Consider the following 144,179-nt stretch of genomic DNA (forward strand, 5'->3'; position numbering starts at 1 on the left):
GCCAAAAATGCCTAAGCCTGCAATAAAAGGGGCATAGCAAGTAGTATGGAACGGCCTGGTAAGCACAGGACCCATGGGGTTGCAAAGAGACTAAAGGGGACCCAAAACGTGGGGATGCGCCACTCGTGCTATATTTACGCATGCAGGCGCAGCCCTTTTCTCCTACGCTGCCTATGATGGCCTTAACGCGTCGGTGATACCACGCCGCGCATCGCGCAAATCAATTAAGCGGAAACTTCCTGAACGGGAACTGCAGAAGATGGGCACAGCATTACATGGCGCTCGACTTGGTGCGAAATGTACATGCTCGGCAATGTAAATATTTGCACCTGTCTGCTCGCACTCCTCACGCATATATAAATAAAGAACGCCTGCTACGCCAGCGTAATCCCCCCCCCCCCCCCCCCCCCAAACACACATCACCACGCATTACACATTCCGCACCACCCAGAGCGCTATATAATGCTACGCATGTATTGGACAGTTCTCGTTCCGCCTAATTTTGATAATAAAACGTCACGCGGCCCATGGAGAGAAAAAGCAGGCCTCTGTTGTCTGCAGTAGCGTAACCGCCGTTAAGTTTCTTTTGGCTGCGGCGCCACATCATGAGCGCGCCTCGACGGACCCGAACGGGCGAAATGGTATGGCTGCTGCTGCAGTGGCGCGCCAGGCGTTGCGTGAGGGGAGAGGGCATCGCCGCGACGCCACGTCACATTCACCCTCCCTCTCGGAAGGCTGTGTCATCCGCGCGTTCCTTGTCCGCGCAAGCTCTTCGCCTGCCTAGGTAAGGCCAAATCAAAACGCGGCAAGCGGGTCAAGGCGCTCGCTTGACCGCGAGGAGTTCATAACTCGATGTACCGCTCAGTGGCGTTCAAGTGGACATTATGGCTTTCGCATTCACAACTCGTAAGAAGTGCTTAGGCATCCTCGGATTTTCTGTTCCTGGCTTGCTAACGCTCGTAGTCAATAGATGATTTGTGCTTGTGCTTTGAGCCGGTGTTTCAATTTGTGTTACGAAATAGTCAAGTTGGCTGAACGTGCAATATATCAGTATTTATTCACTCAAAATTACGAGTTCTCTCTAGAACATGCACAAGATATCATGCTAACAATGCGGTATTTCATTTAGAATGAGCCTGCACAGCGCCTTGTAACGAATATTACTTAGGTTTTACGAGCTTTACATGACACTTAGATACAATCTTAATTCGACATTTATGGCTATAGTTAGAATCGAACGAGAAAGAAAACGCCCAACTGAATGTAAGAACAAGATAACACCGTCAGCCTTCAATTTGTATCGGATTACTCGTGATAATATGCGCACACATCCGTGCGTGAATTTATGTTTCCGCTGAGCAGTAGGAAAACATCAAAACGAATAACGGCTTCCAGAATGTACGACAGCCTACTTGATAATAAAAGATTAAAATTTGCATAAGTTCAACATGTGCAAAATAAATTTATAACTGAGGGATAAAAAGATATGAAAAGCGTAAACTATTTCATAGAGCTGTATCTTACATGAATTCTATGAAAGAAAAGAAGGAGCAGTGGTTAAAACATTCATTAAGGAAAAAAAAATGCGTCGTATGAGCGCGCCAACTAGCGGGCGGCCCCACAGCGGTTATATACAATAAATATACGGGCATCCATGACACGCCTGAGATGTAGTTAATGGTCGATCACTTACGGATAAAAATAATAAAGTGCTCATATTATCAATACGCGTCAACAAATATAAAATCTCAAAGAAAAAGGCGGAAAACATTATCACACAAGTGAACGGCCAGGACATCTCTACTATAATAATAATAAAAGAAAATTTATTTCCTTAATTTGCAATATTGATGGGCCTGTTTCTGGAAGAAACCTGCCACATGATCTTGTTCGCTAACCTACTGCCCACGATGTTTGGCTAAAACTTCGGTGCTTTTAGCAGAAACATACGTGAAACATTTTCATGCCCCTTAGTGACCCAAAATGGGCCATTAAAAGCTCTCAAGAAATATGTTTTATTTGTTTTTTTATAGACAGCCAAATTTCACTTCAAAGCCGGCCTCTTTAGCGCACCCTTATAAGGAACAACACTCCCCTTCGGAAGGGCCGAAAAATTTATAGTGTGGCTCAGAAAGAGCAGCTTGACAGGCACTTCTTGAGATAAAAGCTTGCATTTGAGGGGAAAGCTATAGACGTACCAGACAATATCGCTAGGAGTGACAGCTGTGTCAGAACACGGGTGTCAAAAGCATGAACACATCCTGAGCGATTCATCGAGACGTGGTTTTAACGCTGCTTCGCTATGAGGATGTGCCATTAACACATAAACATTCAGACGCCTCGACGCCTCGAAATTATTCGATGGCTAGTTGCGCCGTTCATCACTGAACCGCTTCTTAGTGTGTGTACGTTTTGTTGTAATGTGATTTGCATGGATAACATACTTCACGCACGTTTCGGTATGTTTCTTTGTTTCTATCTGTGTAGCCGTTTTCCCTCCAACATGGGCCACTGCGTAGTCCGTAATGGCTAGAGCACCGGTCAAAGATCGATCTACGCACCTCGTGCAAAGATGTGATAAAGGTAATTGCTTTATCGCAACTACGGGCATATCACATTTGCGACCTGCTCCAGGAATTGAAGTGGGTATTTCTGGAATTGCTAGTCGCCACGGGGGATGAGTTGCACAAATAGGCCAGTGTTCATAAGCAGGCAGTAAGTTTTTGCACCGCCCTATTTCTTCATGTATGCGTACAGCGGTTCTATCCTGAAGGTCTTCGCATAATGGATGATTAGCGTGTTGTGTAGCCAAACGAAAAGAAAGACAAGTTTTGATAAATCTTAGCCAATGAAATGTTGCTTGGCGGGACTCGGCAATTACGAAAACACACAGGAGCAGAGTATGCTATTGTGTGTCTAATGATTGCCGAGTGAATGCGTAATTAGGAAGAGGTTGAACTACCCCCTATTCTGCTTGGGTACAGGGTACGCAGAGCTGATGGGGCCATTTCTTGAGGCAGTGGTACGTATTTTCTACCTTGAAGGTCCTCTTTAGTCTGCCCAGTAATTGTTAAGAAGTTTTGTCAATATTTTTCAGCATATCGGGACATTTTAAGTCGCTCAAAAACCAGTGGAAGGGACTTTGGTGGAAGTGGATGCCTTTTATTTAACTGCTTTAGCAAAAGCAATAAAAAGGCGCAGTTTTACCCGAATGGCGAAGCATTGATGGCGCCATTAAAGTGCTAGACAACTACACGAAGTAAGTTTTATTGACCGTATAAGTTGCAGTAAACTTTCGCTTACTAATTAAGTTAGTGAGCACGCTGTCACGGGCGCACAGGAAAATTTGATCACATCTTACTAGATGGCAATGGAACCTCGCTGCCACAACACTGACGAGACGAAGAGCGGCAGTAGCTGCGGCGAGCGAACGCCTCAATGCATCTCCACATTTTGATTACGTAATCGCTTACATAAGGCGCGCGAGAACACAGCGGACAACAATCCACCAGCCACATCGGCTCGCCCAGCTTTTGCACCCGCCGCAGATTATGCACAACATCTTTAAAGTACATGAGATGTGAATGAACAGGCCTCAAAACGAGAGAGGACTCGCCAAAGTTGCGCGCTTTCAGCGACAGGTGGCGCGGGAGAGCGGCCTCCATAATATATGTGTCAAGTATTTACATTTTGCAGGGTGTCCCAGCTGTCATGCACCAAGATTTAAAGACAAGCGAACGCCACGTAGCTGGACAGAACCAAAGTGGTATTGCTTCCCGTCGCTTGGAGATACTCAGAGTATTATTTGGATTGCATTTGGAAATATTATAGTTAGACGAAAAGTGTCAGTGAGAACATTGTAGAGCAAAATAAAAAACTCCCGATACAGGTTTCCGTCGCTCAGTACGTGCTACATAAGAGCGTTTCTTTTTCCAAGCGTGAAAGAAGCCCCCGCGAATACACGCAAAATCGTCGCGCGACTGACGGCTCGAGGAAGTCGCGCCTAGAGCGACTTTAACCAGAGGCACAGCGTCTGGAACGGCAGCGGCTTTGACTGAAGTGGAGCGTCTAAACGACAGCGTTACGAAACACTTGCTGCCAGAAATAAAAGCGAAGAATGGGCGGACATCCCTTCTACCACCGGTACCACCTCGTGGTGTCTTATCGCTGCGTTAGGCTGCGCCACCTACGCGATCGGCGAACGAAAACGGCTAGACACGAAGAATCGCGGTTGCATCTGAAGGAAAGCTAAGCGCTATGAAAAAGGAGAAGTTCCTTGGGAGGAGGCACCGTGAAAGGCAATGTCAGCAGACGTTGTTCTTCGAGATAGTCTGTAAATAAGTCTAATTCATGTTTCCTGGACCGGGACACCCTGCTAGGGTCTTTTACATTGCCAAATATTAGCCGGCATTAGAGACGAATGCACGTACTTTCGCCCCGCTTATGCTTTCGCACTGTGGCGCAAGAGATACGTCAAAGCACGGTACATAACAGTAGAAATGGCTCGCAAGTTGCGTTGTTTGGTCGCAATGACGAAAAGGCGCATTCCTTCCGTTTCACCGGGTGAATTCCATTACGTTCATGTCACTTTTCACAATACACTCTTATTCTCCATCCAAATAAGTTCCTGTGAGTAACTGGACCGGATTCGAAAAAGAAAGAAAAAAAAAGAAGAAGGAGAAAAGAAAGGAGAAGAGGTGTTGCACCTATTATAAAATATAAACTATGTGAAACAAATGTCCTTAAGGGTCAACTTTTCCTTCCATGTAGCTCCTTAGCGCAGATACTTTGTATCGCTGGTAATATGGTTCCACATAAATTTAATTCCACATAATTCCACATAAATAAGTAAGTGGAACACCTTCATTGCGTACCACGCAGGCTTTTGCAAGTAGCGTAACATGTTTGCAAAGCGTGCCACTTAACCTATGCGGAACGTCAATAATAGTATAGATGATTTGCATCATCCGTAAATCAGCTGAAGGATTAAAACAAAATAGAGACGTCGCTATGTGCTATGTTTTGGAACTTGCTTCGTAGAGAAGACTCGCCATCCACGCCATATGTCCTAAAGAAAGAGAAGTCTGTTAGAAGTCTATTGGGCCGAGCCACTTACAAGTTAGCAAGAAGTAAGCGCTTCCCTAGATGTTGGCTGGCTTACAACGGATACTCCAACAGTCTTATTGGCATATGAACCAGGCGTATGATACATTACCGTGGTGGGCACGCTGCAACAATAGTAGTAGCCCTGTATCTATGGCTGTAATCGAATCTTCGAAGAAATTGAACATCACACTCTAGTGTCCTGTACTTCACCCTGAAACAGCGATATTGTATTCCGTTCATAATACAGTTCAAATATCCACGTAATTCTATAGATGAAAGATTATGACCGTAAGAAGGTATGAGTGCAACGCAAAAATAGAGGAAATATCAGTAAGGGTCGATATTGGTTTCAAGCTTTAAAAAAAAAACGCAAAATATGCGCAACCACCATTCGCAACCATAGTTTCAGTCCGAAAGAGTTAGCGAGCTTGGCAGTCCTGGCCCTCGAAGCCGCTTTTGCAACGAACAGGTTCATACTGCAAAGAATTTGTGCTACAATAATTATGGTCTTGAAGTCACCGACACGGTTAAACACGACGAAGGACAGAAAGTATGGCGTTGCTTTCGCGACCCCTGCTCTATATAGGGTTTACATAAGAGCTATGTTGCAAGCCTCCAACATTGCTAACTTGCGCGTTGAAGTTTAATAACAATTATGTATGCATTGAACCTAATTTTTTAAGGCATATTAATCTTCGAACCTACCCGTCGATTTTCTTCGTCAGGTTCCTACTCATAATAGCTTTTCCGGCATCGTTGGACAGGACAACGTCTTAAGCAAGCACAATACCGCGTTCTCTCGTCCAAGGCCTGCCCTCGTGTAAAACCCACACACCTACTTCAGAGTGCGAAAATCTAAAAAAAAAGTTCGCTAACCGTCACGCGTATACTCGCGTGCTGAATAATTCCCTCAAGCCACTACGAGGTGGCACACGTCCATGTCCGAAAAACTGATCTGGGCCCTAAACGGGTTCATAGTCGGTCGGCAGTGGTTGCATTAATTTGCATAGCGTTCTGAAGGCAGCTAGAGGCTTCAGTGAGTAGCCATAAGCTTGTCTCGTGCAAGGCGCACATCCCGTGGAAATTCAAAAAAAGAAAAAAAAAGAAGTGCGAGTATTATACTAGTAAATGCGGTAGGTTGAACACAGTTTGCGCCCCTGCACGATTGGTAGCAACTTTACGAAGTTCTAAAGCAGGGCTTTCGTGCTTGTGTACAGCTAAACATTTCTGCTTGTATACCTTGTTCCGATTTCTCTTGTTTCCTGCTAATGCAGGCCGTTTTAATTTCGAACAAGCTGTGTACTTTCTGAAGTCGCTCAATATAATTACGTTATTCAAATGGGGCCTTTGATGCTACCTTAAATTAAAGGAAATAAGGAAATATGAATAACCTCGCAAAAATGGCTTTCACCGTGGCCTAATTATTCCTTAGCGCGACCAGCGTGTACGAAACTGGGGAAGTAAAGTCATCAACACTTCTGAACAGCTTAAACGTAGAAAAGATATCCCTCCATATGTAGAACTTTCCATTACTTTCCTGCTGACCCAAATGCTCAAAGCAAAATCTTGTTAATGCTGCAAATGGCATAAAAAATCTGAGGCGGAATGCAGGACGTTTTTTTTTCCGCGAAAATAAATGAATTACGCTTCATTGAACCTTCCTTTCTTTTCACGCTCGCAATAAAGGAGAGCAAGTCGGGTGGAATATTTTAAACCCAACTTTCGAATCAGTCATCTTTAGCACGCACTAGACGCGCTAATGCACTACAATTCCACATCCTTCATAACGGTTTGTTCATTCATCTACTTCAGAATTAGCTCGCTTCACGGTCTTGCCAAAGCGCAAGGATAATTGGCTCGAAGCTGGATTTTTCTTAACTCGCAACACAATGTGCTTCAGTTATGCGTCAAATCAGCTGAGCTCGGCGGTGCGGCGGTCGACTCGGAATATCTTTCCTTTGATGCAAGTTCCGGGAGATTTCACGGTCTGTTATCTTTGAACGAGGTTACGCTTTCTGCAAGGTTAATCAAAGCAAGTTAAGCTGAAGCCGGAGGGGTGGGCAGGTGAAGCTTGCCGGCTGAAAAATCACGACGAGTTTGCCTGCTTTATATGAGCAGATGGCGTAATCTCGTTCGTGGAAGTTAGTCTAACGTGCGAGTACATTTACACATTTTTCGCGACACATTTTTATTTGGCACGACACTGCGTAGAACAATTACGCAGTAGCAATCCACAGTCGAAACCTCAGCAGTCATGGAGGCATTGCGTAATCAGCGTGTAGACGAGCTGTATGTAAAAATACTGAAACATATTTATAGCGGCTCCACAGCCACCGTAGTCCTCCATAAAGAAAGCAACAAAATCCCAATAAAGAAAGGCGTCAGGCAGGGAGATACGATCTCTCCGATGCTATTCACAGCGTGTTTACAGGAGGTATTCAGAGACCTGGATTGGGAAGAATTGGGGATAAGATTTAATGGAGAATACCTTAGTAACTTGCGATTCGCTGATGATATTGCCTTGCTTAGTAACTCAGGGGACCAACTGCAATGCATGCTCACTGACCTGGAGAGGCAAAGCCGAAGGGTGGGTATAAAAATTAATCTGCAGAAAACTAAAGTAATGTTTAACAGTCTCGGAAGGGAACAGCAATTTACAATAGGTAGTGAGGCACTGGAAGTGGTAAGGGAATACATCTACTTAGGACAGGTAGTGACCGCGGATCCGGATCATGAGACTGAAATAATCAGAAGAATAAGAATGGGCTGGGGTGCGTTTGGCAGGCATTCTCAGATCATGAACAGCAGGTTGCCATTATCCCTCAAGAGAAAAGTTTATAACAGCTGTGTCTTACCAGTACTCACGTACGGGGCAGAAACCTGGAGGCTTACGAAAAGGGTTCTACTTAAATTGAGGATGACGCAACGAGCTATGGAAAGAAGAATGATTGGTATAACGTTAAGGGACAAGAAAAGAGCAGATTGGGTGAGGGAACAAACGCGAGTTAATGATATTTTAGCTGAAATCAAGAAAAAGAAATGGGCATGGGCAGTACACGTAATGAGGAGGGAAGATAACCGATGGTCATTAAGAGTTACGGAATGGATTCCAAGGGAAGGAAAACGTAGGAGAGGGCGGCAGAAAGTTAGGTGGGCGGATGAGATTAAGAAGTTTGCAGGGACAACATGGCCACAATTAGTACATGATCGGGGTAGTTGGAGAAGTATGGGAGAGGCCTTTGCCCTGCAGTGGGCATAACCAGGCTGATGATGATGATGATGATGAATCCACATCAAAGCCAGCTAACAGTCTCATCTACGTTTTTGGTATTCATTGAATTGGGCGCTCAGTTCAAAGAACAAGAGGAACAGAAAAAGAACCTCATCAGAGCGTTGCATTTCGCTAATCCTGCTTTAGGAATCCTTACGCAATTTAAGAGGTGAATTCCAAGAAAATAAAAACGAAGTTACTTGTTTGCACTAGCATCGACAGGTGCTGCGTTATAAGAGAGCTTGCACCTTTGTCCTCGACTTCGGTGCCACCGTGTGGCGGATAGGATTAGCGACAAGTACGCCATGTGTGCGCAATTAAGGCCGCTCATTTGAGTGGAAAGGCTCGTTTCTTTCACTTCGTGGGATGATTAATGAAATAAGAGGAGAAAATGAAACTTAGATACTTGCGGTGACTGTAAGCTTCAATATAGTATGGTTTCCATGCTTTTCTAAGTTGCACACTGTCAATGTACTGTGCATATAGAGGTAGCAAAATTGAGTGCCGGAGTAGATAACTTACACATTATTAAGGAATTACCCGCTGCGTGTTGCATGAAGTTAAAAAATGAAAAAAGAAATAAATTATGGGGTTTTACGAGCCGGAACCCCGATCTTATTATGAGGCACGCCGGAGTGGGGTACTCCGGAGATTTGTACCAGCTAGGGTTCTCTAACATGCGCCTAAATCTAAATGCATGGGTGTTTTCGCATTTAGCCTTCATCGAAATGCGGCCACCGTGGCCGTGATTCGATCCCGCGACCGTGTGCTTAGCAGCCCAACATCACTATAGGGGCCACTAACAAACATGAGGTCGTCTGCGAAATGTAGATAATATTCGAAAATATTTATAAATATTGAAGTATACGAGGAATATGCACTTGAATTCAGGCGACTCAAAGCGTGAAATTTATGAATCCAGTTTAAAGTAAGTAGCTGTGCGCGTCAACACCTCACGATACTCTTGAGTATCTTCCCTCGAAACTCAGGGGTAAACGCTGCAAAAAAAATAAAAATAAAGACAACAAAGAAAAAAAACAAGTCATGTAAGGTAGGGGCATGACACTTTCTTAATTTATTTCCGTCTTTTTTATGTGAGGCAATTATTGATACACAATCATCGCTTTTCGGCGCGGTGGTACCCTACACATTCCCTTTAATAACCGTAATTTTCCCTTGGTCAACATCTGCGTTTTCATGACAGGAAGTTTACTGATAAAAAAATTACGGATGCGGTACGGGATAAGATAAGAAATAAGTGAAATGGGTTGTCGAGAAGCGCAAGCGAAACGAACAGAGCGAGGCAACCAGGAAACTCGCAAGCCTATATAACCGTTTAAAGAGCATCTAATTGGAAATTTACGCGTAGTTTTCTGACGGATGACTTCGATTACGCATCTGGTGTGCATGTTGGGTTATGCACTTTCAAATACGTGTAAAACGCGGTCACGTTTTCATCATGCCGTCTTATTTAATCATTAAGAAGTTAAGAAAAGTAAGAACGTAGGATAACACGTTTTCGAAACTTTGCTCACGAAAGCCTTATTAAAGCGAAAGTATTTACTCACCTTCCTTCCCTTTAAGATCAGCGCAAATTCTTGCAGCAATTGCGATCAGCTATGATACTTATGTAAAAGCATATGCGCCCAATTAATATGCATTGGCAAGACATTAAATGTCATGATTGGTTGCTACTTTTCCAGCGAAGATCACGGATTTCTCGGCCATGCCTAAACGGGAACAGGCCATGTGGTGTAGGAGATTTTCATGCCGTTTACGTATAGGCCAACTACAGTGTTTTGCAGGACGTATGAGCATTCATGATTGAAAGGAGGGGAGGAGGAGGAAAGACAAAAGTAGAAGATAGGGAGGTTAACCAGAAAAAAATGGTCAGGCTTAGCTTGGTTAAGCCAAGAATGCGTTGCATATTGCGCGGTCTTTTTTTTTTTTTGAGGGCGAGGTATTGCTTTTCGGCGCTCAATTTTCTCGGCAATACTTGGTTATACTTGGATTTACTCGGTAATACTGCCGAGTAAATCCAAGTAAATCGGGCATAGCGGGAGGAGCGGGAGTCAGGTGGTGGCTGCGGCCGCGCGCGACCGCGCGAGTTGGGGCCCAGCTTTTCCTCCGTGACGTCACGCGCCGGCGCAGCGCCCCTAGCGGGAGTAGCGGGAGTCAGGTGGTGGCTGCGGCCGCGCGCGACCGCGCGAGTTGGTGCCCAGGGGGCCCAGCTTTTCCTCCGGCTGTCGTGACGTCACGTCACGTGGTTGCGCTAAAGGTCAATGGTGGCTGCCCGGCCGCGCCCAAGGACTGAACTGAGTGATTGCAATATGCAACGCATAAAACGTCCGGTTGGCTATTCTACACCAGGGGAATGGGAAAGGTGCTCTTTGATATCATTGACGTTCCGTAATGAACAACAATTGTCGAAAAACAGATGTCGCTGGAGCCACATTTTCACAAGTGGACTTGCCTACGCCCTAGCAAACGCAGGTCCCCAAGTTAAAATGTTGGCTTCAGTATAGTCCTTGTTGACCAATCGTGTTTATGACTGTTGCTGAACTTCTGTTCCCTTTGGTTGAACCCCTGTTGATCCCATCCAATGCTCAATCTTCCTGTCAACTTCTGTCTTGTTTCGATTGATATCCAGACCCATCACGTCGAGCATTATTAAACCATCTATGACAACTTGATGTTCCAGAACGTTTTACATACTATCAACTGGTCGCACCTTTGGCAAACTACGGGCTCAACTTGCCTGCTTCAAGGTGTCTTTCCGTGCACTGGTGCTCACGTTCGTAGACGCGATATAGCCTCATCAAGCACGACTGATTGCACAGACGTTTCAAAAGACGAATTTTGGAACGAGTGTCGAGTTTACGGCTCAAAGCAAGCGTCCTCGGCACTAAGTCGTCCGCTGCAAATTTAAGTCTGCTTGCTTTCTTACTTAGCCTCTTGCGATGTTCTACAGTTGCATTAAAGCACCCGCGCCAGATCGCCCAGCTATCAACCTTATAGTAAGTTCTGTACCCCTTCCTGATCTTGCCTTTCTTCTGCTTCCCCGCTTTAGTGTTGTCGTTCAATACCGCTCCATCGTCAGTCTCGTCGCCAGGATACGATATATTTATACCTTTGATTTCTCTTGCCTTTGTACACCGCTTGCACCTGAATCCTCATCGGCGTTGCGCAGTAGAACTCACTTGTCGGGTAGGATATGTCTGGGCGTATTTCACGCATGCCGAAAGAGGCTAAAGATAGCGCAACTAGTGAAGCAGCGGAATGCAATAGTCACGGCGTCCAACGGTAAGCGCTATAATGCGTTCCAACAGTCGATGCTTCTGAAAAAAAAATGAACAGTTACTTTAACATGCGCCATATAGGGTGATGGCGAAAGGCCGCGCGCTCAAGCGACATTCACTCAATTACTTGACATTCTAACTCTAATGCGTTGTTATTTCTTTTTGTATTCTCCCGTCAAAGGTCGTGGGTTCGACTCTAACCAAAGGTCGAGGGTATGACTCCCACCAAACGTCGTGGGTTCGAGTGCCCTAAATAACTCTCTGTTAACTAACTGTGCCCTAATTAACTTCGCCTTAACACCAAAGGACCAAGAGCGAGAGGCCAGATAGCTTAGACGCATCGCGCCTCGATGGTGTACAAGGTGAGACCGACGGAAAAGCATCGGCCTTACTGAGCGCCCGCTGCATTATTAGACAATTTAGAGCTTCATGTTCACTGCCTATTACGCTCGCACCAGAGCGTACACATAGCAGCTCAACATTAACGCTAGCGTGCGTAAACAACACTCGTTCCAGCAGCAAAAGGTAGAACGCTTCCCTGGCTCCGGTACCTAGGACGTTGAGCGTCGGGTTGATTGTGAATCATCTTCACTTCGTCGGTCTTTTTGTTTTGTTTTCTTTATCAGCCAAACGCGCTCGGCGCCTCTGGAGACACTCTAGCAGACCGCGCGTTAGCCGCGCATCGATAACGGAACGTCACGGTGACGGCGACGGCCTGAACAGCGCAAATGGCTTCGAGCGTCCGTATAATTGCTATGAAATGATACGGAAACCTCTCGCGCTCCGTCACGGAGCGTGCGCTTTAAAGCAGCGGAGGACGAGCGCATGTGGTCAGGGAGCGAATTTTTTACCACGAGGCAAGACAGTGTGGTTCCTGACGGCGCATTTGAGACGTGACTAACAGTCATGCGAGTGTGTGCCACTTGCTTAAAGGCATGAAATGAATTAGCCAACGGATAACAGGAAACCATGAAAGCGCGAACGAATCCGCGGAGTGGCCTTTTAGTGTTTTTCGATCATTATCAATTTGGTTGCTGATGTTGCTATAGTTGGTTGTGTATGCCACGTCCCCATTGGACTTGAAAAAGCGTGATGCGTGGGATAAGGCTTACAGGGATGGCTTTTGGGACATATTTATTTATTTATTTATTTATTCATTTATTTATTTCTGAGCCTTACTATCCTAAAGCAACACTTTGGTCAAGGGATGCCAAAGCAGAATGCCCCGAATTACTCCTGCACCTCTCGGGTTTTTTAACATGGACTTAAATTTGGGTACAAGAGGGTTTTCTTTATTATTATTTCAGTCTTGTAGAAATGCGCCGGTAATTGCACCTGTAACCTCGTGTTCAGGAGCAGAACGGGACAGCTTATATCGTAGTTCTTGAAATTTTTAAGCTTCTTTGGTGTTCGGTATCATCGTAATGTCCAATTGCAATGCATGCTCACTGACCTGGAGAGGCAAAGCAGAAGGGTAGGTCTAAAAATTAATCTGCAGAAAACTAAAGTGATGTTTAACAGTCTCGGAAGAGAACAGCAGTTTACAATAGGTAGTGAGGCACTGGAAGTGGTAAGGGAATACATCTACTCAGGACAGACAGTGACCGCGGATACGGATCATGAGACTGAAATAATCAGAAGAATTAGAATGGGCTGGGGTGCGTTTGGCAGGCATTTTCATATCATGAACAGCAGGTTGCCAATATCCCTCAAGAGGAAAGTGTATAACAGCTGTGTCTTACCAGTACTCACGTACGGGGCAGAAACCTGGAGGCTTACGAAAAGGGTTCTACTTAAATTGAGGACGACGCAACGAGCTGTGAAAAGAAGAATCATGGGTGTAACGTTAAGGGATAAGAAAAGAGCAGATTGGGTGAGGGAACAAACGCGAGGTAATGACATCTTAGTTGAAATCAAGAAAATGAAATGGGCATGGGCAGGACCTCTAAACAGGAGGGAAGACAACCGATGGTCATTAAGGGTTACGGACTGGATTCCAAGGGAAGGGAAGCGTAGCAGGGGGCGGCAGAAAGTTTGGTGGGTGGAGGAGATTAACAAGTTTGCGGGGACAACATGGCCACAATCAGTACACGACCGGGGTAGTGGGAAAAGTATGTGAGAGGCCACCAGACTGATGATGACCATCATCATCATCATCATCATCGTAATCCACAAGGCCGTAAGACGTCGCCTCAACATAAAGCTTTACTGGCGCACATGGCGTGGTTCAAACCCGAGTCCAGTATGTCTGAGCCGTCCCTGACGTTCTCGTCGCGAGGCTTCCCCTTCTTTTGTCGAGTCCCTGTCGTCGTGGAGAACCATGGCTGCTCTGAGTTGCAGTCAAAGGCTTTCCCTTCAATGAACCAGTGCGCTTTTAATGGTTGACTGACTTAAAAGACCAACAATTGGCTACAGCCGAGCTCATATGTGGATTTCTAGCCTAAACAAATTGCTTACAGAAACATGCAAAATTCGTGTTTCCGGGCGTGGTTAACACTCATAACCTTGTTTCGAAGTCGGATGCTGTAATTTATCTCTCTTCGTTGTCTAGTGTCCCCTTACACGGGGAAAAGTGTAAGTACACCCTACGTGCAAACCAGGCTGAGCCAAACGGGGCACAGGTTCGTTGCCCTCTCCGCCTTTCTCTAATAGCTTTCCCTTTTGCTGCAGTCATCAAAACGGGCGAGTTCACCGAACAAGACAAATAATGAAATGAGACAGCTAACACGGACCAACAAAACGCAGTAACCACGGCATTACGGCAGTCCTTCTATAGTCGGGAAATACGTCTAGAGTCACGTAACTATGCTAATGTGACATATTCCTAGCAGGCCGCTTAGAAGCTCGAGCTTGTGCGTCATTCCCGGAGGTTTGTAGAGTCCGTCGTGCCTAACACTGCAACACTATAGAGAAGACTAAAAGGGAAAAACAGATTTTCCAGTGTGTGTAACCAAATTCATCGTGTAACGAATAGTAAACGTGGAACAAACGTAAGATGGAACGTCATTGAATGAACAGTCTCTACAGAGTGTACTAACGAGTCCACAATACATTGTAAGTGACGTTTGTGTGTCGGAAAAAGCGCCTGCGTAAACGAATTAATGAACGAAAATCTTGGTTCTCCTCGGCTACCACAGTGGTATCTGGTCTACCAGCCAAATTGAGGAGTCTCCTAGTTTTACTGACCTAAAAATTATAGGTTCATTGACGTGCGGATGAAGTGCATTTTAAAGAAAATAAAAATTGCGGCTGCACATTTCCTACTAAGCGCATTGCGCGAATGCGTGCGCTGGCAGCCCGCGAACCCCTGGCGTGCTTCGAAATGCGAGAGGAACATCTCGCAGGCAAAGCAAATCCTGTTGCTGTATGAAGAAAAAAAAAACGTTTCTAGATCTCGCGTAAAGGCACCAGAACATCTGCAACCGCGACTAAGTGCCTCCCGATCGCATCACCCAATGACGCACTCAGAAGAAAAGCGTCTATAGTTCATGTCGATAACGCTGCCTCCCATATATGGAATTGCTTCACACTTCAATTCAGTTGCTTCAGTGCGGAATCATGTATAACAGGAAACGAAAACAATTACATCGCATGCCGCACTCTGCTAAATAACTTCCGTTCTGGCTTCGCATACCTTGTTTGATGGTAAACTTTTTCTACATCGGCTTCAGACAACACCTTAGCACGCGGGACGCGATGCTGCAGCTAAAATACTAAACCACCGACGATGGCGGCAGCGCCCGCGACAACAAGGCAATACTGGGGCTCGACCTGCAGAGCACCTTCGATAAGGTGAAACACTCGGCGATTTTGTTCCAAGTCTCCAAGCTCAACAAGAGCGAAAGATCCTACAACTACATCAAGGGCTTCCTCACGGACAGGAACGCCGAGCCACGAGCAAGCGACCTACAGACGCAAGAGAAGAAGCTCGGGAGCACCGGCACACCGCAGGGATCGGTCATTTCGCCGATGCTGTTCAACCTGGTTATGATCGGAGTGGCTGAGAAGCTCGCAGACATCGAAGACGTCAGGCACACCGTCTACGCGGACGATATCACGCTGTGGGTGACCGGCGGCAGCCACGCCCACATCGAGGGCGCGCTGCAAGCCGCCATCGACGCGATAGAAGACCAGCTGGAAGGCACCGGACTGAGATGTTCGCCGAGCTAATCGGAGCTTCTCATACTCCCACCTACCAACAACGACAGAGGCAAGACCAGACAACGTGAATACGAAAAAATCAGACTCGTAGCCAAATCCGGCAACGTGATCCCCGTGGTTGGTAAAATCAGGATCCTAGGCATGGTCATCGAAAAGCACGGAAGAAACGGCGAAACCATCGCCCGCGTCACGGCAAAAGCGGCAAACGCGATTCGACTCCTTAAACGAGTGACTTCTCAGAAGGCTGGCATGAAACAGGAGAGCCTAATTAGGCTTGTAGAATCCGTCATCATCAGCCACGTCGCGTATGTTACAGCCTACCACAGATGGCCGCAACACGAGGATAACAACTTCTGACAACTCGGAATACACAACACGCTCGAAGAGAGAGAGAGAGAGAGAGAGAGAGAGAGAGGAAAGGGGAAAGGCAGGGAGGTTAACCAGAGAAAAAGATCCGGTTGGCTACTCTAGGCTGGGGAGAGAGGGGAGGGGGAGGTAAAGTGGTAACAGAGTAGAGATAAGGAAAGGAAGGAGCATAGACACACAATCACAATCGGTCCCTGTCACCGAATACTGTCATCGCACACCACAGTGTCACTTGCAGCACTATCAACATCTGTTTAGGCTACAGCCGCCTGTGCAATTCTGTCGCCCTCAAAAACCGCAACAGCGCCCTCGTCACCCTCTGCTACGATGGCTTATGATGGCGGTATATTAAAATAAGTTCCTCTGTGAGAGGTCTTTGGTCAAAGCGCACTATCGCGGTTGCGAGTGATTGTCTCGGTAAATTATATCGAGGACAGTCACAAAGAAGGTGTCGAAAAGTCTCCTCGTTACCACAGTCCTCACACGAGGCGTCGTCGGCCCATCCAATTCGGTAAGCGAAAGACTTGGTGAAAGCCACCCCTAGCCATAGTCGACAAAGCAGGGTAGCTTCGCGACGGCAGGGTCCAGCTGGAATACAAAGGCGTATAGAGGAGTCAAGATTGTGGAATCGGTAGTCGTGAAAACTTCCAGCGTTCCACAAGGAGAACGTGATGTCACGGCTGATCATTCGAAGTTTTCGAGCGGCATCTGTCCTTGATAATGGTATCGGCTCCTCTTCGTCCCCTTGAAGAGCCGACCGAGCAGCATTATCAGCGTGTTCGTTCCCTATGACTCCGCAGTGACTTGGAAGCCACTGAAATGTCACGTGGTGTCCTTTCTCAGTTAAGGTATGAATTAGTTCTCTAATGCCAATTACCAGTTGTTCGTGTGGTCCGCGCCGCAAGGCCGACAGCAAAGATTGCAGTGCAGCCTTCGAGTCACTGAATATTGACCATCTTCGAGGTGGTTCTTGGCTGACGAGACGAAGTGCAGCGCTAAGGGCTGCAAGTTCAGCGGCTATCGGTGTCGTTGGGTGACATGTCTTGAAACTGATGGTGGTGGCTTTCGCTGGGAAGACCACGGCTCCAGAGGAACACTGGAGAGTTGCCGATCCATCCGTATAAATATGTACGTGGTCGGCGTACCTCTCGTGCAAAAGGAGCAGAGTTAGTTGTTTAAGAGCAGGTGATGACAGCTCAGATTTTTTCTTGATTCATGGTACGGTGAGGTGCACTGCGGGTCGAGCCAAACACCATGGAGGAGAGAGAGAGAGAGAGAGAGAAAGCAAGGACAGGAAAGGCAGGGAGGTCAACCAGAAGAGTATCCGGTTTGCTACCCTACACTGGGGGTGGGGGAAAGGGGAATAGAAAAAGGAGAAAGGGAGAGAGTGAGCACTGAGTACGTGTGGGCGGGACACTATGCACAGGGACACTATAAACGGTCTCTTAAACCGGTGTACCTCAAGTATTGCAGTAATGCACGATTCGCTTTTCGTGCCAGTGACGGGTGGGGCCACGGTCCGAGTATCTTTGACTCGGTGAAAGGTCGTAAGTCGAGTTGGTGCAAAGTTTCCCGCAGAGGGAGGCGTTGTTCATCGTAGCGGGGGTAGGTACACCATAGGTGCTCGATGGTCTCCTTGCACCCACAGGAATCGCACATCGGGCTCTCGGCCATTCCCAAACGAAAGGAATATGAGTTTGTGAACGCTACTCCCAGCCACAAGCGGTACAGCAAGGTTGCTTCACCGCGGGAAAGGCTAGATGGCACTTGTAGCCGTAGCGTGGGGTCCAGTTTATATAATCGGCAGTTGAAGGCACCTGAACTCCATAGATCTTGCGACTTTTTGCGTGCATGTAGGCGAAGTTCCCTGGCGGCGTCCGACCTCGCCAAAGGTATTGAACGCGTCTGGGTATCTTCGTGGGCAGACCGGGCAGCCTTGTCTGCTAGGTTGTTGCCGACAATGCCACAGTGAGCAGGAATCCATTGAAATGTAATGGTGTGCCCTCTTTCCAGAGCATGGTGGTGCACTTCCCTGATGTCAGATATCATCTGCTCGTATATTCTGTGACGCAATGCAGACTTGATGCTGTGAAGGGCTGCCTTAGAGTCACAAAATACGACCCATTTCTCTGTTGGCTCTTCGGTGACGTACATCATAGCGACATGGAGAGCTGCAAGTTCTGCCGATGTCGATGTAGTCGTGTGCGACAATTTGAATTTAACTGTAACCTTCTTGGCTGGAACGACGAATGCGGCAGTTGAGCTGGCACGTGAGGTCGAATCATCGGTATATATATGTATGCGGTCATGATACGTCTGGTGTAGTAATAGGAGCGTAAGTTGCTTCAGAGCCGGCGATGGATGATTGGACTTTTTTGTAATTCCAGGAATATCAAAATTCACTTGAGGCTGTCGTAGGCACCACAGGGGAGATGAAGGCTTTGTCGCCGGTGTAAAATATGACGGTATGCACTCTTGATGAGTGCTAATCACTCGTGAAAAGGTCGCTTGACGTCTTTCGGCTGGTAGGGAGGTCAAATGATGGTCGGGGATCCTTGACAGATGGCAAATGTGCGCCCTGAGAGAGTCGAACACTACGTGTGTCTGGATCATATGGTCCCCAGCGATGGCAATTGTTGCTGCTGTTGACTTGCACCGAGGCCGCCCTAAACACGTGCGTAGGGCTTGACCTTGTATGCTCTCCAAGGCTCGAAAGTTCGTCTTGCATGCATTTGACAACACTGGTAGACTGTAACGTAGGAGTCCGAGAAACAGTACCCTGTAGAGCTGCATCGTAGAACGGACTGGTGTACCCCAGTTTTTGCCGCAGAGAAATTTAAAGACCTGAGCAATGGCAACCAATTTCTTCTTTAGATAGACGCAGTGAGGGCTCCACGAGAGGTTGCGGTCAATGATTACACCCAGAAAGCGATGTGTCTTAGCATAGGATACCGCTTGACCATTGATTGAAACAGGATACGATGACATTTGCTTGCGCGTAAAGCCAACCAATGCGCACTTTTCAGTAGACACGCTGAGGCCTTGTTCTCGTAGATAAGACGCCGTCATGGTTGCCGCCCGCTGAAGCCTGGCTCGTACCTGAGGTCGAGTCACCGCAGAAGCCCAGATGCAAATGTCGTCGGCGTATATTGAGACGTGAACTGACCGCGACAGGTACTCCGCTTGTCCTACCAAGACGAGGTTGAACAGAATGGGGCTCAACACTCCACCTTACGGCACTCCACGCCTGATGTAATGTTCCGAAGTTAGGCCGTCTTCAGTCTGTAAGAAAAAGCACCTCTCAGTTAAATAGTCCCGAATCCATTGATGCATCCGGCCACCAACTCCAACGGCCTCAAGCGAGTTCAGTATGGCCTCATGGGCGACGTTGTCGTATGCTCCTTTAATGACACTCGCTCGTGCCGAGGGCACCGACCAACTTCTTCGTCGTTCTCGCGGCGGCTCGTCTCTCGCGGAATCATATCGTAATATTACCCCCCGGCGGCAAAAGCACCGTCACGGTGCTGTTAGATATCCAAGGGGCATGGAGAGTTGTAGGGCTTGAGTCGGGCAACGTGGACAATGTCACTGGTGGTCACAGCGGAGGACGTCGTGGGCGTGGCTAGCACGATTTCATAGGTGACATCGGTCACTTTGCGTATCACGCGATATGGGCCTGTGTAACAGAAAAGCAGTTTTTCACAAAGGCCGACTTTACGCGATGGTGACCAAAGCAACACGAGGGCTCCGGGCACAAAATGGACATCACGGTGACGGAGGTCGTAGCGTTGTTTCTGCTTGTCTTGAGACACTTGTAGACGAGCGCGTGCAAGTTGGCGAGCATGGTCAGCATGGGCGATTGCATCACGGGCATAATCGCTAGTTGAAGCTGTGGCGGACGGAAGCACAGTGTCCAGTGGTAGCGTCGGTTCGCGGCCATACAAGAGGTAAACGGGGAAAAGCCAGCAGTTTCGAGACGGGAAGAGTTATATGCAAAGGTAATGTAAGGTAGAGCCAGGTCCCAGTCACGGTGGTCGTCGGAAACGTGTTTGGATAGCATGTCTGTAAGGGTGCGGTTCAAACGCTCAGTGAGGCCGTTCGTTTGGGGGTGGTAGGAGGTGGTAAATTTATGCTGTATTGAGCAGGCACGCATGATGTCGTCAATGACTTTGGCCAAAAAGGTGCGGCCGCGGTCTGTAAGCAATTGACGCGGAGCACCATGCATCAATATGATATCATGTAGCAGGAAGTCCGCAACATCAGTTGCACAACTGGTCGGAAGAGCACGGGTTACGGCGTAGCGGGTCGCGTAGTCCACCGCGACTGCAACGCACTTGTTTCCTGATGTAGATTCCGGAAATGGGCCTAGAAGGTCCAAGCCGACACGATGGAAGGGCTCGGCAGGGATGTCGAGCGGCTGCAGGTAACCAGCGGGGAGCTGGGAAGGCTTCTTGCGTCGTTGGCAAAGTTCACAAGCGGCGACGTAACGTCGTACGGAACGGGCAAGGCCCGGCCAGAAAAAACGGCGACGTACACGGTCATAGGTTCGAGATACGCCGAGGTGTCCTGCCGTTGGTGCGTCGTGAAGCTCTTCTAGAACGGTGGAGCGGAGGTGTTTAGGTACTACAAGCAGGAACTCAGAGCCGTCCGGATGAAGGTTGCGACAGTACAGAGTACCGTCGTGGAGGACGAAGAGGCGTAGAGTAGCATCGGCCGGAGAGTGTTCAGAACGATCGATGAGTGCTCTGATGTAGGCGTCACGGCGTTGCTCGTCGGCGAAATGAAGCAGCTGGGATACCGAGAATACGCAAGAAGCGCTGGCAATATTGGAGGAGTCAGAGTCGTCAACAGGGTAACGCGACAAACTGTCAGCGTCTTGGTGCAAGCGGCCAGACTTGTACACCACGGAATATGAAAATTCCTGTAGCCTCAAAGCCCATCGACCAAGCCGGCCTGTAGGATCTTTTAGCGATGAGAGCCAGCAAAGAGCATGATGGTCAGTGACTACGGAAAAAGGGCGACCGTAAAGGTAAGGACGGAACTTTGCAACCGCCCAGACAACAGCAAGGCATTCGCGTTCCGTAATGGAATAGTTGCGCTCCGATGGTGCTAGCAGGCGGCTCGCATAAGCAATAACACGATCCTTGCCACGCTGACGCTGGGCTAAGACGGCACCTACGCCATGACCGCTGGCATCTGTACGTAATTCTGCAGGGGCATCAGGGTCGAAGTGGGCGAGAATGGGTGGTGAGGTTAGAAGAGTGACGAGACGAGAGAAGGCGGCGGCTTCTGCAGTACCCCACGAGAATTGTACGCCTTTCTTCAAAAGATTAGTTAGGGGCCTAGCAATTGTCGCAAAATCTTGAACAAAACGACGAAAGTATGAGCACAGCCCTACAAAACTTCGAACATCTGCGGCTGTCTTCGGAACCGGAAACTCTCGGACAGCGCGAGTTTTGTCGGGGTCAGGCTGTACTCCAGAAGCGTCAACTAGATGGCCCAGAAGAGTAATTTGTCTGTGGCCAAAACGACATTGGGATGAGTTAAGTTGCAGCTTCGCCTTTCGAAATACATCAAGTATAGTTGTGAGACGCTCAAGGTGAGTGTCGAACGTTGGCGAGAAGACGATGACGTCGTCGAGGTAGCAGAGGCATGTGGACCATTTGAAACCTTGGAGCAAGGAGTCCATCATACGCTCAAAGGTGGCAGGGGCGTTGCATAATCCAAACGGCATTACTTTAAATTGGTATAGGCCATCAGGTGTGATGAACGCGGTTTTTTCTTTGTCCATATCGTCAACAGCAATCTGCCAATATCCCGAACGAAGATCAATAGACGAGAAATATCTGGAACCGTGCAGGCAATCAAGGGCGTCGTCTATGCGTGGGAGCGGGTAGACGTCCTTTTTTGTAATTCTGTTCAGGTGACGGTAATCAACACAGAAGCGCCACGTGCCGTCCTTCTTCTTAACCAACACCACAGGTGACGCCCAGGGACTCGATGAAGGCTCAATGATGTTTTTATCGAGCATTTTGTTCACTTCATCTTGAATTACTCGGCGTTCCGACACAGAAACTCGATACGGTCGTCGGTGAATAGGCACAGCATCGCCAGTAAGAATGCGATGCTTGACCGCGAGCGTCTGGCCTAAAGGACGATCGTCAAAGTCGAAAATATCGCGGTAGGACGATAATACTTCGCAAAGGTCTTCAGCCTGCGTAGAGGACAGGTCCGTCGCAACCATTTTCTTTATGTTGGGATCGACGCCCGAAGCTGGCGCGATGGGCATGCTAAGGTCGCGAGAACCATCGGTCGATAACGCTGCCACGTATTGGTCGCCGAGACAATCAATGGTGGCAAGGCAAATACCTTGCGGTAGAATTTGCTTTGCCAATCCAAAGTTACTGACAGGCATGCGAGTGTGGTTCGCAGTAATAGTAACTATACTGTGAGGCACGGTGACGTCATACTGGATTGGGATGTCGGGCAGAGGAGTGACGAGGTACTCGCCATCAGAAACTGGTGGGAAAGACAACAGTTCAATGTAGGCTATGGACTTTGGCGGCAGGCGAAGAAAGCCGGTGGAGCGTAAGCGGCAAGGGGGTGAGTCAGAAGGTTCTGCGAGCATCGGCAAATCGAGGCGAAGGGTACTGGAAGAGCAGTCAATTAGGGCAGAATGGGCGGAGAGAAAATCGAGGCCGAGAATAAGGTCGTGGGGGCAATGAGCAATTACGGTGAAGAGTACAGGAATGTGGCGGCCGGCGATGCTGACACGTGCCGTACACATGCCGATGATAGGCACAGTACCGCCATCCGCAACGCGGACGACGCGTGCCGACGCTGGGGTGAGGAGCTTGTTCAGTCGTCGTCGGAAGGCAGCACTCATAATAGAAAGATGCGCTCCTGTATCGATGAGTGCCGTGACAGGATAGCCGTCAACGTCAACGTCAAGAAGGTTTCGGTTAGTAGGTAACGTGAGCAGAGGATTTGAGGGCAGGGTCGACCCGCACCTCCACCAGAAATGTTACGTGTGGAAAGACACAGACGAGAGATGCTATTTACAGGCTATTTACACTGGAGCCAGGCAGCCAGGCTGACACTCGCTCGTGCCGAGGGCACCGACCAACTTCTTCGTCGTTCTCGCGGCGGCTCGTCTCTCGCGGAATCATATCGTAATAATATCTAGAAAAAGTGCCACTGATAGGCGCTTGAGGCTTTTTTGATTTTGGACCCAGGTAACGACGTCAATGACGTTGTCGATGGACGAGCGACCTCGACGAAAGCCCGCCATGGCGTCCGGATAGATGTTGAATCGCTCTAGGTACCATTCCAAGGGAGCAAAAATCAATCTTTCCATCACTTTACCGACGCAGCTCGAAAGCGCAATCGGACGGTATGATGAGAGCTCAAGCGGAGACTTTCCAGGTTTCAGAATGGGGATCAAGCGGCTTGATTTCCATTGTCTAGGAACGGCGCCGTTCTGCCAAGACTCATTGTAGTAGCTTAGCAGCTCATCACGTGCGTCATGTCCAAGGTGGCACAGGGCAGCATACGTGATGCCATCAGGTCCTGGTGACGACGAACGCTTGCAGGTCGCCAACGCAGCATTGAGCTCTTCGAGTGAAAATAGCACGTTCATTTCTGGTACACGTGCCTCAGGGATGTCATTCAATGCTGCGTCAGTAATGATGGCCACGGACCCAGCAACCCGTGCACAGAACTCTTCAGCCACTTGAAGTTCCGAGCGGAGTTGGTAGAGGGCCAGAGCAGCGAAGGGCTTCCTTTGATGCGGAGATGAGCGAAGTCCCCTAACAGTTCTCCGTATGTGCGAGAGCGATTTTCGGGGATCAAGCGACTGAGAGAAAGTTTTCCATCGCTTGTCATCCAGTCTATCTATACGACGCTGTACTTTCTTCTGTATGCGTCGTGAAGCCCTCAGATCCAAGACGGACTTCGTGCGCCGATACCTCCTCTCCACCCGTCGGCGTTCCGCACGAAGCCTCTCCAGTTCCATATCCAAGTCTGTTCGCCTTGCTGACCTTGTGAGCGAGCCGATGGATGTTTTCAATGTCTCTGCGACTGTATCTTCGATAGTGTGTGAAAGGCCTTCTCGACATGCGTCATCCATATCCTTCTTAAACTTTGTCCAATCAATCGTACGCAAGACAGTAAGGAGCGTTGCTCAACTCCTCTGATCTTTATGTATGTTGGAATATGGTCACTTCCATGTGTTTCAATGTCCGTAAACCAGTGGACGCTCAAGGCAAAGCGCCGTGACACCAAAGTTAAGTCCAAGCAGCTACTATAGGTGGTGCCTCGCAAAAACGTAGGGCTGCCGTCATTCACACAGCACAAATCATGGTCGGCAGCAAAGGAGGCAAGACTCCTGCCTTTGGAATCAATTTTCGTGCTTCCCCATAGCTGGTGATGCGCGTTGAAGTCACCTGTGATAACCCAGGGGCCATTGTTGATCAGTATTATTTTCTTCAGTCGTTCGCCGTCAAAGTGGCCCGCTGGGGATATTTAGGCTCCAATTAGTGTGAATGACACATCTTTCTTTTGGATATTTAGGCAGACATATTGGTTGTCGTCGTGAGGCTCTACCGCGTTAGCGACATATGTAAAGTCCGTGCGGATGTAGATGATTACTTTCGTGCTCGCTCCGCATGTGGGCGAGACGAAAGATTCGTAACCGGACAGTCTGAGTGGAGTTGATGTATTTGGTTCGCAAATGACCAGTATGGGAAAGCGATTTGTTAAAATGAATTGGCGAAAGTCTGCCATGCGGGTCCTTAGACCCCTAGCATTCCACTGAAAGATCGACGCACTTTTAACTTCAGTGCGGAAGGGGACTATTGGTCGAGCCATGATGCTTAAACGATGCTAGCAAGCACTGGATTTAGTGCATCCAGTATTTGCAGAGCACTTCGAGCTGCTGGGGTTTGCAGCTTGTTCAGTATGATGCGCATTGTATTAATTAGCGATTGCAGCATACCAGCCACCTGCTTGTATTGGTCGCACAAATCACTGACAGTAGACTTCGGGGGTAGTCCAGCAAAATTTTGCTGTGATTCTGTCGGTGGGTGCTGTCATTTCGGTAGAGCCGGCCAAGATTCTGCAGGTGTGGTCTTCTCAGTTGCCTTGTTCTTCCCGGTCCTTTCGACAGTGCCTGGCCCGGGCGGCAGAGGAGGAGGAGGTGTAGGAAGTGGCATGTGCGTCGCAGAGACAACAGCCTTCCTTGAGGGGCGCCGGCGACGGGAACGTCGCTTCCCGACTTTTTCGGCGGCTTCGCGATGAGATGAATGATCTCTCGCCATCTCTTTCAAGATAGCCATTTCCTTCTTAATATGCGGGCATTTCCTCGAGGAAGCTTCGTGTGACCCTCCGCAGTTTGAACATTTCATTACAGTCGCGCCACATTTATCTGCAGCGGGGGGCTCGGCGTAACGGGGGCATGCTGCCTGATTTTCGCAGACGCTGCTCCCGTGTCCCAGTCTCATGCATTTGCGGCACTGAAGAGGTTTCGCAATGAAAGGCCGCACTGCATGTCTGAAGTGTCCCACCTTAACATGCGAGGGTATATATTTACCCTTGAATGCAAACCTCACGCATCATGAACTGCCTAGCCGCTTAACATCAACAATGACCTCATCATTGGCTGGCTTGATAAGAATCGGCAAGTCGTTATTAAGGATGGCGACGTCTACGCCGTAGATAACACCACTGACAACATCAGATCCCAGAGGGATGTAAGAGCGCACCTGCATGCCATCGATGTCCGTTACGCTGCGTAGAGTGTTCAGAGCAGCCGCATGTTGGACATCAACCGCCAGTAGATTTTTCCGACTGTTGACTCGAATGTCCGATATTTCGTTTGCCACCAGGGCTTCCAGTGACATCGACACAGATTGCCTGTTGAGTAGCTTCATGTTGACAGTGGGAAGCAAGGGCACAAATATGATGGCATTGGAGTACGGCCTCTGCGTGTGTCTCACTGTTTGCGTGCTTGACGATGAGGACGTCCTGGTGTTTCTTCTCTTCGCTCTGCGGCTCTGCACCAGCTGGAAGCCGTCATCGGAAGTGTCCTCACTGCTGAGAGAGTAGACATGGGTGTCCTCGCTGTCGCTGTCGCTCTGCTGACCGTTCCGCTTCCTGGAGGCGGCCGCCGCTGACGCCGCCGTCGCCGGCAGACGTGCGGCGTCGTCCACTTCCATCACGACCGAGCAGGGAGCGACGACCAGCGGATGAACTTAGATTTTCACAGAAATAAACTGGAGCAAGGAAGAACAGCTCTGTGTCCAAAACACTTCGTCGTTGGCTTAGTTGCGGGGGTGAAGCCTGATAGGAGGCAGGTGTAATACTCCGAAATCGTAGTACAAAATGCTGCCTGTGGCCTTTCTGACAGTAGTGTTGCCAGATGGTGGGAATAGGCACGGGCAACGTGCCTAATGTGCACTCTCAACACATCTACCGCAATGTGTGTTTGTATAGGTTGGTCCCGAGCAATCGCAATAGTCGCTGCTGTTGATGTGCATTTTGGCAAACCAAGACAAACCCTGAGAGCCCGAGCTTAAATAGCCTGTAGAGCACGAAGATTGGTCTGGCAGGTGCTGGCCAGTACGGGCAAACTGTATCTAAAGAAGCCCAGAAAAAGAGCCCTGTACAATTCTAACATCGCATGCACTGACATTCCCCAAGTCTTTCCTCCCAGAAACTTGAAAAGATGGGAGATTGCTGTCAGACGCTCTTTCAAGTAGGTCGCGTGCGGGCTCCATGAGAGATCTCTATTAATGATTATGCCAAGAAATTTGTGAGTCTTCTCATAAGAAATTATCTGGCCATTTATTGATATGGCGTAGGGTGTCATTGGTTTGCGAGTGAACGCCATCAGTGCACATTTGGCTGACGAGATTTCAAGACCTTGGTTGCGGAGGTATATAGCTGTTAGAGTAGCAGATTTTTGAAGTCTTGCACGTATCTGAGGACGTGTCACACGTGAGGTCCATATACATATGTCGTCGGCGTACATTGGTATCTTGATCGCTGCTGGCAGATGATCAACGAGACCAATGAGTGTGAGGTTGAATAGGGTAGGGCTTAGTACACCGCCTTGAGGAACACCTCGGTACGTGTAGTGTAGTGCGGTTTTACCATCACCGGTACAGAGAAAGAACGATCTCATAAAAAGATAATGAGAGATCCATTGGAAAACTCGACCACCTAGGCCAACCATCTAAAGAGCATCGAGGATAGCCTCGTGAGATACGATATCGTATACCCCCTTGACATCCAAGAACACGCTCGAAGAAATAGCCGAAGCGCTACGGACCTCTCAACTGGAGCGGCTGTCCACGACCAAAGCCGGGAGGAAGATACTGGACGACCTAGGAATAGGGCGCTTAGACGAGATGGAAATAGGACTCCCCGTCCCCGAAGAGGTCCAACGCCAGACCAGAATCGACCCCACACCCAAGAACATGAATCCTGAGTACAACAATGGAAGAAAAGCGGAGAGGGCCAAGGCTCTCATCGACCTACACCCCAATCACGAGCACGCGCGGCCGAATACCATTGGAACACCTTCGCAGCGGTCGTCATAGAGGCGTCAACCGGCGCCACGATGACGGCAGTGAGCGTGAGAAGCGCCGGAGCGGAACAAGCGGAGCAGGTAGCAATCACCCTGGCCATCGCCGACGCAGACTGCCACATGGTGCTGAGTGACTCGAGACAGGCGGTGCAAAACTTCGCCAAAAGCCAAATCTGCCGGGAGGCCGTGCGCGTACTGCGAGCGGCCAAACTGCAAGACAGAAAAGTAAGAATCAAGTGGTTCCCTGTGCACGCGGGCGACGCGTCGGAACGCAATCAGAACCACAATGAGAATGCAGATGTAGCGGCGTGAGCGCCAACTAACCGCGCCCCGGCGACAGACCGTCCGACGGGGTTCGGAACCAAGGACCGCATGACGGACTACAACGACATCGCGAACGCCTACCGTCTGGCTCGCAGGACTCTCCCACCCCAGCACCCGAGGCTGAGCGGACCAGTGGCCGTACCACTGAGACAGCTCCAGACCGGATCGCTACCGAGCCCGGGACTGGTGCATCGCATGTACCCCAAGACATACCCGACCGATAAGTGCAGAGTCTGCTGGAGAGAGACGGCAGATTACACGCGCGTCTTGTGGAACTGCATCAAAAATCCAGAAGAAACTAGATCGAGACCGATTCTGCCGCGGCCCGAGGCAGCTGCGAAGAGCAATGACCAAGACCAACAGCTCTGGGCCGTCCAGCAGGTCCTCGGGGCGCTCGAAAGGCAGGGACCCAGCGAGCCGGCAACGGCGAGCGGAGACTCGCGCCGAGTAACGGCAAACTTGTAGACGACGTGGGCCCTCGACGGGGCGCGCGAGCTCCCAACTGCAGGCGCTAATAAAGTTTGCTCCAATCCAATCCAATCTACATTTCTTAAGCCTCGGCTTAACAATTAAAGATAGCAGTGACAAAACGTAAACGAAAAACACCAATGCTTTGGTTTTAGATCTGTTAACTTATCCTCTTGTCGTTGCTCATAGTTTGATCGTTTCTTGTATCGTTCTACTATGAATGCTCGATGGTTTTACGTTCATCAACGTAGAACCAGCTCTCGCTGCTTCATGGCGCGCTAAAAATTTTCGTGTCAGGGACTGTGTAAATTTTGTTAAAAAAACAGTTGCACAGACATTACTGCCAAGAGATCAATATACCGGGGCCCTGCCAAGCTTACGGGCGTGCCGTGCAGGCTGGTCGAAAAGGGTCCTTCGCGGAACAGCATTAATGACAGCCCCCCTCCCTCCCCCCTCCTTGTTTATCGGGAGACATTGCGAGCTTGCGTGACAGTTGTGCATGCCCTTTCGGCAGAGCACGTGCACTCGTTATGACTCCCAAAAATAGGCTATTGTAATCTCTCCTACCTCAGGGCGGAAACATATCGAAGCTCATTTGTCGGTCGTAGGTACGTGCGTCTTTTTGCTACGTCCAAAGTGGGAAAACGACGTCAGGACCTCCCTCATCATTGCGTGACAAAAACCCACGGAACTTGCAGGAGAAATGTCTGATATACTGGCATCGGGGGAAACTGAAGGAAAAGAAAGTAAACTGCGGACGTCCAAGCGAACTTCAGCTGCACTAATTGGAGCGCGGAGATGAAGTACCGTGCCGCACTGCTTTACCAGACATCTTTATTGGAACATATTTCCGTTTCTTCGTCGTAAGCTGAGTATTATTGTTGTTCTTTTTGTTAGTGCTACTGTCGTTGTCGTCGTTTTTGTTGACATTGTACTTAGATTCGTACGCCTGATCTGAAGAAGCGCACACTGCACATAGCAGGGCTGACACCTTCAACTACCAGCGAGCATGATCTTTGGTGTCTGAATAGTCAGCGTCACTCGTTTTCAGATTTTTAGATCTTTATTTTTATTTTCGGAAGGCCAAAATATGGTTTTGCTTTTAAGGACGAAAAGCGCTGAGAAATCGGGGTGCTTTTTTATTGTCTGGCAGTCGAAAGTTTTCGACTTTGCTGGTAACGTTCACGAACGAGTAACACATGCAATGGTCTCTTTATTGCCGCAGTGGTATTTAAACGAGCGATATTACTTGCGCGGGCGTGGCACTTTTTAGAAGAGACCATGTAAACAAAGACAGCAAATGGAGACGCGCATGCCAATCAATCGCTTTGTTACTTTGTGCTCTGTAATCTATTTAGCGAAAAAAAATTAAGTAGTGCATACAAACTGGTTTCGAAAGAGCTGAAATCTCTTGCTTGTCTTACGAGCCCTTGTTGACGTAATTCATTGCATGAATTTAAGCATTTCTGTGTCCAACCTAGACTGGCCCGGCCTTTCATCGTCCTCTATTCACCTCCTATTTTATTACTGCTTCCCTTCACACGCTCTCACAGGAAAGTTATCGAACCAGCTGAATCAGCAATCTTTTCTTTGAACGAAACACAGCTGAGTGTAGTCCTCTCTGCGTCACAACTACTGCTGGCAGTACAGAGCAGTGACAACACTGCGATCACTTCCTTGCGAACGAAGCGTACGAGATGTGCGGGAATTGCGATGTCATGTGTCATTGCCGTATTCATCTAAACGCAGCACGAAAAAGCAAAGGAGATTTCCTTTCCTTAAGACTCGTAGGCGCTGAATATATTATATGTGTTAGTTTCCGCTTCAGGGTTTAGTGAAGAGGTAGCATATATCATATGCATTTATCAATAATACTACCAATATGACATGTCTTGACCGCTTGCTAGGACAATGTGTGCAGCGTTCATTGGTTTTGTAACACCTCCATTTATTGTTTGTTTCTATGACAGGGGAGGGCAGACGGCGTGGAAGAAATCGCGTTTAAGCCAATTTTGATAAAGCTTATGCAGGGTGGAGAAAATCACGGATCGGCTGGTTTTACCAGAAAACGAAAACCACTATGGATAGAGTACCTATGTTCAAGAATATTGACTGTGTTTATGGTTGCGGTTTGCAGCTGTAGAAGACGCCGCCTACTGCATTTCCTTTTTTTCTGACAGTGTGCATGAAGCGATGCAAACGTTTCAAGCGAGGACAACGACAACTCCGAAGAGGTACCATGACAACACTTTTTACGTTTAAATACGCATATGCAACAGAAATACGTAAAAGCTAATGTTCCTGAACAGAAATTAAATACAATTGTTCTTGTCGAAATGCAAATGATATCTCTCGTTCATGAATTATTATTATTATTATTATTATTATTATTATTATTATTGTTATTCGCATAATCATTACAATTATTATTGTCCGAGCTATGCGTTGTTTTCAGCTATTGTTCAACTGTCTTTCTCCTCCTTTTTCTTTTATACTTAGCTAGACCCCCTTTGTTGTAGGTACACTCTTCACAATTGTTCTTTTTATTTATTCTGTGTGTTTTCTTTCTTCAAACTATAGTCCCCTACATACCTTAGTGTTGTTCCTGGGCACGTTAAATAAAAATGGTTGATTGATAAATTATGCTGTTATAACAACTATTGCTTTCTATGTACTATTATATTTTGTGAGGTAATAGATGTATACTTCCTGGACTAAAACAGTCTTTTTTTTTTTGCAGAGAGTTCGTAATAAATATTATACTACATGGCTGTATGAATGTTGCCGCACAAGAGAAATTTAGAATAATATATATGCTCAGAAGGCAATTTAATATAAAAGTAGCACAACAGAAGGAAGAAATACTTTAAAATATATACATAATGAAATTGAATGTACTGAGCTATTTCTTGTTGTTCACATCACAAAGTTCACAATAACTACAGACACAGGCACATAAATCTGCGCTTATACGAAACCCGTGAATAAAACACAGCATCACCTTAAAAGAGGCATCACTTTCAAATGCGACGAAAAAAGCGCTTGGAACAAGAGAGCTTTGTGTATTCAAGCTTGGAAAATTCTGTAGCAGTTCGATCATGAATTCTAAGGGGTCGTGGTATTCATGCAATGCAATGAAATTGTGCTGCGTCATCCATTTCATGCAGTTTCCCAACATTTCGCTAAGCATTCTAACAATCATGTATGTTTTCCATACATTTTTTAAACAAAGCTGATATTTCTTCTCCGTGAATTTTGTATCGCTGGCGCAAACGTAATATGCAAAAATAATCCTGCACGGTATAGATCGTCCTTGTACTTCTGACGCACACCTGACACTTTTCGCAGCATGTCTATCCCTACCAAATGAGCTGCACAATGAGCGAATCCTCTGCATAATTGAGCATGACGCCAATGCAAGCAAACAATGTCGTTGTCACCTCACGGAAGCAACCATTACCAGACTGCGCGAACAAACTATTATCAGACTGCGCGGACAAGATTACAGAGAATATTGGCGGGTGACTCAACGAAGAAATGGTAGCCTTCTCCCAAATCCGCATTCACAGCAACACAAGCGCAACTATCTTCTACGAGGCTCGATTGGGGTCAGAGTACCAACAATGTGCGATTTTCTTGTCTAGAGTCTGTCTCAGTGGTAACAACGGTGAGACGGGTGTCACTACGAATTTCGTGAGATTGCGAGACTGGAACACATGGTCCCAGTGCCACTGCGCCACGGCTATCGCTCTTAATTTTAGCCTGTAGGCGTGGTTGTTCACGCATTTATGCTCCCGTTTGTTTGCGGCGCACGACTCCAAAGGCCCTGCGTCGCCGGACCACAAGAACTCCTCTTTGCTCGGATGCCTTCGGCCGTTTGTGTTTCTCAACGCCTTATTTTCGAAGAATCGTCGTGTGGGATCGGCAAGTTTCTTTTGGACAGTTATTTGCTGCTGAAAATGGATGTGCTGCAGTTCCTTTTCGTGGGCATGAAATGTTGCTGGACGCTTGCACAAATCCCGAATAACGTTGTCCCTGGATAGACTAGATGCCGCCCTGCATTCTGTAATTAGCTTTTCTTGTTCTGCCACTCTTCCCATTGTGCAAAAAGTATATAAAGAGAATTGCAGCCCTCAAATTTTTTTTAGTTACAATCATACAAGATCAGGAGAACAATGGAGCCCAGGAAAGTACAGGGTAAATTACGAGTTCGAGTTAAGTGTAATGTAAAATAACAGGGAGCAGCTAAATTAAAGCATACGAAATGGTAACTTCATGAGGGTAGGAGCTAAACCCACACCTTCTTCCTGTTTCACTTGCGATGCTCGCCCAAATGAGTAAGGGTGATGGCTGCCTCCCCATACAATTTTTCGTCAAATTGGCATGGGGACAGGGACTAGTCCTGGGAAATATTAGCCAGGGCTGTGGTGTAGCGCTGTAAGCAAGAGGTCGCTGGATTACGTCCCAGCCACGGCGGTGGCATTTCGATGGCAGCGAAATGCAAAACGCCCGTGTCCCATGTACAATGCGCGCAGGTTGAAAAGGCGCAGATGGTCAAAATTAATACGGAGTCCCACACTACAGCGTGGCTTATAAGCAAATCGTGGTTTTGGTGCGTAAGGCCCTGTAATTTATTCTTTAGTTTTACTACGGAAAATGTGAAGCGTTGCTGAGGCCGCAAGAAGAAGCAAACCATGTTCTAGAGTTTAATCTCACAACAGAAAGTATTGTAATTTATAAATTTTATTTTCTATTGCTTACGCCTCAAAGAAGCACACAAACTGCACGAAAATTCGTCAGGACAGCAAGAATATTTATCACCAGTGTTGATATGCTCGGCTCATCACTCTTCACTCATTATTATTTAGGAATAAAGGGACGCTGAAACAGTTTTTAAAGAGGGTAAATAACTCATTGCTGACAAAAAAGAATGTTGCCGCGAACAACCAAGGCAAATATTACTCACTTTGATGCAGTATCGAAATTAAATGTCACTTAATAGATCACTCCTGTTTTCCTATGGCTGGGCCATACTCCCACCAAAGTCATGATTGGTCATACTCCCGCCAAACTAGTGCTTAGTCATACTCCCGCCGAACTAATGCTTGATGATACTCCCACCAAAGTCATGCTTGGCGATATTCTCGTGAAACTAATGCTAGGCCATATTCCCGCCGAAGTCATCCTTGGCCATATTCCCACCAAACTCATGCATGGTCATACTCCCGCCAAACTCATGCTTCGTCATACTGCCGCCAAACTCATGCTCAGTCATATTCCCGCCAAACTCATGCGTAGTTAACTGCCGTAAAACGTATGCTTGGTATTATACCCGCCAAAATCATGCGTGATGATGCCCCCGCCAAACTCATGCTTGGTTATACTCCCGCCAAACTCATGCTTTGCCATATTCCCGCAAAGTCATGCTTGTTCATATTCCCTCAACATTTGGAGAATGGGAAAAGAGGAAAAAAAAAAGGAAGATTTGGTGTGCACCTGCTCGCGTAGGAGCGCGCACCGACATAGTCCCAGACGGTTCTGTCGTAGAGGCTGCCTCAAACAGAACGCAGTCAGCGCATTACACAGACCTCATCGACGGATTTACCCGTATGCGCTCGTGCGTTCGCAAAATGATCGTTAAGCGAAATTTTACCACCAAGCAACACACACAAAAAACCAGGACAGATAGAAACAACGGCACAATCCAACTGCGCTGGCTGGCAACTGAGGGGCTTTTGATGCCTTAAGCGCTGGTGGTGTGTGTCATTCTTCATTTGCGTCGTGCTTTTAACGTACGCTGTTTTATACCGAAATGAAGAATTACTAACTAGACAAAGTCGGAGTTTTAATGCATTTAAACGACAGTCAGTTGCGGCATTAACCGCTAAGGAATACCTTTTGTTTCAGAACGTGATGAACGAGAAATAATAAATAGCAGTTCTCACTCATAAATCCTTCCTTGTCAAAGGAAACAGACGAAAATCACTTCCTTTATAGCTGACGTTTTTTTATACTAAGACCTATATCTGACGATTTGTGTTCCGGAAATTTAAGGCGCAAGCACGTAGATTTCACGGTCAAATGAACTCCATTACTAAGAAAAAACAATTATAACTCAGCGATTACATAAAAAAAAAAAGGTTTTTATGTCTTCAAGAGCGCGCTTTTGATAATCCCGTAAAAGCAAACGAAAGTAAGGGTAGAATATAACGTGCGTTTCCTAGTGCTTTAAAGACGGCGCTGTTATTCCAAGGCCCATGCAAAGCACGCTTTTCAAAAAATGAGCAAGCACAATTTCTAAAGAAAGTGACTCGTTCCTGATTAGTGACACGATAATGGTTATTCTCTCAATGAGTACAGTTTTGCTGTCTATCTCTCATAAGGCTAGGAAAAATAATTAAGAGGATTAACGTGGCTGTATGTGCCCGAGCGCATTAAATTAAGCGGCTTGGTGCGTACGAAAAAAAAAATTAAAGACAATTGTAAAGAACGGAACAAAATATAAACAGGAGTGTCTCTAAAATGTGTGCGTATATAGTAAAGAATTTCCTCTTCTCAGAAGCGGGATATGCTAAAAGTTAGATTCAGTTGAGGTAAAGGCAGCACGCAAATATTAGGAATTCAGACTAAGCCCGAATTAAGCTCATAATAAAAGCCACAAGGCCACGACGCACTCAGACTGGAAGCAGCGAGAATGTCGTTCTTAATCCTCTGTGGTTATATTGTGTTGTAAAAAAAGAACAAGAAAAGAAGCCGCGACGAAAAGCCCAGTCGCTCTCTTTCTAGCAGTTTGCCATAAGCTTTCGGAACTTTTGCTATTCAGGAACTCTAGAACTACGTTCGACACCTCACGTATGTAAACAAAAGTACATTGACAGAGGTTGCGCAGCCCATCGAGAATAATTTTGGCCACATGGTATAGAAGAAGGTTCACGCACACACAAAAAAAAACTCTGTACGAATGCGTTGCAAAGCAGCTATCATGCCCGGAGACCGATTCTGTGACTTCTTGTTCAGCAGCATAACGCCAGAGATATTGCGGTGAAACACGAGGACGGTCGGCAATGCTATAGGGACACGTTGCTTTAAGGATACAGAGAAGGAAGTTGTCCTAGGAACCCGAGCGGAATATACGAAGAGAGAAATTCTTGATAACTGAACTCATGGACCCTGCCTTCTTATACTAAGACATCAAGGGGCCCGTAGGAAATGGTTATACAGCGAGCAAAAAAAAATATTTCACAGTTTCGTCATCAGAGCGAAGCTGCGAATGCGATAGCGACATGTTAGATGAGTACACTAAGCGTAAGACTCGTAGCTGTAATGACAGCATGAAGTGAAGCAAAAGTAAACTGCCTAAGTAAAAACGACCTGTTGTGTTAGGGGGTTATCTGTTTATATCCTGCCAATGGGACAATTTCATTTATGCTTAATAATGAAATCCAAAGCCCTTCTTGGTGACTTTACCGCGCCTTGTCCGTATCGGGTGTGTTCCTAGCCTCTTTCCTGGGCCAATCCTGGAGGTAGTGCACAGCCGCACCAATGAAATTACATCATTTTGGGGCTCGAGCTCTGTCACTTACTTATTTATCTTTTTATTTATTCGGTACACCTACATCACCTGCACGGCATTATCGTAAGGGTGTTAAAATACGGGGGGTCACAATGGAAAAATATTCAGCTATATCAAAAGAATATATCAGTAAATGCAACGTTGCTTAAGCCCTGAAATCCGCAATAGCGAAAGACAAACTAAGAAAGTATAGCAACATTTAAAAAAAAAACACTACACACAGTAGCTTATGGGCAGAGATGAACAACAGAACATTCAAAGACTATGGCTCTCAATAGCATTTTCAGTACTAGACGCGGCCATCACTTCAATAGGGGGCTCATTCCAATCGTTAATCTTCTTAGGAGAAAATGAATACTTAAACACATTGGTAAGACACTGATAAGCTCTAATATTGTTAGCGGGGTCTCTCCTAGATGAAATGTAAACAGACTGAATGAATGATCATTGTTTCTAAGTTCTAATATTTAGGTCTTTTCAGATGTAAAATAAAAGGCATGCGCTGTTGGTGTTTTTTTCATGACATTGTTTTGGTGGCTGTCGTTCTCTAAATTTTGAGAATTTTCTTTTAAAGAAGGTAAGACCTGCTAGAGCAGCTGTGGTGATAGAATGGCGTGGCAATATAACTCGCGCGAGTCATATAGTATGGCGTCAATATAGCATACATACGGAAGCTCATGGCAACGCTGACGCCGATGACAAAAATTCGCTTGTAGTGTTCATATAATTGCTATCGCAATAAGTAGAGAGCGCGAATAAGAACAACAGAGAGCCTATTAAACAAACACCCAAAAGCAACAAATTTTCGCAAAAGGAAATGCGCTCGCGGAATGACCAGAGAGTAACTGGATCTCTCAATATGCAACGATATATGTATGACTTCATTACTGCGCTCCAGGAAATCACGTAATACATTTCGGCTGCTCTGTAGGAATCTAGGTCACGCGCGAAAACGAAAAAAAAGAAGCGGAAGCCGACGATGTTGGGCAACACTAAAGTAAGAAAGAGTTAAAAACATACACGTCATTCCTTTCCGCGGGAAGCTCTGGCTTTACAGGAAGCAACTTTTTGCGTTATCACGTGGCGAATATAATAAGTGGCAACCCTGGGCTCGAATTCCTCTAAGCTGCCACAAACAAAATTAAAAAAATGGGCGCAGTGATCACCATCGGAAGTACGCATACATTTTGTTCCGCAAGAACCACGTGGCGTGGTTTCCCAGGTAGTACGGAACTCGCGTGCCTACGTGATGGTGTGTTTTGTGGCTTTTTAAAACTTCAGTTTGCTACCTAACATATTTTAATTTATGGTAAAATGCATGGTTATGGTACCGAAATTGTGCGTGCCTGGAAACGCTTTCAAATGACCTCGAGCTGAAAACGTCCGGTTCGTTAGAGCGCCAGAAAGGTGTAAAAAAATGCTAGAGGCAACGCCGTAAATTTGGATGTTTGAGTTATTCCTCACGTGTTTGTGTGCAGTGCTAAGGGGGAACACGTGCCAGCTGTGAACAGGCAAGAACAGTAACAAATAACGACATCATGACACTAGTGACAGTCCTTTGTTCTCGCCTCCAAACCAAGCTTTTATGTTAGGCTTTGGTGTAAGGTAGCTTTTTTTCCTGCATGCGCACTGCTTTTATTTCGATTCCTCTTTTTTCTTCTGGAAGCACAGTACGTTGTGATTGCAGCTGGCGGTTCTCGCCTTTTGTTGCTAAGCGTCGAACTCACACAAGTTAGCTGTTTCCTATTTTCTTCTATGCATTGTTTTCACTTAACTGAATGGCACGCTACTAAAAGTTATGATGTGGAAATTTGACTACGAAAGTTGTGATATCAAAGCAAAGTTATCAGACACAGTTGAAAGTTATCGCCCAGTGCATATTTCACGTACGAACCAGACTTAACTAGCCTTATTCGGTTGATGGCATGCTTGGCGTCCCCCCCTTGTAATCGGCGTGGTTGTATGATGTGTGAAACTCTGTAGCTCGTACTCATCTTCAAAGGTTGATCTAGCGAATTCCTTGCTTTTACAAATACAAGCAGATTAGTTTAAAGGAGAAAAAAGGCAGATACTGAGTTAATCAAAAACTTGAGAAGAGGCGGAATGGGAAGAAACAGCGATAAGAAGTTCAAATATCGTACACCACTCGGAAGTCTGTGTAAGAGAAAACGCGCTATTTTCAAATAATTATCCTTCTAATAATACTTATGTTACTTCCATGTCATGCATGTGATAAATGACATACTGTGAAGCCCCAGCTTGGGGGCAACGTTTTGGAAAGGTGACTTGTGTTCGCCGGAAGAATTATTGCTGACTTTTGAAATCTTTATATACCTGACACTCATTTAATTACACCCAAGTCTTATTTTTCCCGCTGGCCTGCCTTTATGTTCTTTGCTGCACATACCCTTCTAGTATTCTTCATTTCAGCAAAGTGTTCTCATAGGCTAGTTGGTAACTGAAAGCGACAAATAATCTAAATTTAAGCAACCAATTAGAACACAATGTTTCTTTTTCTTCGTTGTACACTGAAACGTAAACACAATATTTTTGTCAACAACGAATTTGAGGTGCAAACAACACGCCATAATATACCCGCCGTGGTTGCTAAGTGGATATGGTGTTGGGCTGCTGAGCACGAGGTCGCGGCATCGAATCCCGGCCATGGCGGCCGCATTTCGATGGGGGCGAAATGCGAAAACACCCGTGTACTTAGATTTAGGTGCACGTTAAAGAACCCCAGGTGGTCGAAATTTCCGGAGTCCTCCACTACGGCGTGCCTCATAATCAGACAGTGGTTTTGGCACGTAAAACCCCATAATTTATGCTTAAATGATATTGCGCGACATAAAAAAACGATTTTAATTTTAACACGCCATAAATTACCGTATAGACTCGTGTATGGGCCGCATGTGTTCCTTTTTCTTACAGTTACGACGAGGTGCGTCGCTGCATGGAACTGAACGTTTTGGTCAAAATGGGGCCTGCGCAGTCTTCACTTGCACACATCCCGAATCCCCGGATGTACTACTGCATAAGAGGTGAACACGCTGCTCTCGCCATCTAGTAGCGGCACGCGGAAGTGCATTGCGCGTGACAATTCGGTGATGCGCACGTGCGGCATCGAGGCACGGAACGCGATTGCTTCTCCGTCGGAAATTTCATTTTTGTTTTCGGAATCTCGAGTTTTAAAAGCGGGGGGTGCGGCCCTTACACGGGTGCGGTCTTTACACGAGTCTATACGATGTGTAGTTACGACGACAGGGCTCTCTGTCGAGCTCCAGCGAACATTTTTCCCACATACGTAATTCACGAAAGCATCGCGCAAATTTTCGGGCATTACCCACGAGGTGGCGCTGCATTGCAGTTGAAACCAGGCAGTGCGCGGGGGGTCCCTCAAGGCAGATGAGGAGACGGATCAACCGGCACACAATGGGATGTCAATACTAGGCTGCAGAAAATGGAGGCTTTCCATGAAGAGTTTGTCAAACAGGTGCAAGAGCTCAAAAATGAGCTAAACAGGGAGCGTGATGCACGAAAGGTAGTTGAAAAGAGACTTGAAGCGCCCGAGGAAAGGCTGAACAGGGTCGTCATTGTGAACGAGAATGTGCGCGACAATGAAACTCAGACCCCCGACGCGACAGGAAAGGGAGTGTCAGCAAAGTACGTGGAATGCGTGCAGCGTGATGAAGGGTTAGCTGGAAAGAGCGGCAACTCCCTTGAGGCCGCCACGCGGAAAAAGCAGCGGCCCAGGGGAGAATGCCCCTTGTCGAGTCGAAATCACGTGGAAAAGGACAAAGGGAAGCAGGGAGAGGTAGGAGAAAGTGAAAGGGTGATTATCTCCGACGACTCAAGCCTGGCTAGGTGCTCAAAAGCAATCGTAGAGAGGGTGAAAGGCGATAAAATAGTGGCGGTAAGGACATTTCCAGGGCGGACGCTGGGTTCTGCCATGAAGCGAGCAAAAGAAAAGCTAGCGGAAAATGCCCACGTGCGCAACCTTGTCGTATTAGCAGGTGGGCGAAATGAAGTCCTAAACAGGAAAGGGACAGGACTAGCCCAGCGTTTGGCGAAAGGGGTGGACGACTTGCGCCAGCTATCCCCTATGGCGCAGATCGTGGTGTGCACGGTACCGAAGATGCGTGTACATGACAGTCACGTACAAAGAGGCTTAATGGCTGCTAATGAGGCAATACGAAAATGAGTTGAGTGAAAGGCTTCGAGGTTGTCGAATTATACAGGGGAGTGAGAAGGTGTAGTGGTTTTAAACGAGACGGTCTCCACTTCAATTACAGGCTGGCACGAGAAGTGGGCTGGCGGCTTGGTGGTCCCACTGTTGCTTTCTTAGGGGGCCCGCGGGCGCCCAGGACACCAGCGTGGATAGTAATGAAGGAGGTCCTCTAGGGGAACCTCAGAAGAGCATCGCCATCGATAACAGAAAAAGGAGGAAAGCAAGAAAGGGAGCTCGCCATGCAAGAGGCTCCATAAACATGCAGGGCGGCAGAAGAAAGGAAAAGTGGGCAGAGATTGAGGAGCAGTTAAATAGAGAAGAAATAGTGGTGTATGCGGTTACAGAAACGCACCTCAGAGACTCAGAAGAGCCGCCAGCTTTTGAGAATTATGTTTTCGAAGGGTGCAACAGAACTAAGTCGGAAAGAAAGGGAGGGGGAGTCGGAATGCTCATCCATCAGGGAGCCAGATGGGAAAGAGTAAATTCAATATGTCAGGAGCGTCTTTGGTGATCAAGTACAATTAGTGGGAAAAAACTTGGCTGGGCGTTACGTATTTGTGGATCAGAAATAATAGCACAGAGAAGAATAAAAAGTTAGTGCGATGCATAAGCGCTGATATTAAGGGTTTCGGGAATGGTGCTGAAAGGGTCCTATTAGGTGACAAGAATGCCCACATACAGGATTTATATGGCTATACTGACAACAACGGGAAGTCAATGCGAGACTTTTGTGAGCAACATAACATCGTTATCGTGAATACAGAGCCTAAGTGTGAAGGGCAGATCACGTGGGAATAGGGAAACCGGCAATCGACCATTGATTACTGCCTGATGACAGAAGGAATTCACGATAAGTTGAGAGAAATGGTCATTCATGAGGAAGGGTATAGCAGCATAGGGAGGGACCATAAACGCATCATATTCAAAATGGGATATGTAGTTGGGAAAGAGAGCAAGGAGCGCAAAATGGGCAGTCGAAATTTGAACGCAGAACAAACATGAGATATAGTCACTAGGGTCGAGGAAGAACTTGGCAAATGGTCAAGTAAAGAGTGGGAATATGGTGAGCTTTTGAGGGTAATAACGACAGAAATATGGAAAGAGAAACAACATGTTCGTGGGAAAGGAAAAAAATAAACCGAAAAGCTGGTGGAACAGGGAGATACGAGAAGCGATCGCCGAACGACAGAAAGCATCCAGGGAGCACAGGCAGGCAAAGAAGGCGCAGTTGCCGCAGGATGAAGTAACCAGTAAATGGGAAATATGGGAAATATAGTAAATGTCTATGGTTCAAATACTGGTGCAAGGAAAGATAAAAGGTGAAAGTGAACGTTGGTTGTCAGGAATACGTGAGAAAAAGAAGGCCGCACGTAGAATATTTTGGAACCAAAAAATTTTTAGGCAGGAAGTCAACAACAATACCACAACTTATCCTAGACGAAGATGAAAACAGACCGGAAGGAGAAGCGGTAATAAATTACATCCGAAATATAACAGCCGAATCTTTCCAAGGCAATGACGAGGATGTATTTGCAGAAAAAAAGAGCATGAAACAGACCTAAGTGGAAAAGGAGCTGGTGCTGACAAATTTCAACTGGAAGAAAGCGGAAGAGAAAGTTCCTAAGCGTACAGCCACAGGGCGAGACGACGTTCCCGTTAGGCTGATTAATCAACTAGGAACAGAAAGTAAGGAAGCTCTGGTGAAAACAGTGGAAAAAAACTTTAAGAGATAGACGAATACCAGCCAGTTGGCGACAAAGTAGAATGAATTTAATTTATAAAGGTAAGGGGGAGAAAGACAGAATTCATTCGTATCGACCGTTGATCATTACATCGGTAATATACAGGCTAGCAATGCTGGCAATCAAATTAAAGCTTCAAGCATGGGCAGAGAATAATGGCGACTTTGGGAGAACTTCAGAATGGCTTCAGAATAGGTAGGCGTTTAGACGATAACTTATTTGTTCTGACTCAGTGTATGGAAATATGAAAAGTAGAAAGCAGACCGTTATATGAGGCCTATTTAGACATTACAGGAGCCTATGACAACGTAGATCGCAACATTTTGTGGGATATTCTGGAAGGGGAAGGCTTAGGCGGCGATTGGCTACAGCTTTCGAGAGTGATTTACCTAGAAAATTCCGTTTGCGTTGAATGGGAAGGGTTGAGGAGCGAGGAGAAAGTTCTTATCAACAAGGGACTTAGGCAGGGGTGCCCTCTATCTCCACTGCTGTTTATGATGTAAATGGTGAAGATGGAGAGGGCGCTAGAAGGAAGTAATATCGGGTTTAATCTCTCATACAAACAGGCGCGTACAATAGTAGAGCAACAGCTCTTAGGTTTATTTTATGCGGATGACATTGTGTTGCTAGCTAACAAGCAAAGTGATTTGCAACGTCTGGCTAATATCTGTGGACAGGAAGGCCACAATTATTTCGGTTTGAAATTTAGTGTTAGAAATTCAGGTGTTATGGTATTCAATGAAAAACAGGGAACAGGCAGTGGAGATACAGGGCCAGGAAATACCTCGGGTAACAGAATATAAATAGCTTGGTATATGAATAAACGAAGGCGATAGATATATGGAAACACAGAAAAAAACAATAAGAGTGAAGGGGAAGAAAAATGCAGCCATATTGAAGCACAGAACGCTATGGGCATAAAATAGGTACGAGGTCCTCCGGGGTATATGGTATTTTCATCGTTGGGATTGGTAGTGTTGAAGACGAGCCCCAAAGTACTCGTTTGCTGTTGATAAGTAGAAAGTTTTTTACGAGAGCTGCGCTAATTACGCACGTAAGCGCTGTAATTGCTCTGTACCTAGATGTTTTCAATTTGTACACTCGAATGGCAAACATAACGTTACCGTGATTAATATTTTTCTAACTTTAAAATTTAGTGCAGCTAAAAAAGAGGACCCTTTATAGTAGTTTCCACTGTCTCTCTGTGTACAAGTGCTGTTTAATGTACTTATTTTGTCAGTCAATGCCCACGCCCATTCGAGTTGGTTCCCGTCGGTCTACAGACCCCGCAAAGTTGTAAGTCTTCACCACAACTACGGGCGATTTGTAGGCTTTATAGTAAAGCACCTGTATAGATTCTGTATACTGGGCACAAATAAAGTTTGGTGTGGGCAGATGATACACGTGCATATATTTACGGCAAAAATTAGTAGGAATGTCAAAATTCACTTGCATGACGGCTCATGATTATTTCAAAACAGACTTACGGCACAGGTAGTTTTCTCTATCAAAACGACGATTTTCCTTGATCACAGTGCGTCCGTTAGCGCTCCAAGAATGTCCATTGATACCACGGACATTTTTTTCCTGGTTGAGAACAAGGCTTAAATTTTAACTGTAACATTAAGTCATAGTGTGACAATATAATGTTTTCGTTTGTGCTTTTTCATTGAGAAGCGTGCAGCCTGAGTTAACTTTTTCTGCCCGTTGTACTCTTGGGGGAGAGAGAAAAAGAACCCTTGCCACGCACAAGTTGAACTGCGCAACAAAGTTGTTAAACTTAAAAAAAGAGACCCGTCGACTTCGCAAGCCGTAGTAGCACTCGCTATCGTTTTCTACGCTGAACGACGACCCGCACGACCGCTGTCCAAGAATCTTCGCAGCCAAGAAATTCTCTTTATTCCGGTTGGTTCGACGCAGTCAGGACAGATTAGCAACGAAGTTGGTACTGTAGCAACGTCGGTTCAAAACGTATTCAATTGTTTTGCAACAATCACACACCTTAAGTTAAATAGTCGCCGATGGCACCCGCGTCGACTCCATATTGCACTGCGAAACTCGCAGCGTCAACGCAGACTGATCATGTCGGATGCGCCTATTTAGTGGCATCGCTAGTTACACAATAACGCTAATGCTCACCTACATGGCACATGTGTCATAGCGGGAGCAAGGCATGTTACCATCTTCGGAAGTTACTAGTCGCTAGTGCCGAGAAGATAATACGCTTAACGATAAAAGAAAATAACACATAGATATGGTAATCGTTGCTCATAGGAGTTAATGACTAGCAGTGTTATTTTTCCTACACTGTAAGCCGTTTCACACCGCTAAGGGTCTCTAAGGATGCGAATTGGTCTATAACTCACATGCTTACATCCATAAAAGATGTAAGGGCCTGAGTTTTGCCCAGGAAGCATCCTTAAGCGCACACATTGGTTTAGATTCTTATAGCTGTCCCTTAGTAACTGAAGCTTTCTGCTAATAAATTCGCTGAAACTGCAATTGCGCTTAAAAATTGCGTAAGTTATGGTACCAGGTATCCAGTCTCATATTCATTATTCAGTTGTTGACCTTAGCAGGAGACTAGATTAATATTGCAGAAATCGGCACTTTTTGATGAGGGCCTCTGAAGTAATATCCTCCCCTATGCCTGCATCGTACGGAGAAACCATTTCTACTTAGCAAAAGCAGGTAAAGATTCCGGTAACTGTTTGCTTTTTATCACTGATTAATGGGAGCTGGGGACGGCAGTTTCTCGTATTTCGGCTGCTGTATATAGTTGTGCGCAGTCCAGCGGCCTGCCTCTGGCATCCGGAGACTCGGCGGGACCGCAGAGGTGGAATCGGGGTTTACGCATAGTTCCATAAAACAAGAGGCTTAACAACCTGGCTAATTTATATTTTCTGGACGCGGTGAAAAAAAAAAACGCACAAATTCATCTGGAAGTTGTCTAAATATGCGTAAGCATTGTACCACCTGCTCATCACCACAGCAGCCCGGTGTCGCCATCAATGTTATGAAACTTGATGCGACCGGTATAAAGGACAGCACTGTGGCAACACGAACACGGTGCGGACGGCGGTGCAAGGTGGATTGATGAGTCACGCAAACTATTGCAGGTGGCGGTGCCACGTGCGCTGGTGACGTTCCGATCATTAGAACATGCTCTCGCTCTTCAGCGCCTTATCCATCCGCGTCGATCTGTTACGCGTCACGCGGACTGTATCTCGAACGCGATCAGCGATGCAGACAGAGAGTGCCGACAGCTGATAGCTTCGCGCGCTGTGTTCTCACCGCTTCGCGTCGAAGAGAGAGACGCGGACCGATATCCCGGAACCGATCAGCAAAAGGGGCACAGTGCGACGTGTGCTGACATTTGTGAGCGCTGTGTTCTTGCCGCTTCGTTCGCGTGGAAGCCACAGGCAGCACGAAAGTAAAGCCGCTCGCTGCTACGGGCTCCATCTATATTGCATGCGTGATTACAAAGCATGTATGTACTTTTCACTCCCCCTTGGCCGATTACTTGAAGCCTGCTTCACCTTCGCCACAGGTCGGCCCCCGTATCGCACTATCTCCGGGAAGGGCCCACATTTTTGTCTTACGTGACGAAGCGTGACGGAATGTAAGCACAGAAATGATTACCCATCTAAAGGAATATGCTGGTATTGCAAAGTGTCGACTGCCGCGGTGGCTTATTACGAATGCAGAGCAAAAAGCGTCGGCGACATATAGGGGAGCGTCCAACCTTTCAATCAAAAGGGCATACCGTGTGAATACCTCCGCAATGCATAGGAATTAGGAGTTAAATTTTCAACGTTACAGTTAAACATTAAACAAACGCCTAATAAAGATAAAAATAAATAACCACGCAGTTGCTTAGCCCTTGATTAGTAACTGCAACTATCAGCGTCAACGCCATGTACATCTTTGCGTGGCCTATGTATCGTAGCGCCTAGGAAGACGAACATGCTGGGCCGGGGCAGTGGGGGAAAGAACCCCGATTTATTGAACATGTGTACATATATAGGTTTTAGGAAGGGGTGTGTCTTTTTATCAAGAACAGATAAGTTGTTTGCACAGCATGCACATGGTGCATGCGTATTGACATACAATGCGCTTGCGCGGAACACGTGTGGCGCTCGGCGCCCAAGATACGATACAGTCTATACAAGCCCCAGCGATTACGACCAACTGAGTATTTACAGAATCAGTGTCCAAGATTGGTCTGCTGTTGAATGTCATTATATGCACTGCTCACTATTGCCACGAGGTGCTTCTACTGTGCTGGAACATTTATCCAGTAAGCGGAGGATTGGGTAACCACCGAAACCTTGAAATTTGAACCTCTGGGGCCCGTCAGCAGCACGAGTCAAGAACAACCCCTCCAAAGACGTACAGCTCAACCACACAACATGGCAACGCCAACACCCGCACCAACCTAACCTATCAAAAAATTCTTGAATCCATCTAAAACTACACTATCAGCTTCGTTTTCGCGGATTATTCTTACAATTCTGCCACCTCTGAACTATATAACACAGAAGAAATTACCTCAGTCTTGAGTCGCTCAGAAAACGCAGCATGCCTGTGCGTCTACCTCTAGTTTTACCCCTCGTCTACAGCTCGTTCGGTTATCATACCTGCTCATCGCCTTTCGCTCACCAATAGCAATTCTAGAGGTGGGAACCTCAGCTCTTTTATTATTCAGACAGAGAACGACTGGAATAACCTTCCCACCGATGCTGGGCAGCATTCCTATCCTAGCCACTACAAACGACTCATCGAAGACCTCAGACAAACATAGCAACCTACCTGTGTTGTAACAAGCCGCACAAGGGGCCCGTTTGCGGTGTTAATAAATAAATAAAAAAAAAAAACAACGGCGACGATTGCGACGACCGCTGCCTTTTGTCGGCGAATATCGGCTTTCTGCACCAACTCTCCGTTCGACTCAAAAAGAGACCAGTAACTACGGCAGGCCTGGTGTCCTTTGTATGCTGCTATCACTTTTTCTTTGTTTGCTGTTATCACAAGGTCCCGGGTGACCGGGACCTTGTGAGGCTCTTGCCTTTTGTCTTGGCGCCCTCTTTTCGTTGAAAAAAAAATAAACTTTCACTTTCACTTTCACTTTCACTTTTGTCGGCCTAAGTCCACGTAATGAACGAAATAGGCAGGAATGCCATGGGTGAATAGTGAAAGACGAAGATCACGTCCTCTTCTCGTCATTATGTTCACCACGATCCCTATGGCTGCCGGATTATATACACCAGCCTAAAGCGCAGGGATAGAAGAAAAACAACAACAACAACAAAAAACAAAGGAGCAGGAAATAACGCTACCACGGTAAATCTAGTGTGTGGGGAAAAACAAAACAACAGGAACACTTAAGACTAAGGGCAGGAATTAGCAGAGCATCGGGGGAGTCATTACGCGTCTTGATGATGCAATACGAATTCTCGCGATAGCATCCCGGGAAAAATACAGACGCCAGCGGCGAAGGTAATGTAACAAGGAATTTATGTGCTACAGAGGCGGTGTTCCGTTTCAGTGAGTTCGCCTGGTTAGGACAGCCCCTTCCCGTTTCACCTTTACTTTTGTCCGCATTATCAACGTCGTGGCTGCACCGGACGCTTAAGCAGGCATGCGTTACGAGTAAAGGACAGCTTACCCTTGACGCTGCATTCGTGCTCGGCGAATTTCGCAGGAGTGGAGCGCTGGACACCCGCGACGTCTGAAATTGATGGTTTCTGAAATCCTGGTGCCCCAATTTATGCATACCGAATCTTAAAGCGAAGCGTCTTTTGCCTTTACGCCATTGCAGTTCCTCAGCCCGGCACTTTCAGCCTTTCACGGAAATACACGCGAGAAGGCGTAACGATGCTTTAGTTTACAAGTTATTATTTTTTAATCTCAATTAAAGACTTGGACTGCCGGCCCAGTTTCGACGTTAATTTCCCTTCCACGCTAGTTCATTAGGCGAAGCCGCAGTTGCAGCCTTTCAATGCGCTTCCTCATTTTTTTTTGGTGCTATGCTTGATCTCAAGACGAATATTCTCTTCACTATGGCGCCGTTCCGAGTTCAGCCGTAACAAATCCGTAAGAGAAAAGAGCCCTTTATGTCGATAAAACCGAGTGACTGGTGTGGTAGAGAATACCATATTCGACCATGAAGTTCCTGGGTGATACAACATCCGGTTGCCTTGCAGGAAGCGCAAGAAAATCAGTCACACACACGCGTGCACATGCACACGCACACTCAAATTTGGGCATAGCAAATATATGCCAAAACTCATCCTAATTTGCCCTATATAATGCCCTACATATAACTTATTCTACGCCGACATTGATACTTCAAAATGCTGATTTAAACACGGCAAAATTATAGCAATGTCCATGATACGGCAAATCAAGCAATATGTGGTGAATATTAAACCAAACTTTGTTAATATTAATATAACTAATTATTTAGTTAATTATTATTATTTATAACTAATTATATTAACTAATTATTTATAATTATTAATATATATTATAATATAAAATATATTAATATATTAATTTGAATATTAACCAAAATTTGTGAATTGAATAATAACTACACTAATAATCTTCCTGCCCAAATACCATTTGATTAATCCTCTCTACAAGCGTACTCTACATGGCTTGAAACAAATATGATCAAGTTCAAATTTTTGTTGATGTAGAAATATGCTTGGATATAAGTGTTAACTCCAGCTGTGCACAATGTATTTTTTTGTCTTTCATTTTGCAGACGACAAAAGGGTCCGAAACACGCCACTTCGCCTGAACGTCTTGGAAGGCGAGCCGACGTCACTTCCGTGCCCCATCAACACGGTAACCCGTGAGCCAATCTCAGCCGTCTGGTTCCACGTCTCAACCCACGCCTACAAAGATTACGGCAGCTCACCGTACTACACCAGCGGCCACCTGCAGGCGAAGAGGGTTTACGCAATCGAAGCGCCAGAACCGTCCGCCACGGCGTTGGGAGGAACTGGCGGCCTCGTGGACGGAACGCACTGGAAGCGCCCATCTTGGTCTGGCAGGGCGTTCTTCTCGCTTCTCAGCGACCCGCCTGCTTTGCGGCTCAACCGCTTGGAGCGCTCCGACAGCGGAAACTACGATTGCAACGTCACCTACCACGACAACGTCACTTCAGCCGCGGTAGTGGCGACGGAGTCCCGCGTGGAGCTTTTCGTGGCCGGTGAGTACTCTTGTCTGAAATTGACTTTATGCCATGCCTGTATTGCCGTTCTTTATTTTATTTTATTAAGCGACGCTTCTATGGCAGCTCAGCATCTTTTGTTGCTTACTGGATGGCGGCGACGTCATCTCGTTTACACGGACAGCAGCGTCTTAGAAATAGAAATATCTAAGCGTCTTAGGCAAGCTCACTGATGCAGCATAGCTGGGGAAGCTCGTCAAGAACAGCGATTCCGAGTGTAAATACCACGCAAATCAATGCAGCGCAGGGCAGTAGTCCTTTACACCAGAGTGCCCTCATGACTTGAATCACTCTCATGCAGCCCTCGGGCCTGTCGTGCCAACCTTTATTCCAGAAAACTTCATCGATGGCGAAAATTGTTAGTACAAAAATTGCTGCCTCTCCCGTGATCGAGAGTAGATATAAGCATGCAATGCCAACCGGCAAAGCAGATTGGTTGGAAATGATACTAGCCATAACCTTAAAATGGGTACAGTGCAGTGCACCACACCGCACCACACCATACTGTGCACTGACCCATATGGACGCTGCCCAGCTAGAACAAAATTGGATGAAAGCAGCACGACAGGCAGCGAAAGACGCCAGGGAGACAGAGCGCACTGCCCAGCTAGAAGAGGAAAAGCACCTGAAGGAGGCGCCAGGCAGCGTGGCGCCACCTTTCTGGGTGATGCAAAAACCCCGCCGCGAAATTCACGGACCGCTGTCATCTGTTCCCGCAATTTGCCTGGATGTTCCTGTATGAGCGCCCGGATAATGGCTCTGGCTTTGGGCTCAAGGTCACTTGGAGGTCGCCGACAACGGGAGCTAAATGCATTAAATGCTTAAAAAGCATACTTTTCATTCTTCACTCTTCTTTTTTGTATGGCCTCGTGGAGCAAGGTTTAAATTGGCCGAATTCATCTTTCAATAAGTGCTTCGGGACTGACGAATCAGCACAGCATAACTCAGCAACGTAAGCCGAGCTTGAGAGAAAATTGGGAAAAAAAACGCATAGTTTTATCCTAAAGGAAGAAACTCGCCTCTGCGTTTATGACACTGCTAACAAAGCGCTTCTGCATTTTTCTGTTTACAAGCACTTTATTGTAGCACCGATAACGGTTTATATGTGTGATTGCGCCGGCATTGCCGGAACAACATCTCCTAGCATAAGCATACCTTATTTCTCTGACACTTATTGCACGTTACATTTTACAATCCTAACTCTGCACTTGTTGATGGACTATGGCTGGACCACTGTGCGGTGTGGAAATGTATATGTGACAATTTCAACTGGCGTCCATTCACTGAGCGCATTTCTTTTACACAGCTCATGGCGTGAGCTAAGAAGGTTCATTAGCGTGGCCATGGTGTCTTATTGAGCACAGCATGTCTACATCTAAAGCTTTCCTTTTTGTTTCCTTTTTGACGAGCTCAAAGAAATACCATTCATTCGCCTACCGATTCGAAGAAGCTGAGCTGAAGTTGAATAGTGTTCGGCGGCTCAACTCAAATAGGCACCGCCTGAATTTTTTTTACAAAGCTGCACTTTCACTAAGACCATGATCAAAGGAACGTGACCTGGCTATAGCCCGTGTACGTGCTAAAGCCTTTCGTGACTTCTGTTCATGCGCATGCGCCTGAGGACGTGTATGAGGGTTTTGGCTAAAAAGTGATCCTGATAAATGGCCTAGAGTACTCCTGTGCGCAGCCGTTGTGCAATCAGATAAACTGAAATCAATTTAGGTTGGGCGTGAGTTACATGAAATGAGGTCAGTGGTAACCTTAGTAATTTTAACTTTTCCGCGTACACTTAAAAGATTATATATCTTTAACTTCGTTATTCTTTACATGCAGACCATGTAGATATCGCTTGAATAAACGTTTAAGGTCGCCCGCCAAGAGGCTGTTTCTAAGCCCTCGATTGACTTAAGACGACCCTGAAACAATTTTGGTGGATGTGAAGAAAGGAACTGAGTTGATAGAAAAGGTGGTTTGGACAAAATGCCAAACTTTGACATATTGCACCAAGCGTGTAATTTATTATTTGTTTTTTTAAACATTTCCATCGCTACAAATCACCACGGTTCTGCTCCTTACGTTTTCCCCGCCTCTGTAATGTCTACTCAGAACGGGTGAGTGATGTCACTGGTGCGAGTGATCTGATTGGTTTCCGACGGGATGTCATAGGAAATACTTCGAGCATGCCCGTCCAGTTATGTTGTTTTGAATGTCATAAGTATACGTAGTAAATAGTGTACCATACATATATAAAACACATGCGTGAAAACTGTTCACGTTTATTCAAATCTATCGTGTACCACGGCTGCTGGATAAAAAAACAAAGTGGCCGTGGGCGTACTTACGCCTGAGAACGGGGATCATCTGCTGCAGATGTCTGCACACGGTCAGTTGTGCGCGCGTGCTTAAAAAAAAAGGAAGAGGTGGCGTAAATAGCTCCTTTTGAAAACTTGAGATCTGGTGGAAGCTTTTCGAGGCTGCGCGCAATAATGAGAAGGTATAGGGGGAAAATTTTGAGGACCCTTAAGCTTCGCCTTTAAGAGTAGAACACGACCGCATTCAAATATCACTGGCTGTTTCTCACACTTCTCAGAAACTGCTACTTGTGTAACCGTAATGTTTACCGAGAAGCACTGGCGGCGAACGCTATGCACAACGGCAAGTTTTCTTGTAGAAACGCGGCGTCTTGCGTGCGCCAAACCCGCTGGTAACGCACAGCCGCGTCAAAAATAATGACGTCATTTTCGGGTTTCTGTTATTTCTTTTCGTACTGTTAATATTTCAGTCCGAGAAGATTTAACATAAAAGGCGTGCCTTGTCTCTCTTTCGTTTCATGACATTTGTCTGTGGGCTGTCATCCGCAAAATTTTGAGGTACAACTTTGTCAATAATGGAAGACAAGGGTAATAAGAGAATGGTGTGGCAATATAAGCGGTAAATACCGAATGTCATAAAGCAGGGCGTGGCATATGCATTTACCTAAATATATAATGCGACAATTTTCGGTCACGGACTCCGCTGACGCCGACGCCATCAGCAGAGTTTCTGCGACATGGTTCCCGTAACATTTTCGAGTTAAAATGAAACGTAACTGTGAAATAGTGCAGTTATGACAACGCCTGCTGGGAAACGACTTGAATGACACCGGTGCTCGGTTTCTTACTTTATGCGCTGCCACGGGCGTGTGCACGTGCTTACGGAAAACGTGAGGGCTGGATGTGAACATCATTTTACGGCTGAAAAAATCTGTGTTGGAAAGAGACGGCAACTCACTCGGGTTCAAATCAACCAGAAGTAGAGAACAGCCGAGACATTGCACTTGACTCTGACAAAGGAGGCGGGACGTGGTCACGGCCGAATGGAATAAAAGTTAAAGTGGAATATCACAAAATTGGGAGTCGGGTAATGGTTAACCACTTGTAGCTCGTTTACTGTATCCCACCGGCCTATAGCCTTTGTGCCAAAAACATTCCCTGTCTTCATCTCCAGGCGGTACTCATAGGTACCGCAAAAATTGTTTGAGGAAATCTACTTGTTTTATGAATTTGCAGTTCAAAAGACCTTCCAAACATTCCATAGAGGATCCTGAAATTGTCCCTACACTGTCTTTAGGTCTAACAGAATGTGGCCTGTAACCTTTCTATCGCGTTGAAATCTAGTTTCAAATTGGCAGCAGCCACATTCGTGAAAAATGTTGTACTTATTCGTAAACACACTCAGACTTGAACCCAAGTCACGTGAACGCAACATAGAGGGAGCCCAAAAAAGGTTCACGTAAGATAAGCTTGGGGTCAAGTTCCACAAATAAGTCAAAGAATCTCAAAGCCAATTCACCCGCTCCGCAGCAACTCTGGCACACTCGATCCAAGAAACACTGTTCAACGTCGAAATTTTGTTTCAAGCACTCCAGCTTCTAGTGCCTCCACACAGTAGTGTGAATGACATCGTGTTCCACCGTTACCTCTAGATATTCAAGACGGAGGTGTCTCCGACTAGTGCTGAAGTTTCCAAGTGAAGCGAAATTACCACCGTATACAGAAATGTGCCTTAACTTGAATCCCACGCTTCAGTTAATTTAGGCGACGCCCGACGTGAACTCGCCGAATGAGAGGCAATGGATGTTTTTTGGCACGTTCACGCCAGGCGAAATCAAAATCCAGTCAAGCTTGTGCTTCAAGTGAAGCCGCATTCAGGAACATGGCGGGGGGGGGGGGGGGGCGGGTCTAGCCAATTATTGGTAACGAATGACATATTCATATAAGGGCGTTGTGCTGGGGGATTGGCGGCCCGGCTCGGTTCTCCGTGCCGGGAATGACCGCAGGCTGTGCTTGTGTCCTTCCTGTTCCACCTCTCTGTACACGTCGGTTTGTTCACGCGTCTCGTGCGGCGGTTTTGAACGGCGACGAAATTTGCTGAAATGAGGCATTGTGAAACAACTTCCGCCATGTCTTGCAAGACTAGATCATACAACCAATCAAATCTTCCTCCTCCTTTTCCTCTTCCAATTCACGAGAATGTACTGAACAAAGCTGACGAGAAGCGTCACGTAAAACACGCTGAGAGGTGAAGTCTATTCAGATAAACACATTAAAGCCGTAAGAGAAGACGCCGAACACGATCACGGAGAGTTACGTGAAGTAATGCACATAATATTTACATGCGGCTACCCCCCCCCGCCCCCATTTTTTTATTTCCACCAACAAGCTGTTCGAAATACGCCATTGTTGTTGCCAACGTTCCAAATGTAGGGCGTCCGAGCTGACGTTGCCGCAGCAGTTTGAATAAAAAATAAAACAAGATTTAAAATACAAAGTTCAAGGTACGATCATGAGACCTAGGGTGCTTGGCCGTCAAACCTTTGCCAACAGTGCACGGTATGTCTTGTAACCGCGTATTATACAGTGTTATTTTTTCATTATTTTATTTGATTTAAACATCTTGGTTAACGTTAGCTGCCACACACAATAAAATCAGCAACGCACGTCTTGCACCAAAATAAAGAAAGAAGAGAAAATAACGGTACATGTACGGCACTGAGCCATGTTTAGAGGTAACAACAGCAACAACTTCTCCAAGTCTCTCTTTCAGTTCACTTGTCCTCAAGAGGTGCAGCAACGCGTCAGCGTCCTTTGTAGTGTCAAAGTTAGCCCCTTAATCAACCGGGGTCTCGTTTGCAGAAGTACGCATTCACGAATATTTAAGGCGAAAAGAGTCACCGCAGGTAAGTTTTGCTGCGCTCTCAATGCTTGTTGCAGTGGTCGTGAAAAAGCGCTCTTCGCCTAACATTCATGCAAAAGAAAGAAAGAAGGAAGAAAGAATTAAAAGTGAAAAAGTGGATGCGGAACGCGTTCTCCCGATGAATTACGAGGGATCTACTCTGATTAGGGAGGCACGTGCAGCCGTGGTGCTCCATCGAAGGCGAAGAGCCTGTCGTATACGCAGAAGGAAGAACCGCTTCGTAAATGACCGGAAGCCGTTGTACGAAGCGCCCCTGCCTTGTGTGCCGCAAATGAGTGACGTTCCAGTGATATTTTCTTCGCATTGCCGCTGCTTTGGCAAATCCTGCATACGGGGTCGCGTTCCAGATCATTCATTCTTCTTCTTTCCCATTTATTTCCAATTTGTGGTTTCACTTCTGTTTGTTTCATGTGCTTGCGCTAAGTGCGTTATTTTGCGTGAGTGATGCACCGCTTGTTATGTTACCGCGAACTGCACTTTTCATTTCCTTTTCCTGACACTTCTTTGTATTGCTTTGGCGTTTTTATTTGTAGCACTGTTTTGCAAGCACCTTATCATTGTAAACATTTTTAGCCCTCGCATTTTTAGCTTTCATGTACCAGCGTTCTCTTGTCATTTGTTCAACGGTGAGCAAACCAGATCCGAATTCAATTCTCGACGCACAGAAACCTGCAGACACACAAAACGAGGGCAGGTTCTACCACACGCTGTGCACAGACCCAAATCTTACCCGCATAGGTCGGCAGAATAAGTGGACAGTCGTTCACACTCCGTGATGGATATTATTTCGGACAACGTGTTCATCCGCACTCATGTGTTGATAGCAGTTCTTGGGAAAGCCTACCAACTGATTTATTGTTACAAGAAACTATGTAGATAGTCGTCACTGTCACGTTATCAGTTTTGTGCAGCGCGTGCGCAAGAACTGCGCTTCGCTGTTTCTTGCAGCAGTAGAAAAGTTGTCGTCTTGCGTGTGTTTGTTTGTCTTTCCTTTCACATGTCCCGTCTAGAGCCCAGGATCCGTGTTTAACATTCATGTGTGCTCACATTGATCCGCACTCGGTCATGCTCCTGCGCTCTCTCTTCCACGTACGCACTCGCCGAACACTCACTCGCGTTCATTATCCGATTTCATTAACACTAAACCGGCATCCAGGAATGCTAACACTCGCCTCAGCTCACACTCGTCAGCCCTCGTCTCGAATTCGTGCTCACGTGGTCGGGCGATACTCGTCGACAGTAATTAAGTCCACTCCAAATTCATCACTGACGATGTAACTGCGTACTTCGATGCACAGTTTAACCAGCACTCGCTCCTATTTCATAGTAGCGTCCAGTAAAACTAAATGGCACACGTTTACCGTCCCTGTCACACGAGTTACAATAGCCTATAAATTCCTACAACACTCCGGCTGGCACCAGTATCGATCTAGACGTGGAGTGCACGACAAGTGAATTTTTGATGCTAAATACAACAAGATAGCTCGCACGTGAGATCGACTCATCGCGCACGTTATTTACTTCCGAACACATAAAGAATGTGTACCGATGGTAAACTACGGCACAAAATACTTATTTTTTTCGTTGGATAACTTGATTGCCAAGAATGCATGGCCGGATGTTTTCTGGGGTCCTGAATATACCGATACCGCAGAGTGGACAAAAAGAGTATGAGTCCCGAACAGGCCGCGACGTGGTCTATGAGGCTGCGACGTGGTCCGCGGTGAACAGGCACATAGATGATCAAAATATACAGAGCACACCGCACTGGCTAGAGACAAGGCAGCCAAAAAATCCGGGTTCGTAACACCGGACGCACAAAGATGAGTACGGCACGCACATGAGACAACAAGCACAATCGAATAAAAAATCGTACGGAAGCATGCTCGACTTGGATAACCTTCTCCACTGCGGCACGTAGAGCACGTTCAGTATGCATCTGCCTTCAATGTAACTCATGAATGCGTTGAATGTGCTCGCTGTGCTGTGTTTGATATGTCACGGGCGGAGCCGTTTCGCAGAAAGGGAAGCTCCACCACAACGTATTGCAAGCGTCCCAGTTTCCTACCAATAAGGTCGCCACGCCCTCTTTCGGTGTCTCGCTGAGGGACTTGAATGATTTGTAAATTGAAACATCGTCGCCAATCTAAGTAATGACGAAAGGTGACCATATATTTAAGGCGGTGCTTCACTTGTGTTCGTTCACGGCTAAGCGCACTACTAATTCATAAAATTTTAAAGTGCGCGCCGTTTATAAAAATTTGCTGCCTTGAGAGTATCTGGAAGTATTTCAAGGTGACTACTACAACTAGGGGGCCATCAACGTATCATGTTGCTCTCCACCGAAGTATTGCAATGCTCATGATCATAGGAAAGCCTATAAACCGAAAAAAAGTTTAAAATGCGCACTATTCGAAAAAAATTACTGCCTTTGGAGCACTTGCAAATATTTCCAGGTGGTTTTTACAACAAATCGGGAACAAAACACGTAGCCATTGCTCTCCAAAATAAGCTGTTGCAATTGCATTGATTATAGAAAAGTACGTTCATTGGCAGGCTGAATTGAGCGCTTGCTTCCAACGCCAAGAGCGAGCAGTTTAGGAGGCCTGCTGGCGGGGATAGCCCGAGGGTGGAGGATGTGTCGGTATAGAAAAGGCGGAAGAGATTTCTATACGTTGATCGATAAAATCGACGATGTGCCGGAAGGAAACCACGTGTCACTTTTTGTTTGAACAAGAACTCAAGAACCACAAAAGCAGCCAAAAGTTGGAGGGCCTATATGTCCTTAAGGACACATGAATGGTGGTAAGAGGAAGGGGGCATGGGGAAACACGCGGGACGTTGGAGCGCTGAGACTGCTGGCACTGGCAGGTATGTATGTCCGAATAAATGGAAAATGCCGCTTCTGCCACTTGCCGTGCCCGGAGGGTGAGAACACGTAGTCTGCCTCTGCTCCGAAGCATTGCCATTGTTGAGTGGGCAGAAAAAGGAAGCAAAAATAATAAAGATATACCTGCACGAGATAATAACTCGCTGGGCCCGACGCAATAAGGCTGCCCTACTGTTTATAGCAGTGGTCCTGCATGTGGTATATTGCGTTTTCGAGCGTCTGCCCTTCTCTAGAAGTCAGTTACCACCTTGCAATTCGTATTCACTGTTATTTCACCTGAGAAAAACATAGTTAACATGATTGATCTACTAAACTTTGCCTAGAGGGGGACCTCCATTCCAGTTGATTCAGCGGTGGCTGTTCAAAATGTTCTGAATTTCGAGAAATAAAGCTCGGTAATCCCAAAGTCATATTCACTCAAGCGAAATCCTCACACTAGCCTATAGGTTGCGCCTATGGTTTGCGCTATAGAAATGCGCTATATCACGCATTGCCGTTCCACTTCGTTTTGCAACAACTGCGCAAAGGTGGCTTTTTAATAACTGCCATCTGGAAAGCAAAAATATTTCGCAGGTAATCTTGCGATTGAATAACTCATAGCTGTAGCTATTTCAAGGCTGTCTGCTGGAAGGATATGACTTCACTATTTTGCTGCTTCTGGTCGGCAATAGCGTCATGTGTCAGAAAGTGCATACCTAAATATGTAATTAGTATCAAAGCTTATTAATTAGCCATGTAAGCAATAATATTTGCAACGCAAATAACTTTCGGCACTTCAAGTTATCCTCCTGAAGATGACCAAAGTGCGCTAATGGACAAAGGCGATTTTCGCACACTATTCCAAATTAAAATAAAAGGGACACGCTGCATGAAAGCAAATCGATAAACACAACCTGCGGGGTGCTGTAAAACCTGAACGTGCAAATAACAAAAACGCCGCAGGTGATGAAGGCCTAAGGGCGTGGGCATGCTTTGTCGATTCACATTCGATCGCAGTTACGGAGATACAGGTTATCAGGAGAGCACTAATGAACAAAGGCGCACAGAAACTACTTTAACTGAAACAATACTTAGTCCCACCGGCTTTCCTAGTGCACTCGATGGTGAAGCCCAATGAATGGCCCAAGTGAGCGGTAGAACCAAACACAGGGGATTCATAAGTGAGTCCAACTTCTATTTTTCCTGTACGTTCTCTTGCATTAACGCGCTTCTGAACAGTGCCTTGGTATCGAAACACTCTAAACATCCCCTGTTTCTCTGAGCTATACAAATTCTGCACTTTGAGTGCAGTGGTGCAGCGGCACCACCCTCTATTGTTCCACCTGACGACGCAAGCGAAATAAATACCTTATAATACACCGTAAGCAACGATGCATTCTGAAATACCAAAACTTTGCGTACGGACTCGTTTCACAGTAGCTTAGAACTCAGCGGCTTTGATTTCTTCTTTGTTGCATGCTACTTATTAAACCTTAAAAAAAATTGTAGCACCTTTAAATATGCGTTTTGTGGGGATTGGAGGCACAGGATAGACGCAAGAGAGCTTACGTTTCGCCATGGGGACATGCAACATTCAAACCAAGACCATGACAACTTCGCAAAATAATTGGTTTACGTGCAGCTTTACTATTTAGAAAATGTTTTCGTAGGGCTGAGCCAAAGTAATTGACTACAGTAGAACATTTCTGGCAAACGCAAAAGTATAGAGTAACTCCTGTATCGTGGTTTTTTTTGGAAACGAAAAAATAAAAAGATGTGCCTTAGGTTTGTATGCTCAGCTGTGATGCAAATGTAAATACGTTTTAGCAGTGCCAGTGTCAAGAGGTTAAATACGTTACTGGGTCACTAAAGAAGCAAATACCGTGGTCGTCAAAATCAGCTTCATCACGCGCTGAGGGGTTCTCTGCAACTGACGCGGTCACAAAAATAACGCTCTTGTGATGTGCCGAACACCATTTACTTATAGCTATTTTGCCGTCTGATGAGCCGATCGGCTTGGCGAATGAAAAATTTTATTTGTGAAGCGAGCTGAATTATTGCAACTCGTAATCACTGTATTCAATTTTACGCTCCTGTATTCAGTTAAAAACTCGCGCTCTTGACACGCCCAGTTATGATATTGGTGACAACATCCATCATTTTAAAAAAAACTTACGTCGCCAAATTGCAGACACAAACGTTATTCATTCACTCCGACACAAAAAAAGCATAGTGAGTGTGCGGCGGTTGAGTCAGGCAATTGTACCTTCACCGACCGAAGGTAGTTGGCGGAATTAATCGTAGGTCATCACGCTGTTCTTCCAATTTCAGCTACGCGAACGCGTAAATGAGTCCATGCGCTGACGGATTTGCGAAATTCATATTTTGTCACCATATCTAAAAAAAAAAATATTTCGCACAGGGTATTTCTTTCTCACTAAGTGCACAGGTCGAGTGGTGACAACTGCACTCCATCCCTATACAAATTTCCCGTCCTCTGAACATAGCCAATTATACCTGAAGGCGCCTGCCCCTTTGTTCAAACAGCAAACCGTCATCAGAGTCAAATTCGCGTACGCGTTTGTCTTCATTTGTTCGCAACGAAAAAAAAAGAAAGATCCTTGCTGCACAGTGGAAGCACTCCGAGAAGGACTCCGCTCGCACGCACAGCAAAGGCTCATAGCGAGACCCCGTCATCCAAGTTTCGACGACGCAGGAAAGCTAAGCATACCCAGCTGCATGCAGACACCGAATAACCACCATCAATCGGCGACGAAAGAAAAAAGAACTCGGTTACTCGCTTGGAGCTCTATTTCTCGGTATCGATCGCCTATACAGCTTCACCTCACTGCCTACTTAGTGCTGGCGTACTACAACAGCGTTCAAGCCACAGTATCAACGTGGGTCGCTCGATTGGCGCTCGCCTGGCCTCGCAAGTATCCAATCCAGCATGCTGTCCTCCGAGACGCTGGACAGTGGCGCCCACTGCATGATGCCTTCGCACACGACGACTCCGTGATCCTCGCGATGGAACACAACATTCGGAGAAGGAAAGGGTGGCATATATCGAGCGTGAACAGACGGGGCAACTTCAGGGCGTCTGCAGGGATTCGATTACTTAGATTGGGTTGATTGAACGGATTGATTACGTGGGTTAGATACATTGCATACATGCATTACAATATTTCATACGTTGCGCATATTTGGTTACGCAGATTGCATAGAGTTCCCGGCACAGCCTCTTCAAGGCATAATAACGGACTCTTGGCAATACGTTCACAGCAACGGCCTTGTGTGTTTAGGGGAGTATGCCTGGAGATAAAATATTAATGGCTCCGACAATCGGAACACACCTTGTAGTTGTTGAACTTCCTTCAATGCAGTAAGGAAAAAACAACTTTTATATATGATTATACTTTGCTCGTTGACGACAACACATCTTCGAGATTTTGTTTAAAAGCACTGGACCACGTAAAGCTCTGCCGCACTACAAATTGTTGATTGGCTAACATCAACATTTGTGCCACCTGTATCATGTACGACACAGACGTCTTAAGAAAGAGCGCATTGGTTTTAAGATCGAAGAAACTACGGTCTTTGTGTTACTTGATCTTACGTGAAAAATTTGTTTCGCTCTTAACGCGAAGAGGAGTGCTGTAGGCGGCCAAAAAGAATGCGTAGTATGCCTAGGACTGTTTCGTGCGGTATTTCTTTGAGTGAACATAGCACTACATGTGAGCTAAATACAAATTAATTTGTGGAGTATACTTGCCAAAATTACGATACAGTTGTGCGGCGCGCTGTAGTTGGGCACTCCAGTTTAATTTCGACCATCTGTGGATCTTAAAAACGTCCGCATAAATCTAAGTGCATGACCTTGGGACCAGTAGTGCAATCAATATCAACTAAATGGACCCAAGCGAGCTGCAGATGCTAAGACTATTGGATCAAATAAATACAGGCGGAACTCTCATTTTACACAAGGCTCAAGGCTCATATGCGGAAATTCTAACAATGGCCATTGCGAAAATTGTCTGAATAAGCCGCTAATGAATTACAAAGTTTCTCTGAAGGGCCAGCCGTCCTATGACTTGTATCTCCGTTATGAAGAGTGTCGCTTGCGTCTTGACGTTTTCAAATACTATACCTCTTTATAAATATAAGGACATTGTGCTAAACGAGAATGAGAATGCGTGTTTCGTATACACACGTTGCTATCGTTGTTGTTGTGGCTGCATGTTACATAGGACGCGTAAATTTCTCCGTACGGGAAGCTGTGCAGCGTAGCAAGTTTTGTCAGTCAGCCGGCTATCCCAGAACTTAAGTCACAAAAGAAAACAATAGTAAAAGGTAACGAAAGTGCCCAACATGGTCGAACTAAGTACGCATAGGAATACCAAAATATTATATGAAAAATTCTATGGAGCACAGAGGAAAACAATCTAAACAAGGAAACTGGTGGCGCATCCATCCTTTCCATATGATTGGCAACGCTAATACGAGAAGCAATCTCTCTTGAGAGTGCCGTGTAATTGCTGTTGATTTGTGTGATCTCCTATGATGATTGTTGTTAAGAGCGGCACAAACCATGTGACAAAAAACCAAGTGACTTCGGCTGATGTCGATATGGTTTGTTGAAGATCGACACATGCCCAGTGACACATGCCCAGGAAACCGAGTAGTCATAAAAAAGCTTCATTAAAGAGTGGCACGTAACTAGAGTCGCGTACTTTGCGTGAGCAACTTCAGTCACCGAGTATGTGGCAGTGTGTGGATACGTGCCTCTCTTCAACTAATCTCTTTCACGCCGACGTGGGTCCCTCTAGACCCGGGACTATGTAATGTAGGTAACGCTGTTCTTTGAGCCTCTTTGACGCCGACTTGGAGCATGCTGTGTATGTGCCACTCGGTCTCTGCTGCCCTTCAATGAACCTGTTCGATGTCGACTTGAGTTAGTGGGTACGTGCCAGAAGGTGTGTGCCACTCTTCAATGAGCGTGACGCCAACTTGGGTAACTTGGTATGCGCCACTAGGAATAGGCCGCTCTACAATGGCAAAAATATCCCTCAAGTTACAACAATGCCGGGCACAATGGAACCAATCTGAAAGAGAGTTCCTCAAGGAGAGCAACCCGCTGCATTAGCATGCGGCGCCACACATGCTAATGGGTATGTGCTGCTTTTCAGTGAACACCTTCCCCACCAACGCTTTCGCGAGCTGCGCCATGAACGCCCCGGGTATGTGCCACTCTTCAATGAACATCTCGCCAACTTGAGTAGCTATGTGCCATTGAGTGTGCGGCAAGCGAGGGAACAATTCTCAACGTTCGGACGCACCAGCCCGCCTCACCTGTCATCTCGGAGGCCACACGCGAACTTCTCGGCAGCACCAGAAGCGCGAGATGAGGAGCACAGCTGCAGCACGAACCACTTCTCAGCGTTTGCACGCCTTTGCACGCCGCGCATTTCGGAGTCCACGCTCAGGCGTCGTGGTGGCGCCGCAAGATGGCGCCGAGTGCCCTCAGGGAAGCGCGAAAGAGGAGTCCGGCCGCAGCACACGCCTAACACATAAATACTTTGGACGGTGGCAATACGCTGAGTCACTATATTTATTCAATGCTAACTCAGTTACCGTCGACGATCATCGGAGGATTTCTTCTGCCAAATTGTTTTCGCTTTCTTTACTGTTAATAATTTTTTTACACTACTCTTCTCAAGTATCGAGTACGAACTGCTCCAGCAAACCATCCTTCTTTCGTGTGAACAGCCTGCAAATGGCAGCCATTAACTGATGATTTATTGCCAATTAAGAAAGCCAATTATGCCACAACCGATGTGTTGCCGATTCCCGCATCGATGTGCTGAATACTAGAATGTACTCGCCCGTACATTCATCCACTCGTCAGCTTAGACAGCATGCGGTATTGTAGGCGTGGAATTCCTATACCGAAAGATGCACACAGAGAAAGGCTTAGGCAACACGAAACAGCAGTCGAGAGAGAGAGAGAGAGAGCAACCACAGGCACCGCGACCCCTGGCACGCCTGCTCGGATTCGATTACACGCACTTGTAGCATAACAGGATGGGTTGTGCGCGCAGCAGGGGCTTTGTACCACGACGAACGTCTCACTTCCAAGGCCTTCTCGGAGAACTTTCTCGCTTCGATTCGCAACAACAAAACGGCATCAAATAATTGTAGTCGCTGCCTGTTTCCTATGTTGTCTAGTTGCAGTCTATTAAGTGTAGGGCAACAAGTTGTTAACCTAGTTTGTGCTTTCTTATGTACATAATTTATGCTGTGCGAAGGCCCAAGCACGCAGAGAAAACAAACCTGGAACGCACTTTATAGGTGCTGGACGTACGTGTACGTGCGGTTCTCCTCGTGATAGTGTTTAGCTTTGCAATAATTACTTAAAGTTCATGGCTGTTTATATAAGCATTGCACAGAACCCCAGGGCCTTACCTTAGTTCTCGAGCGCACATTTTACGCACTTTTTTGCTCAAACTGTGAGTATATTCAGAGTGGATTTGCGCTTTGTGCGTGCTTGTGTGCGTACGCATGCATAGTGCCTTTTTTCTTCGCATGCGCAGTAGAGTGTGCCCGTATTGTTCGTACTTTGGCGTGTCAAAAAACATTGAAAAATGGACCGTGCAACGCAACGTTTACTCAGGGAACCACCATCACATCACGAGATCGAGATTGTCATTCTGAAAAGGAGTTTATTACCAGATTAGTCTGCTGCTTGAAGAGGGATGGTGATTTCTGTGTGCTTTTGAATATATGTGAGGCCGAAGTCCGTGGCGAAGGTGGGCATGATCCTTCAAAACCTACTACGCGTCCACAAGGCACTCCATTAAATCAGATTATCTTCCTTAATCCACATTTTCAAAACAAGAAACCAAGTTTTTTTTTTTTCTGAACAAAACTTGTGGAGAATAGTCGGCGGCATATATAGCGCTTTACAAAGCGTCAGAAATTGCAGAAATCGTCGACGTCCTCACGCACTCGCAGTGCTGCATAGACGTCACGGCAGATTAGTTAACAATTCCATGTGTATTACCCGTAAGGAGAATATATGTTTTGTTTATTGTATGTGCTGTGCAGGGCTTCCGCCCGGCATAATCTACAAATGGTTTAGCGATTTCATAAACAAACATAGAAGTATAGCACCTAATGGCTAGTATAAGAAATCAGAAAGCGATCAAAAGAGATCAGAGCGTATAAGTCTTAGGATCCGTCACACTCGGCAACCCGTCACACTCGGCCTGACGCCACTGGGGACGGTTTGCGACGGCTGATGTAAGAATCGAAGATTGTTCTTGTAGTTTTTACAAGAAATTATAGTCTAGGAAGAATGGCATCATCGCATTACTTTCTATCTCACGCCGTGCTTCCAGATTTATGGAACCGTCCTAATGCACATTGTTCGAACTCGGCGCTTACTCCAAACTGCCAACTCAGAGCTTGGCGCACCCCAACGACAAATGCATTGAAGTCTCGCGATGTGTCCCGCGCCTTGGTTCATGTACACCACGCCCCATGCACGTTTGTGCAAATTGTTAAAGGGCCCCTGAAACGGTTCGGACAAATTTTGTCGACGCGTAGGGTACAGCTTAAGTAGAACATTCGCACCACAATTTAAGTGAAGCGTTACGTATTAATGGGGCTACAAGCGATTACAAGTTACCCTCCTTTGTAGCCATGATTTTCCTCAACTCGTTCGCCGAGCGAGCAGGACTAAGCTCCGCCTTCACTGGTTCTGCGTCACGATGCGACGTCACATTGTCCACTTCCGGTTTTTTTGGAGTCCGCCCGTGCGAGACCCCTCCGCTAGCCGCTTGGCCGTCGACCCCAAGAGCGAGCTATCGAAGCAGCGTGCGTTGCGAGCAATCTGTCGTAGCGCCGAACGTGTCTGGTATTCGGGTAACCACAGGCAAGCTGATCATTTCGGCGAATGACTGGAGGCATAAACTCAAGCTAATGAAGGAACTTTAGCGTAGACGTACGTGAGCAGCCTGATCGGTCTGCACGGTCCAGACACTTGTTGGCGCAGCGCTTAACCAGCCAAACAAATCGCTAATATTACTCTAACCAAGTTTAAAACATTTTAAACATTTATAGTGTTGGTGATTACACTCCTGCGAAAAATACACACCAGCAGCAAAGAAGAATAGACTTCGTTGCTGCTACTGTGTATGGTTGAGCTCTGTGCCACCAGGTGGCTGCACCATGCAGACCATTCACATTTGCCCTTCTGCTCATCTCATGGCACATCCCGTTACGGCACAGTCAAGCGGCCAGACCCTGTCCCCTTGCGCTTGCATTTGCCCTAATACCGGACTCGCGAAACGCTATTGCGTTAGTAATCTTCCGGTGTAAAGTGACGGCCACAAACGCGCAAATCCAGGCGCCGATCGGATAGCGGCAGTCCAATGTGCAGCAGCCAGTTCGCTCGTACGCTGCCTTGCAGAGGGACACGACGTCACAGCTCTACATATTGCCAGTCGCTACGTTTGCAGTCCACAAGGCAACAAAGTCGAATCATAGGCCTCGCGAAAAGACTGAGATCGACTCTGACTGCGGAGCTATCATCAAAATTGAGTACGTTGTACACAAGCAGACGACCATTGCTGTTTGCCGGAAGCGCTTAAGTGTACTGAAAATTGTTCTTGTGCATTCTCTTTATGTTACTTTCTTTTTATAAAAACAAATTAACTAACATTCCAACTATTACGAAGATCATTTGTTTATCATAAAGTTGGAAAAATTATCGATCACGCGCCCTGGTCAGCCAATCGGATAGCTCGCCCCACTGACGTCATATGGGTGATTTCGGTCATATGGGTAGGGGCGGCTTAAAATTCCGCCGAGCAGTGTGCTGCAATCGGCAGCGATGTGCATTTTTAAAACCTTATAATAAATTACACGCCTTACGCGGAGAACTTAGATGTGTCCATTAATGATCAGAATGATCTACTCTAAGGACTCAGTACGTTTGTAGAAAATCGTCAAAAGCATTTCAGGGTCCCTTTAAAGTAACCATGACATATGAAGAAAAAAGTATGGGCCATTTAAGGGGGCTTGAGAGCTGATGACATGTACCTGCTACAGTAGAAGCCCTCCGAAGTATACTTAAAGCATTACATTGGCTTAGATATTGTAGTACGTGTTCCCATTGGTTGTTCGGGAACTAGCCACGATCACTATAGCCGGCGTCGTGCCCTTATGATGCGACCTTTGTTGTACTTGTGGCAATATGTTGAGTTGGTACAACAAAGACTTAGTCACGGTGAATATTTTGCAGGTATCGTTAACAGTTGTGTTGACGGCTCTAAAGCCAACAATGATATGACCTCGTATGACCTCGTATAAATAGTGTGCTACGAGCTATTCCTCGGTATATTGAAGGCCTTGGTTCATGGAATAACGAAACGCAAGGGCCGAGACAATGCGCTTAAATACTGACATGGCCGCGGAACCTGCCATTGTTGCGTAAAGCTGTCCTAGCTGTCAAGCATGCCATCTTTCACAACTGACTTGTGGTTGACCAGGCTTCACCGGCATCACCAGCGACCATCGCACAAGTATTTGCACCATTACCAAGAAGGCTGTGAAAATCAAGTGCACAAACTAGGGACTCCTTGATAAAAGCGAATGCAAAAAGCTATACCTGTTTCACAAAAATACAATAAGCTTTTGCTAGATATTTTCAAAACTACAATATACGTTCATGACTGTTGAAGGAGAGTTTCATTACTTTGGATACCGTAATATAAATTCCATCTTAAAGAGCTTTCTCAGCCGACAATCGATTAAAAAAAAATTGGAACGAAATATATTTCGTCAGAGCTTTTGTCGATGGAGCAAAGAATCGACGAAAAATAGCCACTTCAATACCTTTGTCTGCAGACAGTTCCAATTCTTACGGACAAACGAAGAAATGTACAGAAAGGTATAGCTTTCTACGAACGTCTGTTGAATGTATAAATCAAGTTTTGTAGGGCATCGAAAACTACTTGCCATGCAGCTGTATTACCTTCCATCTTCATTGTATATATATTCTCATGTCGAACAACTAAGAAAACACCTTTGAACGCTTCTGTAGTTCCAGTAACGATGTTTGAGAGGCGTTAGAATGAAAAAAGATATTTCCCTAATTATAACGCACTAGTAATAAAATGCCAGAAGTTTATAAAGCGACGTATAAAATTACCGTCAAGCAACAATTAACCCGTTTTATTCAATATGGCACGCCAAGAACGATCGGGAAATGCCTGCATCATACATTTTTGCTGGTTACATGGCCTTGTACATTTTCCAAACGTCAGTGATAACAGCTAAAGATCTTATCCAATTTAGATATGTGTTTGATGACACCAGAGAAATGTAATGGAGGTGAATTCAAGCATGAACTTGAATGGAGCCGCCGTTCTTGATTGGTGCCTACTTAAAAAAAAAAAAAAAAAAAAAAACTTTTCACTGACCAATACTCTTGCCTATCATCAGGGTGAGCAGATAACCCCAACTTTTTTTTTTAAAGCACAGCTTTCTGTGCGAACCCTCCCAGTTTTCCCTGACGTGTTCAGAAGAGTTTATTTCAATAAGAGACGATACGAACATGGAGTCACAATCACGGAACAATTCCACCAGGACGATAACATATAAGGGAAACGAATGATTGTATACGCGGCACGTTCTCAAAGTAATGTCCGAGTCCTCATTGACAAACATATAACAACATAGACCCACGTAAAAGAACTGTGACACATGAACTAATAGTCACATGTATAAAACGATGTTCCAGATATGCAATGTACACGATGGTTATGTACAATGATGATGTGACAGAGACACTTTGCATAATTTTGAAGTGATGCTATGAGATGTGCATTTACAAAAATGATCATGTATAAGAGAGCACCCACACACAGGAGTGACAGGAACCTACATTCTTTGCACTCAGTGAGCACTTGTGATGGCCTGGCTACAAGAAGGATGCTTACTGGGTGCTGCTGCTGTTGTTTTGTAAAGTGAGCGCAAGCTGGGCAGCGCCACACCTTTAGTGCCCTCTTAGGTGTCCAGCCTGCTGGCCTTGTTTTCTACAGAAGTACTCAGCGACAAAACAAATGATACATAAATATAGCGCCATTTTGACAATTTTACGTCGTAACGAATAAAGCTGTTTCAATGAGTAAACGTTTCTAACCTTTCTCTGCCTACTTTCCCAACCATGAGGCCACAGTTGATGTGATCGCCCCGTGTTGATGATAATGGGGATTTCCATATGACACGCGCCCACAACGGGGGACTGACGAAGAAGCACGTGGTATATGTTTAAATAATAAAGGAGGAATGAAGAAATACTAAGGCACAATGCGTAGCACGGGTTCACGAGAGCACACGCGCGCATTACTTTCCTTACGCCAAAGACACTGAAATAAAATGAGCAAATTTAAAGAATTTCATTATCCACTTTACGAAAGCTTCCATTCACATGGATTCCAAGTTATGCGTTAGATCTGCACATTTTTTTTTTATCTGTCACATGTCTGTAGATATCTGTAGCACAGAGCTTGCCTATATTTATCGAAAGGCCTTAGAGGTAGATTGGCCTCAATTTTCGAATGTAGAAAGAGGCACAGCAACACAAAGAATGCACCTCGCAACATATGCAGTTCACAGGAACCCAAAACTATTGTTGTTTTATGACGAATGGACAACCCTGAAGTTCTGATAAGAAATCAATACAACGCCCGCTTGCCCTACGATTTCAAATGCCTATTTCTGGTGTCACTTTAGTTCTTTTAGCTTTTTCGCTCTACTTGATTCACAGGTCCTAACCACACACCAACACAGCACTAAACAGAGACTAAACATCCGGCTTCGCAATTTCCGGCAATAACAGAAACCGTTTTTGCCACATGGCAACACTACCTGAAGAGCGCTCTTGTAAAATAAAGCGAAAACAACCGCACGAAAAAAGAATTTTTGGAAAACGTGAAAAGTCCACTTTGAAAGTGAGATCAGATTTGTTTGGATTTTTTTGTGCACTTGCTGGGTCTTTGAAGCGGAAAACTCTTCGAGATACACCGCCGCGAGGGTTCCTATTTGTGTCACCGCTCGTGGAGTAGGTGAAATCGCGTTCCACTTTGGCAAGAGATGCAAGAGAGCCAAAATGTGATGCTCAAAACTTTCCGTATGGAAAGACATGCTGCTCGCAAAGGCTCCGGAGCGTTTGAAGGGATCAAATTCCAGATCCGCTTCCACGCGTGGCGCACGCGGCAGCAGAAACAGCAATTCAATATTCTGAAGGAAACGATTTCGAAATGATTGCAACTTCTTGAAGATATTCCAAGCCGGATGCACGCACTGGATTCCCTGTGTGCAGATATAACCGCGCTTTAGCCTGTAGGGAATGGCATCCATGACGCTGTTAACATGCAAGAAGAAATATATGCACGCAGGCTAGCCAAAGATGTGATGTCGAAATCACCGGCCAATCGCAGATGGTATCAGATTCGTCATACACACTTGAAACATTCCTGATATCGTTCTCATTTTTAGGCGAACCTTTCTTAGGGAACCACCAAGGATGTTATCTGACCGTGCCTGCTACTGCAGGTTGGTGGTACTGCTGCTGATGTCTTGTCGACGAGCTCGCAAACAGAAATTAACTACGCGCAGGATCGTGGTATTGAACCTTGGCTTTCCAGCCCAGCTCCCCGATGGTCAAACCATTGGGCCACCATTTGCTTGATTGTTAAGGAAAGTTTTCTTCGCTTCTTCTCCTGACTTTCCGCGTGCTTGGATAGCCTTGCCGAGCGTGCCACAATGGGTTTTTTGCAACACTCTGGCTATGCGCCGCATGTCCTTTTAAGAAGGCTGTAACTTGCTGAGCACCTGGCGGCATTGCCGGAAACGCAAAAATTTGACCCCCGCTCAGCACCAAACCCTTAAATAACTTGCGAAAAGGAATGATATTGTAATAAAACCAGCAGACAAAGGCGGCAGTATCGTAATCTGGCCTATAGAAAAGTACAAGAATGAGGCCTCTAAACAACTGAGCAACCACACCCATTACAGAAAACTGGACTCTAACCCAACTTCAGATTACAGCAATATTGTGATAAGCACAATAGCGGAGCTCCTGTCCGGGGAACTAATCACGCAATCTGAATATCGCTTCATGATGCCCAAGAACAAAACAGCAGGCCGCTTTTATCTTCTTCCTAAAATACATAAAGTTCCGGTCGAAGAAATATTTAGAGCAGAAATCCCAGGTCGGTCTATTGTGTCTAATAACAACACACCTACTGAGTCACTATCTAAATTCTTAAATCACCAGCTGTCAAACATACCCACCACCCTCCCATCTTTCGTTCAAGACACGCCACACTTCCTTCGACTTACTGACGGCATCAACGCCAACCAAATCCTTTCCGACCGCGCTATTCTAGTCAATTTGGATGTTTCTGCCTTTTACACCAACATTCCCATGAGTGAAGGAATTGATGCAGTTTCTAGATCCGTCGCAATCAATCCCCAAGCGCACGCTCCTGAAGTTTACTTATTGCTCCTTAGGTTAGTTCTCATGCTCAACAATTTCGAATTCGATTCTGTACACTGCCTGCAAATTTTTGGCACTAGCATGGGTACGTCATTCGCTCCCACGTATGCGAACATTTTCATGGGACAGCTTGAAGCAGACCTGCTGAAATCCTACCCTTTAAAACCCCACACGTATCTTCGTTACATTGACGACATATTTATAATATGGGAACACGGCACAAGCGCCTTAACCGACTTAATTAGCCATTTCAATCGCTTTCACCCGATTATTAAATTTACTGCTCACCACTCTCCTAGTCAGATCAACTTCCTGGACACGACGGTCTACATAGAAAACGGAAAACTGAGAACGACACTTTACCGGAAGCCTACAGATAGCCAGCAATATTTAGACTACAACAGTCATCACCCGCGACATTGCAAGCAAGGAATTTTTGTCGGACAAGCGAAACGTATAAGAAGAATCTGCAGCGAAGACCACGATTATATCCACCACCTAAATGACCTTAAATCAACGCTAGCAGAAAGGAACTATCCCCAAGTTGCTCTCGATAGAGCTTATGATGCCGCGTCAAGACTGGAGAGACAGTCATAATTGGCGAAGAGACAGCCCACATTGGAATCTGGCAGACCGCCGGCCTTTATAACAAAATATTCTAATGCACTCCCAAACATAAACAACATCCTAAGAAAATACCACCCAATATTATCAAGAAACGAGCGTTTGCGAAATGCGTTCCCGGATGTACCCAGGGTTACCTATCGCCGAAACAAGAACATTAAAGACATGTTAGTGCACGCAAAAGTCAGCCAACAGCATTCCCCCGTAATAAAAGCATGTTGTCGCCCTAGGTGCAAAACCTGCAGGCACCTTCAAAGTGACATTAAAATTAAAAGCACCGCAAATAGTTATACACATGAAGTCAAATCTAGCTTCACTCGTACAAGTTCGGATGTGATTTATATGCTTGAATGTTCCTTCTGTAAGAAACAATATATCGGGGAAACAGGACAATCCATGAACGTCAGATTAAACGGACATCGCGCGGACACAGCTAAAAAGCTTCCCAAAGCCGTCGCCGAGCATTTCAACCAACCAGGTCATAACTTTGATGAACTTAAACTCTACATCTTACATTCAAATTTCCGTTCTGAACGAGAAAGAAAATGCAGAGAATCATACCTTATCCATAAGTTCAAGACATTGCAACCAATTGGCATAAATGTTTCAAAGGGAGCTTTAGAATCTTTTCGCTATGCTAAACTTCAAGCTTAGTTTAGCAACACTTAGTTTGATTTCTTGGCGTATTTCCCCCCCCCCCCCTTTTTTTCCCTTTCCTTTCCTTTCCTTTTTTATTTTGTCAGCCGGCGTGTCAGACGCCCTTGACACGCCGGCTAACGAGCGTGCGTTGACAGACCGGGGTGGGGGGGGGGGGGGGGGGTGCCCTGGCTTTGACCTTGTACACAGCGTTCCTTTACTCTCAATTCGACAAGCTAACACACCTTCCCTCGTTTCCGCACCCTCCCGCCTCACACCCTCTCCCCCTTTAGAAGAACCCCACCTATATATACTGTGGCGAGTAAAGCATACGTCGCCTTGAAGAAGACAAGTGCACTTCTCGAAACGTTGGCTCCTGCATTCACCTTGTTCACGTTTTGCTCATCGTCTTGAATTTCCATCTCCCGCATTCCCCGTCGTTTCTCTGTACTTCTCATACTGCACCATATGCACAATGACCGCATACCGCGCTGTGGGCACGTGGCTTGGTATTTACATTGCGTTCGCAACTGTACTTCTTTCGTCATATGCAGCTGGTTTGCTTAAAAAGCGTCGTTGTTTCTTCTGAACTTCGGCGACAAGTAAAGCTACTAACAGCGCCGTTCCCGGATATTTTTCATCAAACCCACTGTTCGGAACTTGCGACCTTTTTACTAACTCTAAAGTTTGCTTCCCTGTGCAGTCGAGTTTGCCCCACTAAAGGCGCAGCTCAGTCAGGTTTGGCAATCACCGCTTGTGTGCTCAGCCTGTGCGTCTTATTAAGAGGGTAGGATAAAACCACGCCGAACACACAAGCCTGCACACACGCCATTTTTAACTACGCCTTTGTTTGGGCCATGACGAAGGGCTCCACCATTAGTTACGTGAATGCGTTGCGCACAAAACATACCGAGTGAACCCGAGATTGCGGTCCTCCGCAGGATGCTGGCTACTGATCTATGAGCCTTTGATGTGCAGATGGTTTGGTAGGCTTTAACGTTCCGAAGCACTCTACAATGGCGTTGATAGCGTATTGAAGGACTCCGAATGATATTCGACTCCCTAGGTTTTTCTAAACGTGTGCCCACGCATGGGTTCGCGAACGTTTCATCCCAACAGCACTAGCAGAATGCGGCCTCGGCGTGTGGGACTCGAACGAGCAACCTCGCGCCCAGTAGCAGAACACCATAGAAATTGAGCCACAGCGCCGGGCTCAGGCAAAGCCGGAAGAACTTTCTAAAGTATAGAACGCTGCTAGAGTTTTTTGACGCTCCCGACACAGCAAGAGAGCATGCCACTACACGCTCAAACGCTGCAGGAAAGCACTTAGCATCTCGAAAAGTGTTTCCTGCAGCGAGGGCGCCTCTGAATGACGTCCCGGAAGTGACGCCATGCCTATACTTACTTCCGACTTTTGGTCAACGGTTGCCTTCAGCGCAACGTGTTTTGAGAGGGCGTCTTGCGCCGAAGCTCGCGAAGGGTTCCTGTAGGTCACGTGGCAGATTGTCCGAACACTGTACGCAATTAAGCATTACGACTTGAAAATGGACGCGTGCCGGCACTATCGCTTTCTTTTGACGTGTCAACGCATTTAATGTCGAAAGCTCAGCAGAAGTGCATGTATGACGGAGCGTGCGAAGGAGTGAGAGGAGAACGCAGGTGTATTATTTTGTGAACACATCCGCTTTCCTTATAATTAGGCTCAAATTCTGAAATTCTATTGCATTGTGAACATGCCCGCTTTCCTTATTCTTGGGCTCGAATTCTGTAACTGTATTCTATTGTGAACATATCCACTATCCTTATACTCAGGAGCTGAGATGAAGCAAGCCCTGCACGATTCTAAAAAAAAATTCTTCAGTGACACGCTTAGCCGCTTCCTCAGAACATCACCGCAAAAGTTTTGGCGATATTTCAGTGATAGAAAGGAAGAGGTACAGGAAATCAGGAAAGAAGATCAAGTTCTCGTAAACAAAAAAGATATTGTAGAACACTGTAATCACTTCTTTCAGTCCGTGTTCACCACGAACGATGATGACGTCGATGTTAGTTCTGAAAGCACAGAGCCAAGCCAAATGGATGACATCATAATTACACAGGAGGGCGTATTTCAGCAGCTCTTGAATTTAGATGCAAAAAAAGCGTATGGACCAGATGACACAGCGACCCAGTTTCTTCAAAGATATGCTGAATGGGCGTCGCGTTACTTGACCCTTATATTTCAGAAATCATTACAAACTCATTCTGTACCCCAAGATTGGCAGTGTTTAAAGGCGGCAATCGAACAATAGTGAATAATTACAGGCCTATATCTCTTACATCCATTTCTTGTAAACTTCTGGAACCTATAATAGCTAAGCATATCATTCGCCATTTAGAAAATAATTGTTTACTTTACCCATACCAGCATGGCTTCAGAACAGGCCTTTCCACTACCACACAACTACTAGAGACAATTCATGATTTCGCAATGGCGATTGATGCCAGAGAGCAGATTGACGTAATCGCCATAGATTTTGCCAAGGCCTTTGACAAGGTGCCACACAAGAAGCTGATTTACAAACTGGAAATAACCGGCCTTAATGCCACTATAATAAAATGGATTAAAGCTTACTTAACGAATCGCAACCAGGTGGTCAGAATGGATGGTCATGTCTCCGGCTCACTGGCAGTACTCTCGGGAGTCCCGCAGGGATCTGTCCTGGGACCGCTTTTATTTTTGGTGTATATTAATGACATTTCTGCTGTGATGGAACCAGATGTACATCTTAAACTGTTCGCGGATGACTGTTTATTTTATTCTACAGTACGAAACACGGCTGACCAACTTAAGCTTAATAACTGTCCAAAGGCGTTAAGCGGATGGCGCAACAAATGGAGTATGGAAATAAATTACTCTAAATCAACATATACACATATTACCACACGAAAAAGGGGCCGTCTTTTGTTTCCATACACTATTGGTGACAAGTGTCTGATGAATACAAGTCAGTTTAAATACCTGGGAATAACGATAACAGAAAACTTATCGTGGAGTATACATATAAATAATCTTTGTTCCAAAGCATACGGGAGGTTATTTTTCTTGCGAAAAAAATTGGAGGCTGCTACATGCGATGTACGACTCGCCGCTTACAAAACTTTTGTAAGGCCAGTTCTCGAGTACGCGTCAGAGGTATGGAGCCCTCATCAAGCTTATTTGAAGAAACAACTAGAGAAAATACAGAGGTACGCGGTGCGCTTTATATGCTCCCGATATCGAAGGACTGATTCAGTCACAGAAATGCTCCGTGTTTCTAAACTGGACCTGCTAGAAACACGTCGACAAAAACATCGATTGAACTTATTATTTCAAATACTTCAAGGCCAAATAAATATTAAGCAGGAAACATACATACTAGCACCTGGCAAACGGAGCTCCAGAACCAACCATAACCGATCTATGGAAGCTTATATCACTCACACTAATACATTCAGGCACTCCTTCTTCCCCGACGTGACAGAAATGTGGAACAAGTTACCGATGTGTGTAGTGGAACATACAGATCTGTCCCAATTCAAAAAATCTCTGGATGACTATCTGTGCGAATGCGCCGCTTGATTTCGATGTATTCTGTGTTTGTAATTACTGCAATGTTCTTTTCTTTTATATATTTTTCCATAACCCTCTCTGTAAGGACCCTCGCAAGGGGGTTGACAGTATTGTTAAATAAATAAATAATAAATAAATAAGTGATGCCTGTTACGATTGTTACTTTTTTCAAACCTCGCGCGTCTTTCAAATAAACCTTAGCCGCTGAAAGGCCTTGCCCCACATCACATCAGTCTGAAGGCCTCATTAACCCATTCAATGGATGGTAGCGACGGGCGCTGTGTGCAAAGAGCAGTGACGTAATCAACGGCAGCCTACGCATCCCGATTACTGGGAAAATCTGTCTTAGAGAACATTTGCAAGCCCTTATCCCTGTATCGAAAGAAGTTCCACGCGCTACCCAGACTTCTAAGAGAAGGTTAAAGACACGGTACTTCCTTCTGTGCCACAAGCGTGCGACCCCGGACAGCTAAGGGCGTCGCAGATCCGTGACGGATTTGTTAACCTGCGGCTATGCGCCGCCTGTCCTTTTAAGAAGGCTGTAACTTGCTGAGCACCTGCATCCTTTCTAATAAGCTATAGTCTCGTTCGTTAGCGGATTTACGCCGACAAATCGCTCCGCAACTTATGAACAACCGCGCACCACCATACAGCGAATCAAGAAAGAGCTGTCTACCTGTCAGTCTTTTCAATACCGATTATAAGAAACCCTTCTACAACAAACACTGCTTGATCCTGCCATAAGCTTTTTCCTTTACGTTATGGGTTTTACGTGCCAAAACGACTTTCTGATTATGAGGCACGCCGTAGTGTGGGACTCCGGAAATTTAGACCACCTGGGGCTCTTTAACGTGCTCCTAAATCTATGTACATTGGTGTTCTCGCATTTCGCCCCCATCGAAATGCGGCCGCCGTGGCCGCGATTTGACTCCGCGAGCTCGTGCTTACAGCCCAACACCATAGCCAATAAGCAACCACGGCGGGTTTGGCTTTTTTCCTTTGTTTATTCCATTATCCAGCTTCCCACTGCACGCGAACGCGCGCAAAACTTACTTCCTTCTCTATCAACTTTACTGATCACGGCACCTCTTACACTTCACTTCGTATCGCGCCTCGGCAAGGGTTAACACTTCTGAAAACTTCCGCGATCCTCTTGCCTGGTTGAGGGTGCCAAACGTAATATTACCGCTAACTCGCTGTGCGTATAAGCTCGTTCCCTGCGTTCCCTGAATTCCCTGAACTCACCATCAGTATATGTTCAGCCCTTTCGACTCCGCTCTGCGCGTGGCTTACCTCGTTGCCAATTTACCTTACCTTCGTCGCATAAGCTTACCCTCGACGCAAAAACATTTTTTCCTTCGTATATTCGACGAGGGCTCTGTGGCGCGCCCCGCCGTTTTTAGGGCTAGTGCTCCGCCTTTAATTAAGGCCTCGTCGGAGGCTCCAAACAACGCCTCCCAAGTTGCCCGCTTTATTTTGCCACGCTCGTCTCGAACAATCACTTTTTTCGCTGTCATTTCTCACCGTCACACTCCTCTCCGCTCCGCTGCTCGCACTGAGAGGAAACAATTTGGCACGTCGCCGAAAGCTGTCCGCGCACTTTTGTCGTCGAAAACAGCCTCTTGCTCTTTCGCGAAGCAGATGCGCTAGCACGGTGCACACCTCTTATTGATCAATCTCGCGCGATTACAGAGCACTGACGGTCGCATTTAGAACACTCTGCACTGTACAATCATTTTCACCTTTAAAATTATATAACCGTGTAAATCGGTTTATAACTCACACCCTTACACCCCCCCCCCAAAAAAAATAAAGGAAGAAAGGGCCTAAGAGTGCGAATTATAACACAATTTTTCATCCATGGGCACGCTAAGGTCGTAAATCACTTTACAGTGCATGGTGGACGCGATTCAGTAATCGAAAGGTGCCAATGACGGCCGATTTTCACTGATTATATTCGTAGCTGCCCATAGTTGCTTGTGTGGTTATTGTTGACTGTATTATTCATACCGTTTAGCGCTTAAAAGCTATCTGGGGCTACGAGAGATGCAGAACAGAAGGGCGAAGGGATAAATTCGACAAATTGAGGTTCCTTAACAGGCACGGATGTCTGCGCATACGGGAATTTCGCATTTGGCCCCCATCGAAATACGGCGGAGGATCGAATCCGCGAACTCGTGCAAAGGCGCTTAGCGCCATGCAACGGCTGTGAGCGTTATTAGGCCCCATTATATGTTATCTTCGGTCTTGTACAAATTGTATTATTCGCTCGAAACGTGCGTCCTCTTGAAGTTCTCATCTTGAAGCAATTTTCAAACCACAGGCCGAGAAGTTCCCGTTTTCGGTAAATATGAAAGAAGGTTTTTGCAGTTGTAATATATTGGCTGAAGAGATCACATCGCTCCAAAGCGATTCGACGAGCTTGCCTATATTCCCGCAAATGCCGAATCCAGAGAAAGTTACCGAAGTTTCTGACAGAGGCCACAGCTCTATTGACTTTCAGCCACGAATCACACAGATTTATTTAGCGCCCTGAAGGGTAGCCTTTCATGCAGCGTTCTTCAGTACAGATAGGCAATACGCTGAATAGTGATAGATGTAGTAAAACGTGATTAAATTAAGTTGACTAGGTGACTTTGTGTCGCCGCCCGGTTTCAAACGGTATGCCAATAATAATGATGATGATTTTGGTGATGATGATGATGATCATCATCATCATCATCCCTCAATATCTCATCATATAGCTATATCACGTTCCTGACTAGTAGTTGCAAAGCATATCCACAACCTGTAGAGCAGGTCATGTGCGCATCGTACAGCACCCTGCCCGAACACGCATTAACATAACGAAATATACAACGGCACCACTTCCAACGCAAGGTTCACCACTGGCCAACCGATATCGGCGTTGTATATACGAACACCTCTGCCTGTTCAAGCGTGACGCTGAGCAAGTGGAAAAGATGTGCTGTCAAGATTCGTCGCCAACAAATCTGGACGGCACCGCTGTGAGAGTTGGAGGGCAAAAAAAAAAAGAAACTTCAAGGAGGCCGTGCCAGCTTCGACTCCGGTGAAGACTCGCTATTTATTCCTTCGTAATACATTCGGTCGTATCACCAACTTTGCTACTCACAGTATTGCGGTCCTTCTACGAAATCTAGACAGCGCCATCGAAGGTACAGTGAGAGTCAATTAGCCCGCAACCCACATCACAGCGCTATTTCTTCGATGAAACGGTTACAGGAAGCACCGAAAGACAGGGGAGAGATGGCATGCAGTTACTCCATTTGGAGGGACTAACTGATTTTCTTAGGTTGTGCTGACTCTTTTGGAGTTATCGTGCGTTCTTTTGAGTACGTTCACTTTTCACAGGGATACGAAAGGGTGAACCTACTCCGCAGGGACTGAAATGGCCCTCGAAATGAAGTCACAGTTTGACATGCATTTAGTCTAGTATAAAGAGTAGCCTGTTTTTGTACTATGCCGCGCGCCAAAAATACCAATGTAACCATTACAACGGCTCCTATGTCCAACAGCCAATCCTGAACCAACGTTGCATAAGATCTCGGTGAAATCAGATTTTGGGTAACTGCTGTCAGGTTGGCTGTAAAGCTAAACAGAGGTTTCTATTAAGGGTTCCCCTATAATGCTGTTATAATGATCGTGTATACAGAGCTTAAATAGCCGCTGACAAACTGGCTCCCTGTGGATGAAGAACTCTCCTTATCTAGTGAGAGCTCTTTGTTACGTACCTTCAGTGGCCGCCACCAGCTGTGCTCCCAGTCCAGGACGAGTCTTATGTACACATATTTGTGAACGTGGACCTTGAATAGCTGCAATAAGATTGGCTTCCCGTCATTCCAGAAGCCGAACTCGCCCTACGTATCGGAGAGATTTGTGAATGCCGACGCTCGATGGCTGCCGTACCAGTTATACCTCCCGCTTTGCTGTACCGTTCGCAGTACGAGTGCTCTCATAATGAGCGAAGCACCCGACGTCTTCACGTGTCTTCGTCGTCCTTCAGGGAAAAAAGGGAACGCGGTGTGGGGCACTTCGTACTCTAATTAGAGCACGGAGATGCAGATCGGTGTAGGCAAAGGATGTGCGCCCGGGTGAGACTGCTCGTATTAATTACGCCGGCATCTCGGCGCCTTGCTTGTAGTATGCATGCGAGTGGTGCAGCTTGACGCGCTCTCTCTTTCGTAGTCCTTCGGATTTCGCGACACTTTCTCGCTCGCGCTAAACATATAGAGCCAGAGCCTGAAGGAGTTCGCCTCGTTCCCAGCCTTCAGCCCGGGGCCCAAGCAGAGACACTAACTCTCAGCCCCAGTAGTGTCAATACCTGGCATCTGCTCCATGCACAGCGTTGCGACACCCTTCTCTCGAGAATAATATACGCTTGTCTTTTGAGAACGAAGTGCCTTTCGGCCAAGACTCGTACCCTGTTCGTAACTGACGCGAAAGGCTCGATGTTCCGGCACGAATGCGTGATGTGCGCGATTGGCTCGAAAGGAGGAACTCGCTATGACACACATGCCGCAAAAATTATTCAGGAGAACAAACAACCAAACGTTCTTCACGCAAATGAACGGCATAAAAGGCTTCCCTTACGAAGTTCAGGTTCGCAGGTACAGCCCGCGTGTTAGCAAAATCAATTGATGTTCTGCTCCCGCCCACGGGCTGTTTTACTTTAATGCTTCCGTTCCTCCTCGCTGTAATTACACTACTCAAACTGGTTAGCCAAACTTTGTGCATTGAGTATGCACTCTTGCTCGTCAATCGTCGTTCCGATTATGCGTTGACGAATTGGCGCTAAGATGGAGGTATATTACGCACCTGGGTGAAGTCTGTGTTTGTTTACGACATGTCGTTGTGGCGCCACCTTTCGCACCTCTTAAAGGCGAAGCTTTCCTTCGCGAACCCCGCCGGGTTTTCGCGACCGTAGGTGCTGCGTGGATGTTCTCTAGCCGAAGAGGCCAACCAATCAACGCGGAGGACAAGGGCGACATCACTGCCGCTGGGTTCCTTACACCACCACCCGATGGCACTCACCTCCATTAATCCGCGAACAGACAGTGGCGATACAGGGCCAAAAAATGCATCGGGTAACAGAATATAAACACCTTGGTATATGGATAAGCGAATGCATCAGATATATAGAAACACAAGAAAAAACAATAACAGTGAAGGGGAAGAGAAATGCAGCCATAATGAAGCACAGAGCGCTACGGGGATACAACAGGTACGAGGTGCTCCGAGGTTTGTGGAAAGGTTTATTGGTTCCACGACTTACTTTTGGAAATGCGGTTGTTTCCTTTAGATCAGGGGTACAATCAGGTATCGATGGGAACCAAAGGTCAGTGGCTCGCCTTGCATTGGGCATTCACGAGAAGTCTGCAAATGAAGCTGTGCAGTGTGACATGGGCTAAACTAGTTTTGATGTGAGGGAAGCTCACAGTAAAATTGAGTATGAAGAACGACGGGGAATATGGAAGAGAGTGAATGGGCTGGGAGAGTAGTGAGGTATATGTACAGGGAAAACATTGATTCACAGTGGAGGAAAAGAACTAGGAAGCTTAGCAGCAAGTACGCGGCCTGTAGGGTGGGCAACGCAGCAACAAAGAACGTCAAGCGGAAAGTCAGATACGCTGAGATAATTTCATGGGTGGCGGCAATGGAAAAGAAACCTGGCATGAGTAACTACTTAAGAGGAAAAAACGAAATCAGGAAAGAAACAATTTACGATAACTCAAAGGGAAGCTGATTACTTTTGAAGCCAGATCGGCATGCCTTAGAACACGAACCTATAAAGCGAGATATAAGAAGGAAGAAGAAGCATGTGCTTGCTGCGGTAAAGCTAGAGAAACCATGGAGCATGTTTTATTAGAATGTGAAGACGTCTACCCAGCGGTCGATTTAGGCGCCACTGGCCTCGCTGAAGCTCTTGGGTTCAGCGAGAGCAGTGGAAAAGTAAACATGTCCGCAATAGAGATTAGTAAGAGGCGATTGGAGGATTGGTTGAAGAAAAGTAGGGAAATGACAAAAGACGGAGACGTACAATAGCACAATTCGCAATAGGGGATCAGAAAATTTGGTTGTGGAAGTTCATAGTATTTTTTTTATTGCTTAACCTAGGTTGGATATTAGGCAAGGTAGGATATTAGCAAGAGCCTGGTGGCGCAACCCACCACCCTGTTCCAAAGGGGACGCTCATAGCATCCATGCATCCATCCACCCATCCGCGGCAGCGGGGGCCGAGGCAGCGCCATTGCATTAGCTTCTCTACAATACCTGAATAAAGCCATCGGTGTCACATTGTGTGGACACCCAATGAACACAAACTCTTGTTTCGACTCTTCATGCACTCCCACAAAGATTCGCTATACGTAGGTTCCAACTCATTGGACCTGCTGCAGTTTCTTTTTTATTTATTTCTTTTTTCGTGATTAGCCATGTGCCATAGACGAGGCCTAAAACAATATGGCCGACGCTAGCACTGTGCATAAATTGCTGTCACGGGAAACTTGCCTTATTAAACACCTCAGAGGCACACATAACACAAAAGAAAAAAAAGGCTTCAGAAAACATACCTTATGAACCAGTGCAAAAAGGGAGTATAACTTCCTATCGTAAGTAAATAAATATGAGAATGACGCGTCTGAGACACGGTGATAAACAACAGGGCATGGGCACCTACTATATAGACTATGTAGCCGACCACGTGTGACACCGCGGTTATCATTAAGCTTATGAACAGCAAGCGCACGTTGACACACTGTGTGAGCCGACTGGAGCTATTATTAAACACGAACCGCAGTTGCTTGGACGTCGTGCTCGGAGAAAAAGGCGATGTAAGTCATGAGCCCAGTGAAATATAGAAGTATCGTGATGGCTATCAACAGCCTTGCGCAGCACTACATACCTCTGTGGAATTCACCTTCTGTATTCTCGTGCTTCCCAGTTTCATTAAATGGCCATCGAAGTTTTACTCGAGGAAACGCATATGGATGGGATAAATGGCTTAACACATAAGCAAGTGCACGAAAAGTAAAGCCACAATTTTGCAGCCGCTTCACTGCCTACTCGGCGATTAGGAAAGTCAAGCCAAGCTCGGGATTTTTAGGCAAACAAGGCTTCGCTTTAAAAGATGAACACCTGACGGTAGCACAAAATTTTTCGACGGTGAACAGTTTCTTTCGAGAAATCTTGGTGAATCCCTTTTGCAGCTTTGTACCGCATTCTGGCAGCCAGTAACTTTCCATATTTAAAATTTACGTACTTGCGTCTCTATACAAAAGTAGCATAACTTCAGATGCTTTTGCTATGAGAGCGTAAACTTTATTTTCAAATAAGTAAGATTTGAGTCCGGCGTCTTTTTAGCGGGTCTGGGCAACCGCCGCAAACTCAGTTCCGAGACCTTGTCTCGAAGCGGCTTCCTCGGCTCGCTGGACGGCCCAGAGTTGTGCTGTCAGGCCCGAGCTGAGCAGCGCGGTCTTCCAGCGCGAGCTGAGGCTCGCGGTGGAAGAGACGGAGGGGTCGGCACTGCCCGACTTGTTTGTTAAGTGCTGACATTCCCATAACATGTGATTAAGTGTGGCAACCTCGCCACACGATGTGCATCTGTTTGTAGTGTATACAAGTCAGGATACATGGCGTGCATGAGTCTGGGGTTTCTCTAAGAATCTGTAATAATTTTCGGAAGTTTACTGCTTGCATCCTGTCTAACCTAGCGTGAGGGAATGGGTATACGCGTCTTTGTAACTGGTAGTGTGTCGTGATGTGGAACCTGGTCGGACGATCCTCCCACGCCCAGACGTTTGTAGTACCACGCGGGGGGTCTTCCTCCGATGATGCTCGGTGAGTGAGGCCTCGAGCAACGCGGTGAGCTGCTTCGCTGGGGGTGCTCAATCCAGTGTGTGCCGGTATCCATAGCTAAGTGACTTCGGTTATCGAAGTCGGCCTCCCCCTGGTGTATGGGATGTCGCTGGAGTATGTGATACGCCTCTTGCGAGATGCGCCGATCTGAAAAATTGCGAATTGCCGTTTGCGAATCGCAGATCACGTATGTCGCTTTGGTTTGTGTCAGGGCCAGTGCTATGGCCGCTTCCTCTGCGGCTTCGATATGTACCGTGTTCACGGTGACGCTCGTGAGGTGGTTGCCTCGGTGGCTAGTAATTGCCGCCACGAAACTCTTCCTGTCTCGATAATGGGCTGCGTTGGTGAAGACCGCCTCCTTGTTGATGGAGTAACTTTGGTTCATGTGTTGTGCCCTGGCTTTACGTCTCCCCGTGTGTTGTTGGGCGTGCAATGGCAAGGCAATGCGGGTACGTATAGTTGCTCGCGGATGCTTCTTGGAATTTCTACTTTAATGCCGTGCTGCGTCTGGTACGTGATGCCGAGCTTTTCGAACACGTGTCTGCCCGGGCGTGTCTTGGATAGGCGCTCGAGTTCGGAATCTTGTTGCGCCTCCACTAGTTCCTCGAGCGTATTGTGTAGGCCTAGTTCTAAGAGCTTGGTGGTGCTGACTCCGGGCGCAAGTACCAACACACATTTGTACGCCTTCCGTATGAGGGCGTTGAGCTTGTTTCTTTCCTCAACCGTCCAGTTGTGAAACGCTGCCGTGTACTTTATTTGAGAAATGACGAACGCTTGTATGAGTCGGATGACGCTGCCTTCGCGCATGCCCGCGTGTTCGTTGGTGATGCGTCGAATGAGCTACATCGTGCTGGTGGCCTTTGCCGTTATCTTGCGAAGTGCTTCGCCATTGCCGCCCTTGTGTTCGATCACCATTCCTAATACCCGGATCTTATCTACCATCGGGATGGGTAGGCCGTTTGTTGCCATTAATTGGATATCTTCCTTTTCCAGGGGGTTGTAGCATTTAGGTGGGCGCCCCTTTCTGACCGGTCTATAAGCAGCAGTTCGGATTTTTTGGCCGAGCAGGCAAGTCCCGTGCCCACGAGGTAGCTTTCCACGCATTGGATGGCCTGTTGTAAACGTTGCTCGATCGCTCCGTCACTGCCCGTTGTCGTCCAGATCGTAATATCATCCGCGTATAGCATGTGACGCAGTCCTTCAATTTGAAGCAACCGGTCGGGCAATCCCGGCAGGACTAGATTGAAGAGCATGGGCGAGATCACCGAGCCCTGCGGGGTGCCCGAGCTCCCAATGTTGATTTCATTTGACTCTAGTTGTCCCACTCGCATGCGAGCGGTTCTTCCCGTGAGAAAGTCTAGGACGTAGTTGTACGTTCGCAGTCCGAGATTTAGCTTGTCTATTTGTCGCAATATGGAATCGTGGCGAACGTTATTGAAGGCCTTCTTCAGGTCCAGCCCAAGGATGTCTCTCGTCGAGCGCCCCGGATTGTCTATAATTTGATGTTTTAGTTGCAGAAGGGCGTCTTGCGTGGAGAGATGTCTTCTGAACCCAATCATGGTGCGGGAAAATAATTCGTTGTCTTCGAGGTAATCCGTGAGTCTATTGAGAAACGCGTGCACCATCAACTTGCCCACGCAAGACGTGAGGGACACGGGGCGCAGGCTGTCAAGCTGTAGTTTCTTGCCTGGTTTCGGTATCAGTATGATCTTTGATTTTTTCCATGGCTGGGGTAGCTTGCCGTGCGCCCAACACTTGTTAATGTATTTTGTGAGTTTCTCGATCGATCCGTAATCGAGATTGTGTAGTGCCTTATTGGATATTTGATCGGGGCCAGGGGCCTACTTGGTGTTGAGTTGCACGAGGGTCGCCTGGAACGTAATTTTATTGCTCATAGTAGTGCGTTCGCAAAAACAATATGTGAGTTACCTGAGACTTCAAGAGCGATTTGTCTATGATGTGTGCTTATTCTTTTTTCTTTGCCAACTCGAGACTCCGCAAGAGTGACCTCGTTGGTACCTGCCTAGCAACAACCGTATTTTACGAACTTTTGAAATGATCGAGACAATATCTCTCTCTTTTTTCCGTCTCTGTTTACCCGCGCACATTTACCGCTACGGAAAAGAGAAGCTGCCTGCGCCGGCTACAGGTGGAAATATCTATTCGACCCCCTTCCCACCGCCTGAAGAAAAAGAAAAGAAAGAAAGAACAGCACTCCCCGACCTACGCACATTAGGTGGTCGACACATACTCCATTTTCCAAATTGAAGAGAATCCGCAATGTTTCGCATCTACGGCAGTCTATAAGGCTTCTTAGGTATACTAAAGAATTTGAGAAAACCCTTCTATAAACGGCAGATCAAACGAAAAGGCTTTCCTTCTTCCAGTTTCGAAGAAGTGAGCACTTCTTATTTCGTCATCTTCGTCTCAATACTGCCCCGTTGCCTAACGATAGCCTTCTTTTTTTCTTCCCATTTCCATGGCAAACCTCTGGTGGTATAAGAGCCTACGTTTTCCAACTCTATTTTCTTGTCACGCATCGCATGTTGTTTTTTTTACACCCCGTCTAGGCCTAGCCACAGAAATGTGCGCGCTCAACGCTAAACCTTTGTATGAGCTTCAGTTGAGGCAATCTGTTACGCTGGCTGCTACAAACAACAAAAACAAGTCTTCAGGAAAACAACACTCAGACGCGCAAGGTGCCAGTGACTCACTTCAAAGACCCGCGCCCAGCAATTTAAAGGGACTAAGCTTCCACTCTTCATTTGCCGAAGAGGTTCCCTTACTGAACATGCCGAGGCAGGTAAAAAAGAAGAAAAAAACCTGCAGTAGAGAGGCTCGATATTTTGCCGGTCGATTGGACTGCAATCTTCCGGAATTACCTGGCAGTAAACGGCATGTCGCCTTTGCAGTAATGCCGACGCTTGTAAAGGTCGACGCTACTTAAGATGCATCAAAATCAAACATTCCCTTTAACCAACACGCTCCTCGCGAGCGGCTGTGCAGTTAAAAAACTCATTTTAGAAGGCTAACGTCTAGGCTGTCTTCAAGGAAATGCGGGACGCCTTACTTGGTGGTTTAGGGGCTACAGCATTTCACCGCTGAGAACGAGGTCGTGGGTTCGATTACTATATAACCTGGATGCCGCATTGCAGTTCTAGAAAGTTAAACACCGTAATTAATTTTAGTCGAATTCAAAGTGGTTGCATGAGCTTTGCAGTACCCATAGAAGGTATTCGATATCGTCTACTTTCTTGTAGTTCAGGCAGAACGACAGGGGCACAGAAATGCAGATTAGACGAACACACAGCGCTACTGGTTTAGTGTGCATTTTTCTCTCCCTGTCGTTCTGCCTGCGCTACAAGAGAGCAAGAAATGCCCCACCAACAAGCCGATGCAGCTACCCTATTCAATATTGGCTGCACTGAAGCGAGCTGGTGCAACCGGAAGGTCGTAACACTGAGGAGAGGAGGAGAGAGAGACGGGGTAGTTAGCCAGTGTATAACGACCGGCTGCCACTACAGTGCTCTCCCTCTCTCTCTCTCTCACACACACACACACATACACATACACACACAAATGTTTTATGGGACACAGATTCTACAATAAATGAGAAGTTCTGCTGTTTTCAAGGCGTGGTGATTTTACTGTACTGGATCACTGTCCGTGTTCAAGGACAATTGCACACCGAACCTTCTGAGTTTGCGGCTATGTTCCCAAGTCTTCATGGGAATTCAGCGTTTTGGCAAATCTCATGACTGGTAAACATTTTTTTTTTCTGGCCGACCGTACAAAGAGCGCTGACTGGAAACTGGCAGCTCTAATGGAAACGGGACAACTAAAGTGATCATATAAAAGCGAAAAGCTGACAATGAGAAAGGACAACACATTCATGCAGGGAGAAAGAGATATCCACTGAATGTGAGGTCGAGTGACGAAGGGGTAAATGTTAGGAGTTAGCGATGAGAGCAAGGAGAGTGTTGGTGCTGAGGGGAAGAGAGAAAAAAAAAGAACAGACGTACCTGTTTCAGCCTAAAAGCGCAGCGGTTTGTTTAGAAAATAACCAAGGAGTTCGAGCGTGTAGTCAACACGATGGCGCTTAGCGGCGCGCAAGGCTTCTGCGGTTCTGAAGCAGGAACAGTGCCCTGGCAACTGCCAGGCGCATTAAACAACGCTGCCAGTGGCGTTGGAGGCGTTGCACCTTGACGATACGTCATATTAAATTAGATTAAATTTCGGGATTTTAGTGACCTGGCGTGCCCTGATGTGAAACACTCATGGATGTTAGCAGAAACCGTCTCTTCCTTCTTCCTCCTCTTTGCTCCGTTCCGTATGCACACGCTCGTCACGCGTTTGAAAAGCCCATGTTAAGTTAAAGCACGAATGGGATAAGATATTCCAATAACTCGGCAATATGCAGGACCCTGTAGTTGGTGCCAGTTTCGCTCTGCAGGTAAATCTAATTCTCTGACAACATCTCATCCCGAACCTCGTAAAAAAAAATACCACGTGTATGCGAGCGTGAGGGAAGAGGCGTGTTTCTTATATAGGAGCACTTCAGGAATGTATTTTTGAAGAATACGCGGCAAATTGCAATTTCTTGTTTTCTTTGAAAACTGCAGCGCTAAACACGTGTCACGAGAATATTTATGGAATCACAAGTACACTGCTGCCACAGCGTGAAGAAAAGTACATGTATGTAACGCAGAAAATTCACTTAAAGGGAAGCTGAAGAAGTTTTAGAATTGAAATATTTACGGTGGTTTGGAACATTGTCACAGTATAATTCAACCCCTGAAGTTATTTTCTCGATCATGCACGTAGCAGTGCTGCAATCGCCATTTAAATTTTTGTTGAATCTCCGCCCCTCCCCGCGCGCCAGGCGCAGCGGCGAAAGACGGCGCGCGAGGATGACGTCAATACAGAGCTCACGTGAACGCGCTATTGAAGTCACGCGCCTCGCCAATACCTAAGATGACGTCACAAACATGTTCGCCGTCAAAGACAGTCAACAAACGCCTGGTGTCTCCCACAAATGTTGCGGCTTGTCTTTGCTTAATAAAGCGTGTAGTGGTGACTTTTGGCCTGTTGAGCTATATTTTTCGTATTCAGGGTTTGAAAACATCGTAATAATTGACTGATTGCTCTTTTTTAAAGTGCGCTTCAGCTGCCCTTTAACTACTTCGAGTGTCTCCATAGTTTCCCGGAGAAATAACTATAAATTCAAGGCTTGCACGGTATACGCATGCACTAAGCATGTTCCACCTATTTCGTTTAATATTACCCTACCGAGGTACTAGAGAAAAAAATTAGGTTAGATTTCGTAGGCTGTAAACATCTAAAAATATTGCAATGAGGCACTCGAAGCTACATCGACCAAGGCACGTATTGACAAGCAGGTAGAAATTTCACTCGGAGATCTAGAGCGCCACTGTTCGTCAATCCATACGCAGTCGCTTCCAGCTTGAAGCTTGTCTCTCATTGATTGCTCCGTGGACCGTATACACAAATGACGAAACATTTCCTTCGATCTATATAAACGCTTGCAGACAGCGCTGGCCGTTAAAAAGTTAGGACATTTGAGACCAGAATGATCGGCGAACAGACTATACGATTTAATCTTCCCTGAGCCCTTAAAGGTGTTTGCTAACGTCTTACAAGGACACTGACGCCCCCTCACCCCCCTCCCTCAGGCTTGGTGAAGAAAAACACACTCCACAGATATATACCATACGCTGCTGTAAAGATCTCAGACAAATTATACAGTCGTGTGCCTTGCATGGAGCTGGCAAGCGAAGCGCCGAATTCGCCTTCTCAAACACCCTCCCTTCTACAGGAGCCTGCTCCTCACTCTTTTAGGGCTGCTATATTTCGTCATATATCATTCCCAAACGCGGCTGGTATTAGCCAGTAGCTCACGTCAATAAAGAACGGTATTTGGATGAGTACGTTTTTTCCCCCGACTGTTACTACGTATATATTCATTGACGCTGTTTATTCAACAGCCTGAAGTGAGCGAAAATCTGCATTTTGAATTTCGATAGGAATTCGTACTTCCGGAAGTGCGACTATCGTACTACCGCCTTGCGTTGGCACCTTGCGTTGTGCAAGAAGCCCGACACCGCTAGCGTCCGTATGGATCTCAGTTGGTGCAGAGGGATCGAAGTGTCGCAGTACTAGAGGAGAGGTGAGAACGCGTTGCAGTTCTTGGAATGCGTCGTCGCACGCCGGGGACCAGGCTGATAGGTCAGAACTGCCGGTGAGAAGCTGCGTCAAGGGGGCGATGATAGAGGCTAAGTTACGGATGAAGCGCCGGAAATATGAGCACAAGCCGATGAAACTGCGAAGCCCTTTCATGGTGGTTGGTTTAGGGAACTCGGTTACGGCGCGAAGTTTCGTGGGGTCCGGGAGGATACAGTCTTTGGAAACTACATGGCCGAGAATAGTAAGCGTGCGAGCGCCGAAGTGGCATTTCTTTAAATTTAGTTGCAGTCCTGCAGTGGAAAGGCATGCAAGGACTTGCTCGAGGCGGCTGAGGTGCGACGCAAAGTCGGTGGAAAGAACCACAATGTCATCCAAATAACCGAGGCACGTTTCCCACTTCAGCCTTCGAAGAATGGTATCTATCATTCGCACGAAAGTGGCAGGCGCGTTGCAGAGGCCGAACGGCATGACGGTGAATTCATACAGCCCATCAGGAGTTACAAAGGCTGTCTTTTGGCGATCGGCCTCTGCCATTGGCACTTGCCAGTACCCGGAGCGTAGATCCAGCTGGGAAAGGAATTCCGCTCCCTGCAGACTGTCCAAGGCATCGTCGATGCGCGGCAGAGGATAGACCTCTTTGCGAGTTATTCGGTTAAGGTGGCGATAGTCGACGCAGAACCGAATGGAGCCATCTTTTTTTTAACAAGGACAACCGGAGATGCCCAAGGACCGTTACAGGGCTGGATGATGCCACTCTGCAGCATGTCGTCAACGTGCTGGTCGATGACACGGCGTTCAGCGGCCGAGACACGATACGGACGCTGGCGCAATGGTGTTTGTTGGCCGGTGTCGATACGGTGAACGACTGCGGACGTCCGGCCGAAGGATGGTTGGCCAATGTCAAATGAGGCACGATAACGCTGGAGGAGCTTGATGATTTCGGTGTGCTGCGCAAGTGTGAGTTCTGCGTCGACGGCACGAGAGAAAACGTCTACAGGGGCATCGGTCGCGGCAGGAGGAGTTACGACACAAATCGGAAGTGATGCCGTATCACCAAACATGGTGGCCGAGAGAACGCTATTGAAAGCCTCAGCGGTACCCAAGCACTCTCCGCGGAGTAGGGGTGACGGGCAGGCGGACGGATTGCACACGTAAAGGGCAGCAGAACCTTCGCAAAAATTTACGACAGCAAACGGAAGCAGAAAGTTCCAGCGGCGCGCACAAGTGGCCAACGGCGTAAACAGAACGGATGAGTTCGCAGCAGAGCTACATAACACAGGAACCAGAGCGGCGGAGAAAGGTGCGATATCGATGTCAGAGGCGGTAATAACTTTAGGAGAATAATGGTTGTCAGGGTCAAAACACGGCATTGATAACGTAAGTTCGCAACGAGCGCAGTCAATATGAGCTTTGACAGATAGGAAATTCCATCCAAGAATAACGTCGTGCGAGGAACGAGGTAGGACGACAAATTCGATAACATGCATAACGCTTTGAATGACAACCCGGGCTGTGCACGACGCTGAAGGCTGAATGCAATGCGAGGGTGCCGTACGCAGAGAAAAAGAGATAAGGGGAATGGTCACTTTGTTCAAATTGCGGCAGAGCTTCTCACTAATAATAGAAACGGCGGCTCCGGTGTCGATAAGTGCGTGTACGGTGACGCCGTCTACGGACAGTTCAATTTAGTTCGGCGGTGCAGAATGATGCCTTGAAATGTTCGACGTAAACGCAGTTCTCGCCTTTGGAACTGCGATTGTTAGTTTTCCTCTCGGGCTGGGCTCGGTCGGCGAACCATCGGGGAAATGGATCGGCGACGTGGGGAAGGTGACCGGCGTGAATCGAAGGAAGGTTAGGAAGGTTAGATTGGTCCTGACGCGGAAGGCGAGCAGGCCTGTAGCTTGAGGCACCCCCACTGTCAGGTAAACGGGGGCTCCGATGGAGGCAGAATCGTGCTACGTGGCCCGGAAAATGGCAGGAATAACATATTGGCCGGTTATCAGGTGTTCGCCATGGGTTGACGTCAGGGGCTCCAGCAGCCGAGTAAGGAACGACAATCGTACGCGAAGGTGGCGGCGGTACATGGAAGGTGGCGGTGGCCCGGTAGGCATCAGGAGCCGGAGGAGCGTAAGGCCGGGCGACAACGTCAGCGTACGTTAGCGGTCCAGCTGCAGGCTGCGGAGGAAGGGAGATGGCAGCGCCGCGGCAACTTGCGTCTGAATAACGTGACGAAGCGAAGGAGCCAGGGTTGTCGACGGCTCGGGTACGCTATTCGCCAGAGAGAGTTGGCGTGCGACTTCCTGGCGGATGAACTGCTTTATCGCCGGCATTAAAGCAGAGATGTCGGCAGCGTCACGGCCGAAATCCAACGGGGATAGACCCGCAGTGTCCTGCTGAGCAGCGCATGTTGATGCACGTTGCTTGCGCAGCTCGTCGTACTGCTGGCAAAGCTGTATGACCTCGGCAATCGTTCGGGGACTTTTCGCGACGAGCATCTGGAAGGCATGGTAATCGATACCTTTCATGACGTGTTTAATCTTGTTTGCTACGCCCATAGATGAGTTGACGCGCTTCAATGCACGTCTTCACTGCACGTTATATGCACGTTATATTGAAGCACGTCTTCAATATAACAAGTGAAGGTCTCATTCTGGCGTTGAGCTCAACCACGCAAGCGCTGCTCAGCGCGAAGCCGGCGAACTGCGGGACGGCGGAAGACCTCAGCCAAGAGAGAGAGAGAGAGAAAACAAGGACAGGAAAGGCAGGGAGGTCAACCAGAAGAGTATCCGGTTTGCTACCCTACACTGGGGGTGGGGGAAAGGGGAATAGAAAAAGGAGAAAGGGAGAGAGTGAGCACTGAGTACGTCTGGGCGGGACACTATGCACAGGGACACTATAAGCGGTCTCTTAAACCGGTGCACCTCAAGTATTGCAGTAATGCACGATTCGCTTTTCGTGCCAGTGACGGGTGGGGCCACGGTCCGAGTATCTTTGACTCGGTGAAAGGTCGTAAGTCGAGTCGGTGCAAAGTTTCCCGCAGAGGGAGGCGTTGTACATCGTAGCGGGGGCAGGTACACAATAGGTGCTCGATGGTCTCCTCGCACCCACAGGAATCGCACATCGGGCTCTCGGCCATTCCCAAACGAAAGGAATATGAGTTTGTAAACGCTACTCCCAGCCACAAGCGGTACAGCAAGGTTGCTTCACCGCGGGAAAGGCTAGATGGCACTTGTAGCCGTAGCGTGGGGTCCAGTTTATATAATCGGCAGTTGAAGGCACCTGAACTCCATAGATCTTGCGACTTTTTGCGTGCATGTAGGCGAAGCTCCCTGGCAACGTCCGACCTCGCCAAAGGTATTGAACGCGTCTGGGTATCTTCGTGGGCAGACCGGGCAGCCTTGTCTGCTAGGTTGTTGCCGACAATGCCACAGTGAGCAGGAATCCATTGAAATGTAATGGTGTGCCCTCTTTCCAGAGCATGGTGGTGCACTTCCCTGATGTCAGATATCATCTGCTCGTATATTCTGTGACGTAATGCAGACTTGATGCTGTGAAGGGCTGCCTTAGAGTCACAAAATACGACCCATTTCTCTGTGGGCTCTTCGCTGACGTACATCATAGCGGCATGGAGAGCTGCAAGTTCTGCCGATGTCGATGTAGTCGTGTGTGACAATTTGAATTTAACTGTAACCTTCTTGGCTGGAACGACGAATGCGGCAGTTGAGCTGGCACGTGAGGTCGAACCATCGGTATATATATGTATGCGGTCATGATACGTCTGGTCTAGTAATAGGAGCGTAAGTTGCTTCAGAGCCGGCGATGGATGATTGGACTTTTTTGTAATTCCAGGAATATCAAAATTCACTTGAGGCTGTCGTAGGCACCACAGGGGAGATGAAGGCTTTGTCGCCGGTGTAAAAGATGACGGTATGCACTCTTGATGAGCGTTAATCACTCGTGAAAAGGTCGCTTGAGGTCTTTCGGCTGGTAGGGAGGTCAAATGATGGTCGGGGATCCTTGACAGATGGCGAATGTGCGCCCTGAGAGAGTCGAACACTATGTGTGTCTGGATCATATGGTCCCCAGCGATGGCAATTGTTGCTGCGGTTGACGTGCACCGAGGCAGCCCTAAACACGTGCGCAGGGCTTGACCTTGTATGCTCTCCAAGGCGCGAAAGTTCGTCTTGCATGCATTTGATAACACTGGTAGACTGTAACGTAGGAGTCCGAGAAACAGTACCCGGTAGAGCTGCATCATAGAACGGACTGGTGTACCCCAGTTTTTGCCGCAGAGAAATTTAAAGACCTGAGCAATGGCAACCAATTTCTTCTTTAGATAGACGCAGTGAGGGCTCCACGAGAGGTTGCGGTCAATGATTACACCTAGAAAGCGATGTGTCTTAGAATAGGATACCGCTTGACCATTGATTGAAACAGGATACGATGACATTTGCTTGCGCGTAAAGCCAACCAATGCGCACTTTTCAGTAGACACGCTGAGGCCTTGTTCTCGTAGATAATGCGCTGTCATGGTTGCCACCCGCTGAAGCCTGGCTCGTACCTGAGGTCGAGTCACCGCAGAAGCCCAGATGCAAATGTCGTCGGCGTATATTGAGACGTGAACTGACCGCGGTAGGTACTCCGCTAGTCCTACCAAGACGAGGTTGAACAGAATGGGGCTCAACACTCCACCTTGCGGCACACCACGCCTGATGTAATGTTCCGAAGTTGGGCCGTCTTCAGTCTGTAAGAAAAAGCACCTCTCAGTTAAATAGTCCCGTATCCATTGATACATCCGGCCACCAACCCCAACGGCCTCAAGCGAGTTCAGTATGGCCTCATGGGTGACGTTGTCGTATGCTCCTTTAATATCTAGAAAAAGTGCCACTGATAGGCGCTTGAGGCTTTTTTGATTTTGGACCCAGGTAACGATGTCAATGACGTTGTCGATGGACGAGCGACCTCGACGAAAGCCCGTCATGGCGTCCGGATAGATGTTGAATCGCTCTAGGTACCATTCCAAGCGAGCAAGAATCATTCTTTCCATCACTTTACCGACGCAGCTCGAAAGCGCAATCGGACGGTATGATGAGAGCTCAAGCGGAGACTTTCCAGGTTTCAGAATCGGGATCAAGCGGCTTGATTTCCATTGTCTAGGAACGGCGCCGTTCTGCCAAGACTCATTGTAGTAGCTTAGCAGCTCATCACGTGCGTCATGTCCAAGGTGGCATAGGGCAGCATACGTGATGCCATCAGGTCCTGGTGACGACGAACGTTTGCAGGTCGCCAACGCAGCATCGAGCTCTTCGAGTGAAAATAGTACGTTCATTTCTGGTAGACGTGCCTCAGGGATGTCATTCAATGTTGCGTCAGTAATGATGGCCACGGACCCAGAAACCCGTGCACAGAACTCTTCAGCCACTTGAAGTTCCGAGCGGAGTTGGTAGAGGGCCAGAGCAGCGAAGGGCTTCCTTTGATGCGGAGATGAGCGAAGTCCCCTAACAGTTCTCCATATGTGCGAGAGCGATTTTCGGGGATCAAGCGACTGACAGAAAGTTTTCCACCGCTTGTCATCCAGTTTATCTATACGACGCTGTACTTTCTTCTGTATGCGTCGTGAAGCCCTCAGATCCAAGACGGACTTCGTGCGCCGATACCTCCTCTCCGCCCGTCGGCGTTCCGCACGAAGCCTCTCCAGTTCCATATCCAAGTCTGTTCGCCTTGCTGACCTTGTGAGCGAGCAGATGGATGTTTTCAATGTCTCTGCGATTGTATCTTCGATAGTGTGTGAAAGGCCTTCTCGACATGCGTCATCCATATCCTTCTTAAACTTTGTCCAATCAACTGTACGCAAGACAGTAGAGGAGCGTTGCTCAACTCCTCTGATCTTTATGTATGTTGGAATATGGTCACTTCCATGTGTTTCAATGTCCGTAAACCAGTGGACGCTCGAGGAAAAGCGCCGTGACACCAAAGTTAAGTCCAAGCAGCTACTATAGGTGGTGCCTCGCAAAAACGTAGGACTGCCGTCATTCACACAGCACAAATCATGGTCGGCAGCAAAGGAGGCGAGACTCCTGCCTTTGGAATCAATTTTTGTGCTTCCCCATAGCTGGTGATGCGCGTTGAAGTCACCTGTGATAACCCAGGGGCCATTGTTCATCAGTAATATTTTCTTGAGTCGTTCGCCGTCAAAGTGGCCCGCTGGGGATACGTAGGCTCCAATTAGTGTGAATGACACATCTTTCTTTTGGATATTCAGGCAGACATATTGGTTGTCGTCGTGAGGCTCTACCGCGTTAGCGACATATGTAATGTCCGTGCGGATGTAGATGATTACTTTCGTGCTCGCTCCGCATGTGGACGAGACGAAAGATTCGTAACCGGACAGTCTGAGTGGAGTTGGTGTATTTGGTTCGCAAATGACCAGTATGGGAAAGCGATTTGTAAAAATGAATTGGCGAAAGTCTGCTATGCGGGTCCTTAGACCCCTAGCATTCCACTGAAAGATCGACGCACTTTTAACTTCAGTGCGGAAGGGGACTATTGGTCGAGCCATGATGCTTAAAAGATGCTAGCAAGCACTGGATTTAGTGCATCCAGTATTTGCAGAGCACTTCGAGCTGCTGGGGTTTGCAGCTTGTTCAGTATGATGCGCATTGTATTGATTAGCGATTGCAGCATATCAGCCACCTGCTTGTCTTGGTCGCACAAATCACTGACAGTAGACTTCGGGGGTAGTCCAGCAAAATTTTGCTGTGATTCTGTCGGTGGATGCTGTCGTTTCGGTAGAGCCGGCCAAGATTCTGCAGGTGTGGTCTTCTCAGTTGCCTTGTTCTTCGCGGTCCTTTCGACAGTGACTGGCCCGGGCGGCAGAGGAGGAGGAGGTGTTGTAGGAAGTGGCATGCGCGTCGCAGAGACAACAGCCTTCCTTGAGGGGCGCCCGCGACGGGAACGTCGCTTCCTGACTTTTTCGGCGGCTTCGCGATGAGATGAATGATCTCTCGCCATCTCTTTCAAGATAGCCATTTCCTTCCTAATATGCGGGCATTTCTTCGAGGAAGCTTCGTGTGACCCTCCGCAGTTTGAACATTTCATTACAATCGCGCCACATTTATCTGCAGCGTGGGGCTCGGCGCAACGGGGGCATGCTGCCTGATTTTCGCAGACGCTGCTCACGTGTCCCAGTCTCATGCATTTGCGGCACTGAAGAGGTTTCGCAATGAAAGGCCGCACTGCATGTCTGAAGTGTCCCACCTTAACATGCGAGGGTATATATTTACTCTTGAATACAATCTTCACGCAGCGTGAACTGCCTAGCCGCTTAACATCAACAATGACCTCATCATTGGCTGGCTTGATTAGAATCGGCAAGTCGTTATTAAGGATGGCGACGTCTACGTCGTAGATAACGCCACTGACTACATCAGATCCCAGAGGGATGTAAGAGCGCACCTGTATGCCATCGATGTCCGTTACGCTGCGTAGAGTGTTCAGAGCAGCCGCATGTTGGACATCAACCGCCAGTAGATTTTTCCGAGTGTTGACTCGAATGTCCGATATTTCATTTGGCACCAGGGCTTCCAGTGACATCGACACAGATTGCCTGTTGAGTAGCTTCATGTTGACGGTGGGAAGCAAGGGCACAAATATGATGGTATTGGCGTCCGGCCTCTGCGTGTGTCTTACTGTTTGCGTGCTTGACGATGAGGACGTCCTGGTGTTTCTTCTCTTCGCTCTGCGGCTCTGCACCAGCTGGAAGTCGTCATCGGAAGTGTCCTCGCTGCTGAGAGAGTAGACATGGGTGTCCTCGCTGTCGCTGTCGCTCTGCTGACCGTTCCGCTTCCTGGAGGCGGCCGCCGCTGATGCCGCCGTCGCCGGCAGACGTGCGGGGTCGTCCACTTCCATCACGACCGAGCAGGGAGCGAGGACCAGCGGATGAACTTAGATTTTCACAGAAATAAACTGGAGCCGACCAGGTGGTAAAATCGGCTTCATGATTGCGGAACCAGAGGTTGCCCACGTCAGTTAAGTAAAATATGACATTTGTGAGCTTGGCGCGGTCGTCCCACTTATTCTAGCCGCTTACACGGTCATATTCGGCGAGCCAGTCTTCCACGTCGTGGTCGTCTGTGCCGCTATATATAGCCGCATCGCACTGGCGGATAACGCCAGAGCAGACGATGGCCGGGGTCATGGGAGCAGCAGCCTGGGATGGTCCCGGTTCATCCATTGCAACAGCTGGTGGTAGCGTCCGACTGCGGAGTTCCAGGATGTTGAAGAGAAACCCAGCACCTCCACCAAATGCAAAGGGGGTGTTCGCCTAGCAGCACTAGTTCTAGGTTGCAGCGGTAGGCTTTAAGAGGTCGGCGCTGTATGGAAACGGGGAAGCAAGCACTCCTCGTCATCTTCTTCTCATTCACTAGTACCATGTCCACTGCCCAGTGCCTTCAGCACAATACAATACGAACCTCATATAAAGAATGATGGGCAACATGTTTCATTCCCTTAATAAAACAAATAAATACTTCATCAATGGATAATCTCACAAAAACGGCCACATATATTTTCTTCCTTTAGTAACTCTAAATAAAGTGCATAAAACATACAATGTGATGACGTACCCGAACGTCAGACGAAAGGCGAATTTGTCCTACTGAAAACGGGAACAAAAATTTGGCACGCATTGTAAATAATATTTTGCTATACTCGAACAACCTTATTCCAGGTTGCCTTTCGTGTTTGATTCAGCCTCGAATGCACACGCTAAGGAAACACGCTCATAAAAAAATTAAAATTCGCAGAGTTGAGCGACAAAGCCTGTTACTGCTTTAAACCTGTTTTTACAACACATCTTCCTTGAACCTGCTGCGATAGCGTGCTTTCAATAATGTGAATATCGGACCCTTCAGTGCGCGCTTATTCTCCGGGGAGATTAACTGAGAAATTGCCATGATTATACCACGCGGAAAACACATTATCATCTTCATCGGTTCATTTGTTTATTGGCGCCCGCGTTTATTGTATTTGTCTTGCGGCGTCTTTCCTTACGAGTTGGCCGTTTTGTCATCACGGGTAAGCAAATAGCCGATATTTATCTGTGCTTTCATGTGGAAGTAAATTAATCTGTTTCAGCAAAATCGTTTGTCACTTCTATGGTAACAGGGGTTCACGAATGGGCGAATGCAACATATGAGACGCATGCAGTCGGCCAAGAAAACGTCCGCGACACAGGCTCTAATGCAAATACGAATTTCTGCGGTGTCAAAGAGTGACAAACCTGATTAATTGCATCACTGTGCATCTCGCAATAATTGCTACAGCTTCATACTTTGAATACACGGATATGTGCCTTAGACGGGAAAAAAAATTTGCCACACATTGTAAACAAGATTTTGCTATACCAGAATAATTTTATGCCAGCTTCTCTTTCGTGTTTGATTCAGCCTCGAAAGCACAGGCTGAGGAAACATTCGCAAACATTCCTTTTCTTTTTTTCCAGCCAATCCGGTGTTCCGTTAACTGTTGTGCCATAATGTAGCGTTTAAAAGAACGCCCTAAAAGCTATAGATGCCTACTTTTATTTGAAAATGTACTGGCTGCGTCCGCGAATATTTTAAGTAATTCCTTAACGAAACGAAACAGATGAAGTGGTTTGTATTAACTAATTAGTGAATAATTAATTAATTCATTCATTCATTCATTAGTTTTGTAGCTACACCATTGAATTTTTGGCGCGTAAGCTGGAGGCGGGTGTTGACGCCATCTTGAAAAATATTACCGCAACAGGCTAATCGTGATGTCGCCGAATTTTATGGCGGCTTCTCGATACTGTTGAATTCTTCATCAGAAGATACTGATCACACTGCGCTCAAGCGGAAGCAATCACCGAACCTGGAAAATTACGATGTACTTTACCTACACAAAATATTCTGAACGGATAGATGAAAACGGAATGAGATATTTAACGCAGCAATACTGCTCTTACTCCGCGGGTAATGGAAACCCTCGCATATGAAGGGCTGCTAGTGACCCGGATGTAATGCGTTCCATCATTTACAGCGTGCTCTGCCTCAGTATTTTCTGGACGATGTATAAAGTAGTTAGAGCCTAAAATGTGTACAAATATATGACGAGAGGGTATACGAATCTTCCTGTCATTGAGCGAGAACTGAAACAGAAAAAAAAAGAAACTTTTAATAATACTTTCGTACACGTCAAGGGAGGCATTCTACCAGAGACCAATCAGAAACTCATTTTATACAGATGTGTCTTCCGGGTAATTACGCCGTTCGGGATACTCGAGAGATATGCCGATCCTCATTGCCACGAGTTATGGCAAGGCAGTGCGCGCCGTCTTCAGAAAAAAAAAATGAAGCTTCGTGCCATTCACGCGGCATGCATTGAGGAGCTCCGTCACTTGAGTTTGCCTGTTTTATGTCATTATAACTTTACGCGGTGGTATAAAAGTGTGGCTTGTAATATATGGAACTTGCTTGCTGCAGGCGTTTTGTGGTCGTTCTCCTTAGGCCACGTATTAACTCATCTTCCGCCTGTAGTTGTGATCTCTTATACTTTTCTCCAGCCATATTACACGACGAAACTTAGGCCGATGAAAGCAGGCAACCGTGCTTGCAACGTAAATTTGCTTTATAGAAACAGTGGACAGGTATTTAATAACCTAATTCTTTCTTATTCCGTTGAGAAAAAAATAGAACTGTAGTCGTCTCAGTCAGAAAAGAAAGTGTATTTAGAACGTGTTTTGTTGCTGTAGCCATCGTCATCATTGTTATCACAGTTGTTTTCTGTCCTCTTTAAGAGAACAACATAACTCCACCAGTGGCTAAGCGAGAGACATGGCGTGACAAATATTTCGCACGTTCATGAATGGGTAACGTCATAGTCGGCCAATCTTTATTATATATATATATATATATATATATATATATATATATATATATATATATATATATATATATATATATATATATATATATATATATATATGTATGTATATATATACATTTTTGGGGGCTGACTGACTTACTGCAATTTGTGTGGTTCGACATTTCCAATAGCGCAGGCATGCCCGCCTCTCATCAAAGACGCCAGGGGAGCGACGATCAAGGACACAGCTGGACCGTACACAGAGGGGGAGGCCGTGCGACTGACCTGCGAAGTAGAAACGTGTAGGTACAGCCTGCAGATGCGCACCTTTCCTTAGTACGCGACCACCCATGTTCGAATTATTCGCTGATGGAATGTGGAGTAAGGGTTTGGTTGCCTAGAACCCGGCAAAGAAAAAGACAAGAATTACATTCGGTTGTAATTAAACAGAAAGCCTATTGAGCAAACCAAAAAGCCAAGAGAGACGCGACAGACTTCCCATGAAGACTTTTGTTAAGACAGCGAGCAGCTCCGTTGCTATTCGACGCCTCCGTACCGAAATTTCCCACGTATTGATTACCTCTACCATTTTTTTTTTTTTCTGTAGCGTTATTGGTGGTGTTAGTGCGGAAAGAATGCGTTATAAAATAAATTTTATCTCGATTTGTCTCTGCTCCACAAATAAAGGGAGAAAAGAAAATAGGAATACAAAATTGTTAGAATAGCAGAAGTAGTACAATATCGAGTAGCTACCCTGGCCGTTTCACATATACTGGATGTTGTTTATTGTTCCAAGCTTCTTGTGAACGAAACCTGCACGTACTACAATGCTAAGTGAACATTAAAAAAAAAGGTACGCTCATATTGAATGCACTTTACAGTGCCGAAAATAAACGGCCCACGAATAGACATTGTTACACAGCCCCACTAATAATTAAGAGTTTTATTCACCATGCCTACACTCACATTCTCATCGAGTGATCTATTATTAGTAAGCCGTGCTCTCATGAAGTTCCTGCACACTGCTGCTCTCTTCCCCTCAACGCTGTTGTGGATTTGGCAAGCCTGTGCTTGTTTGTACCTTAACATACAGTAATGGGCGAGCTATAGTATTAATTACTCGGCAAACTAAACCGATGGTGTCCCCAGCAGTTTTATACAGCCGAGGGACTAGCGGGTGGCCTCTAGTCTGATAATAAGTAGCGCATTGAGACGACACATATAGTTGGGACAAGCTACAGATCTCGGTAAGCATGAAGCAACTAATTAATCTGTGACCTTGAGAACAAGTGCTCGAATCTTTGAAAGCAGGCATGAGGTTTTGGAATCGCAGTACTGTGTGCACGCAAACGAGGACAACACGGGTAGGGCAAGCTTCAATCTTGCACTGAAGAACCGACGCATGATCTTCCCTCGCGCTATCCTCTTCCCTATATGGTTAACTGACTGACCCATTTCTGGGGCTTAACATCCCAAGTTGACGCAACGTTCTACGAGAGATGGCGTAGTTGAGGGGCTGCGCAATAGTTTTGACCGCCTGGGCTTTGGTAACGTGCACCTACATTTAAGTACACGTATCTTTTGGCATTTAGCCGCCATCTAAACGCGCCTGCTATGGCCGCGTATCGAAGCCACGACTTTGTGCTGGCATCACCTTAGCTACTGAGAGGCCAGTTCAGGCTGCACCTCCTTTACACACCTCGACCTTGAGAAGGCCGTTTTCTTCCTGTTTTCAAATGATTAGCGTCGCTTTCGTCCAACGTACACAGCGGAGCCCGATCACGACGTCAAGTGATTTTTTTTTTCAGGCGACCATGACGTCAAGCTCACGTGGTACCAGAACGGCACACATCTAGGGACGGCCTCCGGAACAGTGGCGACATCTGGCGGTGGCTGGAAGAACCTAGTCACCGTGGGCCCTCTGAGTCGCCGCGATCTGCACTCGAACATCACCTGCATCGCAGCTAGCAACGTCTCGCTACCCGGATCAGCCACGGTGCTTCTCGATCTATACAGTGAGTAACGGGAAACCATAGAGTTTCTCACTATAACACCTAGAGGGTAATCTGGCGCCACCGTCTATGGGAGTTTCCTAAGGGGGCACCGTGCCGTCATGGGAATGACGGTATATGTGTCTGCGAGGCTCGTGTTGGCTGGTGTTGTAAGAGGCTTCGTCTAAAACGTGGATATGGCTACGCAAATAACGCGTTCTCAAAGAAAAATCTTCATAAAATGTTTACATTCACGCATATTACATCTTTACTCACCCACGATGCATGACCAAGCGAAGAAAAGCAAGAACAGACGACCAACTGTTCCAAAGCGAGCGCGAACCTTGTCGTCTGTCCTCCAACTTTAGCTGCCCGCAGATACTTTTTACATAACATGTAGTCGTACACACAATAACAAGTTCTCATAGTTAAACAAAACATGTTTTCGAGTAATAATAAAGCTAAAACAGCTTTTTACGTGCTGTTCTAGTAGAAAATCAATCATTGTGACAGACGGAACGGTACTTGCCAAGCGCGTCTTCAAGGTGTCCTGTCTCTACGAGAACGATGCCAATCCGAATCCACAATATACCGGCATTCCCATGCATACCACAGCACAGCAGCGCCAGATTTCCCTCTAGGTAATGTAGTGAGAAACTCTATGCGGGAAATGATGCAATCTCATCAATCAGCCAGACTCCTTAGCTTTGTGTATGGCACACTTGTTCTATTCTTCTGTCTCCATTATTAGGCACGTCATACCTGTCATTACGTTTAGCAAACTCACCTACATGTTGATAAGGAGGATGGACTGAGAAAGTTGGTATTGATTCACGTCGAACATTCAGCTCTAAAACCAGACAAAGAACGAAGGGAGAGAACGCACCACGAGCGCTTACTATCACTGAAGGAAAAAAGGGCGCATGCTTCTACATGCGCGGAAAAAATTATAGAGCATAAAATTGCACAACATAAGCCCCAGGTTTAAACGTGACATTAGCGTGTGGATTGGTATATGATACAAGATATGAGACATATAAACAAGATGTAAATAGCCGGCCCTCTATATAGCGCTGCATAAGAAATAGTTTTCTTGTTATACTTTAAAAGAGATGACCGTCAGGGAGAGAGAGAGAGAGCAACAGATAGATAAAAATAAATGACAAGTAGTTTTACCAGGAGAGTATCTACTGCTGGTTATAGTTATAGTTGGGGGCAAGGAAACGGGGTGACAAAAGATGAAAGAAAAAGAAGAGAAAAGGAACAATTTGAGAAAAGCTCTGACAGATTCTGTAACACACAAAGCGCCACACGCTCACCTACAATGTCGCAAGGAGATCTACAACTGCACACAGTGCTCTCTGTCACAGAGCCAGAGTCTGTCGCACAATCTAATCTCTCTTTTTACTTAAGAAACAACGCCACGAAATCAATCACGGAGCGGTCCGTCTATGTGTCATGTCCACGGAATGTTTATTGCCGAGGTTATACTAATCAAGTTATGAAACAGGAAGAACGCCCGTTCGGACGACCTTGCCTCTACCTTCTCATGATTTTAAAGGAGCTGCTGTGATATATATATATATTTTTTTAAACTGCCATGATGAGCGTATGTCAGTTTGTCCTTCTGATTGACATTCGCGAGAGGGCGATATACGTACTATACCGTCCCGGGACTTTGACAATTGTCCGAAAAAAAATGGCCAGGCTTAGCTTGGTTAAGCCAAGAATGCGTTGCATATTGTGTTGGGGCCCAGCTTTTCCTCTGGCTGTCGTGACGTCACGTCACGTGGTTGCGCTAAAGGTCAATGGTGGCTGCCCGGCCGCGCCCAAGGGCTGAACTGAGTTATTACAATATGCAACGCATAAAACGTCTCATTTACACACGTATCGTGGGCTTCCTCGATTCGAATAATTTCTTCATTCCTGCGCAGCATGATTTTCGCAGGGGTTTCTCGTGCGAAGCTCAACTGGCCATGTTTGCTCACGACTTACATGTTAACTTAGATTGCGATTTTCAGACTGATGCCATTTTCCTGGACTTCGCGAAAGCGTTTGATAAAGTGCCCCATAGGCGCCTTCTATTTAAACTTTCACTGTTAAATCTTCACTCCGACATCATAAATTGGATCCGTGAATCTCTATACAACCGCTCTTCGCCTGTTTTTGTTAACAATGCTACCTCTGCTTCCCTTCCCGTTACATCAGGCGTTCCGCAAGAGTCCGTCCTTGGCCGGCGTTTATTACTTATATATATTAACGACCGACCAACTCATGTGTCTTGTAATATCCGATTGTTTGCCGATGACTGTGTTATTTACCGCACTGTTACCAACGCCTCTGATCGATTAACCCTTCAAAGTGATCTTATCAATGTAAAGCAGTGGTGCGACGATTGGCTAATGGAACTTAACCCTCACAAATGCAAAGCCTTATCTTTCAACCGCCGCCATTTTCCACTTGTTTTTTCTTATGTGATTAGCAGCATTCCTCTCGAAGCAGTTGAATCATTCAAGTATCTGGGAGTCACTTTCTGCCATGAACCTTCTTGGGCTTTAGACGTCACTAACGTCATATCATCTGTATATAAAACACTTGCATTTTTGCGACGTCATTGGAATGTGCTTCGCCAATTTGGAACCCGCGGCAAGCTTATATATTCAAGACGCCCCTGAGTCACTTCAAAACCGTGCTACTAGATTTATTCATCGTTCGTATTCTTCACCATTTAAAGCAGCATCTAATTTACCCCTTCTCTCATGTCACCGCCGTACCGCCAGTCCTTATTCTATAAACTTTTTCATAGCTCGATGGGTATTCCGCCTTATATTATTCTCCCAACACGCGTATCCAATCGCATTGGTCATCCTCGTCAAGTCGCGCGACCACGTGCACGCACCATTATTTTTTCGACGTCATTTTTCCCTCATACAGCTGCTGACTGGAATAGCCTTGCGAGTGACATCGCTTCCATCACTTGTCCATTTACCTTCATAAAGAGCGTCACCAGTCACCTTTCACAATAGATTAACACATGGTTTCTGCTTCTTTCTGTGTAACCCACCCCTTATGTAATACCCCGTCACGGTTCTTTAAGGAATAAAAATAAAATGAAATGAAAAGGTTGTCGTAAAGTGACCGCCCTGAAAAACCTGTCCCTTAAATCTCCGTGCATTACACACTTCGAACCCGTCGAGCCACCTCGCAAATCTCGTCCTACAGTTGGAGGCATCCTCGCAACGTCACACTTTGCTTAGAAGATTGCGCGTTCGGGTCGCGTCCGCGGTTCACCACTTGCGGGACGACGTTGTGGCGAATCGACTCCCGAACGACCTGCAGCGACAACCCCCGAAAGTGCGCCGGTGCTGCTGCGGTTCCCGAATTTTCTAGTGGTCGCCAGGCTACCTCACAGCGCGAGTGTAGGTTTCTTGAAGCACAGATTCGCCTTTTTTGCGACTTGGCGTCGAGGACGCGCCCAGTACCATACGCATGTATCTGTCAATGAAACGTGAATATTTATAAAAGGAAAAGACATTTGAACACGCATCTGGGAGTGGTTTAACTGCCACATTATACGTCCGGCACCTGTCCTTGGATATTCACAGGCGTGTCCTGTTCCGTAAAGCTTAAGCTTCGTGGTTTCTTCGTGCGCGATGCGTGAAACGTCGAGAACGGTCCTCCGTGGGCATACGGTGTGGCTGATGGCGGTGGAGGAGCGCAAATATTTGACGAGGGTGCTAAGCGTACGTGAGGGAGCTGTTCTGGCACCGGCAGGGCTGTTAAGGAAAGAGCGGCACAGACTTACCGAGAACATTAATAATTGTTGTTGGCATCGGTAGCGCTGGACGTTGCATACGTATGGCGAAAAGCGATTGTCGAGTGATCCGATGCACGGTAATGCTCAGTTGTCGTCCGAGCATTTGCTTAGGCGAGTAGTTCTTGACGTCCGTGATACCAATCGGTAGATCCGAACCTAATACAAGGTTTTCACCCCATCAAGATACTCAGTATCTTCGTTTCTGTGTACATATAGTAATGGGTCTTTGTTTGCTCCGCACCTTATTTAAACGAAGGAGAGCGTGGTCCATTGGGAAGCATCTTTTCGTTCACGTTTGAGCCGGAGAACCAGCCTTTATAGTGCGCCTCGATAAACACTGGTCTTCCGGCCGAAACGTTGAATAAATAAATAAATGAATGAATGAATAAATAAATAAATAAATAAATAAATAAATAAATAAATAAATAAATAAATAAATAAATAAATAAATAAATAAATGATAAAGACATGTTTTTTGCCGCAAGTTAAACCACACACAAATAGAAGACACATAGAAACAACACGGCTATGTGTCTTCCTTTTCTCTGTGGTTTAACTTGCCTCAAAAAACATGTCCTTTAGCAAGCACCAACTATGCGAACAAGCAGTTCTGTTGCAACATACGTTAAAGTTATGTATACAAAATTTTGGGAACCTCTACTGGGTAGAACAAACAATTTAAGACTACTTGGCTTCTGACTCACACTATGCCTCTGAGTGCCATGGGAAGAGTGAAGGTAATCGCAAATACATTTTCGAGTACAGTCAATTGCCTCTGCAACGAACAGCTCTGCAACGAAATTACCTGTATAACGAAAGCATGATTCAGTCTCGGTTCCATTGCGAGCGGTGCGGGGCACTACCTTTACAACGAAGTGACCTGTATAACGAATGATTTCGTATATCGCACAAGCACTTCGTTATAAAGACTGTATGTGAAACTGAAAAAAAAAAAATACTGCCCATGCAAGAAGAGTAGATTTTCAGGGGGTACATCAGGAAGAGAGCAAATATTTAGCGGAGGAGAAACGCCACGCAGTGCCGCCACCGATCACAGCCTGTAAACATTCATGCGCCTGCAGAGCTCTCGCGGGAGACCACGAGCGTCTCAAAGAGCTTCTTGGCGTCAGGCAGTGATCCAGCCCATCCAAGTACACAAACGAGCCAACTGATGCCTATTTATTAAAGTAATGATGCAATTGAACGTGTGTACGGGTTCCAATGAGGCTATTAAGGCAGCGTTTGTTGTTCCATTGCATACTTCCATACGGAACGCAGCCGGTAACCTGCACATGTGTAGGGGTGCAGCATAGATGGCTTAATGCCCATAGGCCAACTCGACACGTGTGTACTGCCCAGCACAGAATCATGTCGAGGTATGATGTAGTTTCCGTGAAACAGACGTCCAGGGGAGAACTCGGGAAATATGAGTTCTTCGGTAAAATGAAATACAATATTCGGCAGCCTCAAGATCCAGACTGACACTGCAGTGATAGGATTCAGTGCAGGACGAAATACCAAGCCTGCAGGCCATACCAGCGCCAGAAGAAATTTCACATTTCTCGGCAATGCAGTACCGCCATTCACCTCCCCCTGCTTCCTCCAGCGTGGTCACCCGTGGTCACCCCACTTTTACACAAATTATTATTTTTTCGAGACGCGCATTGCCTAAACTGCCTGAGAGTGCGAAAAGAAGAGGAGTAAAGCTGTATTTTTTTTATATTTGCATTCCATTGTTTGAATGCTGCTATTGTATACGACAGGACTAATTGTATATTACTGGGAGCGGCCTTCGTCCCGCAGAAGACTTATATAGGCTGATGATGACTGTTTGATGAAGAGAGAGAGAGAAAAAAAAACAGATTCGCTAAACTTTGCCCTGTCTTACCCTACACTGTAAACCAGTTTGCACACCTAAGGGAGCTTTACTGTTCACGACTTACATCCTTACGGGCGTAAAAGTGCAAGCGCCCTAATAATGAGCGTGCACTGTGGTTATGCGCGTGCTCGTCACTCAAGTCTGTCGCCCTCAAGTATTGTACAATAGCTCGCGTGGCTTTCTTGGTGTATGTGCTGCGAGCACACGCTGCCGATGTCTCAGCTTCGTTAAAAGGCCAGTCGTCCAGTCTGCCTAAGGAACACTGGATTGTCTGGCGTTGTTCGTCGAAGCGAGAACAATGGCAGAGCCTCTTCACAATTGCACTGAGCACGCATGAGTGAACGAGCCATTCTAACGCGATGGCTGCACTACTTGGTGAGCGCTGCGGCGTCGGTGGCGAGATGGAGGGGCGTCTTTCTGATGTACTTCACAGCAAAAAAAGAAAAAAAAAGCGACTTTACGTTGGTCACGCAAAGTGACATCAACTTCTAATTTTAGCACTGCTACGGAAGCCACAAGGTGCATCATGCAGTCTTAGTGCTCAGAACATGCACACGCTGATCGCGTGTGCATACTTAATATATATACTGTGTCGTTATCTGTACTCCGTATAGGTCACGCTGTTTCCTAGTTCCTTCTCTTCATGGATTTAATTTACCTACTTGCAGTAGCAGGCGACAGATGTAGCGGTGGACATTTCACCTGCTCCATCCGAACTTTAGGAAGGTTTCATGTAGCGTATGGTATATTCTTAGAACACATAGCTGGAAATAAAGGCAATCACTCAACTGATTTGTCGAGAGAAAAAGAATGATTTAAAACTCATTAGGCTGAGTTTCTAAAAAATATATCTATGAAATAAACATAGGCACCATACCTTATTTTTATAAACCCGCTGTAACCTGCAATCAAATATTTAATAGGTGTTCTCTTTTACAGTGGATCACAGTGCACTTCGTAGTATAGCTAATGACGCTGACGGTGTGGGCAGCTGGGTGGCAATAACATCAATTGCAATCCGTTTTTATCTCCCCTGCAGTGGCACCAACGGCAGTTATCATCTGGACCTGGCCCGCGCAGCAGACTAACACCCCTTCAGGGTGGATCGGCCTGCCCGGCACAGCTACACAGCGCGAGCCACCGAATAACACCCCCGCAGCGGATGCGGTCCTCGGATCCAGCATTCCGTTGTCCGCGGATGGCAAGGTGGCAAAAAGTGAGGCTGTGGCGCCTTCCGAACGCTTCCCCGCGAAGTCCAGGAGCTTCGAGTGCGAAGCCACTGGTAGCCGACCGGCGGCAAACGTCACGTGGTTTATGGATGGCACGGCAGTGGACCCGGCTTTCAGCCGAAGCGTGAGCGAGGGCAACGTGACCACGAGCATGCTTCTGCTGCCGGCGTCGGCCCAGTCCGGCAGGCTGCTCGAGTGCCGCGCCATCAACGGCAACCTGCCCGAGAGCCGAGGCGTGCTCAGCCGCTTCCTCAAAGTGCACACGTCGCGTAAGTGAAAGGCCTAAACGAAAGGTCCCTTGGAAGACAGCAGCGTCCTTGATATACGTGACAAAGTTACAAATACACGTAACGCGTTAATTTAGAGGAGAAGCGCTTCCGCGAGCGCGTGTATGACGGTTTACCAAACCCCGAAATATCGGAGACGTAGATGGCAGCTGCATGGTGGTGACGATAATGATTATCTACATTGGCATCCCCTGTGAAAGAGTGCTCCCGCTAATACGTATTATGTATCCATGCGCAGAAGCATATCAATTTGTACATCTCTCCATCATCCTTTCTTTCTTTCTTATAACCTCCATCTCTATATTGTAAAGTTATCTATGCTTGTAACGATTCTAGTTTTATCAATCTCTTACCTCATTGTTTGCACCAATACTCTAAATGTATCTTGCTTATCTCGACTAATAAACAGTTAATCTTTCCATCAGCTTTGAATCGCATCTCTTCGAGAAGGTGGATGTATGTCTCTTACAGATCTTGTTTGAAGAATACATTAACATTTCCCTACAATATGCTGAGTTGTTTTGGGACTAGAAGCAGCAACACGGAAAGCACCACCTTGCGCCACTTTCTTGAATCACGACGCATAAGAAACTTACTTTTTTTTGCTTCTCCCTTTTTTGCAAAATTGCTCTCCCATAAAGGAAAGAAACTGGAAAGAAAAAGAAAAGAAAATGCGACCGGCGCGAGCGGGATCGAGTCTGCGAGTTCATGCTCAGCAGTGCATCACGCTATTTTCTGAGCTACAAGGGCGAGTCATAATTTCATATTTATATATTTCCATACTTATTTCCGACTTGCATGGGCGATAGAGAAAACCGAACATCGCCCTCCTTCACGGTTACACTTTCTCGCGTTTCTTTGTTGCACCTGCGATTCTTCTGAAGAAGCGATACAGTACCAGCTTGCTGTTATCGCTTCGAAATTCAATGCTATACCTCAATCACCCAACCAGATTGCATCAGCAAACTTACTACGACTGACCAAACGCAATGTCATGCAGACAAGACAGAGGTGAGCATTAGGCTCGGTGCGGGCCTTAACGCCAGCCGCATCGTCGAAGGTGCGGACGTGTACATGGAGTGCTCGGTGCTTGCTGCCTCCAAGGTCACCGAGGTCACCTGGCGTCGCGGCGGGACCGAAATCAAGGGATTCGCCGGTGGCGAAGGCTCTTCCGACGCTCTGGTCACCTCGCGCTACCTGGTCATCCGAGGGGTGACCGTCGACCAGACCGGACGGTACACCTGCACTGCCAACACTGCGGGCGGAGAGAGCGTGGACAGCGCCCCGCTGGAGGTCCGCGTCAGACGTGAGTGCGCAGAGGTTTTGATCCGCAGGCCCAAACCCTCGAGGCTAGTATTCACTCTTGCGTAAAGTAAGGTTCGCTGTTGGCCATTCTCGAGGCATCTGCCTCGTTTATCGTGCCTATCGCGCCCGTTGTCTCGATTGGTATTTGGTGACTGAATGATTCGTCACCTTTTTCCGACATTGCCATGCACGTTTCATGCGACCAACATAGAAACTGACGAAGTAGGCAACACGAAACGAAAAACGTTCTTGTTATGTCATGTTGATGATAGGAGCTTACTGTGTTTGCTGTATCAGGTATATAAGCAATTTGACCCTTCGGCTTCGTTTGTCCGAAGAAGTATATCAAAGGCGTAATTTGCCTTTGCGAGTGTTAGATATCATTTTTTTCTCTGTCGTCTTAGCGATTTAGTTTTCGCCTACTCAGATCTTGCTCGCCAGAATTTACAATTTAAACAAGTTTTTACATGCCGAATTGCCATGGAAAAAAAACTAACTTCCTCAAGTGAAGTACTCTCGCTTTTGTTTCGAGCCTTGTATTGTTTGGATGACAAATAGAAACACTTCCTCACGTGCGGCACGCAACCCAGCACTGGCCAATGGGAAAAGGCTGCGACCTAAGACAAGTACTGTGATAATGGGTGTCCAGGTCGATTTTCCCAAAAGAATGCCTGACTCATAGCGGACTCGCTGCTCCACCTACATGCGTACAGTGCGCTGAAGTTATCTAGCAAAGCTGAATGCAACATCCGTACAAACGCTTCATGTCGAGGGGGCACCTTTACCGAATGTGCACCTTTCTGGCTGCTCAAGGCTAAAGCACGTCGCCGGAACTTTGCGTTCGAACCTCTGTTCCATGCGATTCCATAGCTTTGCTTCGAAACAGAGATGTCAAGTCCGCAGAGACTACGGAAGCTTATGTTGTGAATAAACATGATGACAAATGCATAAGCCAAATTTCCATAACACTATTAGATATCGACATAACTCGTTTCGAACGCAGGTGGCCATTGTACGTGATGAGCAGCTGTAAAGGGGCGTGAAGCATGCCTAAAGCAGAGGCCCGCACTTGATAAAAACGTTGTTTCCTCGAAAAAGAAAGAAAGAAAACGAGCGGTTGTCAGCCAATGCTTGGTTGTTCGTCGTTTTGGTGTCCTTCTTGTAGTTTAACTGGCGCAGTGATATGAAACGCGAATGTGTATCTGCCAGCTAAGTTCCACGTATTTCTAAGCCTAACATGCTTCACTGGCTGTGTCTCGCTGCAGACGCGCCCCGGTGCGGCGTACGACGCGAAACGCTCCTAGCGACGCGGCCCAACGAGCCACTGAACGTGACCTGCGACGTGAGCGCGGATCCCAGCGAAGGGCTGAGCTTTTTCTGGATTGCCGAGGACGACACCGGGAAGAGGCGTCATGTGACGCGGAGAGAGGGCGCCACCGGAGCCGAGGAGGCGGACTTCAAAGACCGGCCACCGGAAGGGCAGGACTCGAACCGACTTGAAATGCTGGTCGACCCGCACCTGTTTCACGCGACGCTTCTCTGCTGGGCGAGGAATAGCGTGGGCACGCAGCGAGAACCTTGTAGACACCGGTTCCAGTTGAGGCGTAAGGTTTTATTCGATCGAATGGAATCAATCTCCACTCAACATCTTGGATGTTTGCCAATTATGCATTACGTGTCGGGCAAGGAAGCACAGTCTCTCAGCTGCTAGTCACTGCATGCCCAAAAATAAGTATTTTACCTGATAGACTGGGAAGGATTGGGTGCGATGCTCAAAGGGCAACGCCTCAGCTACCTGCGACTGGAAGATGACATTGTCCTGCTCAGCAACACTCTAAAAGTATTGCAACACATGAATGAGGACATTAACCGACAAGTCTATAACAAGCATGAAAAAAAAAAAATCTGAACTGCTAATGTAATGTTAATAGGCTGGTAGGAGAATAACAATTTGAAACTGACAGTCATTGTCTGGATCCCAAGAAGCTGTGGAACAATATACTGGATGTTTTGTTTCAAGTTCACAGAATTTTTAGAAAACTATACCCGTCGCATTTAACACAAATCTACTGATTGACCTGGAATACTGGAAGAGGTATACATTATTCACACTGAAAAAAAATACGCATAATTGCCTAAATAAGAAAGTTTCACTAAATAAATTTTGAACTAACTGCTTTGAAGCACACATTGCAATACACGAATGGAAGCCGGTGATTTCGCAAGGCACATTCCTTGGAACGATTTTCAAAACTAGCACCATTTTCGAGATAAGCGCTGTCAAAGGCACCGTAAAAATGCAGTAATGTTCGGTTTACTTTTTACCAAAACACCTTTTTGTGCATTAAAGCTTGAAAGTTACTGGAACATCAATGCATTTCATTCCAAACCTGCACACCTCGTAACTAGGGTCATCCTCAGGATTAGTTCGAAGTAGATATGTCTTCAATAGGTACCAGATGCAACTTCTAAATTGCAATACGCGGCGTAATGTAATAAGTTTAAATGTTAATTAGCCAAAATTAGTTAATTAGTCAAATATTCCCTTCCATTTTCTTATTTTGCAAATAATGTCTACAGCTGAGATAATTGTACTTGAAGAAATAGAATTATGCTACATGTCACGGGGCAGCTTTAAAATTTCTGTTAACGAAATAGCAGAACACCCCGTACAGATATAGACGAAGTACTGAGAAGCATCTCCATCAAAGGCAGATTTCCGAAGTAATGAGCTGGAGCGCATAGGTCAGGTACAACTCATTAGGCGCATACAAAATCATTAGGCGCATGCAACCAGCGCGAGCCTACGGAGCTGTAACACAGGGGAAAGAAAAAAAAAAGCTTCGGAAGCTAAAGCTCCCGGTCTGACACATGGATAAGGGTAGCGGAATGATCGGTGTGGATTGGAAAGCAAACTGAAGTAGTTGATATTAAATTTAAAGAAGTCAAGTCCGGAAAGTCATTTAATGCACAGAAGAGCTAGCCAGTGGTCTAATAGCGCGACAGAATGGGCGCCAAGCAAATGGCCCGAGCAGGCGGGAACGGCAGATTATTAATATATATATATATATATATATATATATATATATATATATATATATATATATATATCAAAACGTTTATTTAAAAGAAACAAAAATGCAGAAAGCGAGTGGGTGGAGCCCCTAGTCCAGGGCCCCACTGGCTTGAGCGGTCCGCCGTGCTTGGTCGAGGAGCGCTAGTTGCATCTCCCGATCCTCGCTGGCGAGCCAAGTCTCCCACTGCTCCCTTCCGGAAAGTTTGGCGGCTATTTTTGGTGTATTAATTTTGGGTGGCCTGTTCTGGCAGTCCCACGTAATGTGGTTAAGCGGCGATATGAAAACAGAACATCAGCTGGGATTATAGAAGGGGTCGGCAAAGGGAAGCAAGTGTATACAAGAACACCGTTTGGTGAGTGCTACGCGTACTATTGTGGACATAGGATATGATAACGCTAATAATGACGGCATCATGATGATGACATGATGACGCCATCCTTCATGTTGTGGCAAAGAGGACACTAAAAGTCTACTCTCTTTCACAACATGGAGGATGTCATCATGAGCATCATCCTATTCTATGTCCAGTGCAGTACGCGTGGCACTGTTAATGTTTGTTTTTAACAAACATCAAGCTAGATCAGTAGGTACGACAGTTAGAGGGACAGCATTCTGGCTATGGGTGATGACTTTGTAACGCAGTGAGTGTGCAGTATAAGGACAGATTCTTAACAATGACGGACCGTTGAAGCTGGCACACCATTACTTCACGCGATGTAATGGCATTTGAAAACTTCGGCTCAACACTGGGTGACTCTTAGCAATGACGAACAATGGCGCTGCAGTCATGGGGGACGAGCAAGCACGCAATAGGTTCTAGGAACTGTTTCCCTTGCGGAAATACGCAATAAGAAAGCGAAAGTCATGATATCTCACTTACGTTCGTGACCCCGACTCTTTGAGCAGCAAAGTTCGAGATAGCTTTCCTATGTCCACAGGACTACTTTTCTACTTTTCTGTCGCTTCGATAATCAACGCGAGACTCTCCAGTGTGCCTTAAATAGACTGGATGACAGGCCATTTACGGAAGCGAAGATCTTGGGGGCCTGGCCTCATAGTTCAATGGCCCAGAAAGCAGTTCGAGCGCTTTTTCGCTACCTGAGGGAAACAGACTTGAGTGCCAGACTGTAGACATCCTATACCTAAGTTCTCCCTCTCCCTCTTTCACTCCCCATTCCCCTCCCCACGTGTAGGGTAGCAAACTGGACTCAGTCTAGTTAACCTCCCTGCCTTTCTGTCTTCCCTTCTCTCTCTCTCTTTCTGGCTGCTTTCCTGCCTGCGTTTGCTTTTTCAGGAAAACGAAAGCAGAATATTTAAAAATAATGTATACAGCGGCTTAGTACTTACGTAATATCTCGCTTCGTACTTCCTTGCGGAAATTAGAGACTCGAGGGAGGTGTCACGAGTTAAGCTCAGTACCTTTTCCGGCGCCAAAAAAAGCATCCCACAGTGGTAAAGATTTTTGTGTGCCGTTCTGATAAGCAGTCTACCGTTGCATCTACCCATGTCCCAGGTGAGCGAGCGTCCAGCCTTGAATGCGTGGTGGGTAACTACACGGATACGTCGTTCTCAGTCACGTGTGCGTCACGTCGACGCGGCCGTGCCTGGAGCGGCGGCGACGACCAGGGAGCGGCGAAGTCACGGCTGCGCATCGAGCTGTTCGATGTGACGGCGGGTAACCGCTCGGTGCGGGGCTTCTGGGTCGCCACCCAGTCTGGCAGTGCAACCGGCGCCGCTGGTGACCCGCAGTTCCTGACGGGTCTCAAACCGGCCACGGACTACCTGGTGGTGGCGCGGCTAGAACCGGAGGCGAACGTGTTCGCCACTTACGTCAGGACCCTGGCGCCTGCCCAGACTGTCAAAGAACGGGAAGGTACGCGAGATTAATTCATCGTTAAACTAACAAAAATATACTGTGGGAGCAAATACAAATCCAATTATGGAGTACTGGCGCAAATAAAAAGTGAAAACGCGAGAGACATAAAAAAACGGATGATGGAAGGTAGTTGAACGAAAAACTAAGTGTCATTCCACTCTATGAAGAAGGATGACCACCGAAGCTGTGTATGTGGGTCTCTTAATGGCGAACATTCCCTCCGCCGCAGTTCGGCCCGGCATTGCACTATCTGCGGGATCGGCCCATGTATGGGGAGTGATTAAAGCCTGCTTCACCTCCGCCGCTGGCCGGCCCGGTATTGCACTATCTCCGGTATCGGCCCACGTATGGAAAATTTTTCAGTCTACGCGTGGACGCGATCCGCCAGATCCTAGCCATAGACAGCTTCATTGTAAAAAAGAAATATATTCTGCTACCCTACACTGGAGTACGGTGGAGGTGATCACGGCGACCGTCATCGCTTGTGGTGATGGTGGTAACGCCACAGTGGGAAGTTTAGCACGAAGTGAAGAATACTAAGCAATAATAAGAGTTCATATAACACTTAATAAGTTAGTAAATGCACTGTGGAAGGTTTACTACATAGAAATACAGTTAATGGTACAGTCAACGATAGTTCAAAAAATAAAATATAAAAAGAAATGTCAACCACTATAACTAACATACCATATATGCTCACATTTAGTTACCTCGGGAAGTTGTAAGGTGACGTTTGATAGACATAACAACCCTTATTGGGGTAGCATTCACTAATGGGCAGTGCGTGTGCTAGGAAGTTCCTACGTGCGTTCGAAGCTTTAGAACTACAGCTTTGAATGAACACTGAGCCGAAATGAGGCGTCTAAGTAATGCTGTATGATTGTAGATTTGGGGGCATGCAGACGGAAAGGGAAAAAAAACAGAAAGGAGAGAAAATTAAAACATAAGCTACATAGAGGTCTACCCTAAGAAAGGCACCCAGTTTGTCATCTTCCGCTGGGAGAGGGATAACATCTTACGGTAAATAAAGGCAATAATAAACGTAGCATTGCAGTACAATTCTCCAACAACATCTAGAAACTGATAGATAAATAGATACAACATATTCTCTAAGACATCTGACCGTTCAATTCGCTCGAGAAGATTAAAAGAGAATCACAAAAGCCTAAATTTGTTTTGTCGTGATTCCTTGAGTCTGTGACAAACATAAAAAAAACGGTACGTGCTAGCGGCGGCGCCACTTCTAATTGTCTATTTGTCGATTCCCAATAAAGTATCCTTTAGGGGTGATACCGTCGGGTTCGATCGTGAAGATCATCTGAGAAGCCTGACAACCTATATTTCTTGGTATGACGTGCGCAATGTGAAACAAAACAAGCAAAAGATTTTGGCTAGTGTCAACTACAGTTCATAATGCCTGTTTTTCTTGCCACAGTGCTCAGAAATAATTACCGGCTGCGCCAATTCACTAATCTTCACTGTGCATTCTGTGCAGAGCGCGCCTCGACGGCGGAAAACACAACCAGGGTGCCTCCCATGATGACTACGATCGCCGTCACCGTTTGCATCGTTGCGACCGCCACGTTAGGCTTAGCAGCCACCTGCACAGTGCTATGGTTCAAGCACCACAGGAGACGATCGCGACTGCTGAGAGCCGCCGCGGCTCAGAAGCACGCCGAACACAAGGCGTACCTCGCCGCAGACGTTTCGTGCAGCTGATACGGCGGACACAAGCGGAACGCGTTTGCCCTGAGCACTCTCACAATTTCCTTACATTCACTCCGTTCGCACCTTCATGTCCTTACCAACAGTGTCGCTCACGCTAAAACACCGCAGGGACGATACGTGCCTTCACTTTGAGAGTGCTTTATCACTCTTCTCGACACTGTGCGCCGTTAGATGCGTTAATGTGAAACTTCACCTCAAGCGCCTCAATCTAAATGCAGTAAAACCTCGATATAACGAAGTTGAAGAGAGAGCCTGATTTACTTCGCTATATTCATTATTGCACGTACTGTGCTAGGAATCTGTATAATGATTTTAATAATAATTTTACTTGCTTCGACCGTCAGGTCCATTATTTCTTTATATCTGGCTTCGTTATAACGAGGCTTCACTGTACATGGGGAGGGAGAAATCGTTTTTCTCGGCAAACACTACGTATATTTTGATGAGGTTCATTGCATTTCTATATAAGAGCCATGCATATTGATTGCTGGGAGTGAAATTGCTATTTGGGTTACCATTGTTTATACGAAAAACCTTGAATACTGCAAAATAGATAAAAAAATCAAAGATCTGCACTATTAGATTTAGCGCTCTGAATTGTCAATAAAAAAGATATCAGAGCTCTGACAACTGAACCCATTCAAACATTTAAAATGAACAAAATCACTGTATTGTGCAACACTCTGTAGTATTTACCACTAATCTGCCGGCAGAGATTTTTCAAAACCCTCGTAAGCATGGCAACAACATCACGTAAACTGCAAACCTACGTAACAAATATGGCCGCTTTGGTGTTCCATCAAATAAAGTGTGGCGCAATGCGATATACGTATTTGTTGCAGAATTATGGAATTGTAAAAATGTATCCTTGAGTTTTCTTTCCTACAATTCTTGAGCACTTCTTATTAAAAATCTTCACACCTCGAATCAATGTTATGCTACGAACAATCAGTATAACTGCTAATTTCTAATTGATTTAAACAAATTTCTTTCGAATCAATTATACTGTTGTCTAGGGAAAGAAATTCAGCACTTTAGAAATATCTTAATACGGAAATAGTTCTGCACGAGGTAAAGTTTGTTCTAGCAGAGTTGTTAAGCATGACGATAAACTAATGACGTAAAAGAAAAATTGCAGAAGAAAAAAAAAACATCTCTATTTGCATTCACACGAAGAGTCAAGCTCATCGTCTTACGCCCAGAACTTTATTTGTGCAAAATATATGCGAATGCTTTGTCAGAATTTTATCTGAATTTCTCATTGGAAAGTTGCCATTTCGTTTCCACATCCCAAGGTTCTCACGTTTCATCCACAAGTTTTGCGTCGTTAAGTACCATCTCATTACCAATTCTCAACTAATTGGGTCAAGTTGACCGCACATTTCTTTTTATCTGTACAAACCCGGTATTCATTTCCTTCGGGTGTGACAAGATATTGCATTAATCCATTGCAAAAAAATTCGCTATCGTACTTTTCGAATACCGAATTAAATTTTCGGCCATTAAGTCTATACATAGTTTCTGGCTGTATAACTTAAGGTTATATTTATCCTAGCCATTATGGTTGATGCACTTTGTATATATGTCTTTCTGAATAAAATGACTTCTTTCACACGTAGTAATTTTTGTAGACTATCTGTACGGCGTCGCGTGGGTCGAATGGAATTGGCTATGGAAATGGACATGCGACAGCTACGCCAGTTCTTAGCGCAGATGCGAACAGTCGCGTTTGTGCAGCGTGACAAATTCAGACACGAAGTGGTGAGGACAGTTACCGAGTGAAACGACAACGAACACTGAAACATTGCGTATACTGGCAGGGCTGCATAGTCGTATCTGACGCGACTAGGGTCATTGAAGCCCTAGTGTCGGTGGACTGGCACACCGGGGACGGGATGCTAACCTAACCTAACATGTTCGCGCGCCGTTAACCCGAACTGCTCATGGCGCAGCCTTCGCTTCGTACAGACAAGGATTTCCCGCAAACCTGCACGACTTCGCGTGGAGGGACGGTAATCTACCTTTGAGTGATGTACTAACGGGAGCTCTCGATCTCTGAGTCTTGACTCCGTGGTCTTGACTACGAGAGAGAGGGAGCGAGGGAGAGAGAAACCTTTATCAATGACAAAAAATGTATATGAATCTTCGGTAATATGTATGTACGTTTCGCAATGTATTGTAGTTTTTACGAGAATAAAAACTGAAGTGAAAGGAAGTTTTGTGACCAACGTCTATAGCACCAAACGCCACGAGGAGGCCTAATGTCCTCCAGGTCGGGAAAAGACAGGGCTTTTGCAGGCAAATTTTAATCGTGATTTCGGAACCGTTAAATTAAAGAAAATATTGAGTTCTGCGGTTTTCCATGCAAAACCTCGATACGCTTATAACGCACGCCACAGTGGAGGGGGCGGGGGGGCGAAGGATCCGAATTCATTTTGATCACGTGGGGTTCTTCGAACACTTCTTAACCGTCAAAACAAGTTTGCTCAAGGCGTGTCTCGTTCCTCGTTCCCTAAAATGAATGATAAACAGTAAGGGAGGGAGTAGTTACGCAGAACAATAGAAACTTTCCAGGGACATCGCAGAACTTGTCCTTGGGGTTTACTCGACTCACACTTAAACAGCAACAACACTGGCGTTGGTACGAAAGTGGCAAGAAAAAAAAAAGAAAAAAAATTTGCGACGTGTTACGTGCCAAAACCACGATACGATTGTGAAGCACACCGTAGTGCGGGTCTTACTTACGATTAATTTCGGCCACCTGGAGTTATTTACCGATGCACAAAAATCTAAGCACACGATAGTTTTTTTTTTTCAATTTTGCCCCCCGTCTAAATGCGGCCGCTGCAGCGGGGGTTGAACCTGCGACCTCGACCACAGCCCCGGAACGCCACAGCGACTAAGCAACCGCGGTGGATCCGGACGCAAGAAATGCACGCTGCCACTTTTTGTCGTGTTTGTCGTGTTAACCCTACGATATTTGCGTTACTTTGGGATAGTCTATACTGACCAACGCAATACGAATGCATTTCTTCTTCAGTAGTGATATGAACACACAGCGTTGCAACCTACTCAATAAGCATACGTTCGTTAAAAAAAAGAAGGCCTAGCAGCCGAAATGAGATGGCCGAAAAATGTAGTTTTTTGATTCACTAATGAGCGGGAAGAGGCGGTAATAAAGTACATAATAGAGTACTCTTGGTGTATTTTTCGTAAGTCGTTAATAAGCTTTAGAAGGAGCTAATTACTATGTTAAAGAACAAAATAGCGTGTCCCCTAAGAAACAAAGCAGCTATAAAAGGCATGGATTGCACGTAATGATGCCGATGGCCTAGTTTTTGTCATGCTGCGTGCGTGAAAAGTACAAAGGACACGAGCATTTACGAGTGGTCATGGCTAATATATACATACATACATATATATAGATATATATCTATATCTATATCTATATATATATATATATATATATATATATATATCAAGGCGTTACTTGAGAACGTTGCCGAGCAACAATCGGTGCACGAGTACCCAGCGCATTCCTCGTGTACAATATGTGCCATCCTAAATTGATGTTTATATCAAGCTGTACCCGAAAAAAGGACACAGAGACACAGGCAATACTAAAGTTAGCCGCGAGCGCCTGAACTATATATTGCAATGAATGTGGACATTTGAGTGGAACTGAAGATCAGAAATATCATTTCGGTAGGCTTTAAAGCTTGATCATTATGCCGCACCAGTTAACAATTTGAATTAGCAGAGAGTTTAGCTTTCAGTTTATAGATAGAAGGGAAGGTATTGAGTAGAAGGGAGTGACTAAGCGCATCCTTTGTTAGATCCAAAAATGCGGACCAGGAACATGGCCGCTGGTAATTGTATGTTTAATTCAGTTTGCCAAAGACAATTAAGACATAACCACTGGTGCTTCCTCGGCGAAAACCAAGTGGGCATGGCTTTATCATATTAACGTTGTTTAGGTAAGCCCTGAGGCGCCTAACAAACAAATGTTGAAGTATATTACTTGAAGAGATTATAAATATATGCTGATAATTGGAATACTTTAACTTATCCCGTTTCCTAAACAGTAGTATAACCCCAGCTCGCGTTAATAAATCGGCAAGCGAGACCCCCGTAAAAGTGACGTTCACTATTTAACACAAATAATCAGAAATCAGATGCGTGATTACCTCAAAATAACGGGCACATTTCGTATCGGGTCCAGGAGACAGCTACGACAGCTGGACAGCTGTCGTAGCTGAACTAGACAGCTGTGTTCCTCGAAAAGCGCGGAACTGCACTCGACAGAAGAAGGGAGACATGAAGTAACAGATATGCAGCAACAAAAAAAGAGCTGCTGGATGAGTTTTAGACGAAAACTCCGGAAGTCATTCTTGGACTTGATAAGACACATTGATGCTGCCAGTGGGGCGTGCCTTAATCTGGCCAGCCATACGACTATGGGAACTGGCAGCTCCGGTATTTATTATGTTGAAAAGCCCGAAGTACCAACACTTGATAAGCTGCGTTTAATAAGCTCACAAGCGGAGCCCACAGTCACATTTTTTTCACTCTCTTTTCAACAGAAGCCTACTTCTCATTTCCTTATTTTTTTTTTTTTTGAAGCTGCCATATTTAGACATTTAGCAGATTCCCATAGACGGCTGCTGTTGGCCGATAGCTCACATCGAACAAGAAGGCTGTTTCTGTGAGAGCGCTTCTTCCTACTGCTACTGTATATGCTTACCGAAACAGTTTGCTGAACGGGCTGAAGTTAGCGAAAATCTCCTCTTGAATTTCCGTGAGAGTCACATACTTGCGGATGAAGCCGACTCCCAACTGCTCGCACTCGATAGCGGCCGCTCACGTAGGAACGAATCTTTGGGCAAACTGCTTGTCCGTATTGCAGCCGTCTGGTCTGCTGAATTTCGACGAGCTTTTAATACTCAAACTAGCCTTGAACCACGCGAAACCTAAGGTCGGAGCCCACGTACGCTTGCCAGCGCCCGCTCACTTCAGGCCGCTCCTCGCTAGACGCTTTGACCGACACCGTTACTTACTGAGCTATCGACAGCGCTTCAAAGATGCCCAAGTTGCATGTGGCTACTATCCATTGGTCTAGCTGGTGAAGGACCAAGCTCCACGTAGAACGGCCAGGCTGCAGCACATGGGCGCGAACACGCACTCTATCCCTGTTATACACATAGCAAACGTTCGACAGTTGCATGTAGCCGCGTCTGCGACGTAGCGTGGGTACCGCGGCCACCGCGAGGTGGCGTGACGAGCCCCCTCACTGAGTTCGCTGAAGACAACCGCGTGCTCTGATTGGTCTCTATAAGTGACATGACTCCAGACACGTGCCGAGCTGGTCCGAGCGCCAACATACGGCTAGAAACGGTCGTCTGGTTCCCGAGTAGCGCACTTTTGAGGAATGTCGTCACTCTGTGGTCGAAGCTCCTCACGTTAGAAATTCTTTCAACGCGAGAACGCTGCGTGACGTCAATCGGTTACTCGATGTGCGTGCTATGCCAGAGGACTCGCACGAGTGACCACGCAGACGACGTTTATTTCGAACCTGTGGAATTGTGCGATTGCCGTAAAGACGGGTTCGAAAGGAAATCTGCGACTTGCCAATCGATGCGAGAAATACAGCCGGGCACAGCAGAGCGATAAGGCCTCGTGAAAAATCAATTGTGCGAGTGAAGCTGAGGGATAGGCATCGGAAGTATTGTCGTCTACGTGAACATCTAAAATTAAATGTGAACTACACGTCACCGTGACGTTCCGTAGGCGGAGTGTAGTGGGCACGCCACGCTCCGCCGTAGCATTCGCAGTGCATAGCGCCATAGGATGAAAAGCGATATTTGATTGCCAATAACTAAGCTAAATAAAAGTGAGCGCATTGTAGTAATTTTTGCTACAAGGTATTTCTGAAATACTCTATTTTAACTTCAAATACATTTCGCGACAACGATAAAAGATGATTCTGTTGAAGAAAGATATCATTGACGATGACATCCTAACGAAGACAACAAGGCCATTCTGGGGCTAGACCTGCAGAGCGCCTTCCACAAGGTGAACCACTCTGCGATCCTAGCCCAGGTGTCCAGACTCACCATGGGCGCAAGAACGTACCAATTACATCAAGGACTCTCTGACGGGGCGGACTACCAAGCTCTGCGCCGGCGATCCACGGCTCCAAGAGAAGAGGCTATGCAGTGTCGGGATCCCCCAGGGCTCGGTCATCTCGCCGTTGTTATTCAACCTCGTTATGATAGGGGTGGCCAAGCGACTCTCTCGCGTAGAGGGCAACCGGCACACCATCTACGCCGACGACATAACGATGTGGGTTCCGGGAGGCAGGGATGGTCACATTGAGAGCAAGCTGCAAGAAGCCGTCGATGCGATCGAAGAAGAACTGAATGGTTCCCGTTTGATCTGCTCACCGAGCAAGTCAGAACTGCTGGTGTTACCACCGAAGTACGCCAGACGTAACAAGAGTGAACCGAGGGATTACGAGGCCATCCGCCTTTCCAGTCATACGAACGGTTGAAACATGCCGACATATCTATCGCATCTTAACCCAACACGAGAAGCATCCATTAAACCTCGCGCTCACCGAAAGAAACAAAAGCAAAATTCACGATGTTGTTCGAGAACATAAAGCGTTATTACCAAGATTTGAATTATGCAAAGTGGATGCTAGTTACCCTCCCTGTATGTTAACATGCCCTAATGTAGAATTATCGGTTGACGGTATTATATCAAAGAGAGACATATTCATAGTAGCCGCACAGCAACTTGCACTCTTCCAAATTTACTCATTATACCCCCAGTACATCCACGTTTATACAGATGGCTCGTGTCATAAAAATTCCTCGACTTCAGCATTCGTCATTCCACATTTAGCGCTAGAGCAAACATTTAAATTATCCCGGGAGATATCTTCCACCAAGCAGAACTATTTGCAATCCTGTGTGCTTTGCGTTTCATAACGTCAGAAAAACATTCGCGAAAATGGGTTATCTTTAGCGATTCGCAAGCCGCTCTCACATTACTGCAGAGCAACAAGAAAAATTCTTTGAACACCTCGCTATTGTATGAGACTTTCGAGAGGAGAGGAGACAAAGGAGAGGAAAGACAGGGAGGTTAGCCAGTGTAAGTACAGGCTGGCTACCCTGTGCTGGGGAAAGGGGTAAAGGGAATAAAAGGAGAAAGAAGAAAACAGGAAAAAAATGGGAAAAAAAAAGAAAATTGACACAGTAACGCGAAACTACTCGCTACAACGTTCAGAGGCGGTTGCACAATTCGCATGTCCTTAAAAACTTCAACAAAGCCCTTGGCCTTGAGTGCCGAAGCCCGTCTGAACCAGTGTCCTAGAGCTTTTTCCTCTGTAAACGGGCGATTGTCCAGTTTTGCGAGAGCGGTCACGAACACTTTTCTTCGCACTGCGTAACGGGAACAGTCACAAAGGAGGTGTTCAATCGTCTCCTCGCAGCCGCAGGTGTCACAAGTAGGACTGTCGGCCATTCCAATGCGGAATGAATAGGAGTTTGTGAATGCCACGCCGAGCCACAGGCGGCACAGAAGTGTTGCTTCCGCTCGTGGCAACCCTGGTGGTAGGCGGAGTTGCAGACGTGGATCCAATTTGTGGAGACGTGCGTTCGTGAATGCACTGGTGTTCCACAGATTCTGTGTAAGCTCGCGGGCGAGGGAGCGAAGACTTGTGGCTGCATCTGTTCTTGACAGCGGTATGGGTGTAATCTGGGCACCATCATGAGCCGACCGGGCAGCGTCATCCGCACTGTCATTTCCTGAAATTCCACAGTGCCCCGGTATCCACTGGTAGATGATGTTGTGTCCCTTGTTGATTGCGTGATGGTGGAGTAGTCGGATGTCTGCGACTAGTTGCTCATTTGGTCCATGGTTGAAAGGGGACAACAAACACTGAAGAGCTGCCTTTGAGTCACATAAGGTAGACCATGAATGTGATGATTTGTGAACAATAAACTCCAGAGCAGCACGGATAGCTGCGAGTTCTGCAGCCGTCGATGATGTAATGTGAGATGTCTTGAACTTGAGGGTGACGCACTCTGCGGGAATCACCACTGCTCCAGCTGAACTATTAGAGGATACAGAACCGTCTGTGTAAACATGGATGCGTCCTTTGTGCTGTTCATGTAGCACTGAAAGCACGGTTTGTTTGAGGGCGAAAGTTGACATCTCCGTTTTCCTTTTGATACCGGGAATAACAAGAAGAGCCTGGAGTGGATGGAGGCACCACAGCGGTTGAGATGGTCGTGCTGCAGGCGTGAAGTTCAACGGCAAAGTTCCATGGTTGGCGGCAATAATCTTGCTAAACGCTGAACGAGGTCAAGCGGCAGGAAGGGAGGCGAGATGATGCGATGGAAGTCGGGCGAAGTGTCTGATATGCATCCTTAAGGTGTCGACTTGAAGATACGTGTTGATGGGGTGGTCATGCGCGATGGCTATTGTTGCTGCCGTGGACGCACATCTGGGAAGACCAAGGCAAATTCGCAGAGCTTGAGCTTGTACAGATTGGAGGGCACGGAGGTTGGTCTTGCCGGTCCCACCCAGTACAGGTAAGCTATAGCGCAGGAGACCAAGGAACAGTGCGTTATAGAGTTGGAGCATCGCACTCACAGACGCACCCCATGACTTTCCCGCAAGAAATCTGAGCACGTGGGTTATCATGACTAATTTCCTTTTTAGGTAGGAGATATGAGCACTCCAGGAAAGGTCTCGATCGATTATCACTCCTAGAAAGCGGTGCGTCTTCTCGTAGGCAATTGGCTGTCCATTAATTCTGATAACGTACGGTTTCATTGCTTTACGCGTGAAAGCGACTATAGAGCACTTCTCGCAGGACAGCTCCAGACCTCGTGCTCGAAGATAACCTGATGTTAGTGCGGCCGCTTTTTGAAGTCTGGCGCGCACCTGAGGACGCGTCGCTCCTGATGACCAAATGCATATATCGTCTGCATAGATCGACACATGGACGGATTCCGGAAGGGTATGAACCAGGTCGATGAGCACCAGGTTAAATAGAGTGGGGCTCAAGACTCCGCCTTGTGGTACGCCTCGGTAGGTGTTGGGTTGTGATGACGCACCATCCTCTGTTTGCACAAAGAATGACCTGTCCTTCAAGAAGCTGGATATCCACCGAAATACAAGGCCGCCGAGGCCGACATCACCCAAGGCGTCCAGGATGGCTTGATGGGTTACGTTGTCATATGCGCCTTTAACATCCAGGAACATCGCCGCTGACAGTCTCCTGAGGCTTTTTTCGTGCTGAACAGACGAGACAGGATCTATGACGTTGTCTATAGAAGAGCGTCCGCGTCGAAAGCCTGCCATAGCGTCAGGATATAACTTGTAATGTTCTAGATACCACTCTAGACGCGTCAGCACCATCCTCTCCATCACCTTTCCTAGACAATTGGCCAGAGCAATGGGACGATAAGACGCCACGTCTAGGGGTGATTTACCTGGCTTGAGCAAAGGCACAAGGCGGCTAGACTTCCATGCAGCTGGAACTTCTCCTTCACGCCATGAATTATTGTACACGTCTAGAAGTGCATGCCGGGCTGTGTGACCGAGGTTTCCAAGAGCTGCGTATGTCACCCCGTCAGGCCCAGGCGATGAGGAACGTCTGCACGCTGCCAACGCCGCCTGCAACTCCTCGATGGAAAACAAATTGTCCATACGAGAATCTCGCGAGATTGGAACATCACGGGGATCACGTGTAGCGAACGACGGCGGTAGACTAGCAACCTTGAAACAGAAGTCCTCCGCTACGTCGATCTCTCTGCGACCTTGGTAGAGAGCCAGGCATTTGAAGGGGTGGCGTTGTTGCGGTGATGTTCGAAGACCACGCACTGTTCTCCAAATATGTGAGAGGGGTTTATGCAGATCAAGGGTATCACAGAAGGTTTTCCATCTTAGAGACTGCAGGGAGTTGATCCGACGCTGGATCTTCTTCTGTATGCGTCTCGCCTCCCTTAGGTCGTAGATGGACTTGGTGCGCCTGTACCTTCTTTCCGCGCGACGGCGGATTGCTCGAAGCCGCTCCAATTCTGCTTCGAATTCAGAAAATTTAGGAATAGGCCTAAAAGATCTTGTGGCTTCTTGAGCAGCGGCGTTAATTAGCTTCTCGATGTTGCCAGGCAGACAATCCTGGATCTCTTGGCTATTCTTCTCCATGAGCAACGTGTATTTAGGCCAGTCGATGTGATGAAGAACTGTAGTAGAGTGTGACTTGCGTATGCCGTCGATTTTAACATATGTTGGAACGTGGTCACTACCATGCGTTTCGTTGTCCGTGAACCATTTCACACTGGCACTGAGGCATCTTGAAACAAAAGTCAATTCCAGGCAGCTGCTGTATGTCAATCCCCGCAGAAAGGTGGGACTGCCATCATTTAGGCAGCAGAGCTCATGATCCGACGCGAAGGATAGTACACGTCTTCCTCGACAGTCCATCTTTAAGCTTCCCCATAGCGGATGATGCGCATTGAAGTCGCCGGTAATAACCCATGGTCCAGGTGTCGCTGTTAAAATTGTACTTAGCCTTGCGCTGTCAAATCGACTCGAAGGTGAAATGTAGGCACCTATGAGCGTGAGTGCGACGTTCTTGCATTTTATAGTCAAACACACATACTGATTGTCGTCATCAGGTGCCACTGGGTGTGAAACATATGTGAAATCGCATCTGATATAAACGATGACTTTGCTGCGGTCGGTACAGGTGGCAGACATGAAAGCTTCATATCCTGATAGGCGGATGGCGCTCTCAACGTTTGGTTCACAAAGGACGATTATTGGAAATTTGTTCTTAAAAACAAACGGACGAAAGTCCGAAATGCGCGATTTAATGCCTCTGACATTCCATTGGAAGATAGACGCTTCCTTGACTTCTCTAAGGAACAAATGTAGAGGAGCAGCCATGGTGCTTCTCAAGACCGGACAGTGTCGGATACAGGGCATCCAGTATTTGAAGTGCGCCTCGAGCCGCCGGAGTGTGTATGGCGGTCAGTAGTGCTCGTAGCGTGTTCATAAGGGCACTTATCATGGTGACAACTTGTTTGTCGTTGTCTTGGTTGCTGCCAGAAGGTGAAGCATGATTCGGCGAGCGTGCTACATCTTGTCGCTCCGCTGGTGGATCTAGCCGTGGCAATGGCGGCCACTCCTCGCTTGAGGCAATGATATTGGAGACTTTCTGCTGAGGAATCTCATTGCTGCTATTTCTAGTTGTATGCGTAAGTTTCTGGACTGTCAGTGGACGCGGTGCATCCTTAGCAATAGCAGTGGGTTTCCTAGATCTCCGGCGACGTGAACGTCGACGTCGCACCTTAGCGGCAGCCTCCCTGTGCGAGGAACCATCCCTGACCATTTGCCTCAAGACTTTCGCCTCATTTTTCACATGTGGGCAATTCTTCGAAGTTGCATCGTGAGAGCCCTGACAATTGGCGCACTTTTGGTTTTCTGCACGACAGGCGTCGGAGCTGTGCGACCCAGAGCACCGTGAGCACACGGCAGCGTTTGTGCAAACCGCACTAACGTGCCCTATCATTTGACATTTCCTGCATTGAAGCGGCTTTGGCACAAAAGGCCGTACAATGTGTCGGAAGTGACCGACCTTGACGTGGGACGGTAGGCTGTCTCCTTTGAAAGTTAACTTGACACACTGCGAGTTTCCCAGGCGACGGGCTTGCAATATGGCAATTCCCTCTGTCGCCGGCTTGATGAGTATATGCAGGTCAGCATCGCTTATGGAATTATCTACGTCATACACAACGCCGGCCGTAGAGTCGTGATGGTCTTGTTTATAGCAGCGTACGTTGATGCTATCCAGCACCTTAACGTTGCTCAGAATGTCTAGTGCGCTGCGGTTTGTGACAACTATAGCGAGGATGTTCTTACGGGCGTTGATCCTTATATCTTTGATCTGACCCGGAACAAGTGCCTCGAGCGATACAGATGTGGCTTCGCGGTTGATCCGGTTTAGATTGTCGCTAGCAGCCACAGGCATATATAAAATGGTGAGGTCTGATGGCTTTCGCGTCGGGATCACAGTTGCCTTACTTGAGGAAGGAGACGTCCTGACGAGTCTTCTCTTTGCTTTGTGCTTCGCTACGGGCACGAAGTCGCTGTCATCCAAGGTTTCATCACTGGTTCCTGAGTAGATCACAGTGTCCTCGCTGTAGGTGTCACTCGGGCGACTAGACCGCTTTCTCGGTGCGGTCGCTGTTCACGTACAAGGACCAGGAACCTCTCCAGGCGACTCCACGTCCATCGCCGTAGTTAAGGGAGTGGCGTCTCCCACAAAGTAGCTTCAAATTCTCAGAGAAAAAAAGGCAGCGTTCCACACAGGACACTTCGTCGTCGTCACTTTCAAAAAACTTACAATAGCAAGCGCAATGAACCACGTAATTGCATTTCAGTGGATACCTGGGCACTGCAATATTCCTGGTAATACTGCAGCGCACGCAGCTGCGAATCGAGCGCACAATAACGCAGAGACAATCAATCTTCCCCTATTGCGTAGTGAAGTCCGTCTGATCCTGAGACAGATTTCTTGTCGCCTCAGCGAAACTACCTAGTTTTACCAGCAAACTAAAAGCTCGGAGTTATACTCTATGGACCCATGTATAAACTTGTCAATGCCGGAAACTCTAAGAGACAACAGAAAATTAGAAACATTGGTACACTGGCTGCATCTTGGTACTGCATTTACGAAACACTTCTTGTACAGGATAAAACGTATCTCTAGTTCGCAATGTTCTTGTGGCCATCCAGACGAAGATGTGCATCATCTTCTTCTTTAATGCACGAAATACGATACACAAAGAACGGTACTGCAAGCTAATTTGTTTATATTAGACCGAAGACCATTCACTCTTAAAAAGATACTTGGCCCATGGCCAACTGTGGGCCTTCAAAAAAGAGCACTTCTTGCTCTGAAAAAGGTTTAAGAGGAGACCAACATTTTGGGAAAATATTAAGCATCAGATGATCCGAATACGTTAATGAGTTACATAAACGCTGTTCGTGGTTCATAATTGGGTTATGGAGTGATCGCGTCTTTTACGCAACATGTATAATTCTGTTCTTTACTTGCAGTGTATTACATGTGTTGTGTGTTTTGGCTGTTCAAAACATCTGACTTTATATATACGTACGTGGACTGAACTAGTGCACAGAACTTTGCGACTCATGTACTGCTGGACTGTATATTTTTTATTGATCCGGTGTTCTACTGAGTGTTATATTTTGTGTCGCTATTCTTCCTTTGTACGTAAATTTGTTTCGTTTGCCAAGTGACAAGGAGTAGCCGGTGCCACCATAAAGGCGCCAACCTCTCCTAACATTCACTTCAACAAAAAAAAAGGTAGGTTAAAGCGTAGTAAGGTTGAATAAAGTTGGTAGAAATTAGGCCAAAGTGTGTTAAGTTGGATTAAGGTCAAGTTGGGAAGGACACGTGCCAATGTTTGACGTCACGCACCATGGAGGTAACCAATGATTTCGTGAAGTCGCGTTGCTTTCCCCTTCAAATCATGTAAGGATGCTGAGGTCACTGTCAGTATTCTGGGTTTCGGAGGTCGCAGGCGGGTGCGATGCAAGCCAACTAGCGCACAAACACCCACAACAATTCTGTTTGCTCCATGCTGGCTTGCAAGAACTGCGGCAGAAATAGTAAAGCAAAGCTCTTCACTTTTAGACAGATGAAAAGTGAGCCACTGTTCGTTCTTTCTCTGAAACATGGTGATATAGTTGAGCAAAACCGTAAGAAGTTGCGCTTACAAATGAAATAACGCCTTTTTTTAGGAGTGCGTTAGACAGACATGCAGCGAGGCTGCTATTAAACGTCCGGGTAAGTTTCGTTGCTAAATCTTGCTTGCTTTATACCGGCGCCGATCAACATTAACGTGGCGAACTTGTGTCCATGGTGACGGCTGTATAAAAAAGGACGACGAGACGCAGAAAAAGAATAACCGAAAACAAGCGCTTTCCAGGTCTGCTTCAGTTTCTCTCTTTTGGCGTCATCTTCGCTGTGCCGTTGCAAACTTCATACATATCGCAACCTTTTGCGCCAGATTTAAAAAAAAATGTGACATTTACATAGCAAACACAAGATCTGTTGCGCAGCTGGCACGTTCATGGTTTAAACATGCGGGAGAAAGGACGTAATGACCGTTTATTTGACGCAGTTCTGTAAACCACATAATATAACCACACACAAAAGAGAAACCTAGTTCATCACAATATCAATCAATTCGTTGACGAATTCTGTAGTGTTTGCAGGTGAAACATACTTGTTTTAATTTTACATATGCTGTTGATTCCATGCATCGCTTCTGTACGCCAACCGACTAGATTTGGAGAACATGTCCAAGGAAAAGGTGCGAAGGCGCTGCAAGATAATTGTACCCATATTGCGGGCAGCGGGCTACCTATGGACGACGCAAAAACTAAAAAAAAAATTAAATGTGGGGTTTTACGTGCCAAAACCACTTTCTGATTATGAGGCACGCCGTAGTGGGGGACTCCGGAAATTTCGACCACCTGGGGTTCTTTAACGTGCACCTCAATCTAAATACACGGGTGTTTTCGCATTTCGCCCCCATCGAAATGCGGCCGCCGTGGCCGGGATTCGATACCGCGACCTCGTGCTCAGCAGCCTAACACCATAGCCACTGAGCAACCACGGCGGGTTACGCCAAAAACTAGGCCGGCCCCGTTCTGAAGTGCCGCTGTAAGGCTGCCTTTTTGTTTATCAAAATGTCGATCGGTGGCATGACTGGTACTGCTTTCAACGACCGTTTGTTTTGCTGCTGAATGTATACACCTTGCAATAGAAACGTGATTATTGAGCTACTAAGATTTGTGCATGTTTACAGTAGTTGGCAAATGCGTCAACGGCGCGTAACCTAAAAAAATGCATTATTACAATCTCGCATATGAAGATCAATCTAAGCGCTAATAATAATCACTCCCGCAAGACCTTACATAGATGGCGAAACTTGTTCACACGGCAAAAAAAATGTTGCCCAGCTCGAAAGGAAGCGAAAGCAATTTCAACGTAGCATAGAGATGCTTACATCTTTCAACTAATCGCAAGTTGCGGGCGCGCAAGCATGCGCAGCCTGAAAAGAGTCACGCAGGTTCAACGGCTGGTGTTTTTAGAACAAGGCTCGTTGCTTGGGCCAGCTGGTAATTTATGGTAAAAAACGACGTACAGCGCAATAGACAAGGACAGCCAGAGACGGCAAGCGCTGACATCAAACAATACTTGATTGCGTCGCCACATCATGCGTAGAAAATGAAAGACAATCAGAAGGACTGTATCTAACAGCAAGTCATTTTACTAAACACACGTTTACGTGAAAAAATGCACATTACTATTAGTATCCGTTCAGATACATGACTTCACTGGGTGTCAGCGCGATAGGGGGTGCACAAAAGCACAAACTTCCCAGTTCTCTGTGGGAATCTGCTTCGATAATTTTCCGCGTCAGCTGTGAGCTGCGTCTCACTAAAACTACCGTATCTTCAAAGAGGGCCACACCGACACAGCAGCAGTCCCGGCAATGGATGCCTAAGTGGCCTTGAACAGTGTTGCGGACGTTGCTGTAGGGCTCTCTTGAGCGATCGTTCAAGCACCTGCCTCTCAGTCCGGCATATTTGCTACCTCGAAACAGGGGAATCTGGTAAACCACATTCGTTGCACATGTCACAAAACGTTTTCTGTGCCCGACCGGGGAACAACTGATACTTGAAAAATTATAGACCGATCAGCTTACTGTCCCTTGCCTACAAAGCATTTACCAAGGTAATCGCAAATAGAATCAGGAACACCCTAGACTTCTGTCAACCAAATGACCAGGCAGGATTCCGTAAAGGCTACTCAACAACAGACCATATTCACACTATCGATCAGGTGACAGAGAAATGTGCGGAATATAACCAACCCTTATATATAGCTTTCATTGATTACTAGAAAGCGTTTGCTTCAGTCGAAACCTCAGTAGTCATGGAGGCATTACAGAATCAGGGTGTAGACGAGCAGTATGTAAAAATAGTGAAAGATATCCATAGCGGCTCCACAGCCACCGTAATCCTCCGTAAAGAAAGCAACAAAATCCCAATAAAGAAAGGTGTCAGGCAGGGAGATATTATCTCTCCAATGCTATTGACAGCGTGCTTACAAGAGCTATTCAGACACCTGGATTCGGAAGAATTGGGGATAAGAGTTAATGGAGAATACCTAAGTAACTTGAAATTCGCTGATAATATTGCCTTGCTTAGTAACTCAAGGGACCAATTGCAATGCGTGCTGAATGATCTGGAGAGACAAAGCAGAAGGTTGGGTCTAAAAATTAATCTGCAGAAAACTAAAGTAATGTTTGACAGTCTCGGAAGAGAACAACAGTTTACGATAGGTAGCGAGGTACTGGAAGTGGTAAGAGAATACATCTACTTAGGGTAGATAGTGACCGCGGATCCGGATCATGAAATAATCAGAAGAATAAGAATGGGCTAGGGTGCGTTTGGCAGGCATTCTCAGATCATGAACAGCAGGCTGCCATTATTCCTCAAGAGAAAAGTGTATAGCAGCTGTCTCTTACCAGTACTCACGTACGGGGCAGAAACCTGGAGGCTTACGAAAAGGGTTCTACTTAAACTGAGGACGACACAACGAGCTATGGAAAGAAGAATGATTGGTGTGACGTTAAGGGATACGAAAAGAGCAGATTGGGTGGGGGAACAAACGCGATTTAATGACATCTTAGTCAAGAACAAGAATCAAGAAAAACATCAAGAAAAAGAAATGGGCATTGGCGGGACGTGTAATGAGGAGAGAAGATAACCGATGGTCATTAATGTTTACGGACTGGATTCCAAGGGAAGGGAAGCCTAGCAGGGGGCGGCAGAAAGTTAGGTGGGCGGATGAGAATAAGAAGTTTGCAGAAACAACATGGCCACAATTAGTTCATGACTGGGGTACTTGTAGAAGTATGGGAGAGACCTTTGCCCTGCAGTGGGCGTAACCAGGCCGATGATAATGACACGTTTACGGAGCCTTTCCCGCTTTTCTGGGACTGAGAAAACCACTGTGATTCCTGTACGCTGTCCAATTATTTTTATCCTACGGGAGACATCATGCACATACGCTAGCACTGCAAACCGGCGCCTATCAGCCGGCTGGTGCCTTGGCGGAGCGGGCTCGTCACGTTTGATGCTCCTCAGAATTAGTTCTGCTATGGCTGAAATTGAGGCAAGAAGGTAACCAGCCCAAGAAAGGCGATCAGCCTGTGCGGCAAAACTATGTTGCATCTCGTGCGAGCATGATTTATTGATGCGGGTAACGAGGCATAACTTTATAATACCTCATTTAACGAGCTCTGTGTGTGCCTTATTAAAGGGCAAGAGTGGCTTTCAACTGCTCGGTTCAAAGTACCAGCACATATGTTTGTTAGCAAGGCACAGCCTGAGATATAAATCTACGAACTTTAGTTCGTGGAGTTGCCCGATACTTCGAAATGGCATCAATGCTTCGTCATTCGGGTGAAACTGCCACTTTTTCTAGTAGACTCGTAGACACTACGTCATAAACGAACGCAAGTCTGCCACTCTTGTCTTACTTGAAAGTGCTGTTACTCCATGCTTTCCGGCTGCCCGACTGTTGCCGTGGCAGGCGCGTTGAGAAACAGTCTGTACGAGGTCAAATAGGCTAATTACACGCAGCAGGCCAGTCAAAAGACGAGGTGGAGTGGTCGTGTGATTTCATCGCCAAGGCGTGCTAGACGACGGATCGGAATTGAGGTCATTCGTGTATGGACCCATCGACAAAATTTTTTTACCCCCGGTTCATCTGACGCATGCTGCTATTTGAGCCCCGACGTGTGAGGAATTGGTTGGAGAAGCCTGGAAATTCGTACCGGACTATATAATGAAGTACTAGTAGGGATTTAGAGTCACTTTAAAACGCGCCGACCGCTCCCATATGGAGACCAACACATGTGGGAACACTTGAAGGGTCAGGCACCGGCATAGAAATGACAAAACCAGAAGGCATTTGTTATTTTCTCGCAGACGCAAAGAAGAAATTAATTACAGGGATGTTTTCGTCCTCTGCTACATCGACTTGAACGCCGTTCCGAGATAAAAAGATGTCCAAGGATAATTTTTATCCCCACGAACAGGTGAATCTTCCCTTCTGCAGAATCTAGTTTTTAACGTTATTGAACTAACATCTCTTCGTCTGGCTACATGCAGATATTGCAAGTAAATCCTCACTAAAAACCCACGTAGCCGCCGGCAGAATAGATCAAAGGGCTCAGATGCGTCCCAAAAGGAGTGAAAAAAAAATTCCGGCGAACAAATTGCTTTGAGGTGGAGAGTCTTTCACAGCGCGACACACGAGCAAAACATCGCAAGTATCTTGGCATCCTGAACGAGTATCCAATTTCGGAAGCTTTCACTGGTGCAATACCCTGCCAGGTATCAGCACATGACGAGAGGCGGACAACAGCAAGCATACACTTTCAGAATGAGGCAGGCGTATGAACTATAAAAGAAAAAACGGCATACAGCGGAAAATAAGTACGACACTACAGACACTGCGTTTGTCTGTCGTGTTTGTAACTTGAGCATAAACGATATCGTGTCTGATTCTCGAAGGTGATTTTCGTGCTATTACACCCAGAAAGCAATGCGTCTCTTATACATTCGTAAGGTGCATTAGCAGTTACATCACGGAGACCAACTAGCTTTTTAACATGTTGCACCGGTTTTCTTCATGTGTGCATCAGCAGAATGTGGGATAAAATTTCTTCAAGGCTGCTAGGAAAATAGTAGAAAGAAAAATTGCTTTGGTAACACTTAGATAGCTAACACACAGAATGGGCACCAAGGGAATGGAAGAGCAGTCGAGGACGGCGAAAAATGGGTGAGAAAATTAAATTTGCAGGTGCAAGTTGTAATCAGCTGGTGCTAGACGGGGGTAATTCGAGATTGCTGGGAGAGGCCTTCGTCTTGCAGTGAAGATGAAAACACGCTACTGCTGCTGCTGCTGCCGATGATGATGATGACACAGCTCGACGGCTCAGGAAAGCCCCCCCTTGTTATCTGTAAGCGATTTTCAAATCTGCTGACGTTAATTTTTTATAAAGAAGCCTGAGGTGATGGTATCCATTGTACTTTGCCGACATTATCTTCTAGATATCGCATCAGTATCTTGTCGTGATGGAGCCTGGGGTTTGTTCAATTTGGGGTGACGGGGTGGAAATGTCCTCCTGCCTAGTCGATAATGGGAAACAATTTCGTGGAATGTACTTAATGGATCTTTGTGGATGTTGACCTCGTTCCAAGCCTGGCTACCCGCGACAGCGCGGTGCGTGAAATCGCGCGCTCTCCGGTGGGCCTGCTCGTTAGGATTACATCCAAGCGGGATAATTGAGCTATCTAGATGGGCTGGGAACCACGAGATTTGGTATCCTCCTTCGGTACTCTCCCTAGTCCTTTGAAGTGCTTTGATCACAATACTGTACACCTGTTCAGATATGAGGGCGGACGAGAAGGATCTAACCGCTGTGCGCGAGTCCGAGAAGACGATAGCGGGAACTTTTGAGCCGTGAAAAGCCAGAGCGATCGCCGCTTCCTCCGCCACATGGGCAAACTTAGTATAGACAGAGGCTGCATTGACCAGGTTGCCTGCCGCGTCTACCACCGAGACAGCGAACTTATCCCCACTGTCATATCTGGCAGAATCGACAAAGAGGGCATCTAGCTTCTGCTGATTGATCTTTTTAAGGATGGACTTGGCTCTCGCGAATCTTCTTCCCTGGTTATGCACTGGGTGGATGTTTCGCGGGACGGGGTCAACCATGATGCAAGCTCTGGTTTCCCGGGTCAAGCTAACTTTGGTCGCCGGTTCATGTCTGGGTTGGATTCCTGCTTCTTCTAAAATCTTAATCCCTGGCTTAGTGGATGAAAGTCTTATTATCTGAGCCGCTGTGTGAGCTTCTATTAGCTCATCGATGGTGTTATGGAGTCCTAGCTCCAGCACCTTCTCAGTGCTTGTGGACTGCGGAAGGCCGAGCACGCGCTTGAGGCCGGTTCTGATTAGAGAGTCGAGCTTGGCCTTTTCCGCTTTACCCCAATTAAGGTACGGCGCGATGTAGGTGACATGACTCAGGAAGAATGCCTGATAAGCTCTGAGCAAATTGTCCTCTTTAAGACCGCCTCTTCGATTTGAGACGCGGGCTACAAGTCTTAGGACATTACTAGCCTGTCCAGTGAGCCTGTTGAGGGTCGTCGAGTTACAGCCCTTGGCATTAATGAGGAGACCTAGTATCTTGACCGAGTCCTTTCTCGGTATGGGATGCCCATTTTTAGCTCGAATTTCTACCGGCAGAGTTTCCAGAGGCGCAAGATTTCTGACCCCCTGTATGGACTGGCGGTATAACAGTAGCTCTGATTTAGCGGGGGAGAGTTCAAGGCCCGTGTTTGAAAGAAAATCTTCGGTAGCCTCCAACGCGCTTTGTAACGAGTGTTCGAGCATGGCTAGCGATCCGCTCGGCGCCCAGATCGTAATATCGTCCGCATAAATGGCGTGACCCACGTTCGGGATTGCAGCGAGGCGAGTGGAGAGTTTGTGCATGGCTATATTAAATAAGAGTGGGGAGAGGACTGAGCCCTGCGGGGTGCCGCAGGTGCCTAGTTCGTATGGTCCTCCCGTGACCATGCCTAGTCGGAGGTGCGCCTTGCGATCCGCGAGGAAGGATCTGGTGTAATCATGAAACCGCTGGCCCAGGTTGAGAGACGAAATCTCTGTCAGGATGTGTTTATGCGCGACCCTGTCGAAGGCCTTGGAGAGGTCCAGTGCGAGGATCCCTCTCACGTCGCGAGTAGGGTTATTAAAGATCGCTTTCTTAAGCAAAAGCATAGCGTCCTGCGTGGACAACGCCTGTCTAAAGCCGATTCGGTTGTGTCTAAAGAGCTCCTTGTTTTCAATATGTTCAGTGATCCTGTTATGTATCACGTGCTCCGCAACCTTGGCGATGCATGATGTAAGGGAAATAGGCCGCAGATTATTTATATGTGGAGGTTTTCCTGGTTTGGGTATGAGTACCACTTTTGCGGTACGCCACTCTATCGGGACCTGTCCACTTTTCCATACCTCATTTATTTTGGCCGTGACTATCTCGATTGCCCTATCGTCTAGGTTCCTGAGGAGTTTGTTCGTGATTCCATCAGGTCCCGAGGCTGATCTGCCATTTAGATTGAAGAGAACGTGTCTGATCTCTGACACGGTGAAAGGTTCGTCTAGATCAGGTGCCGAGAATCCCATGTAGTTCACACGCTCTACCGGGCGATCCGCGTCTTCGGCGAGGGGGAGATAAGTACGTGCTAAGTTGTTGGCTAATTCCCTGTCGGTGAGACCGATTGCGGTTTGCTTTTTAATGAGCCTATCCGTTGCAAGGCTAAGGGTGTCCTTAGACTGTTTATCGTTGAGGAGAATTTTAAGTAAGCTCCATTTGCTACCTCTTCGCATACGCCCGTCCGTTTCGGTACACGTCTCATCCCATTGCTGCCGGGAGAGCTGGGCCGAATAGGTTTCAATCTCCTTGTTAAGAAGCGCGATTTTCGATCTGAGTGTACGATTAAGCTTTTGGGTCTTCCACCTGGCTGAGAGGGCGTGTTTAGCCTCCAGAAGGTGAGCAAGTCTCGAGTCCATTTTAGGAACTTCAACATCCGTAATGATTTCTTTGGTTGCTCCTTTAACCGCCTTGTTCAGATTATCTAGCAGATCTGAATACGTTTCGTCTGGCGGGACTGTTTCATTTCTGATTTTTCGAAACAGGTCCCAGTCCACATACTCATATCTCGCGGGTGGTCTGGGTTTGACACGCAACAGAATTTCAAGTATGTAATGGTCACTGCCTAGCCCCTCCTGGAGGTTGTCCCACGTGCCCTCGATACCTCGGAGGAAGGTGAGATCGGGAGTCGCATCTCGACTGGCCGAATTACCGGATCTGGTGGGGAGCCTTGGGTCTGTGATGAGTATTAAGCCGAGCTCTGCAGCGTTGAAGGCCAAGTTCGTCCCTTTTGCACTTTTGTAACTGTACCCCCATTCCGTATTGGGTACGTTAAAGTGACCCACAACAACGAGAGGCGCGGTTCTCGCCGCCCTAGACGTGGTGCCTAGTAATGTTTTAAAGTCTCTTTTCCTGTCCGATGGTGCGCTGTACACGTTGAGAATGAAAATGTTAGAATTGATTGTTCTGTTGGGTACGATCTCTATTAACTGGGCCTCGAGACCCGCTTTGTACGCGCGGACTTCGTGCTCAACGAACGAGATGTTTTTTCTGATTAGGGTAGCGATACCTCTGCCCTTTTCTCTCCTGTATGCTACCGTGCGTTACCCCGAGAGGGAAATTTCAGCTGTACATAGCGTTTCCTGTAACAATATAACTTGCGGCTTGTCCGCAATAGACCTGATAAACTGTCCTAATGGGGCCTTGCGCCTCTGGAAACTTGCGCAGTTCCACTGCCAGATTTTCAGATTCGTGCTGTTTGCGTTCGCCATTTTGCCTACTGAGTATGATGAATTAGCCCTTTAGCCCCACTTTCGGGGTTCGGGCTTGCCTGATTCTGCATTGTCGACACCGTAAGCCTGCCTTTGGCTTGGACCTTGGGTCTCTCTAGTTGAGTTAATCTCGTCTCCATCCCGGAAAGCATTTCCATCATGCGTCCTAGGGTCTTTTCTATGGCAGCTAGCTTGCCTCTGCTGTTTATTTTGGCAGGAGGATCGGCGGCGGTAGCTATGGCTTCGCTCGGCTCAGCCATCTCATCCTCCTCTTCTGTCTCGCTCACCGGTTCTGGGTTGGGAGCTTTACGCTTGGATTTACCAGCAAGTGGGCCTAGATCTTTAATTTTATCCTCATCGCGGTTCGAGATTTGCCCTCTAATACTATTTAAGGCTTCTTTAAGCTCTGCAAGTTCGCGCCTGAGCTGTTGATTTTCCGCCTCAAGTGATTGGATTCGGGGATCATTCACTTGCTCTGATTGTGCCTCACCACTTGCTCTTTTGGCCGTCGTAGTCTTCTTTCCCATCGACGGTGCTGTGCCGGAGCCTTTGACTTTGTCGGCCCACGTGGCCCGTTTCGCGGGCTGGGAGCGAGACCGGGACCGGGATCTCGACCTGGATGCGCTGGATTTCCCGCCTTTCCCTGAGCCGGTTCGCCTCCTGGAGCGAGAGCGCCCCCTCGATTGTGAGCGCGATTGCAGGTTGGAGCCACCATATGCTACCGCAGGTGTCGCCGAGCTCTGTGCGTAGGAGACACTGATGTCATCGCCGCTGGCCATCTGTGCTTTTCGCAACATTTGTCGTCGCCTTCGACGCCGACGCCTAACGATGTATGAGATCTGGTAGCGTTGTTTGCATGTCCTATCCCCGGTGATATGGGGGCCGCCACATGCTTCACATTTGGGTGTGCATTGGTGTTCCTCCTCTTGTGACTCTGATGACTTCATTTTCCCACAGCCGTGGCACTTCTTCTTTTCCTCTTCGCTACTGGGGCACACGTCGGCTCGGTGACCCACGTGGCCACACGCGTAGCATACATCCATCTGCCTTTGTACAGAAAGCATGGAACGAGGGCGGCTCCACACATGACCGTGTTGGGCACTCGCATACCGTCGAACAGTATAACAACTACTTGTGTGTTCTTAATTCTTCTGACTTCCAATGCCGTAGGGTTTCTTGGGTTCAGAATCATCCTCCTAAGGGCTCCTTCGTCAAATGAAGGGTCGATGTTTCTTATTACACCTTTGCACGTGTCATCAGGGGCAGAAATGTAGGCTGAGACCTCAAAGGCGCCGAGCTTAGTATGTATCTTGCTGATTCTAGCATACGCCCTCGCGTTTTGATCGTGAGGGGTAGAGATAACCAAAATGTTCTGCATCTTGTTTGGGCACACGGTGTCCTCGGCAGTCTGCTGTTCCGTCAAGGCCGCCGCCATGGCCAGGGCTTGGGCGAGGAGTATGATATTCGTTTTCGAAACGTCGAGGCCTCCTTTGGGGCGCACGATGATCTTGATTTGGTCCTTGGGTAATTTCGGTAGCGTCGAGGCTGCCGTTACCTGCTTCATGAACCTTTTGGCCGGCGAGCTGGCCGTGCGGCTGCCAGCCGGCATATTCTTGGTGACACGTTGCGCGCCATATGACGGCGTACTCGTTGGTTGTTTTCGTTTGCTGCCGAGGGCGGTCGTCCATCCCGCTTCATCGAGCTCCTCCGGGGCGATTTCCATCCCCTCGACGACTATGGTCCCGGGCATGGTTTCTGTTGGTCAGTAGTTCGCTTGGAACGCCGGCCGCCCGCGCCGGCGGGGGGTTAGGCCTACGCCTTCTCGCGCTGCCGCGCCTAAGTAGGCGTAGCCCGTTAGGCTTGGCGCTCTCGCGGCATGGTCGGAGATTCAAGGAGTCACAATATGGTGAAAAGTCCACCCACCGATAAGAGTCCACTATCTGCGCAATCCTCGGAACTTGCCGCTTCATAAAAAGTATAGGGTCCGTGGGTCGGCTTCGCAAAACAGCCGAAAACCTTGGAAAACGGGAGCCGATGTGGGCACGTCCGCACTACTCTGCGACTTCTTCTTCCTCTTTCTTCAACTGGCTGCTCATCGAAAATTATTCTAACCGAAGACGACTACGATCAATATACCGTTTTACTCCAGTGAATAAGGTGCATGAATTCATCTTTAACGTCTGGGTCAAGTTACGTGAATCTTCTGGCATATACAAGGCCACCACACAACCATGCGCATGCATATCAATTCGATCGATAATTTGACATGCGTATTCTATGTATTGATCATTAGAGTGAGCTCGCTAATACATGTGCGTGTCATTCTTAAAGAGTAAAAGTGCAGCCAGTGCTCTGTTCCTTGAGGGCCAATGACTTTGTACTTTATTTAAGCTTATGAAGGAGAGAAAGAGAGAGAGAAACGTTTCTTGTAGCTGCCGCTGAGGAGTGCAACCCTCGCTTGTATGATTTTTGTTCTTTCTTTCTCTTCTTTTTTTCGTATTTTTTATATCTGATGCGTCGGTGCTATCGTTGTTCAGTTTTGCGGGATCGGAAATAAAAAGAAAGCTAGCTTTTCTGGCAGGCTCAGATGCTCGTTCCTCAAAGTATAAATTACTATTCTACAAATCCTTCTGATGACGTTCCCCTTTTGACACAGTTGGAAATGACTGCTCTTCTACAGCTTCGTCCTTGTTACCGAGGCGGTGCGGCCAAATCTAAATGAGCCAGTCGTTTTTTTTTTTTTTGCGAAAGCTTGAGGCGCACGTCCAAATGATTTTGTCAATCCCTTATCATGGATTGACGCTAAGGAATCCTGTAGATACAGCTTGATGAAAGAGGAAATGATGTGCATGCCTTTATTATACGGAAAGAATATTATTTCGCATTTTTATATTATTATTATTTTATAGAATATTATTTTCGCTTTCGCATTTTCGAGCAAGGCATGCAGCTTAGACGTGAAAGACGTCCGTACGAGATTTGAGCTCCGCATGGCGGTCTTTTTTTCTTTTTCCTTCCTTTTTCTGGGTGCGTTTTTGTTTGTTGGTTTGTTTCTGTAGTGTAGTAAGCGTGAGCGATAGTTCTCAGTTATAACGCCTGGTGCCTGGTTGGGTTAGGCACTTCGTACTTAGCCAGCCAGGGGACTTTGACGTTATGCGTCCCGTGCACCTAAGGTGCTTTAGCTTTTCCCAATGGCACTTGTGTCAACGAGATGTTTTAAACTATTCTCTACCAAGCCTGTTCGTACGCGTGTTCTGTGTATGTTGTTTGTCTGCGACGCGCACGTTTCGTATCATTACACTCATCATCATTTCCATCTGGAGTAGCATGCTGGCAGTGCCATGCCAAGCTCTAAAGGATTTAGTAAAGAGGTCCCTCACCATCTACTGTTATTCTTCAAGTATACTTATCTGACTTCTCGTACCACACACATTAATTAATTAGTTAATTAATTATTTCATTCGTTCATTTATATTATATTGCACAGTGAAAATGTGCAACGCAGCCTTCGCCATTACTCT

General features: G+C 46.7%; 2 protein-coding genes across 2 annotated transcripts; both read left to right on the forward strand.

The window, feature by feature from the left end:
- The first annotated feature begins 15,645 nt into the window (after positions 1-15,645).
- LOC126529570 (uncharacterized) lies at positions 15,646-110,050 on the forward strand. The gene is made up of 4 exons (XM_050177095.2): positions 15,646-15,817; positions 48,898-49,347; positions 102,666-102,872; positions 109,584-110,050. The coding sequence occupies exons 1-4, from the start codon at positions 15,646-15,648 to the stop codon at positions 110,048-110,050; spliced, it is 1,296 nt and encodes a 431-aa protein (XP_050033052.2).
- Positions 110,051-111,001: 951 nt separating this feature from the next.
- LOC129384464 (uncharacterized) lies at positions 111,002-119,664 on the forward strand. The gene is made up of 4 exons (XM_055069914.1): positions 111,002-111,366; positions 112,631-112,969; positions 115,956-116,315; positions 117,814-119,664. The coding sequence occupies exons 1-4, from the start codon at positions 111,135-111,137 to the stop codon at positions 118,035-118,037; spliced, it is 1,155 nt and encodes a 384-aa protein (XP_054925889.1). The 5' UTR covers positions 111,002-111,134; the 3' UTR covers positions 118,038-119,664.
- Positions 119,665-144,179: the final 24,515 nt, after the last annotated feature.

Source organism: Dermacentor andersoni, chromosome 9, assembly GCF_023375885.2.
Source record: "Dermacentor andersoni chromosome 9, qqDerAnde1_hic_scaffold, whole genome shotgun sequence".
In the NCBI taxonomy this organism is placed as follows: domain Eukaryota; kingdom Metazoa; phylum Arthropoda; class Arachnida; order Ixodida; family Ixodidae; genus Dermacentor; species Dermacentor andersoni.

What these genes read in the sequence shown, in the direction of transcription:
- LOC126529570 (XM_050177095.2), top strand. Translation starts at nt 15,646, where the DNA reads ATGCTGTTCAACCTGGTTATGATCGGAGTGGCTGAGAAGCTCGCAGAC. An exon ending in GATAGAAGACCAGCTGGAAG is followed by an intron (nt 15,818 to 48,897) that starts GCACCGGACTGA and finishes TTCATTTTGCAG; the next exon opens with ACGACAAAAGGGTCCGAAAC. An exon ending in CGTGGAGCTTTTCGTGGCCG is followed by an intron (nt 49,348 to 102,665) that starts GTGAGTACTCTT and finishes TTTTTTTTTCAG; the next exon opens with GCGACCATGACGTCAAGCTC.
- LOC129384464 (XM_055069914.1), top strand. Translation starts at nt 111,135, where the DNA reads ATGGAGTGCTCGGTGCTTGCTGCCTCCAAGGTCACCGAGGTCACCTGG. An exon ending in GCTGGAGGTCCGCGTCAGAC is followed by an intron (nt 111,367 to 112,630) that starts GTGAGTGCGCAG and finishes GTCTCGCTGCAG; the next exon opens with ACGCGCCCCGGTGCGGCGTA. An exon ending in ACACCGGTTCCAGTTGAGGC is followed by an intron (nt 112,970 to 115,955) that starts GTAAGGTTTTAT and finishes CCCATGTCCCAG; the next exon opens with GTGAGCGAGCGTCCAGCCTT.